At 45.6% G+C, this 142,977-nt stretch overlaps 5 protein-coding genes across 26 annotated transcripts in view; 2 read left to right on the top strand and 3 right to left on the bottom strand.

Annotated features, from left to right (window-relative positions):
• LOC135518984 (peripheral plasma membrane protein CASK-like) overlaps window positions 1-8,306 on the top strand; it is a 239,730-nt gene extending 231,424 nt beyond the window's left edge. For 9 of the 14 annotated variants that reach the window (XM_064943983.1, XM_064943987.1, XM_064943991.1 and 6 more), the window contains 5 exons: window positions 2,900-2,980; window positions 3,077-3,157; window positions 6,029-6,231; window positions 6,884-6,967; window positions 8,103-8,306. In XM_064943983.1, the coding sequence (XP_064800055.1) occupies window positions 2,900-2,980; window positions 3,077-3,157; window positions 6,029-6,231; window positions 6,884-6,967; window positions 8,103-8,279 (626 nt within the window). In that variant the 3' untranslated portion in view covers window positions 8,280-8,306. The remainder of the gene's footprint in view (window positions 1-2,899; window positions 2,981-3,076; window positions 3,158-6,028; window positions 6,232-6,883; window positions 6,968-8,102) is intronic. The other 5 variants (XM_064943986.1, XM_064943990.1, XM_064943994.1 and 2 more) reach the window with 1 other exon arrangement.
• Window positions 8,307-13,723: 5,417 nt separating this feature from the next.
• nyx (nyctalopin) lies at window positions 13,724-38,752 on the bottom strand (the record flags this gene model as incomplete). The annotated part of the gene is made up of 3 exons (XM_064944687.1): window positions 13,724-14,555; window positions 33,408-33,712; window positions 38,450-38,752. Coding segments are annotated over 3 exons (1,440 nt in total), but the record flags the coding sequence as incomplete, so codon positions are not given.
• Window positions 38,753-47,274: 8,522 nt separating this feature from the next.
• Window positions 47,275-75,633, bottom strand: LOC135518986 (ATP-dependent RNA helicase DDX3X-like). 3 transcript variants are annotated; one of them, XM_064943999.1, is made up of 20 exons: window positions 75,569-75,631; window positions 75,301-75,347; window positions 74,121-74,169; window positions 69,068-69,115; window positions 59,400-59,501; window positions 58,742-58,871; window positions 58,523-58,633; window positions 58,164-58,263; window positions 57,880-58,015; window positions 57,406-57,500; window positions 57,145-57,243; window positions 55,372-55,532; window positions 54,884-55,028; window positions 54,654-54,798; window positions 54,208-54,255; window positions 52,503-52,684; window positions 52,175-52,292; window positions 51,025-51,181; window positions 50,576-50,712; window positions 47,275-50,434 (listed from the first exon to the last, which is right to left on the bottom strand). In XM_064943999.1, exons 2-20 carry the CDS (start codon window positions 75,343-75,345, stop codon window positions 50,337-50,339), a joined length of 2,106 nt encoding a protein of 701 aa, XP_064800071.1. In that variant the 5' UTR covers window positions 75,346-75,347; window positions 75,569-75,631; the 3' UTR covers window positions 47,275-50,336. The 3 variants fall into 3 exon arrangements, with proteins under 3 accessions (XP_064800071.1, XP_064800070.1, XP_064800072.1); XM_064943998.1 differs by having other exon boundaries at window positions 75,301-75,633; XM_064944000.1 differs by lacking the exon at window positions 54,208-54,255 and having other exon boundaries at window positions 75,301-75,633.
• Window positions 75,634-84,062: 8,429 nt separating this feature from the next.
• Window positions 84,063-87,860, top strand: LOC135518989 (large ribosomal subunit protein uL2-like). Of its 2 annotated transcripts, XM_064944008.1 has the most exons (6): window positions 84,063-84,143; window positions 85,161-85,303; window positions 85,451-85,592; window positions 86,334-86,552; window positions 87,070-87,185; window positions 87,668-87,860. In XM_064944008.1, exons 1-6 carry the CDS (start codon window positions 84,074-84,076, stop codon window positions 87,824-87,826), a joined length of 849 nt encoding a protein of 282 aa, XP_064800080.1. In that variant the 5' UTR covers window positions 84,063-84,073; the 3' UTR covers window positions 87,827-87,860. The 2 variants fall into 2 exon arrangements, with proteins under 2 accessions (XP_064800080.1, XP_064800081.1); XM_064944009.1 differs by lacking the exon at window positions 84,063-84,143.
• A 344-nt stretch (window positions 87,861-88,204) lies between these two features.
• The window catches only part of usp9 (ubiquitin specific peptidase 9), a 74,386-nt gene continuing 19,613 nt past the window's right edge, over window positions 88,205-142,977 (bottom strand). Inside the window, exons 6-50 of one of the 6 annotated variants that reach the window (XM_064944002.1) lie at window positions 142,363-142,581; window positions 141,075-141,190; window positions 140,456-140,707; window positions 140,097-140,235; window positions 139,713-139,865; window positions 139,009-139,113; window positions 138,404-138,502; window positions 138,205-138,312; window positions 137,903-138,039; window positions 137,236-137,274; window positions 136,379-136,512; window positions 136,050-136,140; window positions 135,700-135,813; window positions 135,315-135,543; window positions 129,159-129,254; window positions 126,584-126,795; window positions 123,375-123,615; window positions 123,115-123,264; window positions 122,449-122,569; window positions 120,852-120,982; window positions 120,437-120,715; window positions 120,211-120,336; window positions 119,954-120,091; window positions 117,121-117,287; window positions 116,742-116,850; window positions 111,509-111,655; window positions 111,086-111,232; window positions 110,594-110,801; window positions 110,196-110,416; window positions 109,734-109,924; window positions 109,322-109,495; window positions 107,390-107,531; window positions 104,138-104,341; window positions 103,293-103,863; window positions 102,079-102,202; window positions 101,603-101,837; window positions 101,179-101,308; window positions 100,810-100,995; window positions 100,444-100,664; window positions 98,216-98,304; window positions 97,812-97,968; window positions 97,409-97,621; window positions 94,975-95,088; window positions 90,033-90,137; window positions 88,205-89,904 (exon numbers count right to left, since the gene is read on the bottom strand). In XM_064944002.1, the coding sequence (XP_064800074.1) occupies window positions 89,722-89,904; window positions 90,033-90,137; window positions 94,975-95,088; window positions 97,409-97,621; window positions 97,812-97,968; window positions 98,216-98,304; window positions 100,444-100,664; window positions 100,810-100,995; window positions 101,179-101,308; window positions 101,603-101,837; window positions 102,079-102,202; window positions 103,293-103,863; window positions 104,138-104,341; window positions 107,390-107,531; window positions 109,322-109,495; window positions 109,734-109,924; window positions 110,196-110,416; window positions 110,594-110,801; window positions 111,086-111,232; window positions 111,509-111,655; window positions 116,742-116,850; window positions 117,121-117,287; window positions 119,954-120,091; window positions 120,211-120,336; window positions 120,437-120,715; window positions 120,852-120,982; window positions 122,449-122,569; window positions 123,115-123,264; window positions 123,375-123,615; window positions 126,584-126,795; window positions 129,159-129,254; window positions 135,315-135,543; window positions 135,700-135,813; window positions 136,050-136,140; window positions 136,379-136,512; window positions 137,236-137,274; window positions 137,903-138,039; window positions 138,205-138,312; window positions 138,404-138,502; window positions 139,009-139,113; window positions 139,713-139,865; window positions 140,097-140,235; window positions 140,456-140,707; window positions 141,075-141,190; window positions 142,363-142,581 (7,467 nt within the window). In that variant the 3' untranslated portion in view covers window positions 88,205-89,721. Of the gene's footprint in view, window positions 89,905-90,032; window positions 90,138-94,974; window positions 95,089-97,408; window positions 97,622-97,811; window positions 97,969-98,215; window positions 98,305-100,443; window positions 100,665-100,809; window positions 100,996-101,178; window positions 101,309-101,602; window positions 101,838-102,078; window positions 102,203-103,292; window positions 103,864-104,137; window positions 104,342-107,389; window positions 107,532-109,321; window positions 109,496-109,733; window positions 109,925-110,195; window positions 110,417-110,593; window positions 110,802-111,085; window positions 111,233-111,508; window positions 111,656-116,741; window positions 116,851-117,120; window positions 117,288-119,953; window positions 120,092-120,210; window positions 120,337-120,436; window positions 120,716-120,851; window positions 120,983-122,448; window positions 122,570-123,114; window positions 123,265-123,374; window positions 123,616-126,583; window positions 126,796-129,158; window positions 129,255-135,314; window positions 135,544-135,699; window positions 135,814-136,049; window positions 136,141-136,378; window positions 136,513-137,235; window positions 137,275-137,902; window positions 138,040-138,204; window positions 138,313-138,403; window positions 138,503-139,008; window positions 139,114-139,712; window positions 139,866-140,096; window positions 140,236-140,455; window positions 140,708-141,074; window positions 141,191-142,344; window positions 142,582-142,977 lie in introns of all 6 variants that reach the window. The other 5 variants (XM_064944001.1, XM_064944006.1, XM_064944003.1 and 2 more) reach the window with 5 other exon arrangements.

Consider the following 142,977-nt stretch of genomic DNA (forward strand, 5'->3'; position numbering starts at 1 on the left):
TGAGAGGTGATTTAGGGGATAGCTGGCAGCATGTGAGAGAATGAAAGGTGATGTAGGGGATAGCTGGCAGCATGTGAGAGAATGAGAGGTGATGTAGGGGATAGCTGGCAGCATGTGAGAGAATGAGAGGTGATGTAGGGGATAGCTGGCAGCATGTGAGAGAATGAGAGGTGATGTAGGGGATAGCTGGCAGCATGTGAGAGAATGAAAGGTGATGTGGGGGATAGCTGGCAGCATGTGAGAGAATGAGGCCTATGATTAGATCCCATAACTCTATAAAGATGAATCATGCCTACTTTCCCTCCTCAAGAGGCCAGAGTGTGACGCTCTGGGTGGAAGTTGCCCTTTAGACACATACAGTATCTAAGGTCAGGTCAGTATACCCTGCCCAAATCCTGATCTTAAAATACAAAAACTGGCCTTAGATCAGTGTCTGGGAGCAACTTCATCCTACCCCGTTTGGTTAGTAATATAAAGCAATGCATCAGAGCTTTGCTGCTTCAAAGTTATATTGTTGTATTGCTGTATCTATGGTAACTTCTATATTGTTGTGTAACTGAACCCCTGTCCATCTCTCACGCTGTCCCCCTCCAAACGGCCTCTCTGCATGTAAGTAACAACAAGTGACAGTAGCTGGCTAGCTAACGCCTCTTTTGTCTCTCTCTCTCTCTCTCTCTCTCTCTCTCTTTTCTCTCTTTCTCTCTTTCTCTCTCTCTGTGTCTCTCTCTCTATGTCTCTGTATCTATGTCTCTGTCTCTGTCTGTCTCATTCTGCCTCTCATCAATGTTTTTATTTGCGTTATTATGAACCTTTCAGTTGACCAGCTTTCACTCCTAACTAGTGCTGAGCGATTTACTGAAATTGTGTGACGTCGGTTCAATTATTTGAATTGCATTTTGTTAGTTTTTTTTCTGTAAGCTCAGTCAACACATTGCACAGTTTCTCTAGAGATAAATCAGATTCAGCCTGAACTGTGCACTGTAGTAGGGAGTTGTAGTTTCCAACAGGCCAATATTCAATATAGTTTAGCGCATAAAATGTGATCATTAAATACAATGACCATAATTCATTGCACATCTATGTGATCGATGTAAATGCATGTCTTACATTATTTACTTTCTAGAACTACATAGTGATAGTTCTACAAAGTAGTGATTTTGTCAAACAGCATAGACAGCAGATCTAAAGAGATGAGATGATGACGTGGAATGAAATAATGAAGTCATCAAATAAATAAAAATCAAATAAAACAAATGTAATATACACAACCACTGAAATACTGAGTTAAAGTAATGTGAATAAATGATGGTTAATAAATCATAGACAGTAATGGACAGTCACTACCATCATGGGACTTGTATTAATTGTTTACTGTGTTGTTACAGCATCCAACCCAAAAAAATCGAAACCGAAATTGAAAACCGGGATTATTTTTGAACAATCAAACCGAAAACAAACTGACCTCAAAAAAGCACTAATTGCTCAGCACTACTCCCAACTTTTCCGTTTTGTTCCTGTTGCACCTGCTCAGAGCAACAGAGATCCAGCACAAAACAGAAAGAACGTAGCTTTGCAGTTTGTGTGTGTATTTGCATGTGTGTGTTTTTTGGTTTTCCTCCTCACCCATATATTTAGTTGATTTTGGTGTTGTGTGTTTCAGATGTAGTTAGTTGAATTTTAACATTATACATATATCCCTCAGGGAAAGATTCCCCATTTGATATCCCTGAGCGTCATTCTCAGAATGTGACAGGTTGCACATAAGGTTAAAGGTCGGCACAAGTTCAAGGACACATGCCAGCCAATGAGAGAACAGAGCAGAGCAGAGAGAGAGAGAGAGAGAGAGAGAGCTTCTATTCCAGACAGAGTACTGTACATGGCGTACTGAGTGTTGTATTTCCCCTGTCAGACACAGCTGTTAGGTTCAGTAGAGGTGTAATGTATGCTGGGTAAGAACATATGCTCTTTGCTGTATGCTGTACAGACACCCAGGAGTGTCGCGTCCTGTGTTCTCTCATTCAACTCTTCTTCTATCCATCCATCGTTTTATATATCAATAAATACAAACGTAACACACATACATTGTGGTATCACTTTTTAAACGTAGATGTTCCACAGGTGCACAATATAGGCTTGTATGTGACTTGTATGCATGGAGGCCTGGAGACGCTAATCTGGTTTATGCTAATTAAGGGTCAATTATCGTGAGACCGGCAGTGTCTTAAATGACAATAACCGGGTGACAGAATGTCATGGTCGTCACAGAGGTCACATCAGACCAGAAGGAAAACACAACATACTCCATCTTTGTCCCGTCGTGTGTAAACAGTCTTACACAAATCTCTCTTCTTCATCTCATTGGATTAGGGCTTTAGACTGGGTTATAATAAATCACTCCTCTGATTTAGCTATTTGATTTAATGATGTCACGTTGAAAGGACATACAGGGCATTGTACTTATACGATTCCAAGGGAGAAGATCAAGCTCTATCTCTCCTTGTAACATCATAGATCATTCCCTAATTGTGAATTATCTCCCAACTGTCACTAATTGTCAATAACTGTCACTCATTGTCAATAACTGTCACTAATTGTCACAGACAAAATGTCTACCTCTTCATCTCATGGCTAGCCTGGGTGCGTGTCTGTTTTTGTTTTAGCCACCTTGTCCTTCTCAGTCCCAGACGTCGATATAGTGTTGTTGAATGTTGAAACACTCAAGTCCCCAGGCTATGTTCATTGTCTCCATGCCCAACTAACTGTCACAGGCATTCTCTCACCTTAATGTTGGGGTCCTGTGTTGTCCCCATGTAAGATGCACTTCTCTGGGTGTCGGTCTTTACCTCTCTTTCATAGTGTCTCACTATCCCTCTCTCTTTCCTTGCCTCCCTTTCTCCAGTATTCGACCAATTAGATCTTGTCACGTATGAAGAGGTAGTGAAACTGCCTGCGTTCAAGAGGAAAACACTAGTCTTGTTAGGTAAGTAGAAATATATAATCTGGCATTATAAAGGATAATGCTGTATTGGCTAAGGGTGGTGTTGTCAGTTCTGACTGAGGGCTCTCTCTTCTACAGGGGCCCATGGAGTGGGCAGAAGACACATCAAGAACACACTAATCACAAAACACCCAGACAGATTTGCCTACCCAATCCCACGTAAGACACACACACACACACACACACACACACACACACACACACACACACAGATTCACATACCCCATTTCACAGACAATAAGTCAAATCAAATCTAAATTGATTTGTTACATGCGCCGAATACAACAAGTTTAGACCTTAACAGTGAAGTTCTTACTTACAAGCCCTTTACCAATAGTGCAGTTCAAGAAGAGTTAAGAAAATATTTACCAAATAAACAAAAGTTACAAATACTATAAAAGTAACACAACAAAATAACAATAATGAGGCTATATACAGGGGGTACTGGTACCAAGTCAGTGTGTGGAGGTACAGGTTAGTTGAGGTAATGTGTACATGTAATTAGGGGTGTAGGGACTATGCATAGCTAGTAAACAGCGAGTAGCAGCAGTGTACAAAACAAATGGAGGGGGGCGTGTCAATGTAAATAGTCTGGTGGCCATTTGATTAGTTGTTCAGCAGTCTTATGGTTTTGGGGTAGAAGCTGTTAAGGAGCCTTTTGGTCCTAGACTTGGTACTCTGGTACCGCTTGCCGTGCTGTAGCAGAGAAAACAGTCTATGACTTTGGCGACTGGAGTCTCTGACAATTTTATGGACTTTCCACTGACATTATATTATATAGGTCCTGGATGGCAGGAAGCTTGGCCCCAGTGATGTACTGGGCTGTACGCACTACCTTCTGTAGCACCTTACGGTCAGCTGCCGAGCAGGTGCCATACCAGGTGGTGATGCAACCGGTCAGAATGCTCTCGATGGTGCAGCTGTAAAATCTTTTGAGGATCTGGGGACCCATGCCAAATCTTTTCAGTCTCCTGAGGGGAAAAGGTTTTGTCGTTCCCTCTTCACGACTGTCTTGGTGTGCTTGGATGATGATAGTCTGTTGGTGATGTGGACACCAAGGAACTTGAAACTCTCGATCTGCTCCACTACAGCCCTGTCGATGTTAATGGGGGCCTGTTCAACCTGCCTTTTCCTGCAGTCCACGATCAGCTCCTTTGTCTTGCTCACATTGAGGGAGAGGTTGTTGTCCTGGCACCACACTGCCAGTTCTCTGCCCTCCTCCATATAGGCTGTTTCATCGTTGTCGGTGATCAGGCCTACCACTGTTGTGTCGTCAGCAAACTTAATGATGGTGTTGGAGCCGTGTTTGGCCACGCAGTCGTGGGTGAACAGGGAGTACAGGACGGGACTAAATACACACCCCTGAGAGGCCCCAGTGTTGAGGATCAGTGTTGCAGATGTGTTGCTACCTACCCTCACCACCTGGGGGCAGCTCGTTAGGAAGTCCAGGATCCAGTTGCAGAGGGAGGTATTTAGTCCCAGGGTCCTTATCTTAGTGATGAGCTTCGTGGGCACTATGGTGTTGAACGCTGACCTGTAATCAATGAACAGCATTCTCACATAGGTGTTCCTTTTGTCCAGGTGTGAAAGGGCGGTGTGGAGTGCGATTGAGATTGCGTCACCTGTGGATCTGTTGGGGCGGTATGCGAATTGGAGTGGGTCTAGGGTATCCGGGAGGATGTTGTTGATATGAGCCATGACCAGCCTTTCATGCTTTGAGTACACGTCCTGGTAATCCGTCTGGCCCGCGGCTTTGTGGATGTTGACCTGTTTAAAGGTCTTTCTCACATCGGCTACCGAGACCGTTATCACACAGTCATCCAGAACAGCTGGTGCTCTCGTGCATGCTTCAGTGTTGCTTGCCTCAAAGCGAGCATAAAAGGTATTTAGCTCGTCTGGTAGGCTCGCGTCACTGGGCAGCTCGCGTCTTCCCTTTGTAGTCCGTAATAGTTTTCAAGCCCTGACACATCCGATTAGCATCAGACCTGGTGTAGTAGGATTCAATCTTAATCCCGTGTTGGTGATTTGCTTGTTTGATGGTTCTTTTGGGGGCATAGCAGGATTTCTTCAAAGTGTCCGGGATAAGTGTTCCGCTCCTTGAAAGCGGTTGCTCTAGTCTTTAGCTCAATGCGGATGTTGCCTGACAACGTCGTTGATGCTTTTATTGATGAAGCCGATGACTGAGGTGGTATACTCTTCAATGCCATTGAATGAATACCCAGAACATAGTCCAGTCTGTGCTAGAAAAACAGTCCTGTAGCGTAGCATCCGCGTCATCTGACCACTTCCGTATTGAATGAGTCACTGGTACTTCCTGCTTTAGTTTTTGCTTGTAAGCAGGAATCAGGAGGATAGAATTGTGGTCAGATTTGCCAAATGGAGGGCGGGGGAGAGCTTTGTATGCATCTCTGTGTGTGGAGTAAAGGTGGTCTAAGTTTGCCTGCATTAAAGTCCCCGGCCACTAGGAGTGCCGCTTCTGGATGAGCATTTTCTTGTTTGCTTATGGCCTTATAGAGTTGTTTGAGTGCGGTATTAGTGCCAGCATAAGTCTGTGGTGGTAAATAGACGGCTACGAATAATACAGATGATAACTCTCTTGGTAGATAGTGTGGTCTACAGCTTATCATAAGGTACTCTACCTCAGGTGAACAATACCTAGAGATTTCTTTAATATTAGGCATCGCGCACCAGCTGTTATTGACAAAAAGACACACACACCCACCCCTCGTCTTACCAGACGTAGCTTCTTCTCTGTTCTGCCAGTGCATGGAAAGTCCCGCCATCTCTATATTATCCATCTCCGCGTTGTTCAGCCACGAATCGGTGAAACATATGATTTACCATTTTTAACAAAATAGCACAGTTGGTTAGGAGCATGTAAAACATCATCCTCTCCGGTGCCATCTTAACATAAACATACTACACACTGACTCATTCACTCACTCACTTTGACCATCCAATGTGGTTATCGTTCTTACTTAACCCCCTCCTCCTCTCTTTCATTTCACCCTTACACCCTCCCTCCCCCAGATACAACCAGACTTCCTAAGAAGGACGAGGAAAACGGGAAGAACTACTACTTTGTGTCACATGACCAGATGATGCAGGACATCAGTAACAATGACTACCTGGAGTACGGTAGTCACGAGGACGCCATGTACGGCACGCGGCTAGAGACCCTCCGCCAAATCCACGAGAAGGGACTCATCTCCATACTGGACGTAGAGCCACAGGTGTGTGTGTGTGTGTGTGTGTGTGTGTGTGTGTGTGTGTGTGTGTGTGTGTGTGTGTGTGTGTGTGTGTGTGTGTGTGTGTGTGTGTGTGTGTGTGTTTGTGTGTGTGCGTGAACCATAGAGATAGTTAGAGGACACAACCTTGTATCTGTTTCACTATGGCATCTGTGAGAGAATGGGCAGCGCAATTGAGGTCATCTCCATTTTGAAGTAGTCTATTTTCTTCTTCTACTACTTCTATGAGTTGGTTAACAAACCGAAAGGGTGCATACTGCCACCTAGAGTGTGTTGTTTGAACAGGTGTAAATCCAAGGTTGGCAATTGACTGCCACCTTCAGTTATGCGATGTTGTCTCACCAGTGTAATTCATTGGCTGATCCTTCCTGATGACCTGGATGGATTATGTGATCCTTCCTTAACCCATAGGAAGTCCCACCTAGTTGACTACTTCAAAATGGTGAAAGTCCTCAATGGCACTGGCCATACTAAATGGGCTTCTGGGCACTGGAGTCCTCTATCTCTACAGTGTGAACAAAACATTCTACATAATCTGGGTGTTTTGTCATGTGTGCTTGTGTAAGCCGAGGGTCTTCTCAGGCAGGTCTTCTCACATACAAACAGCCCAGCTGACCTGTAACCAATTCTCCATTAGGCCCTGAAGGTCCTGCGGACAGCGGAGTTCGCTCCTTACGTTGTTTTCATTGCTGCACCAACCATTACCCCTGGCATCAATGAGGTAACACACTCACACTCACACACACACACACACACACACACACACACACACACACACACACACACACACACACACACACACACACACACACACACACACACACACACACACACACACACACACACACACACACACACACACACACACACACACACACACTGCAGCTATAACCTTGGAACACTGCAGCTATAGAGCCACACAGTGGAGGTGTCATAATACCTATAAAACCTTGCGCTCAAACAGGGAAATGGTTCCAATCATTTTTCCACCATTCATTTTTCCCATAGGGAATTTTAGAAACACTTAATATAAGGGCTGTGTTTCGTGTAGATTTACTCTGGTGTGACGTTTTGATAACCATGTCAATCTCTCTCAGACAAGGTGACTTTTTTATACATATTCGGCTCTATTTACTCTCAGATTCGAAAAAGTTAATTAGCAACAAAGTAGACACCATGCAAAACTGTAAATCCCTGCAAGCTCCTGCATGTCATCTCTAGCTGACACCTTTGCTAACAGGTATTGTGTCCATTTAAAACTTGCACAATGTCACAACAGGGTAAGCCTACACTAAACACGGCCCTTTATTTTAAGTGTTTATAAAATCCCCTATGGGAAAAATTAAAGGTGGAAAAACAACTGGAACCACTGGAACCATTTCCCTGTTTGACCTCTAGGTTTTCTGGGTATCATGACTCTCTTGGCACTCTTCTTTTTTTCTGCACTCCGACATTTTCTTTTTCTTCTCTCATCGCTTTCTTCACTGGTTTATTTTGCATGCAGTCTTTGTGAGCTTCTATTTTTCCGTTTCTCTTGCGTTCGGTTGACTGGCTCTTAGCTCCCCAGGTGGTGCAGGAGGCTGCCAGTAAGTATGAGTAGAGAAAATGCTGGCCATAGTCAGTAGTGGTCTATTGTGTGGTAGTATTACCTCAGTAAACCAGCTCAATTCTCTCCTCCAGTCTACCGGCCTACCGAAGCACTGTCCTGAATCCCTACTCATCCACTCTACACACTCACTTTTTCTCTGTCAGTTTAATTTAAAACTGCTTTATTGGCATCACATCTCTGTCTGTGTCTTATTATGTCTCTCTCTCTCGTTCTCTCGCTCCTCCCCCCTCTTTTTCTCTCTCTGTAGGACGAATCATTGCAGCATCTTCAGAAGGAGTCAGAAATTCTCCAGAAGACCTATGCCCATTACTTTGACCAGACCATAATCAACAACGAGATAGATGAGACCATCAGACACCTAGAGGAGGCTATAGACCTGGTCTGTACCAACGCACAGTGGATCCCTGTGTCCTGGGTCTACTGAGGAAAACACAAACCTCTCCTCTCCTCCCTCCCCTCCCCCTCCCCTCCCCTCCCCTCCCCTCTCTGTCCTACTGGACCTTTATGGACAACACCCCTCCCCTCCCCCCCCTCCCCTCCCCCTCCCCTCCCCTCCCCTCCCCTCCCCTCCCCTCCCCTCCCCCCTCTCTGTCCTACTGGACCTTTATGGACAACACCCCTCCCCTCCCCTCCCCTCCCCTCTCTGTCCTACTGGACCTTTATGGACAACACCCCTCCCCTCCCCCTCCCCTCCCCTCCCCTCCCCCCCCCCCCTCCCCTCCCCTCCCCTCCCCTCCCCTCCCCTCTCTGTCCTACTGGACCTTTATGGACAACACGCCTCCCCTCCCCTCTCTGTCCTACTGGACCTTTATGGACAACACCCCTCCCCTCCCCCCCTCCCCTCTCTGTCCTACTGGACCTTTATGGACAACACGCCCCCCTCCCCTCCCCCCCTCCCCTCCCCTCCCCTCTCTGTCCTACTGGACCTTTATGGACAACACCCCTCCCCCCCTCCCCTCCCCTCCCCTCCCCTCTCTGTCCTACTGGACCTTTATGGACAACACCCCTCCCCTCCCCTCCCCTCCCCTCCCCTCCCCTCCCCTCCCCTCCCCTCTCTGTCCTACTGGACCTTTATGGACAACACCCCCCTCCCCTCCCCTCCCCTCTCTGTCCTACTGGACCTTTATGGACAACACCCCTCCCCCCCTCCCCAAAGACTTCTCTTTAGCTCCCCCTCCCCTTCTCCCCCTCCTCAGCGATGCATCTCTGCGAAAACTCCATAGAGATAGAGGACTCCTCTTTATAGCTGTGCCATTATCGCATCTGTGACAGCATGGGCAGCACCATTGAAGAAACAACCCATAGGAATCTCCACCCAGCTGACTACTTTGACTACTTTAAAATGACCGAAGCATGGTGGAAGCCCTTAGCTGCCCATGCTAATAGCACCTTTTGGTCACTTGAGGCCTCTATTATTCTCTATGAAAAACTCACGTCATTCCTTCAGGAAAAGAAAAGCACCTCAACCAATCAGAAACCTCTGTGTACTGCACATGACCTTCAGCAGTCAATTGAAATCCTCCATCTACTGCATTATGACCTGCAGCAGCCGATGAGATTCTGCCCTTACAGACTACCTAGCCGTAGTGTTGTATAAACAAAATAAACAAATAGATATAGTCATGTCTGTATTAGCTAGGAGGCAACATTTTTGTAGAAGTTTGTTTTAAAGAGACAGTACTATATCTCCTCCCCTCGTAGTGCACTGCAGCCTTCTGCATCCTGTTACCGGCTGCGGCCCCATTACCCCATCCTTCATGGATGTTGAGGTTTTTTCTCCTCGATTACACCGACAGTGTCATTGCATTTCCGTACACCAGAAGTACATTCATTTCCAATGGTACGCTGCGTTTGCCTTGCAGCATTGTTTTTCAGAGGCAGTTGTAATGCGTTCTGTGTGGTAAAATACATTGGATATATTGAACGTGTGCATGCTAGACGGCTTGACAGAAATGGTAGCAGAAGGTGAATGTTGAACTTTTTGTTGCACACACATCCAGATGACGCTGTGTATCATTTTGCGCAGTGATGCTGTCGGTGTGATCGATGTGTCAGCTGTCTCTGTGTTGCAGCTCTTTTCCTGCATATTCTCTTTCTCTCTCGCTGGACAGACTGAAGAAAATCACACAAACACTCCAGCCTCCGTTTATCTGGCTCTCAAACACCTCTGTATTGATCCTTTACTCCTCTCCTTTATTAGTAGTGCTGAGAGATTCATTTCGGGTGATTTTCGGTTTTTCAATACGATGTAGGTTCAATAACTTGAATTCCATTTAGTTCATTTTTTTGTGTGAGCCCAATGCACTGTTTCTCTAGAGAGAAATCAAATAATTCACAAAATAAATCAACTCAAGAACTATGTGGGCCACTTGGCTGAAGGGAGTTGTAGCTTTCATTAAGCAAATATTATTTGAAGAACTAGTAAAATGATTTTGTCAGACAGCAGTACAGCTAGCCGAGCTAAATAGGATGACTAAAGACAGAACAATATGAGGAGAACAGAGAAAACGTTATCTGGCTGGCTGACAGCTACTGCCTGAACAGCGATAAGATGATAAGATGAGGAATGAAAAGTAACGACGTCATCAACTAAAAACCAAGTAATATACACAACTGAAATATTGTATTACTTCAGAGTAATTTCCTATGTTTCTATCCATGTCTACTCAATGTGGACCTGACCGAGACAATGGAATATTTGGAATGTTTTCGCAAATAAGAATGTTCACAATTTTTGCCTTTGGAATTTCCATTCAAATGAAGAAAAAAAGGGTCATTATTTCAGAATGCATTTCAAATCAAATAATAATAATTCAAACCAAAATCGAAAACTGTGATTATTTTTTAAAAATCAAACCAAAACCGACCCGACCTAGAAAAGCACTAATCCCTCTATGTATTAGCCTTTATTGTGAACTTTCTCTAAGCTCACTCTATCATTATTCACGTAATGTAGTTCAGTTTCATCTTGCTTCATTTTGACTGTACATGTTATCACCCTAGCCACCCCCACCGCTCTCCCCTGCAGACACACACTCACACCTCCACAAGATACTGTCTCTTCTAAACAAATCCAGAAATGTTGTAGAGATTTGAATGAGGTCTCGTGCATGTTGGACATTCGCAAGCTTACACGCCATCTGTCCGTCAGTCGGTCAGTCCATCAGTGTTCCCAGTGTCCTGCTGTAAAAAAAGCACTCTCTACTGAAAACCAACATTCCACCAACATTCCACGCGTCTGGAAGACTCTGCTTGACCAATGGAAGCAAGGGGAACAGGAAATAACCAACAAAAATAACCTTGAAGCCTATGCACATCCCTTGGCATTTCAGACGACATTTCTAAAACAACAGATTTTTCCAAATCGACCAGGGTAGCGAGATTTGTTGTATAAGACAATTAAGAATAGGGGGTCAAATTACAACTGATTCCTGTTTTGCCATTTCAGAAATGTGTTGTCTGAGAGTACTAATGTTTTAATTAAGTTTAATCAACGATAGATTAACCCTGATTTGTATTCTGGATCAAAAAGGATGTGTACACACTGCATTTTGCAAGGTGAAGGCTTTGCAAAGGAACAGTAGGCAGTTTGTGTATATGAATACCTCTGTATATGAAATATGACTAATGATGATATATGTATGACTGCCCCAGTGTAAAATAATCTACAATGATAATGTTCTTCAATGTGATTTAAAAATATATATATTTCCTCTTGTGTTGAAAATGTAACCTGCGCCTGTGTCTCTCTCTCTCTCTCTCACACACACACACACACACACACACACACACACACACACACACACACACACACACACACACACACACACACACACACACACACACACACACACACACACACACACACACACACACACACACACACACACACACACACACACACACACACACACACACACACACACACACACACACACACACACACACACACACACACAGAGAGAGAACATGATGTTTATTCAGGTTCACAAGCAGTGTCTAACCATTTTACTTTAAGCCCAGTTCATCTCCATCACACGTTCACTCCCAGTTAACCTCTAACCTCTAAACCTTAGACACTTTTTTGAAGACCCCTTAGGGTTAGATCAGAAAGAGCTGGACGGTTGCAAGTAAAATGGAGAAAACTCCACCTAGCTCATTATCATGATCACGGTCAAACCACACCATCACCCTCCTCATCCAGTTCCCTAGTGGTTCAGTCCAAATACAAAAATGGAGAAATATAATCTCAGCAGTTTATAATTTAAAAAATAACACCAACATTAATACATTAAATAAATACATGAATTCATTATATAATACATGGTAATAATACATAAAGTAAATCTAATATGACACCATGGCCTTGCAGTGTCCAGCCCATCCCAGGAGTTTGTCACCCATATAGACCTCATCTCACATTAACAGCAGATTCACCATTAACTTCACCGGGTGGGTTGACGTTTCCACTCGGCTAAAAGGACATCCTTATCAGATCAGGGTCAGAGTTCAAACTGTTGGACGTAAATCTAAGACCTAGATTAGATCCGTAGCGTGAAAGATCGGCGCTATAGGGTGATTGAAATGAAAAGACAATGTGCCCTGTATATGTTGGCTCAATCGGATAATGACCTTTACACTTTCATTGTGCTATAACAAGGCTCCTCCTCGAAACAGATTGAATCTAAGCCCTAAATCATGTGTAGGAGTAAGGTTGTGTGTTAAGAGTTTAGTAGACATCGCTCTGTGAAGGAGTACGGTCAATATTAATCATTATATTATGCCGACGAACACCATTTAACTAAATCACTGGTTTGGCAAGCGGCATTTAGCAAACATTGTGGTCATAGGAAACATGTGTTTCTATACATATCAAATCATGGATAGAGTGTACCTATTTAAACAGAAAGATAGGTGTTAATAAGCACACCCATATGCAAAAAGTGCATATTTACTGTGCACAGAGACTGTGTATGAAATGTATGCTGCGTCATCAATAGTACAAATCTAATGCAAAAAGGGAGTGCTTTGATAGTCCATTGATACATTGTCATGTGACAGTCAACACAGTACTGTCGATCATCCCAAAGAATGCAGTTCATTCTGTCTTTTTGACCATGTTCCCTATCGACTGAACAACATGCTGTATATACATAAGGGAAATCAGGCCCACATAAGAGGCAAAACGTAATGATAAACTCCCTCCATTACATTGTGCTAGACTAGACAGAGGCTTACAAGGCAAAGAGGAGCACGCTGTAAGAAGATTAATGCATTTATGAAAAGCTGCACATTCTACATTTACTGAGTTGAATGATTAAAACAAGAAGAATGAGAAAATATCTGTGGAGAATATAAAGGCTCTGAGGACTTGACCTGTCAACCTTTATACATTTACATGGATTAGAATCATGTTTATTAATGTCACAGGGAACACATTCGTGTTTTAAATATTATATCATATGAATGCTATCATTCATTAGAGAATGTTATGTAACACAAGGAAGGTATTGAAATCTAAACCATTGCAATAATCCATGGTTTCATGGACATTCTGCATAGTACAAGACAAATCTGTGCTGTCAAATATCAAGCAGTTCAGTGTTTTACATGAGCCACCCTCACAGTTCAGTCTGTATCCATGTGATCTGAACCTGTTGTATTACTTATTCCTTTCATTTCGAAAGGATGAACAACAAACAAATGTGAGTTTTCATCAGCAGGAAACTCACATACTCCACAAGACTTCATTGGACAGTCAGATATTTAAACAAGATTGACTTGTCTGTAGCGTCCTTCATTCTAAACAGCTTTCCTCTCAATGGTGGAAGAAATCACCCAATTTTACAAAACACATTCTTCCATCTCTCAGTTCCCAGTCACATGCGCAAACAGGAAATCCACATCAGATTGGCCAATTGTCATCCAGAAGACACACCACATCACCAACAATGAGACCAGTGATTGGCTGACGTCTGCCCCTTTGATCCCAGCGCTGAGTCCCTCTGCGGGGTCCAGCAGAGTACCGTTCCTCAGGCTCTCTGTCCCATTCCCCACCTCTTCCCTGAGCTCCTGCTGGAGCAGCTTGGAGATCAGGCTGTTGAAACGGTTCTCCGTGGTCGAGAGGATCTCCGAAGACATTGTGGTCAGGTTCAGTTCCCCCGGATCCAGGCACGACCCATTCACCCTGGCGAAGACTACCTCGCTCAGATCCAGGCCGACCACGGAGGACGGGGAGGCGCAGGGGATGTCCCGGACCAACTTATAACTCTCCATCCACTCCTTAAGATACTCCAGAGAGCAGTCACATTCCCAGGGGTTCCTGAAGAGGTAGAGGCGTCCGATGAAGTAGACAGGCTGGAAGACAGGGAAGGGCAGGGAACTAAGGTTGTTGCTGTTGAGGTGGAGGGTGATCAGACTGGTCAGGTTCTCAAAGGAGCCCTCCTCGATATAGACCAGGCGGTTGCGGTCCAGGTAGAGGACCTCCAGCTCCACCAGGTCGCTGAACCAGGTCTTGGAGATGTTGGTGAACTGGTTGCCCCCCAGGTTGAGCATCTTGAGGCGGCTAAGGCCCTTGAAGGCCACCCGAGGCAGCTCAGACAGCAGGTTGTCGTTGAGGTAGAAGTTCTCCAGGCGCATGAGGTCCTGAAAGGACTGGTCGTGGATCACGTTGATGCGGTTCTCCTGAAGGTTCAGGTACCTGACGGGTTTTGGGAAATGAGAAGTGTGATTATGCACATCTAAAAAGAACAGGATAATGAATTATCCAGACAAAGAGAGAAAGAAATGTTGGCTCAATGTTCTCTGCTCACCAAGAAGTTTGTCAAAAATCAAATAAAATAAAATAGTATTATTCACATGCGCCGAATACAACAGGTGTAGTAGACCTTACAGTGACATGCTTACTTACGAGCCCCTAACCAACAATGCAGTTTTAAAAAATACGCATAAGAATAAGATATAAAGAGTAATTAAAGAGCAGCAGTAAAATAACAATACAGTAGGGTCAACATTATGCACAAAATAAGTTTAAAAAATAAGTTACAAACAAGGAAAATAAACAAACAAACAAAAAACAATCGGTTGGGGACACGTAAAACGTCAGCCTTCTTCTCCGGCGCCAATGAGATAATGCCAGTTATAATGTTTTGACATTATTGGTCTTTGCACCAATTTGGCTTCAAAGGTTTTATAACTGTACAAATTTAATAAAGATCAACATGGTTGAAATGTTTAAAGAACTTCTTGCCAAAAGCAGCCAACAGTGAATAGAGTCTGCCTCTCCTCTCTCTCTCTCTCTCTCTCTCTCTCTCTCTCTCTCTCTCTCTCTCTGAGTTACAGCTTGCTACCTACCTGAGGTTCCCCAGGCCTAGGAGAGAGTTACAGCTTGCTACCTACCTGAGGTTCCCCAGGCCTAGGAGAGAGTTACAGCTTGCTACCTACCTGAGGTTCCCCCGGCCTAGGAGAGAGTTACAGCTTGCTACCTACCTGAGGTTCCCCAGGCCTAGGAGAGAGTTACAGCTTGCTACCTACCTGAGGTTCCCCAGGCCTAGGAGAGAGTTACAGCTTGCTACCTACCTGAGGTTCCCCAGGCCTAGTGGAGAGTTACAGCTTGCTACCTACCTGAGGTTCCCCAGGCCTAGGAGAGAGTTACAGCTTGCTACCTACCTGAGGTTCCCCAGGCCTAGTGGAGAGTTACAGCTTGCTACCTACCTGAGGTTCCCCAGGCCTAGGAGGCCTAGAGAGAGTTACAGCTTGCTACCTACCTGAGGTTCCCCAGGCCTAGTGGAGAGTTACAGCTTGCTACCTACCTGAGGTTCCCCAGGCCTAGTGGAGAGTTACAGCTTGCTACCTACCTGAGGTTCCCCAGGCCTAGGAGAGAGTTACAGCTTGCTACCTACCTGAGGTTCCCCAGGCCTACAGCTTGCTACCTACCTGAGGTTCCCCAGGCCTAGGAGAGAGTTACAGCTTGCTACCTGAGGTTCCCCAGGCCTAGGAGAGAGTTACAGACCTACCTGGTTCCCCAGGCCTAGGAGAGAGTTACAGCTTGCTACCTACCTGAGGTTCCCCAGGCCTAGGAGAGAGTTACAGCTTGCTACCTACCTGAGGTTCCCCAGGCCTAGGGAGAGTTACAGCTTGCTACCTACCTGAGGTTCCCCAGGCCTAGTGGAGAGTTACAGCTTGCTACCTACCTGAGGTTCCCCAGGCCTAGGAGAGAGTTACAGCTTGCTACCTACCTGAGGTTCCCCAGGCCTAGGAGAGAGTTACAGCTTGCTACCTACCTGAGGTTCCCCAGGCCTAGGAGAGAGTTACAGCTTGCTACCTACCTGAGGTTCCCCAGGCCTAGGAGAGAGTTACAGCTTGCTACCTACCTGAGGTTCCCCAGGCCTAGGAGAGAGTTACAGCTTCCCCAGCTACCTACCTGAGGTTCCCCAGGCCTAGGAGAGAGTTACAGCTTGCTACCTACCTGAGGTTCCCCAGGCCTAGGAGAGAGTTACAGCTTGCTACCTACCTGAGGTTCCCCAGGCCTAGGAGAGAGTTACAGCTTGCTACCTACCTGAGGTTCCCCAGGCCTAGGAGAGAGTTACAGTTCCCCCTGAGGCCTAGGCCTAGAGAGTTACAGCTTGCTACCTACCTGAGGTTCCCCAGGCCTAGGAGAGAGTTACAGCTTGCTACCTACCTGAGGTTCCCCAGGCCTAGGAGAGAGTTACAGCTTGCTACCTACCTGAGGTTCCCCAGGCCTAGGAGAGAGTTACAGCTTGCTACCTACCTGAGGTTCCCCAGGCCTAGGAGAGAGTTACAGCTTGCTACCTACCTGAGGTTCCCCAGGCCTAGGAGAGAGTTACAGCTTGCTACCTACCTGAGGTTCCCCAGGCCTAGGAGAGAGTTACAGCTTGCTACCTACCTGAGGTTCCCCAGGCCTAGGAGAGAGTTACAGCTTGCTAGGGTTCCCCAGGCCTAGGAGAGAGTTACAGCTTGCTACCTACCTGAGGTTCCCCAGGCCTAGGAGAGAGTTACAGCTTGCTACCTACCTGAGGTTCCCCAGGCCTAGGAGATAGTTACAGCTTGCTACCTACCTGAGGTTCCCCAGGCCTAGGAGAGAGTTACAGCTTGCTACCTACCTGAGGTTCCCCAGGCCTACGAGATAGTTACAGCTTGCTACCTACCTGAGGTTCCCCAGGCCTAGGAGAGAGTTACAGCTTGCTACCTACCTGAGGTTCCCCAGGCCTAGGAGAGAGTTACAGCTTGCTACCTACCTGAGGTTCCCCAGGCCTAGGAGAGAGTTACAGCTTGCTACCTACCTGAGGTTCCCCAGGCCTAGGAGAGAGTTACAGCTTGCTACCTACCTGAGGTTCCCCAGGCCTAGGAGAGAGTTACAGCTTGCTACCTACCTGAGGTTCCCCAGGCCTAGGAGAGAGTTACAGCTTGCTACCTACCTGAGGTTCCCCAGGCCTAGGAGAGAGTTACAGCTTGCTACCTACCTGAGGTTCCCCAGGCCTAGGAGAGAGTTACAGCTTGCTACCTACCTGAGGTTCCCCAGGCCTAGGAGAGAGTTACAGCTTGCTACCTACCTGAGGTTCCCCAGGCCTAGGAGAGAGTTACAGCTTGCTACCTACCTGAGGTTCCCCAGGCCTAGTGGAGAGTTACAGCTTGCTACCTACCTGAGGTTCCCCAGGCCTACCTGGGTTCCCCAGGCCTAGGAGAGAGTTACAGCTTGCTACCTACCTGAGGTTCCCCAGGCCTAGGAGAGAGTTACAGCTTGCTACCTACCTGAGGTTCCCCAGGCCTAGTGGAGAGTTACAGCTTGCTACCTACCTGAGGTTCCCCAGGCCTAGTGGAGAGTTACAGCTTGCTACCTACCTGAGGTTCCCCAGGCCTAGGAGAGAGTTACAGCTTGCTACCTACCTGAGGTTCCCCAGGCCTAGGAGAGAGTTACAGCTTGCTACCTACCTGAGGTTCCCCAGGCCTAGGAGAGAGTTACAGCTTGCTACCTACCTGAGGTTCCCCTGAGGCCTAGGAGAGAGTTACAGCTTGCTACCTACCTGAGGTTCCCCAGGCCTAGGAGAGAGTTACAGCTTGCTACCTACCTGAGGTTCCCCAGGCCTAGTGGAGAGTTACAGCTTGCTACCTACCTGAGGTTCCCCAGGCCTAGGAGAGAGTTACAGCTTGCTACCTACCTGAGGTTCCCCAGGCCTAGGAGAGAGTTACAGCTTGCTACCTACCTGAGGTTCCCCAGGCCTAGTGGAGAGTTACAGCTTGCTACCTACCTGAGGTTCCCCAGGCCTAGGAGAGAGTTACAGCTTGCTACCTACCTGAGGTTCCCCAGGCCTAGGAGAGAGTTACAGCTTGCTACCTACCTGAGGTTCCCCAGGCCTAGGAGAGAGTTACAGCTTGCTACCTACCTGAGGTTCCCCAGGCCTAGTGGAGAGTTACAGCTTGCTACCTACCTGAGGTTCCCCAGGCCTAGTGGAGAGTTACAGCTTGCTACCTACCTGAGGTTCCCCAGGCCTAGGAGAGAGTTACAGCTTGCTACCTACCTGAGGTTCCCCAGGCCTAGGAGAGAGTTACAGCTTGCTACCTACCTGAGGTTCCCCGGCCTAGGAGAGAGTTACAGCTTGCTACCTACCTGAGGTTCCCCAGGCCTAGGAGAGAGTTACAGCTTGCTACCTACCTGAGGTTCCCCAGGCCTAGGAGAGAGTTACAGCTTGCTACCTACCTGAGGTTCCCCAGGCCTAGGAGAGAGTTACAGCTTGCTACCTACCTGAGGTTCCCCAGGCCTAGGAGAGAGTTACAGCTTGCTACCTACCTGAGGTTCCCCAGGCCTAGGAGAGAGTTACAGCTTGCTACCTACCTGAGGTTCCCCAGGCCTAGGAGAGAGTTACAGCTTTCCCAGCTACCTAGGCCTGAGGTTCCCCAGGCCTAGGAGAGAGTTACAGCTTGCTACCTACCTGAGGTTCCCCAGGCCTAGTGGAGAGTTACAGCTTGCTACCTACCTGAGGTTCCCCAGGCCTAGTGGAGAGTTACAGCTTGCTACCTACCTGAGGTTCCCCGGCCTAGTGGAGAGTTACAGCTTGCTACCTACCTGAGGTTCCCCCGGCCTAGTGGAGAGTTACAGCTTGCTACCTACCTGAGGTTCCCCAGGCCTAGGAGAGAGTTACAGCTTGCTACCTACCTGAGGTTCCCCAGGCCTAGGAGAGAGTTACAGCTTGCTACCTAGCTGAGGTTCCCCAGGCCTAGGAGAGAGTTACAGCTTGCTACCTACCTGAGGTTCCCCAGGCCAACGAGAGAGTTACAGCTTGCTACCTACCTGAGGTTCCCCAGGCCTAGGAGAGAGTTACAGCTTGCTACCTACCTGAGGTTCCCCAGGCCTAGTGGAGAGTTACAGCTTGCTACCTACCTGAGGTTCCCCAGGCCTAGGAGAGAGTTACAGCTTGCTACCTACCTGAGGTTCCCCAGGCCTAGGAGAGAGTTACAGCTTGCTACCTACCTGAGGTTCCCCAGGCCTAGGAGAGAGTTACAGCTTGCTACCTACCTGAGGTTCCCCCTAGGCCTAGTGGAGAGTTACAGCTTGCTACCTACCTGAGGTTCCCCAGGCCTAGGAGAGAGTTACAGCTTGCTACCTACCTGAGGTTCCCCAGGCCTAGGAGAGAGTTACAGCTTGCTACCTACCTGAGGTTCCCCAGGCCTAGGAGAGAGTTACAGCTTGCTACCTACCTGAGGTTCCCCAGGCCTAGGAGATAGTTACAGCTTGCTACCTACCTGAGGTTCCCCAGGCCTAGTGGAGAGTTACAGCTTGCTACCTACCTGAGGTTCCCCAGGCCTAGGAGAGAGTTACAGCTTGCTACCTACCTGAGGTTCCCCAGGCCTAGGAGAGAGTTACAGCTTGCTACCTAGCTGAGGTTCCCCAGGCCTAGTGGAGAGTTACAGCTTGCTACCTACCTGAGGTTCCCCAGGCCTAGGAGAGAGTTACAGCTTGCTACCTACCTGAGGTTCCCCAGGCCTAGGAGAGAGTTACAGCTTGCTACCTACCTGAGGTTCCCCAGGCCTAGGAGAGAGTTACAGCTTGCTACTTACCTGAGGTTCCCCCGGCCTAGTGGAGAGTTACAGCTTGCTACCTACCTGAGGTTCCCCAGGCCTAGGAGAGAGTTACAGCTTGCTACCTACCTGAGGTTCCCCAGGCCAACGAGAGAGTTACAGCTTGCTACCTACCTGAGGTTCCCCAGGCCTAGTGGAGAGTTACAGCTTGCTACCTACCTGAGGTTCCCCAGGCCTAGGAGAGAGTTACAGCTTGCTACCTAGCTGAGGTTCCCCAGGCCTAGGAGAGAGTTACAGCTTGCTACCTACCTGAGGTTCCCCAGGCCTAGTGGAGAGTTACAGCTTGCTACCTACCTGAGGTTCCCCAGGCCTACGAGATAGTTACAGCTTGCTACCTACCTGAGGATCCCCAGGCCTAGGAGAGAGTTACAGCTTGCTACCTACCTGAGGTTCCCCAGGCCTAGGAGAGAGTTACAGCTTGCTACCTACCTGAGGTTCCCCAGGCCTAGGAGAGAGTTACAGCTTGCTACCTACCTGAGGTTCCCCAGGCCTAGGAGAGAGTTACAGCTTGCTACCTACCTGAGGTTCCCCAGGCCTAGGAGAGAGTTACAGCTTGCTACCTACCTGAGGTTCCCCAGGCCTAGGAGAGAGTTACAGCTTGCTACCTACCTGAGGTTCCCCAGGCCTAGGAGAGAGTTACAGCTTGCTACCTACCTGAGGTTCCCCAGGCCTAGGAGAGAGTTACAGCTTGCTACCTACCTGAGGTTCCCCAGGCCTAGGAGAGAGTTACAGCTTGCTACCTACCTGAGGTTCCCCCGGCCTAGGAGAGAGTTACAGCTTGCTACCTACCTGAGGTTCCCCAGGCCTAGGAGAGAGTTACAGCTTGCTACCTACCTGAGGTTCCCCAGGCCTAGGAGAGAGTTACAGCTTGCTACCTACCTGAGGTTCCCCAGGCCTAGGAGAGAGTTACAGCTTGCTACCTACCTGAGGTTCCCCAGGCCTAGGAGAGAGTTACAGCTTGCTACCTACCTGAGGTTCCCCCGGCCTAGGAGAGAGTTACAGCTTGCTACCTACCTGAGGTTCCCCAGGCCTAGGAGAGAGTTACAGCTTGCTACCTACCTGAGGTTCCCCAGGCCTACGAGATAGTTACAGCTTGCTACCTACCTGAGGTTCCCCAGGCCTACGAGATAGTTACAGCTTGCTACCTACCTGAGGTTCCCCAGGCCTACGAGATAGTTACAGCTTGCTACCTACCTGAGGTTCCCCAGGCCTAGGAGAGTTACAGCTTGCTACCTACCTGAGGTTCCCCAGGCCTAGGAGAGAGTTACAGCTTGCTACCTACCTGAGGTTCCCCAGGCCTAGGAGAGAGTTACAGCTTGCTACCTACCTGAGGTTCCCCAGGCCTAGGAGAGAGTTACAGCTTGCTACCTACCTGAGGTTCCCCAGGCCTAGTGGAGAGTTACAGCTTGCTACCTACCTGAGGTTCCCCAGGCCTAGGAGAGAGTTACAGCTTGCTACCTACCTGAGGTTCCCCAGGCCTAGTGGAGAGTTACAGCTTGCTACCTACCTGAGGTTCCCCAGGCCTAGGAGAGAGTTACAGCTTGCTACCTACCTGAGGTTCCCCAGGCCTAGTGGAGAGTTACAGCTTGCTACCTACCTGAGGTTCCCCAGGCCTAGGAGAGAGTTACAGCTTGCTACCTACCTGAATTTCCCCAGGCCTAGGAGAGAGTTACAGCTTGCTACCTACCTGAGGTTCCCCAGGCCTAGGAGAGAGTTACAGCTTGCTACCTACCTGAGGTTCCCCAGGCCTAGTGGAGATAGTTACAGCTTGCTACCTACCTGAGGTTCCCCAGGCCTAGTGGAGAGTTACAGCTTGCTACCTACCTGAGGTTCCCCAGGCCTAGGAGAGAGTTACAGCTTGCTACCTACCTGAGGTTCCCCAGGCCTAGTGGAGAGTTACAGCTTGCTACCTACCTGAGGTTCCCCAGGCCTAGGAGAGAGTTACAGCTTGCTACCTACCTGAGGTTCCCCAGGCCTAGTGGAGAGTTACAGCTTGCTACCTACCTGAGGTTCCCCAGGCCTAGGAGAGAGTTACAGCTTGCTACCTACCTGAGGTTCCCCAGGCCTAGGAGAGAGTTACAGCTTGCTACCTACCTGAGGTTCCCCAGGCCTAGTGGAGAGTTACAGCTTGCTACCTACCTGAGGTTCCCCAGGCCTAGGAGAGAGTTACAGCTTGCTACCTACCTGAGGTTCCCCAGGCCTAGGAGAGAGTTACAGCTTGCTACCTACCTGAGGTTCCCCAGGCCTAGGAGAGAGTTACAGCTTGCTACCTACCTGAGGTTCCCCCTAGGAGAGAGTTACGGCCTAGGAGAGAGTTACAGCTTGCTACCTACCTGAGGTTCCCCAGGCCTAGTGGAGAGTTACAGCTTGCTACCTTACCTGAGGTTCCCCAGGCCTAGGAGAGAGTTACAGCTTGCTACCTACCTGAGGTTCCCCAGGCCTAGGAGAGAGTTACAGCTTGCTACCTACCTGAGGTTCCCCAGGCCTAGGAGAGAGTTACAGCTTGCTACCTACCTGAGGTTCCCCAGGCCTAGTGGAGAGTTACAGCTTGCTACCTACCTGAGGTTCCCCCGGCCTAGGAGAGAGTTACAGCTTGCTACCTACCTGAGGTTCCCCAGGCCTAGGAGAGAGTTACAGCTTGCTACCTACCTGAGGTTCCCCAGGCCTAGGAGAGAGTTACAGCTTGCTACCTACCTGAGGTTCCCCAGGCCTAGGAGAGAGTTACAGCTTGGCCTACCTACCTGAGGTTCCCCAGGCCTAGGAGAGAGTTACAGCTTGCTACCTACCTGAGGTTCCCCAGGCCTAGGAGAGAGTTACAGCTTGCTACCTACCTGAGGTTCCCCAGGCAAACTAGAGAGTTACAGCTTGCTACCTACCTGAGGTTCCCCAGGCCTAGGAGAGAGTTACAGCTTGCTACCTACCGGAGGGTCCCCAGGCCTAGGAGAGAGTTACAGCTTGCTACCTACCTGAGGTTCCCCAGGCCTAGGAGAGAGTTACAGCTTGCTACCTACCTGAGGTTCCCCAGGCCTAGGAGAGAGTTACAGCTTGCTACCTACCTGAGGTTCCCCAGGCCTAGGAGAGAGTTACAGCTTGCTACCTACCTGAGGTTCCCCAGGCCTAGGAGAGAGTTACAGCTTGCTACCTACCTGAGGTTCCCCAGGCCTAGGAGAGAGTTACAGCTTGCTACCTACCTGAGGTTCCCCAGGCCTAGGAGAGAGAGTTACAGCTTGCTACCTACCTGAGGTTCCCCAGGCCTAGGAGAGAGTTACAGCTTGCTACCTACCTGAGGTTCCCCAGGCCTAGGAGAGAGTTACAGCTTGCTACCTACCTGAGGTTCCCCAGGCCTAGTGGAGATAGTTACAGCTTGCTGCCTACCTGAGGTTCCCCAGGCCTAGTGGAGAGTTACAGCTTGCTACCTACCTGAGGTTCCCCAGGCCTAGGAGAGAGTTACAGCTTGCTACCTACCTGAGGTTCCCCAGGCCTAGGAGAGAGTTACAGCTTGCTACCTACCTGAGGTTCCCCAGGCCTAGTGAGAGAGTTACAGCTTGCTACCTACCTGAGGTTCCCCAGGCCTAGGGAGAGAGTTACAGCTTGCTACCTACCTGAGGTTCCCCAGGCCTAGGAGAGAGTTACAGCTTGCTACCTACCTGAGGTTCCCCAGGCCTAGGAGAGAGTTACAGCTTGCTACCTACCTGAGGTTCCCCAGGCCTAGGGAGAGTTACAGCTTGCTACCTACCTGAGGTTCCCCAGGCCTAGGAGAGAGTTACAGCTTGCTACCTACCTGAGGTTCCCCAGGCCTAGGAGAGAGTTACAGCTTGCTACCTACCTGAGGTTCCCCAGGCCTTGCTACCTACCTGAGGTTCCCCAGCCTAGGAGAGTTACAGCTTGCTACCTACCTGAGGTTCCCCAGGCCTAGGAGAGAGTTACAGCTTGCTACCTACCTGAGGTTCCCCAGGCCTAGTGGAGAGTTACAGCTTGCTACCTACCTGAGGTTCCCCAGGCCTAGGAGAGAGTTACAGCTTGCTACCTACCTGAGGTTCCCCAGGCCTAGGAGAGAGTTACAGCTTGCTACCTACCTGAGGTTCCCCGGCCTAGGAGAGAGTTACAGCTTGCTACCTACCTGAGGTTCCCCAGGCCTAGGAGAGAGTTACAGCCCCAGGCCTTGCTTGCTACCTACCTGAGGTTCCCCAGGCCTAGGAGAGAGTTACAGCTTGCTACCTACCTGAGGTTCCCCAGGCCTAGGAGAGAGTTACAGCTTGCTACCTACCTGAGGTTCCCCAGGCCTAGGAGAGAGTTACAGCTTGCTACCTACCTGAGGTTCCCCAGGCCTAGGAGAGAGTTACAGCTTGCTACCTACCTGAGGTTCCCCAGGCCTAGGAGAGAGTTACAGCTTGCTACCTACCTGAGGTTCCCCAGGCCTAGGAGAGAGTTACAGCTTGCTACCTACCTGAGGTTCCCCAGGCCTAGTGGAGAGTTACAGCTTGCTACCTACCTGAGGTTCCCCCGGCCTAGTGGAGAGTTACAGCTTGCTACCTACCTGAGGTTCCCCAGGCCTAGGAGAGAGTTACAGCTTGCTACCTACCTGAGGTTCCCCAGGCCTAGGAGAGAGTTACAGCTTGCTACCTACCTGAGGTTCCCCAGGCCTAGGAGAGAGTTACAGCTTGCTACCTACCTGAGGTTCCCCAGGCCTAGGAGAGAGTTACAGCTTGCTACCTACCTGAGGTTCCCCAGGCCTAGGAGAGAGTTACAGCTTGCTACCTACCTGAGGTTCCCCAGGCCTAGGAGAGAGTTACAGCTTGCTACCTACCTGAGGTTCCCCAGGCCTAGTGGAGAGTTACAGCTTGCTACCTACCTGAGGTTCCCCAGGCCTAGTGGAGAGTTACAGCTTGCTACCTACCTGAGGTTCCCCAGGCCTAGGAGAGAGTTACAGCTTGCTACCTACCTGAGGTTCCCCAGGCCTAGGAGAGAGTTACAGCTTGCTACCTACCTGAGGTTCCCCAGGGCTAGGAGAGAGTTACAGCTTGCTACCTACCTGAGGTTCCCCAGGCCTAGGAGAGAGTTACAGCTTGCTACCTACCTGAGGTTCCCCAGGCCTAGGAGAGAGTTACAGCTTGCTACCTACCTGAGGTTCCCCGGCCTAGGAGAGAGTTACAGCTTGCTACCTACCTGAGGTTCCCCAGGCCTAGGAGAGAGTTACAGCTTGCTACCTACCTGAGGTTCCCCAGGCCTAGGAGAGAGTTACAGCTTGCTACCTACCTGAGGTTCCCCAGGCCTAGGAGAGAGTTACAGCTTGCTACCTACCTGAGGTTCCCCAGGCCTAGGAGAGAGTTACAGCTTGCTACCTACCTGAGGTTCCCCAGGCCTAGGAGAGAGTTACAGCTTGCTACCTACCTGAGGTTCCCCAGGCCTAGGAGAGAGTTACAGCTTGCTACCTACCTGAGGTTCCCCAGGCCTAGGAGAGAGTTACAGCTTGCTACCTACCTGAGGTTCCCCAGGCCTAGGAGAGAGTTACAGCTTGCTACCTACCTGAGGTTCCCCCTAGGCCTAGGAGAGAGTTACAGCTTGCTACCTACCTGAGGTTCCCCAGGCCTAGGAGAGAGTTACAGCTTGCTACCTACCTGAGGTTCCCCAGGCCTAGGAGAGAGTTACAGCTTGCTACCTACCTGAGGTTCCCCAGGCCTAGGAGAGAGTTACAGCTTGCTACCTACCTGAGGTTCCCCAGGCCTAGGAGAGAGTTACAGCTTGCTACCTACCTGAGGTTCCCCAGGCCTAGTGGAGAGTTACAGCTTGCTACCTACCTGAGGTTCCCCAGGCCTAGGAGATAGTTACAGCTTGCTACCTACCTGAGGTTCCCCAGGCCTAGGAGAGAGGCCTAGGAGAGTTACAGCTTGCTACCTACCTGAGGTTCCCCAGGCCTAGGAGATAGTTACAGCTTGCTACCTACCTGAGGTTCCCCAGGCCTAGGAGAGAGTTACAGCTTGCTACCTACCTGAGGTTCCCCCTACCTGGCCTAGGAGAGAGTTACCTTGCTACCTGAGGTTCCCCAGGCCTAGGAGAGAGTTACAGCTTGCTACCTACCTGAGGTTCCCCAGGCCTAGGAGAGTTACAGCTTGCTAGAGAGGCCTTAAAGCTTGCTACCTACCTGAGGTTCCCCAGGCCTAGGAGAGAGTTACAGCTTGCTACCTACCTGAGGTTCCCCAGGCCTAGGAGAGAGTTACAGCTTGCTACCTACCTGAGGTTCCCCAGGCCTAGGAGAGAGTTACAGCTTGCTACCTACCTGAGGTTCCCCAGGCCTAGGAGAGAGTTACAGCTTGCTACCTACCTGAGGTTCCCCAGGCCTAGGAGAGAGTTACAGCTTGCTACCTACCTGAGGTTCCCCAGGCCTAGGAGAGAGTTACAGCTTGCTACCTACCTGAGGTTCCCCAGGCCTAGGAGAGAGTTACAGCTTGCTACCTACCTGAGGTTCCCCAGGCCTAGTGGAGAGTTACAGCTTGCTACCTACCTGAGGTTCCCCAGGCCTAGGAGAGAGTTACAGCTTGCTACCTACCTGAGGTTCCCCAGGCCTAGGAGAGAGTTACAGCTTGCTACCTACCTGAGGTTCCCCAGGCCTAGTGGAGAGTTACAGCTTGCTACCTACCTGAGGTTCCCCAGGCCTAGTGGAGAGTTACAGCTTGCTACCTACCTGAGGTTCCCCAGGCCTAGGAGAGAGTTACAGCTTGCTACCTACCTGAGGTTCCCCAGGCCTAGGAGAGAGTTACAGCTTGCTACCTACCTGAGGTTCCCCAGGCCTAGGAGAGAGTTACAGCTTGCTACCTACCTGAGGTTCCCCAGGCCTAGGAGAGAGTTACAGCTTGCTACCTACCTGAGGTTCCCCAGGCCTAGGAGAGAGTTACAGCTTGCTACCTACCTGAGGTTCCCCAGGCCTAGTGGAGAGTTACAGCTTGCTACCTACCTGAGGTTCCCCAGGCCTAGGAGAGAGTTACAGCTTGCTACCTACCTGAGGTTCCCCAGGCCTAGGAGAGAGTTACAGCTTGCTACCTACCTGAGGTTCCCCAGGCCTAGTGGAGAGTTACAGCTTGCTACCTACCTGAGGTTCCCCAGGCCTAGGAGAGAGTTACAGCTTGCTACCTACCTGAGGTTCCCCAGGCCTAGGAGAGAGTTACAGCTTGCTACCTACCTGAGGTTCCCCAGGCCTAGGAGAGAGTTACAGCTTGCTACCTACCTGAGGTTCCCCAGGCCTAGTGGAGAGTTACAGCTTGCTACCTACCTGAGGTTCCCCAGGCCTAGTGGAGAGTTACAGCTTGCTACCTACCTGAGGTTCCCCAGGCCTAGGAGAGAGTTACAGCTTGCTACCTACCTGAGGTTCCCCAGGCCTAGGAGACCTACCTGAGTTACAGCTTGCTACCTACCTGAGGTTCCCCAGGCCTAGGAGAGAGAGTTACAGCTTGCTACCTACCTGAGGTTCCCCAGGCCTAGGAGAGAGTTACAGCTTGCTACCTACCTGAGGTTCCCCAGGCCTAGGAGAGAGTTACAGCTTGCTACCTACCTGAGGTTCCCCAGGCCTAGGAGAGAGTTACAGCTTGCTACCTACCTGAGGTTCCCCAGGCCTAGGAGAGAGTTACAGCTTGCTACCTACCTGAGGTTCCCCAGGCCTAGGAGAGAGTTACAGCTTGCTACCTACCTGAGGTTCCCCAGGCCTAGGAGAGAGTTACAGCTTGCTACCTACCTGAGGTTCCCCAGGCCTAGGAGAGAGTTACAGCTTGCTACCTACCTGAGGTTCCCCAGGCCTAGTGGAGAGTTACAGCTTGCTACCTACCTGAGGTTCCCCAGGCCTAGTGGAGAGTTACAGCTTGCTACCTACCTGAGGTTCCCCCGGCCTAGTGGAGAGTTACAGCTTGCTACCTACCTGAGGTTCCCCCGGCCTAGTGGAGAGTTACAGCTTGCTACCTACCTGAGGTTCCCCAGGCCTAGGAGAGAGTTACAGCTTGCTACCTACCTGAGGTTCCCCAGGCCTAGGAGAGAGTTACAGCTTGCTACCCTGAGGTTCCCCAGGCCTAGGAGAGAGTTACAGCTGAGGTTCCCCAGGCCTAGGAGAGAGTTACAGCTTGCTACCTACCTGAGGTTCCCCAGGCCAACGAGAGAGTTACAGCTTGCTACCTACCTGAGGTTCCCCAGGCCTAGGAGAGAGTTACAGCTTGCTACCTACCTGAGGTTCCCCAGGCCTAGTGGAGAGTTACAGCTTGCTACCTACCTGAGGTTCCCCAGGCCTAGGAGAGAGTTACAGCTTGCTACCTACCTGAGGTTCCCCAGGCCTAGGAGAGAGTTACAGCTTGCTACCTACCTGAGGTTCCCCAGGCCTAGGAGAGAGGTTCCCCAGGCCTTACAGCTTGCTACCTACCTGAGGTTCCCCAGGCCTAGTGGAGAGTTACAGCTTGCTACCTACCTGAGGTTCCCCAGGCCTAGGAGAGAGTTACAGCTTGCTACCTACCTGAGGTTCCCCAGGCCTAGGAGAGAGTTACAGCTTGCTACCTACCTGAGGTTCCCCAGGCCTAGGAGAGAGTTACAGCTTGCTACCTACCTGAGGTTCCCCAGGCCTAGGAGATAGTTACAGCTTGCTACCTACCTGAGGTTCCCCAGGCCTAGTGGAGAGTTACAGCTTGCTACCTACCTGAGGTTCCCCAGGCCTAGGAGAGAGTTACAGCTTGCTACCTACCTGAGGTTCCCCAGGCCTAGGAGAGAGTTACAGCTTGCTACCTAGCTGAGGTTCCCCAGGCCTAGTGGAGAGTTACAGCTTGCTACCTACCTGAGGTTCCCCAGGCCTAGGAGAGAGTTACAGCTTGCTACCTACCTGAGGTTCCCCAGGCCTAGGAGAGAGTTACAGCTTGCTACCTACCTGAGGTTCCCCAGGCCTAGGAGAGTTACAGTTACAGCTTGCTACTTACCTGAGGTTCCCCAGGCCTAGTGGAGAGTTACAGCTTGCTACCTACCTGAGGTTCCCCAGGCCTAGGAGAGAGTTACAGCTTGCTACCTACCTGAGGTTCCCCAGGCCTAGGAGAGAGTTACAGCTTGCTACCTACCTGAGGTTCCCCAGGCCTAGTGGAGAGTTACAGCTTGCTACCTACCTGAGGTTCCCCAGGCCTAGGAGAGAGTTACAGCTTGCTACCTAGCTGAGGTTCCCCAGGCCTAGGAGAGAGTTACAGCTTGCTACCTACCTGAGGTTCCCCAGGCCTAGTGGAGAGTTACAGCTTGCTACCTACCTGAGGTTCCCCAGGCCTAGGAGATAGTTACAGCTTGCTACCTACCTGAGGTCCCCAGGCCTAGGAGAGAGTTACAGCTTGCTACCTACCTGAGGTTCCCCAGGCCTAGGAGAGAGTTACAGCTTGCTACCTACCTGAGGTTCCCCAGGCCTAGGAGAGAGTTACAGCTTGCTACCTACCTGAGGTTCCCCAGGCCTAGGAGAGAGTTACAGCTTGCTACCTACCTGAGGTTCCCCAGGCCTAGGAGAGAGTTACAGCTTGCTACCTACCTGAGGTTCCCCAGGCCTAGGAGAGAGTTACAGCTTACCTACCTGCCCCAGGCCTACCTACCTGAGGTTCCCCAGGCCTAGGAGAGAGTTACAGCTTGCTACCTACCTGAGGTTCCCCAGGCCTAGGAGAGAGTTACAGCTTGCTACCTACCTGAGGTTCCCCAGGCCTAGGAGAGAGTTACAGCTTGCTACCTACCTGAGGTTCCCCAGGCCTAGGAGAGAGTTACAGCTTGCTACCTACCTGAGGTTCCCCAGGCCTAGGAGAGAGTTACAGCTTGCTACCTACCTGAGGTTCCCCAGGCCTAGGAGAGAGTTACAGCTTGCTACCTACCTGAGGTTCCCCAGGCCTAGGAGAGAGTTACAGCTTGCTACCTACCTGAGGTTCCCCAGGCCTAGGAGAGAGTTACAGCTTGCTACCTACCTGAGGTTCCCCAGGCCTAGGAGAGAGTTACAGCTTGCTACCTACCTGAGGTTCCCCAGGCCTAGGAGAGTTAGTTACAGCTTGCTACCTACCTGAGGTTCCCCAGGCCTAGAGATAGTTACAGCTTGCTACCTACCTGAGGTTCCCCAGGCCTACGAGATAGTTACAGCTTGCTACCTACCTGAGGTTCCCCAGGCCTAGGAGAGAGTTACAGCTTGCTACCTACCTGAGGTTCCCCAGGCCTAGGAGAGAGTTACAGCTTGCTACCTACCTGAGGTTCCCCCTAGGCCTAGGAGAGAGTTACAGCTTGCTACCTACCTGAGGTTCCCCAGGCCTAGGAGAGAGTTACAGCTTGCTACCTACCTGAGGTTCCCCAGGCCTAGTGGAGAGTTACAGCTTGCTACCTACCTGAGGTTCCCCAGGCCTAGGAGAGAGTTACAGCTTGCTACCTACCTGAGGTTCCCCAGGCCTAGTGGAGAGTTACAGCTTGCTACCTACCTGAGGTTCCCCAGGCCTAGGAGAGAGTTACAGCTTGCTACCTACCTGAGGTTCCCCAGGCCTAGTGGAGAGTTACAGCTTGCTACCTACCTGAGGTTCCCCAGGCCTAGGAGAGAGTTACAGCTTGCTACCTACCTGAATTTCCCCAGGCCTAGGAGAGAGTTACAGCTTGCTACCTACCTGAGGTTCCCCAGGCCTAGGAGAGAGTTACAGCTTGCTACCTACCTGAGGTTCCCCAGGCCTAGTGGAGATAGTTACAGCTTGCTACCTACCTGAGGTTCCCCAGGCCTAGTGGAGAGTTACAGCTTGCTACCTACCTGAGGTTCCCCAGGCCTAGGAGAGAGTTACAGCTTGCTACCTACCTGAGGTTCCCCAGGCCTAGTGGAGAGTTACAGCTTGCTACCTACCTGAGGTTCCCCAGGCCTAGGAGAGAGTTACAGCTTGCTACCTACCTGAGGTTCCCCAGGCCTAGTGGAGAGTTACAGCTTGCTACCTACCTGAGGTTCCCCAGGCCTAGGAGAGAGTTACAGCTTGCTACCTACCTGAGGTTCCCCAGGCCTAGGAGAGAGTTACAGCTTGCTACCTACCTGAGGTTCCCCAGGCCTAGTGGAGAGTTACAGCTTGCTACCTACCTGAGGTTCCCCAGGCCTAGGAGAGAGTTACAGCTTGCTACCTACCTGAGGTTCCCCAGGCCTAGGAGAGAGTTACAGCTTGCTACCTACCTGAGGTTCCCCAGGCCTAGGAGAGAGTTACAGCTTGCTACCTACCTGAGGTTCCCCCGGCCTAGGAGAGAGTTACAGCTTGCTACCTACCTGAGGTTCCCCAGGCCTAGTGGAGAGTTACAGCTTGCTACTTACCTGAGGTTCCCCAGGCCTAGGAGAGAGTTACAGCTTGCTACCTACCTGAGGTTCCCCAGGCCTAGGAGAGAGTTACAGCTTGCTACCTACCTGAGGTTCCCCAGGCCTAGGAGAGAGTTACAGCTTGCTACCTACCTGAGGTTCCCCAGGCCTAGTGGAGAGTTACAGCTTGCTACCTACCTGAGGTTCCCCAGGCCTAGGAGAGAGTTACAGCTTGCTACCTACCTGAGGTTCCCCAGGCCTAGGAGAGAGTTACAGCTTGCTACCTACCTGAGGTTCCCCAGGCCTAGGAGAGAGTTACAGCTTGCTACCTACCTGAGGTTCCCCAGGCCTAGGAGAGAGTTACAGCTTGCTACCTACCTGAGGTTCCCCAGGCCTAGGAGAGAGTTACAGCTTGCTACCTACCTGAGGTTCCCCAGGCCTAGGAGAGAGTTACAGCTTGCTACCTACCTGAGGTTCCCCAGGCCTAGGAGAGAGTTACAGCTTGCTACCTACCTGAGGTTCCCCAGGCCTAGGAGAGAGTTACAGCTTGCTACCTACCTGAGGTTCCCCAGGCCTAGGAGAGAGTTACAGCTTGCTACCTACCTGAGGTTCCCCAGGCCTAGGAGAGAGTTACAGCTTGCTACCTACCTGAGGTTCCCCGGCCTAGGAGAGAGTTACAGCTTGCTACCTACCTGAGGTTCCCCAGGCCTAGGAGAGAGTTACAGCTTGCTACCTACCTGAGGTTCCCCAGGCCTAGGAGAGAGTTACAGCTTGCTACCTACCTGAGGTTCCCCAGGCCTAGGAGAGAGTTACAGCTTGCTACCTACCTGAGGTTCCCCAGGCCTAGGAGAGAGTTACAGCTTGCTACCTACCTGAGGTTCCCCAGGCCTAGGAGAGAGTTACAGCTTGCTACCTACCTGAGGTTCCCCAGGCCTAGTGGAGATAGTTACAGCTTGCTACCTACCTGAGGTTCCCCAGGCCTAGTGGAGAGTTACAGCTTGCTACCTACCTGAGGTTCCCCAGGCCTAGGAGAGAGTTACAGCTTGCTACCTACCTGAGGTTCCCCAGGCCTAGGAGAGAGTTACAGCTTGCTACCTACCTGAGGTTCCCCAGGCCTAGTGGAGAGTTACAGCTTGCTACCTACCTGAGGTTCCCCAGGCCTAGGAGAGAGTTACAGCTTGCTACCTACCTGAGGTTCCCCGGCCTAGGAGAGAGTTACAGCTTGCTACCTACCTGAGGTTCCCCCGCCTAGGAGAGAGTTACAGCTTGCTACCTACCTGAGGTTCCCCAGGCCTAGTGGAGAGTTACAGCTTGCTACCTACCTGAGGTTCCCCAGGCCTAGGAGAGAGTTACAGCTTGCTACCTACCTGAGGTTCCCCAGGCCTAGGAGAGAGTTACAGCTTGCTACCTACCTGAGGTTCCCCAGGCCTAGGAGAGAGTTACAGCTTGCTACCTACCTGAGGTTCCCCAGGCCTAGTGGAGAGTTACAGCTTGCTACCTACCTGAGGTTCCCCAGGCCTAGGAGAGAGTTACAGCTTGCTACCTACCTGAGGTTCCCCAGGCCTAGGAGAGAGTTACAGCTTGCTACCTACCTGAGGTTCCCCCGGCCTAGGAGAGAGTTACAGCTTGCTACCTACCTGAGGTTCCCCAGGCCTAGGAGAGAGTTACAGCTTGCTACCTACCTGAGGTTCCCCAGGCCTAGGAGAGAGTTACAGCTTGCTACCTACCTGAGGTTCCCAGGCCTAGGAGAGAGTTACAGCTTGCTACCTACCTGAGGTTCCCCAGGCCTAGGAGAGAGTTACAGCTTGCTACCTACCTGAGGTTCCCCAGGCCTAGGAGAGAGTTACAGCTTGCTACCTACCTGAGGTTCCCCAGGCCTAGGAGAGAGTTACAGCTTGCTACCTACCTGAGGTTCCCCAGGCCTAGGAGAGAGTTACAGCTTGCTACCTACCTGAGGTTCCCCCGGCCTAGGAGAGAGTTACAGCTTGCTACCTACCTGACCCCCGGCCTAGGAGAGAGTTACAGCTTGCTACCTACCTGAGGTTCCCCAGGCCTAGGAGAGAGTTACAGCTTGCTACCTACCTGAGGTTCCCCAGGCCTAGGAGAGAGTTACAGCTTGCTACCTACCTGAGGTTCCCCAGGCCTAGTGGAGAGTTACAGCTTGCTACCTACCTGAGGTTCCCCAGGCCTAGGAGAGAGTTATATGCCACTGCCTCGATCTTGTTCCGCTCCAGGTAGACGTGGGTCAGGTTCTCCATCCCGCGGAACGCTCCGGGAATCCTTCGGAAGTTGTTCTGGAAGCAGAACAGTTCCTTCAGAGCATAGTTTTCTAGAAAGATCCGGTCGGGCATGTTGAAGAGGTTACAGTCGGCTACGTCCAGTCGGACCAGGCGTTTGAGCCCGGTGAAGGTGCGGGTGTGGAGGTAACGGATGTACTCGTTGTGGGCCATCTTCAGTTCCACTAGGTTGGGCAGACCCTAGAGAATGATCATAATAATACATGTGTTAGTAGTATATTAATCATATATTCTATACACTCCAAACTGTTCACGTACAGCAATAAGAGAAGTCAAAACATGATCAATAATACTGAAAAAATTAAATCAACCAAATGCTCAGTATATCAGGAAAGGAAAAGGACATAATCTCAAGCAAAAAGACAACTTGTAATCTTGATTGTAATGGCTCTCTTTTTGACGGTGTGTTTGTTAGGTGTGTTTGTATAGTACATGTACAGTATGTCACCAATGTTGTTTCTTTGTATCTGACCTGTAACCAAACATTTCCACCTACCATTGACATTTTACTCATTTAGCTGACTCTCTTATTCTTTAGCAAACTCTCTTTAAGATTGCTATGCGAGCCAACTACATATCACAGTCGAAGTAAGTACATTTTCCCTCAATAAAATAGTTACTGGCAAAGTGCTAGTAGAAAAGGACAAGTGCCGTTTTTATTACATTTTTGGGAATAAAACAGTCAAGATGTTGCTGCTGCCCAGTGGTGGAAAAAGTACCCAATTTTCATACTTGAGTAAAAGTAAAGATACCTTCATAGAAAATGACTCAAGTAAAAGAGAAAGTCACCCAGTAAAATGCTACTTGAGTAAAAGTCTGAAAGTATTTGGTTGGAATTGCTCAAATATACTTCAGTATCAAAAGTTAAACTTAACGTATAAATAATTTGAAATTCCTTATGTTAAGCAAACCAGACAGCATCATTTGTTTTTGTTTTTACGGATAGCCAGGGGCACACACCAACACTCAGACATCATTTACGGATAGCCAGGGGCACACTCCAACACTCAGACATCATTTACGGATAGCCAGGGGCACACTCCAACACTCAGACATCATTTACAGATAGCCAGGGGAACACTCCAACACTCAGACATCATTTACAGATAGCCAGGGGAACACTCCAACACTCAGACATCATTTACAGATAGCCAGGGACACACTCCAAAACTCAGACATCATTTACAGATAGCCAGGGGAACACTCCAACACTCAGACATCATTTACAGATAGCCAGGGACACACTCCAAAACTCAGACATCATTTACAGATAGCCAGGGGCACACTCCAACACTCAGACATAATTTACAGATAGCCAGGGACACACTCCAACACTCAGACATCATTTACAGATAGCCAGGGGAACACTCCAACACTCAGACATCATTTACAGATAGCCAGGGGAACACTCAGACATAATTTACAGATAGCCAGGGACACACTCCAACACTCAGACATCATTTACAGATAGCCAGGGGCACACTCCAATACTCAGACATCATTTACAGATAGCCAGGGACACACTTCAACACTCAGACATCATTTACAGATAGCCAGGGGCACACTCCAACACTCAGACATCATTTACGGATAGCCAGGGGCACACTCCAACACTCAGACATCATTTACAGATAGCCAGGGGCACACACCAACACTCAGACATCATTTACAGATAGCCAGGGACACACTTCAACACTCAGACATAATTTACAGATAGCCAGGGACACACTCCAACACTCAGACATCATTTACAGATAGCCAGGGGAACACTCCAAAACTCAGACATCATTTACAGATAGCCAGGGGCACACTCCAATACTCAGACATCATTTACAGATAGCCAGGGACACACTCCAACACTCAGACATCATTTACAGATAGCCAGGGGCACACTCCAACACTCAGACATCATTTACAGATAGCCAGGGACACACTCCAACACTCAGACATCATTTACAGATAGCCAGGGACACACTCCAACACTCAGACATCATTTACAGATAGCCAGGGGCACACTCCAACACTCAGACATCATTTACAGATAGCCAGGGGCACACTCCAACACTCAGACATCATTTACGGATAGCCAGGGGCACACACCAACACTCAGACATAATTTACAGATAGCCAGGGGCACACTCCAACACTCAGACATCATTTACAGATAGCCAGGGGCACACTCCAACACTCAGACATCATTTACAGATAGCCAGGGGCACACTCCAACACTCAGACATCATTTACGGATAGCCAGGGGCACACACCAACACTCAGACATCATTTACAGATAGCCAGGGGCACACTCCAACACTCAGACATCATTTACAGATAGCCAGGGGCACACTCCAACACTCAGACATCATTTACAGATAGCCAGGGACACACTCCAACACTCAGACATCATTTACAGATAGCCAGGGGCACACTCCAACACTCAGACATCATTTACAGATAGCCAGGGACACACTCCAACACTCAGACATCATTTACAGATAGCCAGGGGCACACTCCAACGCTCAGACATCATTTACAGATAGCCAGGGGCACACTCCAACACTCAGACATCATTTACAGATAGCCAGGGGAACACTCCAACACTCAGACATCATTTACAGATAGCCAGGGACACACTCCAACACTCAGACATCATTTACAGATAGCCAGGGGCACACTCCAACACTCAGACATCATTTACAGATAGCCAGGGGAACACTCCAACACTCAGACATCATTTACAGATAGCCAGGGGAACACTCCAACACTCAGACATCATTTACAGATAGCCAGGGACACACTCCAACACTCAGACATCATTTACAGATAGCCAGGGGCACACTCCAACACTCAGACATAATTTACAGATAGCCAGGGACACACTCCAACACTCAGACATCATTTACAGATAGCCAGGGGAACACTCCAACACTCAGACATCATTTACAGATAGCCAGGGGAACACTCAGACATAATTTACAGATAGCCAGGGACACACTCCAACACTCAGACATCATTTACAGATAGCCAGGGGCACACTCCAATACTCAGACATCATTTACAGATAGCCAGGGACACACTTCAACACTCAGACATCATTTACAGATAGCCAGGGGCACACTCCAACACTCAGACATCATTTACGGATAGCCAGGGGCACACTCCAACACTCAGACATCATTTACAGATAGCCAGGGGCACACACCAACACTCAGACATCATTTACAGATAGCCAGGGACACACTTCAACACTCAGACATAATTTACAGATAGCCAGGGGCACACTCCAACACTCAGACATCATTTACAGATAGCCAGGGGAACACTCCAAAACTCAGACATCATTTACAGATAGCCAGGGGCACACTCCAATACTCAGACATCATTTACAGATAGCCAGGGACACACTTCAACACTCAGACATCATTTACAGATAGCCAGGGGCACACTCCAACACTCAGACATCATTTACAGATAGCCAGGGACACACTCCAACACTCAGACATCATTTACAGATAGCCAGGGACACACTCCAACACTCAGACATCATTTACAGATAGCCAGGGGCACACTCCAACACTCGGACATCATTTACAGATAGCCAGGGGCACACTCCAACACTCAGACATCATTTACGGATAGCCAGGGGCACACACCAACACTCAGACATAATTTACAGATAGCCAGGGGCACACTCCAACACTCAGACATCATTTACAGATAGCCAGGGGCACACTCCAACACTCAGACATCATTTACAGATAGCCAGGGGCACACTCCAACACTCAGACATCATTTACAGATAGCCAGTGGCACACTCCAACACTCAGACATCATTTACGGATAGCCAGGGGCACACACCAACACTCAGACATCATTTACAGATAGCCAGGGGCACACTCCAACACTCAGACATCATTTACAGATAGCCAGGGGCACACTCCAACACTCAGACATCATTTACAGATAGCCAGGGACACACTCCAATTTACTCAGACATCATTTACAGATAGCCAGGGGCACACTCCAACACTCAGACATCATTTACAGATAGCCAGGGACACACTCCAACACTCAGACATCATTTACAGATAGCCAGGGGCACACTCCAACACTCAGACATCATTTACAGATAGCCAGGGGAACACTCCAACACTCAGACATCATTTACAGATAGCCAGGGAACACTCCAACACTCAGACATCATTTACAGATAGCCAGGGACACACTCCAACACTCAGACATCATTTACAGATAGCCAGGGGACACTCCAACACTCAGACATCATTTACACTCCAACACTCAGACATCATTTACAGATAGCCAGGGGAACACTCCAACACTCAGACATCATTTACAGATAGCCAGGGACACACTCCAACACTCAGACATCATTTACAGATAGCCAGGGGCACACTCCAACACTCAGACATCATTTACAAACGAATCATGTGTTTAGTGAGTCCGCCAGATCAGAGGCAGTAGGGATGACCAGGGATGTTCTCTTGATAATTGTGTGAATTAGACCATTTTCCTGTCCTGCTAAGCATTCAAAATGGAACGAGTACTTTTGGTTGTCAGGGAAAATATATGGAGTAAAAAGTACATTATTTTCTTTAGGAATGTTGTGAAGTAAAAGTTGTCAAAATAGAATTATTAAAGTAAAGTACAGATACCCCCCAAAAATACTTAAGTAGTACTTTCAAGTATTTTTACTTAAGCACTTTACACCACTGCTGCTGACCTTGAAGGCCCCAGGGGTGATGAAGGAGATGTTGTTGTGGACCAGGGACAGGGACCTGAGGGACGGCAGGGTACCAAAGGCCCTCTCAGACAGGAACTTAAGTACAGATACCCCCAAAAAATACTTAAGTAGTACTTTCAAGTATTTTTACTTAAGCACTTTACACCACTGCTGCTGACCTTGAAGGCCCCAGGGGTGATGAAGGAGATGTTGTTGTGGTCCAGGGACAGGGACCTGAGGGACGGCAGGGTACCAAAGGCCCTCTCAGACAGGAACTTAAGGCTGTTCTTGTCCAGGTTGATGGAGGACGCTTCACAAGGGAACTCCCGGGGCAGGTCGGGTAGGCCAGAGCGGTCACACAACACACTGCAGCTCTTCTCCAGCGTGCACGTGCAAGAGGCTGGGCAGGAGCGTGCGCACGCCCACAGAGCCAGCGCAGCCTGAGGAAACAGGCACAGGACAGAGACTAGAGGGAGGATAAGAGGATAAGAGAGAGAGGAAGAAATAGGAGAAAAGAGGAGAGATACATATGGAGGAGTGATGGAGATAGAGGGGAAGGTAAGAGAAAGAGAAAGCAGAGGGTTTGTTTATATTTACAAAGATCTTTTTCTCAAAATTATAAATTGCCCAAAATGTCTCAAAATGAATTTAGCTGAATCAGACAGATGGATGGCAGAGAAGGATTGGTTAATACTGCAGTGCAGATGAGAGGGGATTTCACCAGACCTGATTTGAAAGTTTTAGGATTATGACTTTCATTCAGTAACCCTAACCTTATGTTACACAACGCAGATGTTGCAAAACAAACCATATCACTGATTAACAGATACATACTGTATGTCAAACTTAACCTTTTGCTTACATTCATCTCACCAAGTATGAGTATATTGAGGGTGGATTCAAATAAACATGGTGCATAGGTAGTGCATAGGTAGTGCATAGGTAGTGCATAGGTAGTGCATAGGTAGTGCATAGGTAGTGCATAGGTAGTGCATAGGTAGTGCATAGGTAGTGCATAGGTAGTGCATAGGTAGTGCATAGGTATATACAGTGGTTATAAACATCACCTTTTTTTTAAGAGATACTTTCACTGAAGGAAGACTAGGACTAGGTTGCTCCTAAAGCTCAGAAATAAGTTGGCATCTGCTTACTAAGGCCCCAGCGATCATAATTATTATAATCATTATAATTATCGACAAGTGAAAATCCCCACTACAGTGTATATTAGAATCACGTTGTAGAGGGGATATGATCTGCAATGTTCCCTCTGCCCAGATTAAAGTGGTGTTGTGAGTTAAATGTGTACCAGGGCAAAGGGTGGATATAGTGATGATTTGATAAGGGAGTCACGCAGCACAGTGGCCTGACAGCTAGGCCTATTCTCAGGGTTCTAGCATCATGCCAAACCAGACCGCAGTCAAGTCAAATAATGATGTGATTAAGACAGAGCAACTCAGATTAGGGATGAGTTAATACAACAATAGGACTGGGATTTTACCCTCTCATCCAGCTACAGTAAGACTGCTGGGAGTTTAACGGCAGATTTTAATTTGATCAATCAATAAAATCTCTCCAGATTAAGGGCCACTGTTCAATCAAACCCAGTATCCAGGGTTTTTGTGGGGGGTTTGGGGGGCATGTTTGGATTAACAAAGGCTTGTTTGGATTAATGGACTGGAAATAGAATAGGCATCTAATAATAGTCTGGAAATAGATGGACTGGAAATAGTGGACTGGAAATAGTGGACTGGAAATAGTGGACTGGAAATAGTGGACAGGAAATAGAATGGGCATCTAATAATAGTCTGGAAATAGTGGACTGGAAATAGTGGACTGGAAATAGTGGACTGGAAATAGTGGACAGGAAATAGAATGGGCATCTAATAATAGTCTAGAAATAGTGGACTGGAAATAGTGGACTGGAAATAGTGGACTGGAAATAGAATGGGCATCTAATAATAGTCTGGAAATAGTGGACTGGAAATAGTGGACTGGAAATAGAATGGGCATCTAATAATAGTCTGGAAATAGTGGACTGGAAATAGTGGACTGGAAATAGATGGACTGGAAATAGTGGACTGGAAATAGAATGGGCATCTAATAATAGTCTGGAAATAGTGGACTAGAAATAGTGGACTGGAAATAGATGGACTGGAAATAGTGGACTGGAAATAGTGGACTGGAAATAGTGGACTGGAAATAGAATGGGCATCTAATAATAGTCTGGAAATAGTGGACTAGAAATAGTGGACTGGAAATAGATGGACTGGAAATAGTGGACTGGAAATAGTGGACTGGAAATAGTGGACTGGAAATAGAATGGGCATCTAATAATAGTCTGGAAATAGTGGACTAGAAATAGTGGACTGGAAATAGATGGACTGGAAATAGTGGACTGGAAATAGTGGACTGGAAATAGAATGGGCATCTAATAATAGTCTGGAAATAGTGGACTAGAAATAGTGGACTGGAAATAGTGGACTGGAAATAGTGGACTGGAAATAGAATGGGCATCTAATAATAGTCTGGAAATAGTGGACTAGAAATAGTGGACTGGAAATAGATGGACTGGAAATAGTGGACTAGAAATAGTGGACTGGAAATAGATGGACTGGAAATAGTGGACTAGAAATAGTGGACTGGAAATAGATGGACTGGAAATAGTGGACTGGAAATAGTGGACTTGAAATAGTGGACTGGAAATAGAATGGGCATCTAATGTTAGTCTGTTGTATATCTATTAGAATAATGTAACGTGATTCAAGAGAAAACATTCAGCGCTTGAGGATCATCAGTAGGCATTTCAATAAGAAGTGTGAAACTTTGTGTGAGAACATTGGTTTTTGGATTCATATGCTCAACCACACAATGTTTACAATGTAAAATGAAAAGAAACTCCAGAGCATGTTGAGCCTACCCTTTTACGACTCATTCCTAAAGCTGTGCCTGGCTGTGTTACTAACATGTCACCATAGGCTTTTCTAGCCTCTTTTCTAGCCCATTAACCTCCAAAAATCCATGGATACCCTGGATCATTTAGCTATTTGATTTTTAATTTTAATACCCCTGTCGGGATCATAAAAAATATATACAAAAATAATTTGATAAAATATAGAATTTGGCCTTGACTAATATAGTTCACTGAAACGATTCAAATTACACATTCATAAATGGCAATGCAGAGAGTCAAAAATTAAATAATAAGGAATTTGTTTTTAAAGTGTCTGTCCTATCTCTAGGACATATGTTTTTTTTTCAATCTGGAAATATATTTATTTTTTTGTGACACATATTTAATCCCTTTTTTTTAATGGCACAAAACTAATTCCGTACATCTTTTAAAACAGGTTACCTTCAGGAAAATCTTGTGGGGGTCATAGAGTAAAACTTTCCATGGAGTGGTCATTTTCTTTTTGGAGGCCAAACCGTTTTTTATTTTCGGGATGTCTCCTGCTCTGACCAACAGCTCTGGAGCTCCGCCACTTTCTACAGCAGATGTTTTTTTGTATGGGCTGCATCTCAATCCACCACAGATCCGGAAGGGTGATATAGATGGATGCAGTATATTGAGATGTAGCCCATATAAAAAAAAATAGATGTCTATAGTTTAAACAGATGGATTTTGATGGGGATTTTTCTATTATGTTAATTGATTGATGTGCGTCAATGGACTCTTAAGGAGGGGGCGATCTGGGATTGATACATACATTTTTGGGCTTTAAAATGAATTATATCGTGAAGAACATAACTTATAAATGCCTCATGAACTTAGTTCAACATTCTTCCTCCCATCACAACCTAAAATGGCACCAAGTACTTCTCAGATAGAGTTCAGTGTGTCAAATCGGATGGCCTGTTGTCCAGACCTCTGGCAGTCTCTATGGGGGTGCCACAGGGTTCAATTCTCGGGCCGACTCTTTTCTCTGTATGCATCAGTGATGTCGCTCTTGCTGCTGGTGATTCTCTGATCCACCTCTACGCAGACGACACCATTCTGTATACTTCTGGCCCTTCTTTGAACACTGTGTTAACAAATCTTCTGATGAGCTTCAATGCCATACAACACTCCTTCCGTGGCCTCCAACTGCTCTTAAATGCAAGTAAAACGAAATGCATGCTCTTCAACCGATCGCTGCCTGCACCTCCCCGCCCGGCCAGCATCAATACTCTGGACGGTTCTGACTTAGAATATGTGGACAACTACAAATACCTAGGTGTCTGGTTAGACTGTAAACTCTCCTTCCAGACTCACATTAAGCGTCTCCAATCCAAAATTAAATCTAGAATCGGCTTCCTATTTTGCAACAAAGCATCCTTCACTCATGCTGCCAAACAGACACTCGTAAAACTGACTATCCTATCGATCCTTGACTTCGGTGATGTCAATTACAAAATAGCTTCCAACACTCTACTCAGCAAATTGGATGTAGTCTATCACAGAGCCATCCATTTTGTTACCAAAGCACCATATACTACCCACTACTGCGACCTGTATGCTCTCGTTGGCTGGCCCTCGTTTCATATTCGTCGCCAAGCCCACTGGCTCCAGGCCATCTATAAGTCTTTGCTAGGTAAAGCCCCGCCTTATCTCAGCTCACTGGTCACCATAGCAGCACCCACCCGTAGCACGTGCTCCAGCAGGTATATTTAACTGGTCATCCCCAAAGCCAACTCCTCCTTTGGCCGCCTTTCCTTACAGTTCTCTTCTGCCAATGACTGGAACGAATTGCAAAAATCACTGAAGCTGGAGTCTTTTATCTCCCTCACTAACTTTAAGCATCAGCTGTCAGAGCAGCTTACTGATCATTGCACCTGTACACAGCCCATCTGTAAATAGCCCACCCAACTACCTCATCCCCATTTGTTTTTTGTTGTTGTTTTTTGCACCTCAGTATCTCAGATACCTCAGTATCTCTACTTGCACATTCAACTTCTGCACATCTATCACTGCAGTGTTTAATTATTAAATTGTAATTATTTGCCACTATGGCCTATTTATTGCCTTGCCTCCCTAATCTTACTACATTTGCACACACTGTATATAGATTTTTCTATTGTGTTATTGACTGTACGTTTGTTTATTCCATGTGTAACTGTGTTGTGTCACATTGCTTTGCTGTATCTTGGCCAAGTCACAGTTGTAAATGAGAACTTGTTCTCAACTCGCCTACCTGGTTAAATAAAGGTGAAATAAATAAATAATAATAATAAAATCTACAGCCCCGTATGAATCTGGGAGTGGTTATATTTCTCCAGCCCCATCCATCAGCTGTTTACCAAGAAAGTGGAGGGGTGTGCGCTTTGTCGTTGTTTGAATCCCAGATTGCCACTTTAAACATACCCAACTTCTTATTGAGTTATCTTAGTCTTTTAATAGAGCCAAACACTGATCTGACATGACTGTATGTAGCTATGTTTGTTTTTCCATCCATCCACACTTTCCAAGTATTCAAACAGGTCGTTAACAGAGAGAGAAACAGTGAATAACAGACAGTGTCGATATGAGTGAGAGACAGACCTGTGAAAGCAATGAGAATCATCCCTGCAGTCTCTCATCTGGGACATGACAGGATTAAAGAAGATCTGAAACCACACACACCATTCTGTTAAAACACATCAACACTGTATCAGGTTAGATCTGCGTATGACGCTAAGAGATGCTGCTACGTACTAATATGTTAATATTGTTATATACATGGAGCAATCTAAAAGTTGTGTTGTTCATTATTTACATATAATTACAGTCATCTAATTATAATGTTTAAATAGAAAATGTTTTACAAATGTGAATAAATACATGAACTAATACAATTATTCACAAACAGTTTACTAATAGTTAACAAAATATCTATTCATTTCATATTGGCCGTTTACAAGCAGTGTTCCAAAAAAAACAGGTTGGCATTTTAGTAAAGGGCAAGAGGAACAGCATTAAAATAGGTACCAATTCAAATCAAATCAACACAAACACCCTTCAAAAGTTACAAAACACAAGCAATTAAACTAATTTTAAGGACATTTTGCATTATAACATCAACATGGAGGCAAACCAAAATTATATTTGGAAATTCTGCGAATAAATAGTGTGACAACACACTTATATATAATTATGTCATAATTATGTCAGGACTGTTAAAAAGTATTAAAATACCATAAAACACACAACGTGTTCTTACCTGTCAATCATGTCTGACACTTGTGTCCATGTGTGATCCAGGTGTGCTCCTAACCATCCATCTGTCTGTCTGTCCGTCCATCCTGCCGGTCAGTCAGCAGAGATCCCTCCCACATACTGAACCGGCGAACAGGTCGGGTCTGGCGGAGGCAGAGTGTGTGTGTGTCTGGGAGTGCAAGTATATGCGGATATATTTGCATGAATGTGTGTGTTTGATAAGTGTGAGTACACCAGTGTGTGTGTGTGTGTGTGTGTTCCTGCACTTAAACCACAGCAACCCCCACCGTCGTTAAAACCTGTGTGCGTGCATATTATTCATGTGTGTACTTATCCAGTCAGCATGTGCTTATGTCTGCTTCATCACTAACTACACACCACACACACATTCCCAAAAGCCATCTCTTAATGGCAAATCCCCTGGAAGGAGAGAGAGATTGAGGGATGAATGGAGAAACGGAGGGATGGATGGAGAGACAGGGATTAACAGAGGGCTAAAGCAGTACTCTACGCTAACAGCACAGCCAGGCCTGTAACCCAGCAGAACGCAGCACAACTCAGATTACACTACTAGCTCAAATCTACAAATGTATATCCACAAACACTTCAGTTCATCAAGGAGAACAAATTGTCAAATCTAGGCTTCCTATTCGTCCAGAACATCCAGGAAAATCGGCCAGCATGCTTTACACCTCTTTTAACCTGAGGTCAGAGGTCATCAATCAGTGCAGATGCTCCTAAAGAGGCTCTTAACCTCCAATTTGGGGTCAGATTATCCCAACTCAAACTTCTGGCATATGGATGTATTACCAGTAGATCCACTCACTGGGCACACCACGTCATTTCAACGTGAACCATCAGATCCTCCACTCCACCCTCTCAGGGTTGGGCATCTCAGGCTCTACACACTCCTGGATTTCATCCTACCTGGCAGGTCGCTCCTACCAGGCGGTGTGGAGAGGATCTGTGTCTGCACCACACTGGTGCTTGCCTACGGAGCAGCAAGGGGAAATGTCCCTCCTTACCTTCAGGCTCGAGCACTCTGTTCCACCACCTCTGGTCTCTCACCACCCCACCCCTCTCTCACCACCCCACCCCTACGAGAGCGCTGCTCTCACTCAGTCTAGTCAAAGCTCTTCTCTGTCACAGAGAAAGTCAGAACAGTGGAGTCCCTTCCCATCTTCCAAAAACATCTGAAAACCTACTTCTTCCAAGAGTATCTTAAATAACGCTCAGTAACCTCAAAATGTGGCCGTGTTACTAATTTTAATGTTGAACGTTACATTAGATTTTACTGTAAAATAGCCTTAGCTTTAAGCTATTCACTGTATTACAAAAATAATGAATTGTGTTTGGTTGACAAGGCAACCAAATATAAACATTTAAAGGAGATGTAACTACTGCTTGGTTAGTTCCATCTGAGCCACTGGCTGGTGGTGGAGTTATGTTATGGGCAGGCATAAACTACAGACAATGAACACAATTGCATTTCATCAATGGCAATTTAAATGCAGAGATACCGTGACGAGATCCTGAGGCCCATTGTCATGCCATTCATCCACCACCATCACCTCATGTTTCAGCATGATAATGTACGGCCCCATGTCGCAAGGATCTGTACACAATTACTGGAAGCTTACAATGTCCCAGTTCTCCCATGGCCTGCACACTAACTGTGCCACTCGAGATTCTGGGTTTGAGTCCAGGCTCTGTCGCAGCAGGCCGCAACCGGGAGACCCATGGGGCGGCACACAATTGGCCCAGCATCATCAGGGTTAGGGGAGGGTTTGGCCGGCAGGGATGCCCTTCGCGCAATAGTGACTCCTGTGGTGGGCCGGGTGCAGTGCCCGTTGACAGTCGCCAGGTGTACGATGTTTCCTCCAACACATTGGTGCGGCTGGCTTACGGGTTAGGTGGGCATTGTATCATTGAGCATGTTTGGGATGCTCTGGATCAACGTGTATGACAGCTTTTTCCAGTTCCCTCCAATATCCATCAACTTCACAGCCATTGAGGAGTGGGACAACATTCCACAGTCAACAGCCTGACCAACTATGTAGAGATGTGTCGTGCTGCATGAGGAAAATGGTCACACCAGATACGGACCGGTTTTCTGATCCAAGCCCCAAACAGATTCATATCTGTATTCCCAGCCATGTGAAATTCATAGATTAGGGTTTAAATTTCAATTGACTGATTTCCTTGTGTACTTAACCAGTCAGCATGTGCTTGTGTCTGCTTCATCATTAACTAGACCACACACACATTCCCAAAAGCCCATCTCTTAATGGCAAATCCACTGGAAGAGAGAGACAGAGGGAACAGTAATTCAGAAAAATTGTATGTTTATATTTGTATTCAGTGTATTTAGTTAAGTGGATATCCCTCAACAATTCACTAAATATTACTAAGCAGGGCTGAGCTTGGTTAAAACTCTGGATGAGACAAAAAGGTATCTATAGATATTTTTGAAGACCACAGGAACAAATTCAGCATTTTATACAATCCTGTAATTGAAATGTCAATCTTCAAAACAAATTGCTGACTTTCTTCAAATTCAGTGTATTGTCCCACATACATTCCATTGACAAGTTAAGCCAAAATAATATTGAATCAACTAGTTTGTGCCCAGTGACTTGATCACATCCCGGTTTAGTAGGCACAAAACAGGACAAATGTTTGACAAACAGGGCCAAGGGAATTCTCCCTGAACTTGCCCAATAAGGCCCATCTTAAATTGTACCGTGCAAAATGTTTGGCTAATATGTGCACTACAGAACACAACCTTGATTTGACAAAGGCATACAGGAAATCTAAAAAAATAAGACAGGGTTTGTTTTTAATGAAATCAATTTTTATTGTATTTTAATTTTTATCTTCAAAAGAACTGAAGCCTATCAAATCTCAACCAGCGCCAACTTCGCAGCTCCTCTCTGCCGCAAACACTCCAGGCAATAGCCTGTCCTACAGTTATAACAAATCTTATAAAACATGCTTACATTTTATAATAAGGTACTTTTGCATTCAAACTTTTTATTTTGGTAAAATCATTACAATAGTCACACAGCCAAGTCTCTCCCCATGCAGTGCATTAGCCTCTAAGCTAGTACAGAAAGCAAAGTCCACATCTAAACCCCTGTGTATGTCTCAGGGCACTGAGCAAGTAAATGGTGGTCATAGCATAGTCATCTTGTGGCCTGGCTAGTTAATGTCCTGCTACGGTGGGGAACACTACTGCAGCAGAGACCTGCTCAATACTCTGAGGGGAAACAATTACTACAGGTGCCATATATGCAAATGCAACAGAGAATAAACCACATGTTTGTTTAAGATTGCCCTGTGCCAGACATTCACTGGAACAAAAATAATTATAGGCCTAATTAGAATAGTGTTAAACACAACGCACACAATTGGACAATCCCATGCACTTCTGCACTGGTACGTTGAGGAAAATTAGCTTTTGCTCTTTTGAGAACTTTAATTCCAAACCTTGGCATGTCTGTTTAATTCCATTTTTCTTTTGAAGGCCAATCAGACTATCTAGCTAGTATTTAGATATGTCAGGGCCCAAGGCCTCAAAACAACTGCAGATATTATTATTATTATTATTGACAGAGTCCAATATGTCTTAAACATTAAAAAGCTCACACTACCCCGAAATATAAATTTCACGCATACAGGTGACATTCAACATTCAAGTGCCAGTGTTTGTTACCGTCTTTTGGTCAAGTTTCTTGAAACTTTCAAAGAACCACTTTGAGGCTTAGAAAAATAAATATTTCTCAAAAATGCTTAATAAATTACACAAAACTAGCAGCAAAAGTAGAATCTAGAAATCTGTGTGCAAATGGCTAAATTCCAACTGCTTAATCCCCTGGTCCCAAAAAAATCCTGGTTAAATGTTGAGAACCCTTCCCCTTTGTAAACAAGCTGCGTTTTTTCCACAATCTCCCCGAACAATATTTGGAAGCTTAAGGACACGTATTCAAGACATTTATATAAAACTCTAAATGTGCAATAAAATAACTTTTGTAAAACTTGATGGGCACGACAACTAACGAGGGCCTACACACTGAAACTCAAGTAGCACCATTCAATCAAAGTTCTCAAACACTGTCAGTGCATCCACTTTTTAAGTTCATCAATTTAAAAAGTGTTCAAAGGCACAACACACTTGAGAAGAAACGTAGCGCACTTAGAGCTCGCCAAATGCCCCTTCCCTCCTCAGCTGCTCCTCTGAGCGGAAAAGCCTCGTCTGGCCATTTGGTACCAGAGCTTTATACACATCTAAAGCAGACAAACCCCCAGAGGAGTTGACAGTACATATATACCATAAGTGGACAAAAGTTGCCCAGCTTTGGCCACCTCCACAGCTACGGTAAGCAGCAATGGAAACCAAAGCAATGTTGGCGCACTGAACTTGAGCCCAAACCCCTGACCACCCCATAACACCAGCCCAGGGCACAACTGTCCTACTCTGAACAGTCCATTTGCTTTCTGACTGGTTAACCCTTAGTGATGGACTACTCCTGCCTCTGACAGATGAACCTCCAACGCAGCTTGAAAAGAGAAAAGGGTTGTAATTAAGTTAAGCCTGCGACTCAGTTCATTTGTCTTATATCTCCTTGACCAAAAAACAAAAACACTAGCATGCGTAGAATACCGGCTCCACCGCTCGGTCAACGGTAAGACGGTTTAACGTTAACGTCGCGCCACACTGTGCCCTTCCCACGCTGTGCACCCCCCCTCCCCCCCGACGCTGTGGTCCTTATGGAGCCATTTTGAACTTCACTTCCAAGATGGCGCCATTTTTTGTTACAGGTGTGGAGAAACATTTCACTCAAAAAAAAAAAAAAAAAATGTTTTTCAAATACTGCGCATGCATGCGCCCACTTCAAATGTTTGGAGTTAAAATAAAAACACCGCCCAGTTAATGTAGCTAGCGTTTAGTTAACTTCACTAGCTGCCATAACACTGTCAAGTCAATAGATGTGGAGTAACAAGTTACAACATTGAGTGTTTGTGTTGTTTGAATTAAACCCCAGTGTGCGTTTGTTAGCACGGAGCTTAATGACTTTAAGTGTTAAGAGATCTGGAATGGCTTTTCGAAAGACTACCGTATCCTTTATAGACGAGCCTATCCAGGATAGAGTGAGCAAAAAAAAGAAAAAGTAATCGAACTCTTCGTCCCTTAAAGATTAGAATACAGTTCTATTAGCCACACTAGGAGAACGGCCCAGTGATGTCGGATGCTACAGTGATGTTAGCTGTTGGAACTCTGGGTTGAACCCGAGAAAAGGCTACATGATGTCACTGCGACAATTTTGAAAGGTTCAAATGGATTCATGACTCGAACGAGCCACAATGCCCCAGTGTTTGCCAAGGTTTGATTAAGTACAAGCAGTTTTTTCTTCTATGCTTCTTTTTTCACCAAATAAATAACAATAATTCAGAGCTCTTGGCCAACATTCATTTGGTGAAATGACACAGAATTAGTCCTGTCTAAATTCAAAAGGCACAGTACATTAACATACAAATGATCCTCAGGTTATTCTTGGGTTTCTTTTCCGTTTATACAAAGAAAGGATTTGCTGTTTTGGTCCGAGTTGCTATATCAGACCATACATGTCAGCACTCCTTTTATCTGAAAAATGTGCAAATCTCTGCTCTTCTCCAATAGATTAGCGCTGCGCTGGTTGTCTTGGCGTTGCGTCTTGCTCCTTGTGAGAGAAGCGAAAGGGCAGAGAATCACAGTGTGTGCAATGTACTGTGTGTCAGTGAAACTACACAGGGTTGAGTGAGGGGGTAGGGGGTGTTTTAGTCTGGCGTAGTCAACATGTGGTTTCCGTGAGAGGATGAGTTTGGTTGGCGTGGCAACCCGTTTGCAATGGCGGCTAGTTGCCCCACCAGTCAGTTCCACTACCGGAGTGGCTGTAGTTGCCACCGTAGCCAGCGTCGTTACCACCATAGGAGTTCCCGCCTCCAAAGCCACCTGGGAAGATATAAAGTCCAATAAATTATTTTATAACTGCAGAGATCTCCCCTCACACATGATTGAAACATTCATTCCAAAAGATCATGATAAAAACTGAAGTGACATTTAGAATGGTTCTGAAGAGGGCCGAGCGCTTACCTCCACCGAAGCCGCCACGACTTCCTCCTCCTCCGTGACCTCCGGTGCGAGGGCCGCCGCGTCCACCACCTCCACCAAAGCCACCGCCGCCGGGCGTCTGGCGGTAGTCCCTGGCACCAAATCCACCAGAGGAAAACCTAGCAGAGGGAGAGACAAAAATACACAGAACATGTAGTTCGCATTCTCCTTTGACAATAAATATAATTATTTTAATTTTACCTTTATTTAACCAGGCAAGTCAGTTAAGAACAAATTCTTATTTTCAATGACAGCCTAGGAACAGTGGGTTAACTGCCTGTTCAGGGGCAGAACGACAGATTTGTACCTCGTCAGCTCGGGGATTTGAACTTGGAACCTTTCGGTTACTAGTCCAACGCTCTAACCACTAGGCTACCCTGCCGCCCCGTGGTCCATTTAACATCCCTGAAAAGGTGTGCGAGAGTGTGTACCTCTTAGAGCGTCCACGTCCCGTGTTGCCCTTGTGCTGGTTCTCGTAACCCAGGCTCTCCAGCCAGGAGGGTACTTCCTGCTTGGCCTCCACCAGGATGTCCAGCAGGTCTTTGGTGATGTTGCTGTTCTTGTCGTTAAAGAACGACGTGGCCAGACCTACACACAGGCGAGAGGACAGGGCTCAATACGCTAGAGACAGAGTTAGAGTAATACTTGAAGGCTTCTTAAACTATTAATGCAGTGTGTGATCTTATGTAATATTGTGGTTTTAGTGTTACTCGTTTCTTAGCATCCCAGTTATATGAGTAGTGATACAAAGATGCGCATGACCAACACACACGCCACTGTTCTTCACCGGCACCTCGATCTTCCGTTAAACGTGCACCAGTGGGGCTCCTGAGTGGCGCAGCGCTCTAAGGCACTGCATCGCAGCGCTAGCTGTGCCACTAGAGATTCTTGGCTTGAGTCCAGGCTCTGCTGCTACCAGGAGACCCATGGGGCTGCACACAATTGGCCCAGCATCGTCAGGGTTGGGGGAGGGTTTGGCCGGCAGGGATGTCCTTGTCCCACCGCGCACCAGCGACTCCTGTGGTGGGCCGGGAGCAGTGCTGGCTGACAGTCGCAAGGTGTATGATGTTTCCTCCTACACATTGGTGCGGCTGGCTTACGGGTTCAGTGGGCATTGTATCAAGAAGCAGTGCGGCTTGGTTGTGTTTCAGGGAGGGGGGGGGGGCGCGAGGCTCTCAAACTTCGCCTTTCCCGAGTCCGTACAGGAGTTGCAGCGATGGGACAAGACTAGATACCAATTGTAGAGGCGATCACACCATTCTCATTATACAACCAACCAGATTTCACACTGACAACTGGATACATAAGGTGATTGACAAAGGAACACACGTGATCTAGCTATCACTAACAATACAATTATATATATATATATAATTTAGTATTTTATCCATTTAGTCAGGGTCATGTTAATTATGGAGCAAACAAAAGAAAGCTCATTCCTGTTTTACGCAGCACAACGTTCTACAACTTTCTTTGCCCTTATGAACAGGACCAAGGCGTGTTAGAGATGGGCCGGGTCAAAATCCTACCCACCCCTACATGACACACAGTAAATACATGTCAAACACTAGTCCCACTCACCCAGGTTCCCCACACGACCGGTACGACCAATACGGTGAACGTACTCTTCGATGTCGCTGGGCAGGTCAAAGTTGATGACGTGCTTGACGTTGGAGATGTCCAGACCACGAGCAGCCACCTGGATGAGAGACAGAACGGGCAGTCAGTCACAAAGGGAAACACTATTCAACTGGCAAGAGGGGAAGGGAGGGGGGGGGGGCTGTGGTGATCAACGTTACGATGTAGCTTCAATACAAATCCTGATATGTTCGGATGCATGCAAGATTAAAGGGGAGAATGACAACTACTTCTGTGTTGACAGAGTGCGAGCGTGCGTGTGTTGTCGTACCGCGGTGGCCACCAGGATGGGACAGCGTCCAGAGCGGAACTGGTTCAGCGCCTCCTCCCTGTCTCTCTGGGAGCGATCTCCGTGGATACTGGTGCAGGCGTAGCCCTCGCGGTACAGGAAGTCCTCCAGGGCATCCGCTCCCTTCTTGGTTTCCACAAACACTAACGTCAGAGACTCCTTACCTAGAGAGCCGGAGAGAGAGAACAAAAAGAGGAAGGAAGAAACCGTACTGAGCTCACAGGCGATGAGTGGGAATAAGACTTCAGGCACTGGGGAGGAACTCAAAACATAGCAGGTGATGTGCCCGACCCCGTCACCGTGGTGAAAATAAACAAAATGGCAACTGAAAAATGGAGACAAGGGGATGCAGAAGCTGCTTTGCTTTCACTGACAACCATTAAATTATGGTTTCTGTTTTACGGAGTTTATATGCCAAATGTCCTCATATCAGAATCAGCAGATTGTCCCATAACTCAAAATGTCTTCACAGCCATTTGGAATGGTACTATAGAGTAGCATCATTGTTTTATCTAGAGTGGACTAACATGGCATTAATGGCTATCAGAGCAAACACTGGATAGTGAAAGTGGATGGTGGTGTTATGGAGATGGTGATGGGGGACCATTGATATTCTCTGATGATCCTGTGCCTGTTTCCTCAGTGGCAGATAGGCCGTGTTTGGTATGGTTGGCATGGCAACACTGAACGATGGGAGTCCAGGACCAGGTGTGTAAAATGCATCCTGTTTTCCTTAGATCAATTACTGATCTGACATGTTTGATAGGTGAAGGATAACATCGTATGGCATGGAAGCCGAACATTCATCTATCCAGTCATGTTATATCAAAGACGTCACTCCTTCGGTGAGGTTGTCTTTTCTAAATATTCAAAACAGGGATAGGATATCTACACGCATGTTCACCTCTTAGGGCCTAGTTACCATGGTGATGAAGAGGTCTGCTTGCATTGGTCCTAGCGTCCTGTGACATCTAGGCTATTTGTTAATCTCCACGAGAGTGTTACGCTGTTTTACTAGTTGCCAAGGAAACGTTGGCACGTCGAGAGTGTTAAGGCTGATGCACAAGATCATTTGTTTGGAAGGCCTGAAATGCTAATACAGAGGGGTTTGTGTGTACTTTATTTACCATAGACACACACACACTCAACCTATACAAGATGTAACTGCGTGACTAACAGAAGGTGTAGCTCAGTTTCCAAATGCAAACATCCCACAGTGTCCTTAAAATCCCCCTACACATGCAGAGAGTGTGTGTGTGTGTGTTGAAAATCATTCGACAGTAACACCAAGCCAGAAACACTCCCTTTTCCAAAAAGAGAGGAGAGGAAAATTAAAAGCAACAAGTTGTGCTCCACTTAGAAACCCTTAGGGTTACAAGTGTTACTGCTGTTTCAAATGAAAAGGCAGGCCTGGTCCTGGAGGCACCATGGTGTCATTTAGACTCAAATTAGTGTCTTCGCATTGGGCTGGAATAAAAGCCTGCACACCACAGCTCTCCATCACTTGGAGTTGCCCACCGCTGAACTACGGGCAGGATTCCCATGGCCCAGAGATGGCAAGCTTTATTTATGTCCCTATGAGAAATTATGAAAGGAGGAAGAAAGGGATGTGGGGAGGATGAGGAGTGGGATGTTTGCCAGTTGGGAGGGTCAGACTAGGGGTTATAAGTACCATAATAATACTTACCAGGTGTCACTGCAGCCTCCTGAACATCAGGAGCGTCACTGGGAATGACTAGATAAAACCAAACCGCCCAGCAAAGTAAACCAAAGGCAGTGTGGAGAAACTTGAAACTTAACATATATATGATAACTAGCGCTTTCCCATCAATTACCCTCTGTTTCACCCAGAGGAGAATGGTGAAGGTTCATCATGCCAACTAGTTTAGAAGACACAATTGTGTCCACGTGGATGTTCATTTACTTTGGGGAGGACAGACTAACAGGTGGCTGGGGGTGGGGTAAGGGAATAAACTAACAATGAACCCTCTTAGATAAAAACCATGTGTTATGAATTAGTTTCAATCTGACTGAACGTTATACATATGTTTAGGATGGAGTTTGGTTCGTTTGTGAGTGAATGTGAATAGTTTGAGTGTTACAGGGTAGAGTTGGTGTCTTCGTGTGTCTTACCTGTAGCATTCAGCAGGTCCAGGAGGAAGGACCGCTTGTCACCGTCCTCCACCCAAACCACCTTCTGAGTGATGTTCTCAGAGGTGGAGCCCACACGGCCCACAGCCAGGAAGATATAGTCCTCCAGGAAGTCACGCGCCAGCATCTACACAGTCAGAAACAGTCAGAAACGCACTAAGGGTTTGACTCAGTTTCTCAAGCTGAGTTTCTCACTACTGGGGTGTGTGTACCTGAATCTCCTTGGGGAAGGTAGCGCTGAACATCATGGTCTGACGGATGCCTTTAGGGGGCATGGTGTCCTGCTCCACGATGCGTCTGATCTGGGGTTCAAAACCCATGTCCAACATCCTGTCAGCCTCATCCAGCACCAAATAGCTGACGGGACGACAGAAACAGCCAACTCGTAAGCACTAGCCAACTCGTAAGCACTAGCCAACTCGTAAGCACTAGCCAACTCGTAAGCACTAGCCAACTCGTAAGCACTAGCCAACTCGTAAGCACTAGCCAACTCGTAAGCACTAGCCAACTCGTAAGCACTAGCCAACTCGTAAGCACTAGCCAACTCGTAAGCACTAGCCAACTCGTAAGCACTAGCCAACTCGTAAGCACTAGCCAACTCGTAAGCACTAGCCAACTCGTAAGCACTAGCCAACTCGTAAGCACTAGCCAACTCGTAAGCACTAGCCAACTCGTAAGCACTAGCCAATATCCCACTTACTTGCAGTAGTCGAGGCCAATCTTGCCCCTCTCCATCATGTCCACCAGGCGTCCAGGTGTGGCCACCAGAAGATGACAGCCTCGCTCCAAGTCTCTGATCTGCTGGCCGATGTCAGCCCCTCCGTACACAACGCAGGGACGCACACGGGAGCGGTACGCAAACTACAGGGGGGAGAGACATACAGGACCATTCAGAACCTTAGTACTACTGAAGACATAGCACTGGGCATTTTGTCCCTCCATAACACACGAGGAAACCGTGTGCCAGAAGAGGACTGGCCACACCACATAGCATGGTTCCTCTCATTTTCTTCTTAGGTTTTGGCCTTTCTAGGGAGTTTTTCCTAGCCACTGTGCTTCTACACGTGCATTGCTTGTCGTTTGGGTTTAGGCTGGGTTTCTGTACAGCACTTTGAGATATCAGCTGATGTACGAAGGGCTATATAAATAAATTTGAATTGAATTGCATGCCAAGAATAGAGGTCGATATTTTCTTAACCTTTTTGGGATAGGGGGCAGTATTTTCACTTTTGGATGAACAGGGTTCCCAGAGTGAACTGCTCCTACTCTGTCCCAGAGGCTAATATATGCATATTATTGTTAGTATTGGATAGAAAACACTGACGTTTCTAAAACTGTTTGAATGATGTCTGAGTATAACAGAACTCATATGGCAAGCGAAAACCTGAGAAAAATCCACCCAGGAAGTGGGACATTTGAGGTTTGTAGTTTTTCAAAGCTTGACCTATCAAATACACATTGAGATATGGATGAGGTTGCACTTCCTACGGCTTCCACTAGATGTCAACCGTCTTAAGAAACTTGAATGAGGATTCCACTATAAAGGGGCTCATGAGACCTCTTCGAGTCAGTGGTCTGGCACAGTGCCTTGGTCTCATGACGCTCGCTGCCGACAGAGTTACCTCTCGTTCCAGTGCTTTTCTTCAGACAAAGGAATTATCCGGTTGGAACATTAGTGATGTTTTATGTTAAAAGCATCCTAAAGATTGATTCCATATATCATTTGACAGGTTTCTAAAAAGGACTGTAATGGAACTTTGAGTTTGTCTGGACGAAGTGCCTGCTACTCGAAGATGGATTACTGGGCTGAACACGCTAACAACAAGTGGCTATTTGGACACAAATGATGGAACAAATCAGTCATTTATTATCGAACCGGGATTCCTGGGAGTGCCTTCTGGTGAAGATCGAAGGTAAGTGAATATTTATGGTGTTGTTTCTAAGTTTGTTGACTCCAAAATGGCAGATATTCCTCTGGCTGTTTTGGTTCTGAGCACTGCTCTCAGACTATGCTTTTTCCATAAAGTTGTTTTGAAATCTGACACCGCGGTTGCATTAAGGATTAGTCTCTTTAATTCTGTGAATAACAGTTGTATCTTTTATCAATGTTTATTTCTGCAAAATCACCGGATTTTGTGTTATTAAACCATTACTGCAGGTAATGCACCAATGTAAACTGAGATTTTTGGATATAAATATGCACATTATCGAACAAAACATACATGTATTGTGTAACATGTCCTATGAGTGTCATCTGATGAAGATCAAAGGTTAGGGATTCATATTTACCATATTCCACGAGCTGAACCCCTGGGCTAGAAAGGTTAATCTAGCTGCAATCACTCAACATGTTGGTAATCAGCAACCTTCAAGTCAACGGGTCCATGTTCCTTAGCCACCACTAGGCTACTCAACTATTACACTGTCACTACAAGATCATTTATGTTCTGTCCATGGTGTATTTAGCCCATACCTTTCTGGACTCTTCGTATATCTGCAGGGCCAGTTCTCTGGTGGGAGCCAGGACCAGAGAGAGGGGATACTGCTTACGGCGCCCATATTTACCACTGTCCTGTGGAGGGAAACAAGTGTTGGGTCAACCTCGGCACACAGAATAAATCGACAGCGCACTAGCAACTCAATGGGGGGGGAGCAATTGAATTGCTGTCACAGAAAATAAATGTTTCAGATCGATGGGAAAACTCAACGTTGCAGGCTGGTTGTGTGCGTGTACCTGTCCGTTCTTGGCAGCCGCTGCGGCGTCTCCGGGCCCCTGTGTGTAGATCTGGCTCAGCACTGGCACCAGGAAGGCTGCAGTCTTACCCGAGCCTGAGGAACAGTCAGTCTTTTAGTCAATACAACAATCATTCATCTTTGTTGGTCTAAAAGGTAGCACGCGATAGAAAGATGATCAAAAAACCTGTTTTAAATTGATAGTATACCCAGCTAGCACTTCCCTTAGCATCTCTTCCTTCGAAGTAAAGAACATTACTTCATAGGCAATGCCACAATAACAGCGTGATGCTCAGATTTTTTCACTTAAAAAAAATGTCAACAAAAAAAACAATGTTTGCAAAGTTAAACAAACCACAACTCAACATATACATGGACTTCTAACAAATTGCACTGAAGTTGCAAATTCACTTGAAGAACAGTGCAAATGCATAGTTTCACTCATTGTGAATCTTCAAATCATTCAGTCCCATACCAGTCTGAGCGCAGGCCATGAGGTCTCTCTTGGACTTAATGACAGGGATAGCGTATTTCTGGACGGGGGTGGGCCGTGTGTAGTGGGTCAGGGCAATGTTACTCATGATGATCTCCCCCATGTCCACATCATGGAACTGAAATAGCAAAACAGACAGCACGGCGTTAGTTTAGGATCACTTCTACGCCGTTGGCTTTTGTCAATAAGAATAGCTTCAACATTTTCCATACACAGCTTTCCCCTTGATTTACATGACCACTGGTAAATCCAATGATACGACTTACACTATCGATGTGTGGCGGGCAGTTGGAGCCAGTGGCCTCCACGGGAATGTCATCGTATTTCTCAAAGTTAATACCAGTGTTGCCGCTTGAGAACAACTCCCTGGACGAGCGGAGGGGAAAGAGAGAGTTTGGGTTATAGGACGTCACAGACATTATGTCCAAACCAACGTTAGAACAGGACTCGTCAAAAGTTGTCCGGAAAAACCAAACTGAATATTGCACACGACTGGCTTTAAGAGTGAGACTAAGACTGATGTAAGGTCAATATTGTTGAGTATGTTTATAAATGGCAACACTTCAAGTTGCACAAGTCCTAGACACACTGGTTTTGGTCAATTTAAGAGAGGAGTGAGACTCACGCTTCCAGGCGTTCGTTAGCGGGGCTGGGTTTGGACCAGTCCTCGTCGTCTCTGGAGTCTTCCTGCCAGCGGTTGTTACCACCACCACCACCATACCCTCCACGCTGATAACTGCAAAAGACACCCACACTTTTACAAATCAGCTGTCTGAAAGACCACACACCTAATTGTATGGCTAAATACAGAGTTCCAACAGACAGTGCACAGAGTGGTACTTACCCCCCTCTGCCCCCTGTTGATCCACGGTCGCTGTAGAAGGAAGACTTGCCCCTCCCTCCAAAGCTGTTATAGGCTGCATCTTGTCTGGGAGCACTTCCCCAGCCTCCACCATCTTGTCCACCACCAAACCCTGAGTAGGGAGAGTGCATAGCTCAGTGAGTAACCGTGGATACATTCATCATCCCACTAACATGCAAGAACTGTCTACCACCAACAAAATATTGTTTGGGAAAGAAGCAGCTATTTTGGTAAATAGATTTGATTGGATGATATGAGTATAGGGTTAGACTGAATGTGCAGGGGTGTTTATTGTATATTTTTTAATCTGTACCCTTCCAGCATAGTCTATTTGATCAATAACAATTTTAATGGGTCTGATTTATATTAACACATTATTTCCATTGCTGGTGATAAGAAATTCTGCCTCTGACTATATATATTATTACCAAGTAAATGGAGTATACGCACAGTAGGATCTAGAGGCCCAGATCTACAGCATAATACATTACCTACTACTTGTATCCGTTGTCAAGTGTAATTACTATTACTGATGAACAGAAATACAACTTGGCACGGTAGGTTTCCCCACCTGCGGTGTGCACCGGCTGATTAAACAAGGTGTCACCCATTGTGTTACTACGGCAGCTGTCACACCCACCTCTGTCATTTCGGGGAGGCCCGCCGCGTCCCCCGTTGCGGTTGTCATGGTAACCGTTGGTGAAGCCGTTGCTGCGTCCGCCATCCCATCCTCCCGGAGAGTCTTCATGGACAGGGTGAGGAGAGGAATGAAAGGAAGAGGAATGACAACAGGTAGAGTGTACTATGGGGTTATCGTGTATTCAGGAGACTACGAAGGGGATAGATTGGATTCCCAGGCCCACAGACAAAAGGCAAAAAAAATCCCAGAAGAAAAAACACAGTACCAGTGAAAAGTTGCCTCATTCAAAAATGTCTATTTTACCATTTTCTACATTGTAGAATAACAGTGAAGACATCAAAACTATGAAGTAACACATACATCAAAATATATTTTAGATTACTTTCTTCAAAGTAGTCACCCGTTGCCTTCATGACAGCTTTGCACACTCTTGGCACTCTCTCAACCAGCTTCATGAAGTAGTTACCTGGAATGCATTTCAATTAACAAGTGTGCCTTGTTAAAAGTTAATGTGAGGAATTTATGCATTTGAGCTAATCAGTTGTGTTGTGACAAGGTAGTGGTGGTGTACAGAAGATGCCCTATTCGGTAAAAGACCAACTATTATGGCAAGAACAGCTCAAATAAATGCTACAGAGCTCTTCTAACAGACATCTCAACAACTGTTCAGAGGAGACAGCGTAAAGAGGTCTTCATGGTCAAATTGCTGCAGAGAAACCACTACTAAAGGACACCAATAAGAGACTTGGGCCAAGACACACGAGCAATGGACATTAGACCGGTGGAAATCTGTCCTTTGGTCTGATGAGTCCAAATTTGAGATTTTTGGTTACAACCGCCGCGTCTTTGTAAGACGCAGAGTAGGTGAGCGGATGATCTCCGCATGTGTGGTTCTCACCGTGAAGCACAGAGGAAGGTGTGATGGGGCTTTGCTGGTGACACTCCCCGATTTATTTAGAATTGAAGGCACACTTAACCAGCATGGCTACCACAGCATTCTGCAGCTCACCACACCTCCAGGCAGTGTAAGGGCTATTTGACTTAGAAGAGTGATGGAGTGCTGCATCAGATGACCTAGCCTCGACCCAATTGAGAGGGTTTGGGATGTGTTGGACCGCAGAGTTACTGAAAAGCAGCTCAGCATGTGGGAGCTCCTTCAAGAATGTTGGAAAAGCATTCCAAGTGAAACTGGTTGAGAGAAAGCTGTCATAAAAGGTGGTTACTTTGAAGAATCTAAAACATTTTGATTTGTTTACTACATGAATGTGTTATTTCATATTTGATGCTCTTCCCTAATATTCTACAACGTAGAAAGTAGTTAACAAAAAAATGTCCACCAAACCCTTGAATGAGTAGGTGTCCAATTTTAACTTGTACAGTATATATTGCATACACACATCAAAAGTTGACACCTACTCATTCAAGGGTATTTATTTATTTATTACTAGTTTCATCATAGCACTTGGTTTTTGTGACTGCACTTGAAGAAACGTTCACAGTTCTCAAAATTTTCCATATTGACTGACCTTCATGTCTTAAAGTAATGGAATGTTGTTTCGCTTTGCTTATTTGAGATGTTCTTCCCTAAATATGGCCTTGGTCTTTTACCAAATAGGGCCATCTTCTGTATACCACCCCTACCTTGTCACAACTGATTAGCTCAAACACATTAAGGAAAGAAATTCCACAACTTTTAACAAGGCATACCTGTTCATTTAAATGGATTCCAGGTGACTACCTCAAAGCTGGTTGAGAGAATGCCAAGAGTGGAAAGCTGTCAAAGCAAAGGCTACTTTGAAGAATCTCAAAATATATATTTGGATTTGTTTACTACATGATTCCATGTGTTATTTCATAGTTTGGATGTCTTCACTATTATTCTACAATTTAGAAAACAGTAAAAATAAACAAAAAGCCTGGAATGAGAAGGTGTCCTAACATTTGACTGGTACTGTACATACACGTCCCCCCATCCTTGCAATAAATACCTTCATTGGCAAAACTAGTGACAATAGATCAAAGGGCTCAAAATCAATTTCAGAGATTCAAGTTTTTTAAAAAGGAGGCCAACTGACTGAACTTGGCAGTACGAGTTCACTACAGTGGACAAGTCGACAGAATGAAGGGTGCAGACACTTCAAAAGACTCCTACAATAAACCCTAATCCAAAGCACATGTCTGGGGCAAGGCAACCCTGAGTGAGGACTACAAGGTTAGACTGCTGTTCAAGAGACATTTACCACAGTAATCATTCCCTGTTATCAATGTGGGTTGGGGAGGAGGCATAGCAGGGATGGACAGTTCGGTCTACACCACTTCCATAGGTGACAAACAGCCACAACCGACAGATCTAGGGTCAGGTTATTCTTTCACTTCATAGTGGTAAAGCTTTAGATAAAAAGGGAGAACTGATCCTAGATATATATATATATACTTTTTTTAAAGGCAGCTTCCACAGCCAACTGTTGGTCTTCAGGGGGTTCCTTCGAGTGCTAGCTTTCACACTTGAAACAGGGCAAACCTAATGTGGTGTACATGCTAACGGAGGCTTGAGACCAGGCCTAGAGCTGTGTACAAAGACACTGTTCATATCCCTGTGCACTAAGCAAACATTCTGCAGGATCACAGGCTACCATTCAGAGCCAGCATTAACAGAGTCAGTTTCATCTTGGAAAAGCACTGAGAAGTCCAGAAACACTTCATGTAGCCTATACCTCTATTGATGCAAACCTGTGCATTAACGTCAAGGATGCAATGACATGAAACTCAAATGAATGCAGCCTGACACTAATAAAACAATTTGCTAGAAATTACTTGAGTCTCCAAACGTAAGACATTAACTACATGAAATTAGACAGTTGTGCGGGCCATGTTTATACAGTGGCTTGGGTAGGCAGCCATTGTAAATAAGATTTTGTTCTTAACTGACCCTAGTTAAAGGTTAAATAAAATGTGTTTAATTTCAGACAGTACAATTAGCAAGTCTGCTCATTCTTTATAGAAAGGGACTATTTCTGGACAGGAAAGTTAAAGGAGTGGCTCACCATCTTTCTATTAAAAAAAATACAACTTATGTAAATAGAATGTTATAGAAGGACTCAGACAATTTTTGCAATTTCACTACTTAACCCAGCTGTGAAATACGTCCTAATTGCTTGTTGTGCAGGGGAATCCCAATTTATTTATTTGAAAAGAAATAAACCACAACTCCAGAAACACCCAAATCCGTCCTTTAAGAAACCAACGTCTCAGTATAGCGATGCAGGTGTGTAGATGTATACACCAAATCGTGCCATTCTGAGCTTTATTGGCACCACTATATTCCCCCTTGTGCGACTCGAGCCGTTTCACCTAGCCAGCTGTCATTCTGTGTAGCCTGCTGCTAGAATGGACAGAGGTAACGCTTGAGTAGCAATAAAAATCGAATAGAACATTGAATCACTATACTCAAATTGTAACCGTTTCTAAAAAGGACGTATTTGGAGCTTTTAACACATACATACATAAAAAAAAAAAGTGTTTGTCCCCACAATGTCTATCAAAAACAAGTGAAATACAAAAAAATAAAATAAGTTTGCTCAACCTTCTACATGACATTTAAATATATATAAATAAAAAGTACCCAGAAATGGTGAACCAATCCTCACAGCAAACCAAATTAAGGTGGAAGGATAAAGGAAATCACTTTATAATTCATCAGGATTCAGATCAGTCACCATAGACAGCAGCTACACTGCAAGCTCTGACATCACTATGCAAGGCACAACGCCAAAGACAAGCGAAGCTTCAACAAAATTAAAGCCTGCAAGTACCTCATGTTTCAATTCGGCATTTACGGTGCATTCATAACCAAGCGGGAAGGTTGCAATTGGCAGTAGAAGTCAAAAATACCAGTTAAGATGCATTCACGTGCTTTGAACAGATTGGCTATTGCATCAACCATAAACTAAAAGTAAAGCTATCAGGTTTGTAAACAAACTGATTTTTATTTATTTTTATGAATAGTGTTTTGTTGAATTTATTTTCCCAAAATGCTGTTTGGGGTAATTTCCTTAGGTGACGTCAGCATGTGGGAGAAGTCGAAGCTCAGAGATGAGTTAGTCACTAGTAATTACCAGTTGGAGGTGCATTCAAGTGGATTCTTTCCAGTTCTATTTGGGCTCCCGAGTGGCGCAGCGGTCTAAGGCACTCAGCGCTAGAGGAGTAACTACAGACCCTGGTTCAATCCTGGGCTGTATCACAACCCAGTCGTGATTGGCGCCCCATAGGGCAGGGCATTGACCCAACGTCGTCCGGGTTATGGTTTGGCCGTCATTGTAAATAAGAATTTGTTCTTCACTGACAAGCCCAGTTAAAAAAAACACCCTTCTAACACCTGGCTATGAACGCAGCATTACAGTGCCTATAGGAAGGATTCCAAGTATAGGCTAGACTACTAGATATTTCACGCTCGTCGAACATGCTCCCTTTCATTCTGGAGTCCCTGCTTTAATGGTATTCCTTCTGTATACTCCTAGGATGATCAAAACACACAATGTAGGCTCATCTTCATACAGATTTACTCGTACTGCAGATACTAAACATATGTTAGCATTAAGCAGCTCACCTTGGCATTAGTAATACAGCCATACTAGCTAGCGGTGCAGGGCAGAATCTTATTCAAACAGACATCCATTTTACAACACCCCTTCACCAGAAACAAGTTACTAGAAGTAGCCTCGACACCCATCTATGGCTGCATATCCTAAAGCGATACCCTATTCCCAGTCGTGGGAGGCGTTCTCTATTGGGAATGTGTTGAGCAGGTACAATCAGGTATATCACATCTGTCTAACCAGCCCCCACTGACAAAGTGGTAAAAGTATTGGTCATTCAAAAACACTAGAACTCTTCACTATTGGTTCCAAATACAAATTAAGTTTGTACCAACGCACATTATCAGATCTTAAATATGAAGTTGTTTAACATTTTAGGAAGCACATCAAAATAATAAAGCTCCACTGAACATAACCTGCATCTGGAACAATCCACATTGGTGTTGTTCTGTGTAAGGCCATTTCATGCATCTCAGCACAAAGCAGACGGAAGGGACTTACAGAAGTTTACTGGTGGCGGCACTGAATAACCACACTGTCTACCAGAATACGCATTTTCTGTTGTGGAATAGAAAGACAAATAACATCACAAAAGTGAGATGAAACTAACCCAAGACAAACCTTATGCAATATCTTAAAATGTCAAAGAATCCCATTTTGAATATCTCATTAATCATGGCACAACTTCTAAGAGGCAAGTCAATCTTAATGAGTCGGTGCTAGCTTAGCTAGCATGACACTATTTTCTTAGAACTCAAGACTTTTCTTTCCCTAAAATAAGTTGTTGGACCCAGTGAGGAGCAAGTAGCAAACAATACTGTTACATGACTAAAGCCAACAACCCTGATGTGCAGATAAAATGCCAGAGAATATTGATTGTTGATCACTTGTCTTTGTTCTTGCAGTTAATGCGAGGGAATGTCCGTGCTACCCGCTCCCAAAACAAAATATGTTAAGGCAGGTGCCTAGACTTGCATTACGTCACAGAGTTGATTGTAAAAACATCTTTGAATATTATTATATTTTTTTTATTATTATAAATAAATAGAAATCCTGGTTCTCATGGGCATTCAGAAGACCATGCTTGCCAATATCCAGCGCAACGCCAAATGCTAAGAAGCCAGACCATCCGTCCTCTAATTGGTCATCTTGCAGGCATGTGATATGTTGCCGATTTGCATGAAGTTCAGCTTTAAAACTTGTTGCCTGGTCAGTCACGTAGCCTCTTCACGTCAATGATAGGGCTGTTATACCAGGGACTAACTCAGGCAACTCAACATATGCTTGTGCCGATAGCAGGCCAATAAAACAACCGGCCAACAAACAGTAGGAATCACGAGGCTACAAGGTTGGAGAATAGAACATTGTCTTGATTGAAACTTGAGTAAATATTCCTGAGTTGCTGGAAGCTGTAGATCAGTTGTTCACCTCATGTGGGAGTGAGGAGTCAATATGGGCAATTCCGCTAGCTTTCTCCTTGATAGCCTGAAGTACCTGCCATGCCAACAAGTCGGATGCCCTGAACTAGTTGTCCAGTTTCTCCTGTCTTTAGCAACCTCAACTTTCGAGGTCAGCAGTTCCCAATGGGAGGTCCGCTAAGTTATTTTGTGCAAAAAGAATGTTTGTGTGAGACTGTGCAAATGGTTGTTCAAGAACTTTGGGAACCGCTGCTCTAGGTCACAAATTAATTACTAGAACATCCTATTTGAATGAATCGGGCACCTTTGCAGTTGCAAGTCATTGGATAAGCACTAACTGTACACTAAGTGTAGCTTGTGTGCTCATCGCTTACTCTTTGTAAACAGGAAGTAAGGACTGATGAGTGATCTGATTGCTGAAGTGGGGTTGTGTGAAGGAGCGATATGGTCCCTGGGTGGAGAAGCAGCAACAGTCCAGTGTTTTGTCACACCTGGTCAGGGGACATGTTGAAAGTATTTTGGCAGTACTTTCCCCAGGTAGCAAATTATAGTCCTCTGCGACGATAGATAAGGCCTCTGGCTACACGTTTCCATTTTTTTTGTGTGTAAATAACGCTATTAAGTTCGTCAAGGGCTGGAGAAGAATTGGCTTGTGGCTGTACAGTAACAGCAATCATAATAGGTAAACCCCTTACGTGGGTTGAAGAGTTGACAGTTGATCATTAAGTATTACAGGTTCAGTCAACAGAATTCAGAGATTATTTCCATGTTTGTTCGCCAAGAATTGTTCATCAAGAAAAACTTGATGTAATTTAGTGTTGGTGCTATATTTTTGGATAAACAACTTAGTTAACACAATGACAGAGTAGCAAGAGAGCTGCATGTGAAGTGTCACCATACACTGGCGCCGTCGTAGAGATGGTCAGAAGCATTGGATTCCGTCCGGCCTACTGGGAAAGCCATCTTTTCACGCTGTTCAGGATAGGGTAAAGCATCTGGTTTTACTTTGAGGGTAGCAGGCTCTACTTCGTCTTTGCCAATGAAAGCACAGACAGAAGATCTATTTTTGTTTTTCCCCCTAAACTACTGTACTCTGAGAATTTGAGTCGTCCTTGGTTGCCTTTGGCCTCAAGGAGCAGAAATTAGAGGTCGGACGATTAATCGGAATGGCCGATTCCAAGTTATCATAACAATTGGAAATCGGTATTTTTGGACACCGATTTGGCACACTTTTTTTTTTACATCTTTATTTAAGGTTAAAACGTATTGATTGTAGGGGGCAGGTTATTAATTTTTGGCTAAAAAAAAATACCCATTTGAAACTGCCTATTTCTCAGGCCCAGAAACTAGAATATGCATATAATTGTCAGATTAGGATAGAAACACTATAAAGTTTCCAAAACTGTCAAAATATTGTCTGTGAGTATAACAGAACTGATATACATGCAAAACCCTGAGGAAAAATCAAACCAGGAAGTGCTGTTTTTCCTGAAATCTCTGTTCCATTGGATGCCTTGCCTCCATTTAAAGGGATATCAACCAGATTCCTTCTCTTATGGCTTCCTCAAGGTGTCAGTCTTTAGACAGTTTCAGGCTTTTATTTTAAAAAATGAACGAGAAAGATCACATTGCGTCAGTGGATAGCTGGGTGTTCGCAGAGTTTTGCTTGCACAACAGTGGGGCAGCCATTTTCTCTCCCTCTCCTATTGAAAAAGCGGCAGTCCCGATTGATATATTATCGATTATATATTTATTTATTTTTTTAAACCTGATGATTGATTATAAAAAAACGTTTGACATGTTTCTCTGGACATTACGGATACTATTTGGAATTTGTCTGCGATGTCGTGACCACTCGAGCCTGTGGATTTCTGAACATCTTTATGGAACAAAAGGAACATTTATTGTGTAACGGGGAGTCTCGTGAGTGCAAACATCCGAAGATCAAAGGTAAGCGATTTAATCTATTGCTTTTCTGACTTTCGTGACCAATCTACTTGACTGCTAGTATTTGTAATATTGTGTCTACTGAGAGAGATGTTCTTACATAAACGCTTGTTATGCCTTCGCCAAAAAGCTGTATTGAAATCAGACATGCCAGGTGGATTAACAACAAGCTAAGCTGTGTTTTGCTATATTGCGCTTGTGATTTCATGAAAATGAAATATTCTTAGTAATTTAATTTGAATTTGGCGCGCTGCAATTCAGCGGGTGTTGATGAAAATGATCCCGCTAAAGGGATGGGTGCGTCAAGTTAAGAACGCGTTCTTATTTTCAATGACGGCCTAGGAACGGTGGGTTAACTGCCTTGATCAGGGGCGGAACAGATTTGTACCTTGCAAGATTGTCACCTCGGGGATTCAAACTTATGGTTAACTAGTCCAACGCGCAAACACCTAAATACCAGCAGCAGGCTGCAGGCTGGTAAGCATTCATTCAAACGGCTCTTCGCTGTGCTTCAAGCATTGCGCTGTTTATGACTTCAAGCCTATCAACGAGATTAGGCTGGTGTAACCAATGTGAAATGGCTAGCTAGTTAGCGGGGTGCCCGCTAATAGCGTTTCAAACATCCCTCGTTCTGAGACTTGGAGTGGTTGTTCACTTTGCTCTGCATGGGTAACGCTGCTTCGAGGGTGGCTGTTGTTGATGTGTTCCTGGTTCGAGGCCAGGTAGGGGCGAGGGACGAAAGCTATACTGTTATACTGGCAATACGAAAGTGCCTATAAGAACATCAAATAGTCAAAGGTATATGAAATACAAATGGTATAGAGAGAAAGTCCTATAAATACTATATTAACTACAACCTAAAACCTCTTACCTTGGAATATTGAATACTCATGTTAAAAGGAACCACCAGCTTTCATATGTTCTGAGCAAGGAACTAAAAAGATTGCAACATGTCATGTATAAAAGCTCTTTTACTTTCTTCTCCAACACCGTTTTTGCATTATATAAACCAAATTGAACATGTTTATTTATTTGAGGCTAAATCGATATTTATTGATGTATTATATTAAGTTAAGTGTTCATTCAGTATTGTAGTAATTTTCATTATTACAAATAAATAAATGTTTTTTTTAATTTTTGTTTGTTTTTTTGTTAAAAAAAAATGGCCGATTATTCGGTGTCGGCTTTTTTTGGTCCTCCAATAATCGGTATCGGCGTTGAAAAATCATAATCGGTCGACCTCTAGCAGAAATGCGTACAAATCTGGTCACAGATATATTTAACGAATAGCATTCTGCGTAACTGACAAATGCATGCATTTCTGGTCAAATTTGTAATATCAACTCACCCTGGCCCTATTATAACAGACCAAAACATGTTGCACACCTCCATTAATAACAAGTTATTTTTCTAATAACGGCACTGAATGTCAAATTCTCACCCAAATCTGTACATCGTGCCTCATGCATTTAAAAAGGACTGAAATGGGGTAAATGTAGGCCAAAGGGAGATTCCACCTTTCCTTTTAAATCCATGAACAGACATGACCAAGTGTACACTTAGGGCAGAGGGGTAGGCCTACAGAATTGGGAAATCTTCTGCAAATTCCTTTGACAAAGTGTAGGTCTGTATTGTAAGCAATGACTGTGGCAATACCAGTGAGTTATGTATTGTGTGCGATTTACCTTGTGTCAAAGAGATCACTTACCGTTTTTGGAAACCTCTTTGTTCCTCAAGTGAGGTGGAATGTAACGCCCTGGAAACAGAAAAAAAATGTAGGACTGTCAGTCTTCATATTGTGAAACACACTGTATGGTAAAGCTATGAACAAAGACCAACAAAATCACCACAATGGGATACACTGCATGCAAATCCTTGTTCTGGAAAATTGGAAAAATATCTAAATTGTCATTCACAAGTGTCATTTCGCCACCTTGAGCCTACATGTTATCTGTACACGCTAACCCCTTAGGGCAGTGTTTCTACAACTGTGGTGTTGTCTGGTATGAAAATGGGGTCACAAGAGAACCCGAGATCACGCCTAGTTCATAGAATCTGAGTTACTTCAGTAAGCGGGTTTCTTCCTACAAATGTAGCCACCCTTTGAATGATTTAAGCTACAAAATATAATGACCCCATCGCTGAAAGATAAGACTCAGGAAAGGGGCCAGCCGAGCGGCGCTGCATTGCAGTGTTAGCGGTGCCACTAGAGCTTCTGGGTTCGAGTCCAGGCTGTCGCAGCCAACGTCGAGAGCCATGGGGTGTCGCACAATTGGCCCAGCATCGTCAGGGTTGGGGGAGGGTTTGGCCGGCAAGGATGTCCTTGTCCCACCGCGCACCAGCGACTCCTGTGGTGGGCCAGGAGCAGTGCTGGCTGACAGTCGCCAGGTGTATGATGTTTCCTCCCACACATTGGTGCGGCTGGCTTACGGGTTCAGTGGGCATTGTATCAAGAAGCAGTGCGGCTTGGTTGGGTTGCGTTTCAGAGGACGCATGGCTCCCAACCTTATTAGTCTTGTCTTATCGGGAGGGGAGAGGCTAACTACCAATTGGATACCACAAAATTTGGGAGAAAGTGGTAAAAATTATGAAATAAGACTCGGGAACTCAAGTCTTCCATTTCCCTCTACAATACTCACAAGCACGCAGGATTCATTACAACAGAGTGGACAAGAACAGGTACTAAATCAGACATGGGGGGAAAACAGCAATGACGACAATGTTCTTTTCTACACAAAGTTCATACAAAATGATTGCATGATGATCTTCTGAACATCCCAAAACCTTATCGATGCATTTGTCACTTCAAACCATACTTATTTCAGATTTACAGTTGAAGTCGAAAGTTTACATACATTAGCCAAATAGTTTCACAATTCCCGACATTTAATCCTAGTAAAAATTCCGTCTTAGGTCAGTTAGGATCACCACTTTAAGAACGCGACATGTTGTCAGAATATAAGAAGAGAGAATGATTTATTTAAGCATTTATTTATTTCACATTCCCAGTGGGTCAGAAGTTTACATACACTCAATTACTATTTGGTAGCATTGCCTTTAAATTGTTTAACTTGGGTCAAACTTTTTAGGTAGCCTCCCACAAGCTTCCCACAATATGTTGGGTGAATGTTGGCCCATTCCACAGTTGGTATAACTGAGTCAGATTGGTTGGCCTTCATGCTCACACTTTTTTCAGTTCTGTCCACAAATTGTCTATAGGATTGAGGTCAGGGCTTTGTGATGGCCACTCCAATACCTTATCTTTGTTGTCCTTAAGCTATTTTGCCACGACTTTGGAAGTATGCTTAGCATCATTGTCCATTTGGAAGACCCATTTGCAACCAAGCTTTAACTTCCGGCCTGATGTCTCAAAGCAAAGTTTGTCACGTGTGCCGAATACAACAGTGAAACGCTTACTTACAGGCTCTAACCAATAGGGCAGAGAAAAAAAAAAAAAGTGCGCGTGTGTAGGTAAGTAAAGAAATAAAACAGTAAAAAGACATTTGAAAATAAGAGTAGCGAGGCTATATACAGACACGGGTTAGTCAGGCTTATTGAGGTAGTATGTACATGTAGATATGGTTAAAGTGACTATGCATATGTGATGAACAGAGAGTAGCAGTAGCGTAAAGAGGGGTTGGCAGGCGGTGGGACAATGCAGATAGCCCGGTTAGCCAATGTGCGGGAGCACTGGTTGGTCGGGCCAATTTAGGTAGTATGTACATGAATGCATAGTTAAATTGATTATGCATATAAGATACAGAGAAAAAGCCGTAAAAGAGGGGTTGGGGGGTGGCACACAATGCAAATAGTCTGGGTAACCATATGTTACCTGTTCAGGAGTCATATGGCTTGGGAATTAAAACTGTTGAGAAGCCTTTGTCCTCGACTTGGCACTCCGGTACCGCTTGCCATGCGGTAGTAGAGAGAACTGTCTATGGCTGGGGTCTTTGACAATTTTTAGGGTCTTCCTCTGACACCGCCTGGTGTGGAGGTGCTGGATGGCAGGAAGCTTAGCCCCAGTGATGTACTGGGCCATACGCACTACCCTCTGAAGTGCCTTGTGGCTGGAGCCCGAGCAATTGCCGTACCAGGCAGTGATGCAACCAGTCAGGATGCTTTTGATGTTGCAGCTTAACCTGTTGATGCTCTGGGGGCACTATTTCATTTTTGGATGAAAAACATTCCCGATTTAAACAAGATATTTTGTCACAAAAAGATGCTCGACTATGCATATAATTGATAGCATTCGAAAGAAAACACTCTGACGTGTCCAGAACTACCAAGATATTTTCTGTGCGTGCCCTAGAACGTGAGCTTCAGGCAAAACCAAGATGAGATGGCATCCAGGAAATGAGCAGGATTTTTGAGGCTCTGTTTTCCATTGTCTCCTTATATGGCTGTGAATGCGAGAGGAATGAGCATGCCCTTTCTGTCGTTTCCCCAAGGTGTCTGCAGCATTGTGACGTATTTGTAGGCAGATCATTGGAAGATTGACCATAAGAGACCACATTTACCAGGTGTCCGCCCGGTGTCCTGCGCCGAAATTGGTGCGCAAAAGTCACCTGCCAGTATTTTTCCATGGGATACAGAGAGGAAAGCAAGCTTCCACGAACTGCATATCAATGAAGAGATGTGAAAAAACACCTTGAGGATTGATTCCAAACAACGTTTGCCATGTTTCGGTCGATATTATGTAGTTAATCCGGAAAAAGTTTTACGTTGTAGGTGACTGAATTTTCGGTTCGTTAGCCAGACGCAATGTAGAAAATGGAACGATTTCTCCTACACACAGACGCTTTCAGGAAAAACTGCGCATTTGGTATGTAACTGAGAGTCTCCTCATTGAAAACATCAGAAGCTCTTCAAAGGTAAATGATTTTATTTATTTGGTTATCTGGTTTGTGAAAATGTTGCGTGCTAAATGCTACTCAAAATGCTATGCTAGCTTTGCATACTCTTACACAAATTAGTCCATTTCTATGGTTCAAAAGCATATTTTGAAAATCTGAGATGACAGTGTTGTTAAGAAAAGGCTAAGCTTGAGAGCAGACGCATTATTTTCAGTTTATTTGCGATTTTCAGAAATCGTTAACGTTGCGTTATGCTAATGAGCCTGAGGCTTTAGTCACAAACCCGGATCCGGGATGGGGAGTTTCAAGAAGTTAAGAACCTTTTGAGGATCTCAGGACCCCATGCCAAATCTTTTTAGTTTCCTGAGGAGGAATTGGTTTTGTCATGCCCTCTTCAAGACTGGCTTGGTGTGTTTGGACCATTCTAGTTCGTTGTTGATGTGGACACCAAGGAATTTGAAGCTCTCAACCTGCTCCACTACAGCCCCCCTCGATGAGAATGGTGCTCCTTTTCCTGTCGACCACAATCTACTTGGTCTTGGTTATGTTGAGGGATAGGTTGTTATTCTGTCACCACCCGGTCAGGTCTCTGACCTCCTCTCTTGAGATGTTGCTTCAATATATCCACAATTTTTCTTCCTCCTAATGCCATCTATTTTGTGAAGTGCACAAGTCCCCCCTGCAGCAAAGCAACCCCACAATATGATGCTGCTATCCCCGTGCTTCACAGGTGGGATGGAGTTTCTCGGCTTGCAAGCCTCCCCCTTTTCCTCCAAAAATAACCACGGTCATTAAGGCAAAACATTTCTATTTGTTTCATCAGACCAGAGTACAATCTTTGTCCCTATGTGCAGTTGCTATGTGAAGTCTGGATTTTTTAATGGCGGTTTTGGAACAGTGGCTTCTTCCTTGCTGAGCGGCCTTTCAGGTTATGTCCATATAGGACTCATTTTACTGTGGATAGATACTTTTGTACCTGTTTCCTTCAGAATCTCCAGAAGATCCTTTGCTGCTGTTCTGGGATTGATTTGCACTTCTCGCACCAAAGTATATTCATCTCTAGCAGACAGAACACGTCTCCTTCCTGAGCGGTATGATGGCTGCGTGGTCCCATGGTGTTTATACTTGCGTACTATTGTTTGTACAGATGAACGTGGTACCTTCAGGCATTTGGAAATTGCTCCCAAGGATGAACCAGACTTGTGGAGGTCTACAATTAATTTCTTAGGTCTTGGCTGATTTCTTCTGATGTTCCCATGATGTAAAGCAAAGACAGACTGAGTTTGAATGTAGGCCTTGAAATACATCCACAGACACACCTCCAATTGACTCAAATGAAGTCAATTAGCCTATCAGAAGCTTGAAAAGCCATGACAAATATCTGGAATTTCCCCAAGCTGTTTAAAGGCACAGTCAACTGTGTATGTAAACTTCTGACCCACTGGAATTGTGATACAGTGACTTATTAGTGAAATAATCTTGTCTGTAAACAATTGTTGGAAAAATTACTTGTGTCATGCAAAGTAGATGCTCTAACCGACTTGCCAAAAGTATAGTTTGTTAACAAGTAATTTGTGGAGTAGTTGAAAAACGAGTTAATGAATCAAACCAAAGTATGTAAACTTCTGACTTCAACTGTAAATACTTTAACTGATTTGTAATACTCAGTTCAATTTAAAAAAAAGTTAAGATAGTGTTTTATATGGTGGGGTGAGGATATTATATCAAAATGGGGTTGCAGGCCAAATAAGTTTCTGAACCCCTGCCTTAGCAGTATGATCTAATAGATAATGTAATTATATACTAATAGCCGTACACAGAACAATGTCCTGTCATTGAATGCCCTATGAACATCTGTGCTCAAAGAGAAACACCACTTGAGACAATTATATTTATGTGAATACTTACGGCCAGTGCCTCCTCCCTGTCCGTCTGAGTTCAAGTCTAGGCCAGCAAGCTGAAAACACAAAATCCAGTTTAGGCACACTTAAATTAACACAAGCACTGTATAACCAAAGTGTGAATTAATGCTTCCAAATCAGATAGAGCAAAGTGCCAAAAAGTCATATCCTAGCACTGGCTGGAAAAGTAAAGTTCAGTGTGAGAGAGCCTGTAGGGCAAGTAAATAAATCAAATGTTGACATGAAAAGAAAGTGATTCTGAGTGTGCTAAAGGATCGATTCACAGTCAACGTTCTTGGCTTGAGTCCTAAGGTTCGTAGTGAATAGACTAACGTCAACATCTAGCTAGCTACAGACAAAATCAAAAGGTTGTTAAATATCTAGTCAACTGTTTTACATAACAAACCCAACATTAACTAGCCAATGGCATATTGGCTTCGTAAACGCAGTCTGGGGTAAAAAAAAAAATTTACTCTTCGTCCCCTACTGTACAGTAGACAAATTGTTATTTCCTGCGCCACGTTTCAAGACTCCGCAGTTAACGTTACTTTTACCGGCCGGTAGAATTTCATCAAGCTAACCAGCTAGCAAGTAAACTAACGGTTAGTTGAATATCAATGGCCAGGTAACTAACTACTTCACATGTTGACAAATCTAAACTCCGTCGATAGCTACATTTCTTAGCAAACGTTAGCTAAGGCCTAACAGAGCCTGGATAAATTGCCGTAAAATCATCAACTGCGCAATCGGTACCGGCCTCACGTGTAGGTAACCTTAGGATGGCTAGTTAAACACACTGCATAGGTTATAATTAACATGGTTTAAAGCTGCCAGCTAGCTACTATGCCGCAATAGACAGCAAGTGTTCACGACAATCTTTTTGAGACAAAGAATTTGCTACCAATTAGTCTGATCGGAACATAATATTACTAGGCAGCATTCGCTAGCTCCGCCATGACCATCTAATTTCACCGGCGACACACACCAACCACCATTTTACCAGACACATCCACGCAGTTAGCTACGCGCTAGCTAACCGAGCTTGGCTCTACGGACCACTTCAGCTTGCTAGCTTAGCATACACGTAGCAAGCTGACGAGAGTGTTATTTTAGGTGTCTTAACTTGATATTGGCTCATATTATTTTATTTTACTAAATCAATAAAAATAATTGAAGTAGTCACTCACCTGCTGATCTAGACCGTGTGGATTATCGACGACCACATGACTCATAACTAAAGAGAATAGTGAAGATTATTTCTCAAGAGAAATGCTTTTCTTTGTTAGCAGGCTAAATTAGCTAGATAGTTTCTTTGCAGATCACAGAATTAGTTCTTGATTCCAGTCCGTAATATGTGGTTGATTTGATGTCCTTTCAGGCAATTAAACACATTTATTTTGTTAATAAATTATCCTTTCTGGCAGTTTCTACGTGGTTTCAAATTAAAGTACTAACTTCAGCTGTAACCGACACCTTCCACTGGCTTCTCCGTGGTGGAATGAAGCTGAACTACTCACACAGGTACCGCGAGATATCACTAGAACCCGCAACCTCTTCTTCTTCTTCGGTTGGGTTTATCGGCGGTTGGCATCTAACGTTAGGATGCATTACCGCCACCTACTCTACTGGAGTGTGGGCCAGAGACCGGGATAAACTAAATCCTGCCAGCCCATTGCTTTAAAAAAAGATAACAAAATATACATGTCTGCCCCTTAGTATCTATATTAAACTGCTCATGCCATCTCTGCACCATCACTGTCCATATCAGACTTGTTGTCTCTGCCTTGCTCATTGAAACTACAACATCAACATCCCCACTACTAAGTGCTTGTTTAGCCAGTACATCAACTGCCTCGCTCCCCTCCAACCCCACATGGGCTGGGACCCAAGTAAATCTTATCTGTCTAATCCTGCCATGAGTTTGTAGTACCTCATAAAGCAGGTATTGTGTGCTACGTGAGCTAAATAACTGTAGTCATCAACACTGCACGTGAATCAGAGCAAATAAGTACTCTGCCAGGCTTGACTTCCTCCACCCACTGCAAGGCCAACAGTATGGCCATTAGCCTCCCGTATATACAGCCAGATGATCTGTAATACGTTTCCTAACTGCTACCAAACATTCATACACTACAAATGCTGATCCAGTACGTCCTGTTCTTGGATGTTTTGAACCATCTGTGTTAATGGCCACAAAATCCTGATATAAAGTATCCAGACGTCTATTAAACAAATCAGATGGAACAACGTCCTCCCTATCTTTCTGTAGTCTCTCCAACACTTCTAGATCAATTACTGGAGGTGGGAGTAGCCATGGTGGATTTATAGGAATAGCTACCATTGGACTAAACTTCCTTCCATTACAATCCTTCTCCTTCGCCTGGGTATTACCCTCCCACCCAAAGCTCGTGTTCTGTCCTCGCTCATGTTCCCAGCATGCCTGTAAAATCCCTTTCGCAGGATGAGACACCCCATGTCCCTGTAGGTTGAGCCAATAATTAATTGCCAGCTGCTGTCTCCTAATCTGCAATGGCATATCCACCATCTCCACCTGTAGTGCAGCCACTGGGGATGTCAGAAACACCCCACTACATATTCTGAGTCCTTGACCCTGTATGACATCTGGCCTTTACAATAAAGTCCGGGCTGTCAAACCATACGCTATACTGCCATAGTCTACTACAGATCGGATCAATGCAACATACATGGTCCTCAATGAGGAACACTCAGCCCCTCACTCCTTCCCCATCAGACAGCGCATCACATGTAGCTCCATCTTACACTCCCCCCATACCTCACACTCACAGATTCCTGTCATCGCACCAGAGTGAGGTCCTCTTTCTCTGTGGCTACATCAATCCTGGTTTCTCGGCCATCAGGAACACCAGATCTTTCATTTCTTTCAGATTTTCCATCACCGGGTAATTTCCATCCATCCGTACTCCCCTGTATCTCTTGAACCTGTATCTCCCTGGACCTGGACCACCCCTCATATGACACCCTTCTCTCCACTCCCACTGCCTGCTTCATTGCCTCACACCCACCATATGCCACACTATGAGCACCCCCACAGCTGCAGCACGTTGGTTGTCCACGGTACCCACACCCCCCATACTCATGCTGCCCTCCATACCTGCCACACCTCTTTTTCTCTTTACAGGCTGTTGCCACATGGCAGGTATAACATCTGTCATGGCAATTCTAATCAATAATGAGGAGAGATAAGGTTAATCACCAATCAGGATATTACCTTATTCAAAACGTATAAATGAAGAGCAGGTCACGCCACACACACACACACACACACACACACACACACACACACACACACACACACACACACACACACACACACACACACACACACACACACACACACACACACACACACACACACACACACACACACACACACACACACACAGTGAATGGAGTGGGTGCTCTGCAATAATGAGGCTGGTTGACCCAACACTCCGAGAGCCTCACCTTACAGATGAATCCTGGTTCTTACATAGCAGACACTAAAGATGCTTAGTCATGGCTGGTTCAACCCCTCCCATGCAGATCGAGGGGGCATCATAAGCCACCTCGGATTCATCTTGTGGTTATCTGCACCTGGTGTTGTTTTAACCCCCCAACCTGGCTTAGTTTCTCAGATGCAAGAATGATTAGGAACAATTATGGATTGTTCTACTCCTAAACTAACGCTAGTAAAACCCATGTACTTGTCCATACGCCCAGATTCGCTGCAGGGAGCAAGAGTGGAGACCATCCCATTGCAAAAACACAGCATTTGTAGAACAGAAATGTCTTACTATTTGTTAAGTATTTCTTGTTAACTATTAATAGTAAACAAATCAGGTAAATACTGAATTTTTCTCTCACACATTTTAAAGTCTCCGGTACATACAGTAAGCCCTCACATAATAACTTATACAGTGCTTTCGGGAAGGTATTCAGACCTCTTGACTTTTTCCACATTTTCTTACATTACAGCCTTATTCTAAAATTGTTTTGTTCCCTCATCAATCTAAACACAATACGTGACAGGTTTCCTCCAGACATGGCACCTGGCATTCAGGCCAAATAGTTTAATCTTGGTTTAATCAGACCAGAAAATCTTGTTTTTTCATGGTCTGAGTCATTTAGGTGCCTTTTGGAAAACAATATGGACTGTCATGTGCCTTTTACTGAGGAGTGGCTTCCGTCCGGCCACTACCATAAAGGCCTGATTGGTGGAGTGCTGCAAAGATGGTTGTCCTTCTGGAAGGTTCTCCCATCACCACAGAGGAACTCTGGAGCTTTGTCAGAGTGACCATCGGGTTCTTGGTCACCTCCCTGACCTTCTCCCCCGATTACTCAGTTTGGCCGGGCGGCCAGCTCTAGGAAGAGTCTTGGTGGTTCCAAACTTCTTCCATTTAAGAATGATGGCCACTGTGTTCATGGGGACATTCAATGGTGCAGACATTTTTTGGTACCCTTCCCCAGATCTGTGCTTCAACACCATCCTGTCTCAGAGTTCTATGGACAATTCCTTCGACCTCATGGCTTAGTTTTTGATCTGACATGCACTGTCAACTGTAGGACCTTATATAGACAGGTGTGCCTTTCCAAATCATGTCCAATCAAATGAATTTACCACAGGTGGACTCCAATCGAGTTGTAGAAACATCTCAAGGATGATCAATGGAAACCGGATGCACCTGTCCTCAATTTCTAGTGTCATAGCAAAGGGTCTGAATACTTATGTAAAATAAAATACTTTACAAAAAGTATCTGTGCTGTTATCCTCAAAAGGAGGGGTATTGAAAGTTATTGAAAACAATGACTTTGACCCCTATCTTTTTTTGTTTGCAAAAATTACTGTTTTCACTTTGCCATTATGGGGTATTGTGTGTAGATTGATGAGGATTTTTATTTATTTAATCCATTTTAGAGTAAGGCTGAAACATAACAAAATGTGGAAAAAGTGAAGGGGTCTGAATACTTTCTGAATGCACTGTATATCCTATGGTTACTTTATTTGGCAGTACCCTGTCCTTGAAGTGTAACAGAATAGACAGCTATCTACCCTATCTCCATCCCTAACTCCACCCCTTGTTGCTTGCAATCTTTGAACATTCACCAGAACGCCTCCTCTCAAATTGTTACTCTTTAATACTAACATGCACTCTTGTTATCACCCCTTTAATCCACTGCTTCCCTGCTTGATCAGTCCAGCTGCTCCACACTACTCCTGTTATCACCCCTTTAATCCACTGCTTCCCTGCTTGATCAGTCCAGCTGCTCCACACTACTCCTGTTATCACCCCTTTAATCCACTGCTTCCCTGCTTGATCAGTCCAGCTGCTCCACACTACTCCTGTTATCACCCCTTTAATCCACTGCTTCCCTGCTTGATCAGTCCAGCTGCTCCACACTACTCCTGTTATCACCCCTTTAATCCACTGCTTCCCTGCTTGATCAGTCCAGCTGCTCCACACTACTCCTGTTATCACCCCATTAATCCACTGCTTCCCTGCTTGATCAGTCCAGCTGCTCCACACTACTCCTGTTATCACCCCTTTAATCCACTGCTTCCCTGCTTGATCAGTCCAGCTGCTCCACACTACTCCTGTTATCACCCCTTTAATCCACTGCTTCCCTGCTTGATCAGTCCAGCTGCTCCACACTACTCCTGTTATCACCCCTTTAATCCACTGCTTCCCTGCTTGATCAGTCCAGCTGCTCCACACTACTCCTGTTATCACCCCTTTAATCCACTGCTTCCCTGCTTGATCAGTCCAGCTGCTCCACACTACTCCTGTTATCACCCCTTTAATCCACTGCTTCCCTGCTTGATCAGTCCAGCTGCTCCACACTACTCCTGTTATCACCCCTTTAATCCACTGCTTCCCTGCTTGATCAGTCCAGCTGCTCCACACTACTCCTGTTATCACCCCTTTAATCCACTGCTTCCCTGCTTGATCAGTCCAGCTGCTCCACACTACTCCTGTTATCACCCCTTTAATCCACTGTTTCCCTGCTCGATCAGTCCAGCTGCTCCACATCACCTTACACCACCCTATTTGCTCCACTCTGAGAGCTTATTCCCTCTGTGCCATTTCCCCCCAATTTAGATCTTGTCTCATCACTGCGATTCCCCAACGGGCTCGGGAGGCGAAGTTCGAGTAATGAGTCCTCTGAAACATGACCCGACCAAACATGACCCGCTTAACCCGGAAGCCAGCCGCAACAATGTGTCGGAGGAAACCCTGTTCAACTGACTACCGAGGTCAGCCAAGTAAAGCCCCCCGGCCAGACTCTCCCCTATCCTGGACGATTCTGGGCAAATTGTGCGCTGCCCTATGGGACCCCGGTCACGGCCGGTTGTGATACAGCCTGGGATTGAATCCAGGTCTGTAGTGACGCCTCTAGTACTGTGATGCAGTGCCTTTGACCGCTGCACCACTGGGAATGCCCCCAATCAACTCTTTTATCACAGTGTGACAACCCTACACCAACCCACTATATTAACCTAACTAACCCTACCACTATATTAACCTAACTAACCCTTCCACTATATTAACCAAACTAACCCCATCACTATATTAACCTAACTAACCCCACCACTATATTAACCTAACTAACCCTACCACTATATTAACCTAACTAACCCTACCACTATATTAACCTAACTAACCCTACCACTATATTAACCTAACTAACCCTACCACTATATTAACCTAACTAACCCTACCACTATATTAACCTAACTAACCCTACCACTATATTAACCTAACTAACCCTACCACTAATACATACCACCAACTGACCAAACACCACACCACTATTACATACCACCAACTAACCCAACATGATACCACTATATTAACCTAACTAACCCTACACCATACCACTATATTAACCTAACTAACCCTACCACTATATTAACCTAACTAACCCCACCACTATATTAACCTAACTAACCCTACCACTATATTAACCTAACTAACCCTACCACTATAGTAACCTAACTAACCCTACCACTATATTAACCTAACTAACCCTACCACTATATTAACCTAACTAACCCTACCACTATATTAACCTAACTAACCCTACCACTAATACATACCACCAACTGACCAAACACCACACCACTATTACATACCACCAACTAACCCAACATGATACCACTATATTAACCTAACTAACCCTACACCATACCACTATATTAACCTAACTAACCCTACCACTATATTAACCTAACTAACCCCACCACTATATTAACCTAACTAACCCTACCACTATATTAACCTAACTAACCCTACCACTATATTAACCTAACTAACCCTACCACTATATTAACCTAACTAACCCTACCACTATATTAACCTAACAAACCCTACACCATACCACTATATTAACCTAACTATATCATGACACAAGGTGAGACCCAGATACAGACACAAGAGGCAGATGGTTGGAGTTTAAGGAGTAGGCAAGAGAATGGTCGTGGACAGGCAAAAGGTCAAAACCAGTTCAGAGTCCAGGAGGAACAGAGTGACAGACAGGCTCAAGGTCAAGGCTGGCAGAATGGTCAGGCAGGCAGGTGCAGAAACAGGCAAGGTCAAAACCGGGAGTACTTGAAAAAGGAGAATAGCAAAGCCAGTCGAATGGGAGAACCCACTGGTTGACTTGGAAACATACCAGACGACCTGGCACAGAGAGACAGGAAACACAGAGATAAATACACTGGGGAAAACAAGCTACACCAGGAGGGGGTGGAGACAATAACAAGGACAGGTGATAACAGATCAGGGTGTGACAAACTAACCTTAACCCATACCACTATATTAACCTAACTAACCCTACACCAGGCTGACGGCCCGGGACGCTTTTGTTCAACACACCTTGTAACTCTTCTGGTAAAACTTTGTACACCCAAGTACATCTCTGCAGCTGCCACCACAACATCTATTTTCTGTGATTTACTTTCCATTTCTGTGGAACAGTTGATAACCATGGTAATGAATGCTAAGAAGCCAACCTTGCTGAAACACAAATTCGTATCACTCTGTATTGGCCTAAGCCTACTGCTCACCCTCTACCCATCATCCTCTACTCTCTTCACTGCCTCAGCATACAACACCTTCTATTTAATTTGTAAGTCGCTCTGGATAAGAGCGTCTGCTAAATGACTTAAATGTAAATGTAAATGTATTTTACTCTGACCCTGGCAACCTTAACCTGTCTCTCTCACACCGGGCAACATGGGTACCCCCACAATTGACACACACAGGGTTTTCCACCTTTGTCCCATGCCCTTCTGCACACTTCCCACATCGGGGAATCTCAGATAATAATCGCAAGTCCATTTCGATCTACATTCACCAATTTAACAATGAGACTACATATGGGTCACCCAAAAGGCAGGCCTCCACTTTCTCCACTCCCACTGGGCCAGAATCATCCTTTGCATGACCATTGGGGCGAGGCTCGGACTCTGAGGTCTTTACCACATCTGCACCCTCACCTTCGTCAGGTTTCTGAGCCATCCGCTGTATTGTTTGCAACAATACACACTGATGGCCTTTCTCCAATACCCAATGGTATTCCTTTGGGATTCTGTTCCTTAGCTCAATTTACTAGTCTGTCTATCTCTGGCCTCTCCATGCTTGCAAAATGTGGGCTATTCAGCATCTGAGAGTAGCATCCATAAGCATTCCGGTTTCTGGAAGTGACATCAGCCAGTCCCGCCAACCCGCAACCTTTTGCGTTGAAATATAAGTCTACCGTATCTGCTTTTTGCTCAGGTGAAGTGCGTATCGTAGTGAAGTAAACAATATAATTGCAAAAAATATAAGGTAGTAAACATCTATTAAGATAGGAAATAAGGAAAGGAAGCAAGACCTTGTGCCACTTTGGATGTATCTCAATCATATACAATACCTCAGTGAACTCAATCAATAGCCTGAAAGGGCTCCTTTCCTTGTATCCTTCATCTGCAGTTCAATACTGATCTGTAGGTGTTTGACAGGTTTAATCGTACCTTTAGTAGGTTCCCCCATAGTACCCTGACAGATCAGTACAGATAAGGAGAGGAGGAAAAAAGGCAAGAGCCTATGTAGCTTACATGGTCAAATGCGCTCTGCAGACCTCTCTCTCTGCCTCTTCATTGCCATCTCTCTTTGCTTCTCCCCTATTCCTTCCAGTTCCTACCTACCTTCTATCTAGCTTCAGTAATGAAGGAAATGATCAAGGAAGCCATTTACAGTACTAAGACACAGCTCTGCCAGTGAGCCTGCCCAGTAGGCCACAATCCCAGTCGTTTGGCCAAGGTGGAGCATATATGGGAGAGATCAGGTGAATCAGAGGTAATTGGCTATATGGCAGAGCTTGGCTGTGGAAGATTTATGTAATAGCAAGCCACAGGGAGGAAGACAAGTAGCGGGAGTTGGAAAGAAGGAATTCTTGACCGTGTACCTTTGCTCAGTTGTTGCATACATCAACCAATGGTTGAGTGCCACGCCATCGACTCTGCAGTCAGGCACCAGATTGCTATAACACATGATGTGGTTAGCTGACACGTCAAGAACCTATCCAGGTGTTGTAAGATCTGGGATGCGTCAGCAACGTCTGAGCAGAGGAACACAATGCTAGACACACTATAAGGCCTCATAGTGAGTGAGACATCCCTGAACCTGACATTCATGGATGCACCTTGCTCTGTGTGACCACTGTGTGTGTGTGTGTGTGTGTGTGTGTGTGTGTGTGTGTGTGTGTGTGTGGGGGGGGGGTAGGATTTTGAATGGGACTGAATTTTGTCTCCCCACAGGGTTTGTTGTACAAGACAGTGTGTGTGTAGGGGAGCTTTATAAAACACAAATAGATATCTGCTAACGATTTGCTGTCATCTGCTGGACAATCAGATTTACAGCAGAAAATAATCACGTGCCTTCTGTTCCCGTCAGACCCATGGTCTATTTCACCGGAAGAAGTCGTCTTGCTCAACCTTACACTTCCTCTTTCCGTCATCGGGGTTTAGGTAGGAGAATGTTGATTTTATTCTCTTCACCGAATCCGAGTTAAATCTTGTATAATATACTATCATCCACTCGAAAAAACCCGTAGAAAACGTATAATAGACACTGCTAACTATAGTCGTTGTATCATTGAAGCGACAAATTTAGATTTTTAATGCGTTTTAAATCTTAGATTGTGGTGTGAATATGGGTGCGCAGTGACATGGGCTCCTTCGTCTTGGTGAAGCGGTAATCACTAGCTGCCGGTAACCCGGTTTTCTGGTTGTAATTTGTTCAGACGTTCCGTATTTATTGTCCACGAGCGTAGAGCCATCGCTGTATATATTTTTGTATTTTTTTTTTTACCCAATATTTATTTTCATGGTTAGTTTCTAGTTGCATAGTGTAGTGAGTCGACACTTAACATTAATGGGTAACGTTAGCTAGCTAGCGTTGGTATGCTAAGACAATCCGCATGTCGGCTAGCTAACGTTAGTTGGCTGACAACTACATGCAAGTATTGTCCATTAACATGAATTTGTTAGTTAACAATTCCGCCTTAATGCAGAGAAGGATCCTTACTTGATATCATGGTTGGTTAGGCAGCTAGCGTTGGGTTTATAGCTAAACGTCAGCTGCCAATGGCAGGTATATTTAGCGAAATTGTGTGTTACACATGCATTTATGAACGTAGCCCTCCACCTTTTACACCGCTGCTACTCTTATCTATGCATAGTCCCTTTAACTCTCCCTACATGTACATATTACCTCGACTAACCCTCCCCCCTCACATTTACTCTACCTGTACCCCCTGTATCGCTATTGTTAATTTACTACTGTTTTTTAATTACTTTATTTGATGAATTATTCGTATTTTTTTAAACTGCATTGTTGGTTAGAGGCTTGTAAGTAAGTGTTTCACTCTAAGCTCCACACCTGTTGTATGTGACTAATAATATTTGATTTAATTTTGTCGGTCTGTCTCGACCTCCATATACTTTGATCCAGGCTGTAATTGAATTCTCAAATTTGCTTTCCAGTCACAATGGGCCGTGTTATCAGGGGACAGAGGAAAGGTGCTGGCTCTGTGTTCAAAGCCCACGTGAAGCACAGAAAAGGTGCTGCTAAACTCAGACACATTGACTTTGCTGAACGTCATGGTTACATCAAGGGAATTGTGAAGGTAATGCTCTCCCAATAGCCCATTTTTAATGCTGCTGAAACATACCGTTTTCTACAACGTCCCAAGTTTAGTTTGCCATGCATTGTTTTAAGAAGTTTTGTTTAAAACTATTTGCTTTGGACCTGACTTGACCGTTGTCTCCCTCAGGATATCATCCATGACCCAGGCCGTGGCGCTCCCCTGGCCAAGGTGGCTTTCCGTGACCCCTACCGATTCAAGAAGAGGACAGAGCTGTTTATTGCTGCAGAGGGCATCCACACCGGCCAGTTCATCTACTGTGGCAAGAAAGGTGAGGAATGGAACTGGACATGGGGTTGATTACCTGTAGTCTGCTTAGTTTGTCACCTCATCTAGGCTATTTTTTAGAACTATCTAGATTACCTTAATAACAATACCACGGTTAGCTGAACATCAGTAATGTCCTGCCCTTGGGCACCTTAACCCCCGAACATCGATGTCTAAGCCCCCTCAGAAATCTAATTGGCATTACAATTGAAAAAAAAATCTAAAACTTTGTTTTTTTGGATGGGCTGCATCTCAATCGACCGCATGTGCCAATGATGGCATTTTGCATCTGCACTGGGGGATGGCAGTGCTACAGCGGTGTTTGTCAGACAATGAGAACTTGAAAACATCTGTAGCGTCTTAATGGTTTGGCCTCTACGACCCCCACAAGCGTCACAGGACCTGTCTGAAGTCGGTATTTGTCAACTATTGTCTGTAGCGTCCAGACGGTTTAGGCTACATTAATATGACCCCTCTAACGTTACTCACAAATGTATGTTATGCTCTAGGACTGTCACATCTTGTCTGAAGGTAGCCTGGTACCAGTTTAGAGCCTAAAATAACTTCCTGATCTTTGTAGGAAAGGAAAAAAACTTTCTTTTGAAAAACATTTTTTTCAATGTAAATAGGTTAATTGCAATAAGGCCAAATTGAACGTTTAAACAAATCATTTGCAAACATAAAACAACCTTTGTCCTAATATTCAACATTTATTGTTGAATGACTAACCAATTATCTCTCTCAGCTCAACTGAACATCGGTAATGTCTTGCCTGTGGGCACCATGCCTGAGGGAACCATCATCTGCTGTCTGGAGGAGAAGCCTGGTGACAGGGGCAAGCTGGCCAGGGCGTCTGGGAACTACGCCACGGTCATCTCCCACAACCCAGACACCAAGAAGTCCAGGGTCAAGCTGCCCTCTGGCTCAAAGAAGGTCATCGCCTCCGCAAACAGAGCCGTTGTTGGTAAGAACGTGAGATTTTTTGCTTTGCGTATATTGGTTCGCTGAAGGCTAATGTTTTCTAATTAATGGTGAGGTAGATGCATCTTGTACAGTATATCAGCATACAAGGCTCATTCTACTGAATTGTTAATTTTGGTACATCCCGTCAGCTGTTAAACGTGTTGGTCTCAAGAGTGCAGTGTGCAATTCTACTAGAAAAGCTGGAATGAGTAGGTCATCCTGGTATTTAAAGTATACTTAATTTCCATGACAAACTTTCTTCGCTACCCAAAATGCCTTTCTAGAAATGTACAGATATTCGGACACTGCCACTTGCTCATAAGGGTCCAATTAACCCCCCTGTTTTGATGAAATCTGCACATGTATTTTGATAGATGTGATTAGACAGTTTTGCCAGAGAACAGGAAAACCAAAAAGCATTTACTGCCATTCAGAATATGGGTCCTACCAGTTGTGACATGGCTGGTTAGGTAATCCTGTGCTCCTGTCCACCAGAGTAATAGTTCTCCTCTCATCAGGTGTGGTTGCCGGAGGTGGACGTATTGACAAGCCCATCCTGAAGGCCGGTCGTGCCTACCACAAGTACAAGGCCAAGAGGAACTCATGGCCACGTGTCCGTGGTGTGGCCATGAACGTAAGTGGACCTCTCTTCTGCATATGTTTATGGAAAACTCAAGGTTAGATTTGGATATTGAAGTTCTACTTCAAGCAGTCTTCCAGAGATGGTGTCTTTCTCTGCACCTGAGGTTTGTAGATGGCTCTACTAGGCTTGGGTGGTATCCAGGTTGTCATACCAACCTTGTGCAAACCTGATATTTAGTAATACTGGCACTGAACACTGCCTCTGTAATCTGAAGGTTTGCAATGCTAACGAGCAGATTGACAAACAGCCATGCTCTTGATCTAGATAATTCAACACCTATAGCTAGAAAATAAGCAAACCCCAATGTACGACGTTAACTTAAAGCGGCAATTGCCACACCTGGTTTGGTAAAAAGCTGAGGCTTGTGATTTACCATGGCTAAGCCAACTACTTTAAATGCTGTTTTTCATATTTGGGTGTAGGATTCATTATTAGAACAGCTTTGCTGACTTTCTTCCCTTTCCCCCCTCCAGCCTGTCGAGCATCCCTTCGGTGGTGGTAACCACCAGCATATTGGAAAACCCTCAACTATCAGGAGAGATGCACCTGCTGGTCGCAAGGTCGGCCTCATTGCTGCCCGTCGTACAGGCAGACTGCGTGGAACAAAGACCGTCTCGGAGAAGGAGAATTAGATGTCTTGACAATAAAATGTTCAAATGAAGCAAACCTGTGACTCCATTTGTTAGGTTAGTGCTCTGGTGGAATTGGGTTTGAGCAGACTGCATATTCAGTGTTCTTTTTTTTACATTAAGTTGGGCCTAATCACCTGAACAATTTGGCTGGTTACAGGTTAAATAAAAGGTTATTCAGTATTGTATGGGCAGAAGGGGAGCCTGACTATGCAAACCTACAGTTAAATGGGAATCACTGAAATATACTAGCGACCTACTGCAAAGCATGGAATCGGGATGATCATTTGTTTAAGCTACCTGCAATTACTGACCAAGTCTATTGCAAGCAGTAGCCTACATGAGAATCCAGAAAGTAAATGTACATACATTTTTACCAAGTCGGTTACATGAACACAATATTCCATGTTCTTTATTTGCTAAGGGCGCAATGCTTCTATATTTCTGTGCACAAAAAAACCTCAGTGAAAGTTCACATTGCGACTGTAGCTCCAGAATTCAACGTCACACCAAGGCCAAAACAAAAGTCGGCAAAAAACAGGGTGCCGAACTCTGTACAGTCAATACCTTTAAAAATAAGACAAGGACAAATGTTTAGAAATCAAATTCTATTCTTTGTGTGAAATACAAAATAAATTCTATAAAATAAGAGCAAAGTATTATGGTGGGCAGAATATTTGGTATTTTAGACAAATCCCCAAAATACACACATTCAAGTTAACAATTAAATAGTTTTACTGATGTATACCTTTTAAATCCTAAAGAATTACTTCGCCCATGTTGCAACACGACTAATCAGCCGATACGGTGTGCCCCTTCTCCAAGGAGAGAAGTCTGACGCTGCGGCCCCAGAGTGGACCAGCCTGGTGAGCCCTGGCGTTTGACTAGTCTCTACCAAAGAGACTGCAGAGAAATCAGGTTTCATACATGGTGTTTCTTTCAACATTCCTATAGATGAATACTAAGCACCCTATCCCACCAAAAATGGACTGGCGAATGTTTAGTTGGATAAATGTGCAATTGAAAAACCACTTTTTGTATTGGTTCAAAATACCACCCTCAATGTACAAGGGGAAGATGAGAAAATAAAAGCCATAAGGAATTGTCCTCTGGATGAAGGACAGATGTTATCACATATCTTCCCTTGAGCTATGCTATTCGGGTGAGAAGCCATGCTAAACATTACAGCATATTAACTAGAACTTCCGAAAAGATCTGAATTACCCCCCCAAAAAAAGGCAACGAGTTCCAGAACAATGTTGCATCACCATTTTTTCACATCAACCAAAACACCGTAAAAGTTAACCCAACCATTCCATGTCTCACTAAAACCAACCCCAGCTCGTCAGTTGATTTGGCATCGGTCAAGAGGTTGCCAAGGAGCTTACTAATAATAACAATGTGTCCTCCTAAAGGTGAATGACCGGTAACCGTCCGATGGCAGACCAAATATCACTGCTGAGGGTGATAAAACAAAAATATATTTCTCTCAAGTGTTGCTTTTTTTTGTTATTTTTGTTTCTCGCAAGATCTCTCTCCGAACAGCAAACCTGACGGGGGGGGTCATTTTAACAGTCAAAACAAACACACTATGTACACCTTTTCGTCATGTTGACAAGTGTGTCAGCATCGACAAGCCTGGGTATTCTATGTTCATTACAACACTATCCCCTCTGCAGTCGACAGCCCCAGGCTCCAGTATGCAGAACCCAGGGGAGAGCACCCCCCAGGTAGGTAGCACAGTAGCTTGAGGGGGCCTGGAGAGGAGCTGTGAAGCCTGGCCCTGCCCTGGAGACCCCAAAGAGAGAGAGAGTCCCGATCAGGAGCTTGGTCAGTCACCTGGAGGGGAGATGAAAGAGAGCAGGAGGCTGGAGGTACAGCAGAGGGGAGTGCTGGTGTTACTCCTTAGGCGAGGTAGGGGCCGTGGAGGTGGAGGGGACCTCCTCAGTGCTCTCCCAGTTCTCTTGTGCTCTTGGGCCGGGGTCAGGGCCTGGGGTAGAAGGGGCTGAGCCAGGGTGCTGGGGGTTGTTCATGAGCTGGGCAGCAGGGCCTGTGTATGGCTGTCCGTGGGGGTGGTTGTTCTGCGGGGGAATGAGAAAACAATCAGGTTTTTAGTGGAACTACTGATGTGCGATGGAACTTCTGACAAAATGTCATTAATTCGTTTAGAAGCCATCGTTTACAGGGATAGTAAATAGTGTCTGTGTACCTGCTGAAACTGTGTGGTCGTCCCAGGAGATGAGTGTGGGTAGAGGGAGGTGTCCTCTGGAGGGGAGGTGTCCTGATCTTCAGAGGCTTCCTGGTCATCGGGCTCCTGGGAAATGAAGTCCAAGATTAGCACCATTTTCATTCCCAATGCATTTTTCCCACCTAACATTCATACACAACTCAAACCTACTGGCCTAATAGCATACCAATGTCTCAATATGAACATTAGCCTATTTTAACTGAATGAGATGGAAGTGAGTGACACGCTGTGTAGGAGTGTGACGGCCTTGGATGTTGTAATATCAACTGAGGGAGGGTTAAATATAAAATAGACAATGGACACCTGCTCGTCAAACGTCTCATTCCAAAATCACGGCATTAATATGGAGTTGGTCCCCCCTTTGCTGCTAGAACAGCCTCCACTCTCAGGGAAGAGCATTAGTGAGGTCGGGCACTGATGTTGGGCGATTAGGCCTGCAGTCAGCGTTCCAATTCATCCCAAAGGTGTTCAATGAGGTTGAGGTCAGTGCTCTGTGAAAACCAGTCCATTTCTTCCACATTGAAAAACAATTTCTGTATGGACCTCGCTTTGTGCACGGGGTCATGCTGAAACAGAAAAAGGCCTTCCCCAAATTGTTGCCACAAAGTTGGAAGTGCAGAATCGTCTAGGATGTCATTGTATGCTGTAGTGTTGAAATCAAATTTTATTTGTCACATACACATGGTTGAAATACTTGTGCTTCTAGTTCCGACAATGCAGTAATAACCAATGAGTAATTTAACCTAATAATTTCAGAACAACTACCTTATACACATAAGTGTAAAGGGATGAAGAATATGTACATAAAGATATATGAATGAGTGATGGTACAGAACGGCATAGGCAAGATACAGTAGATGGTATAGAGTACAGTATGTACATATGAGATGAGTAATGTATGTAAACATTATATGAAGTGGCATTGTTTAAAGTGGCTAGTGATACATTTTTTTACATCAATTTTTACAATATTAAAGTGTCTGGAATTGAGTTCGTATGTTGGCAGCAGCCACACAATGTTAGTGGTGGCTGTTTAACAGTCTGATGGCTTTGAGATAGAAGCTGTTTTTCAGTCTCTCGGTCCCTGCTTTGATGCACCTGTACTGACCTCGCCTTCTGGATGATAGCGGGGTGAAGAGGCAGTGGTTCGGGTGGTTGTTGTCCTTGATGATCTTTATGGCCTTCCTGTGACATCGGGTGGTGTAGGTGTCCTGGAGGGCAGGTAGTTTGCCCCCGGTGATGCGTTGTGCCGACCTCACTACCCTCTGGAGAGCCTTGCGGTTGTGGGCGGAGCTGTTGCCGTACCAGGCGGTGATACAGTCCGACAGGATGCTCTCGATTGCGCATCTGTAAAAGTTTGTGCGTGCTTTTGGTGACAAGCCAAATTTCTTCAGCCTCCTGAGGTTGAAGAGGCGCTGCTGCACCTTCTTCACCATGCTGTCTGTGTGGGTGGACCAATTCAGTTTGTCCGTGATGTGTACGCAGAAGAACTTAAAACTTACTACCCTCTCCACTACTGTCCCGTCGATGTGGATAGGGGGGTGCTCCCTCTGCTGTTTCCTGAAGTCCACGATCATCTCCTTTGTTTTGTTGACGTTGAGTGAGAGGTTATTTTCCTGACACCCCACACACGAGGGCCCTCACCTCCTCCCTGTAGGCCGTCTCGTAGTTGCTGGTAATCAAGCCTACCACTGTCGTGTTGTCTGCAAACTTGATGATTGAGTTGGAGGCGTGCGTGGCCATGCAGTCGTGGGTGAACAGGGAGTACAGGAGAGGACTCAGAACGCACCCTTGTGGGGCCCCAGTGTTGAGGATCAGCGGGGTGGAGATGTTACCTACCCTCACCACCTGGGGGCGGCCCATCAGGAAGTCCAGTACCCAGTTGCACAGGGCGGGGTCGAGACCCAGGGTCTCGAGCTTGATGACGAGTTTGGAGGGTACTATGGTGTTAAATGCTGAGCTGTAGTTGATGAACAGTATTCTCACATAGGTATTCCTCTTGTCCAGATGGGTTAGGGCAGTGTGGTTGCGATTGCGTCATGTTGAGTTTCCTTCACTGGAACTAAGGGGCCGACCCCAAACCATGAAAAACATCACAGACCATTATTCCTCATCCACCAAACTTTACAGTTGGCACCAGCCATTTGGGCAGGTAGTGTTCGTTTGGCATCCGTCAAAACTAGATGGTGAAGAGTGATTCATCACTCCAGAGAACGCGTTTCCACTACTCCAGCCAACGCTTAAGCCAATGGCGGCGAGTTTTACACCACTCCAGCCGACGCTTGGCATTGTGCATGGTGATCTTAGGCTTGTGTGCGGCTGCTCGGCCACGGAAACCCATTTCATGAAGCTCCAGATGAACAGTTCTTGTGCCGATATTGCTTGGTAGTGAGTGTTGAAACCGAGGACAGACGATTTTTACGCACTTTAGCACTCGGCAGTCCCGTTCAGTGAGCTTGTGTGGCCTACCACTTTGCGGCTGAGCCGTTGTTGCTCCTAGACGTTTCCACTTCACAATAACAGCCTTTACAAATTAACATGGGCAGCTCTAGCAGGGCTGAAATTTGACGTACTGACTTGTTGGAAAGGTGCCATCCTATGTCGTTGAAAGTCACTGAGCTCTTCAGTAAGACCATTCTTTGGCCAATAATTGTCTATAGAGGTTGCATGGCTGTTTGCTCGATTGTATACACCGGTCAGCAACGAGTGTGGCTGAAATAGCCAATTCCACTATTTTAAAGGGGTTTCCACATACTTTTGTGTATATAGTGTAACATCTAAGGGACGGGGCCATATACTTTCTTATTAGGTTTATATGGGATACTTTGCTGGGGCTAATACTAGATAGAAATGCAGTTTTTATCCAGTTCAGAGAAAAACAGAGGGATTTCTACTTTGTGTGTTCAGTCCATGATGGTTATGCCAGCGTTACCTCTTTAGACTGGCAACTTTAGACTGGGACAACTGGCCGTGTATCTGTATGAGTCGGTCATAAAGACAGAGACTGACAACATCTAGAACACATTACAACATGTGACCAGACCAACGAGAAGACAGTTGTTGTGTTAGTCTTGTGTTATCATGAATCTATCGGAAACCTACAATAACCTTTGGGTAAAGTAGGTGCTGCCTATTGTCAATTAACGTAGTGGTCCTAAGACATCTCGCTGTTCTTTCTCTCCAGATATTGTTATAGAATTGGTTTTACTGGTAGTTACAATAACTATTCAAGGTGATGTTTCCGATTGAAACGATCAATAACAAGACGTGACCTAGTCCTGTTGACTAGAAATATATTATGAACACATGCGATTTGAATGGCTGACACAAACCACAAGTTTCCCCCATGTACCAACCTAGTCTTAACACTTGAACACACCAGTAAGGACACTACACGTAACACTAGCACTTCATCATCAGATCAGTTCTGTCACCATAGTTTGAGTTTGCTTTGGGGAGGTGGAACAAACAGTTTTGATTGGATAAACAGGGTTAGGTTAAGGACCAACTGAACTAAAGGGAAGCCAGGAAGCCAGTGCTGCTTTAGGTAACCAATGGGACACGGCTACTGGAAAGAGGAAATGTTTGCGGTATGCGGTTCAGTTGGATTTTTGTCAATTTTTGTCTATGGTGCAACGTTAATATTGACATGTTGGATTTTGGTGGGGTTGACTCTATATTATGGAACATCATCGGGATCTTTAATTGTCTATACTATAACCCCCTCAGCTCTATATCTGCTGCTTTGTCAGTCACTGGATACAGAGAAAGGATGAGTCTTCAGCGGGCTATATTCCCAAAGACCATGACGAGTAAAACATTTGCGCCATCACCAACTGTCATCACAAAATCACTTTAGGGAGCAGAACGCAAACAGCTGAGTGGACATCTGACCATCCTGTCACTGCTATCTGTTATTGTCCAGCTCCTATGCTCCAGACTGTCTGTCTGTGTGTTGGTTCAACTGCCCAGGCTATTCACCCTGTGTCAATGTGCTAGTGAACAGACACCACTAACATAGCCCTGTATGGAACACCTAGAGAGGGGACAGACACCTCTAACATCGCCCTGTATGGAACACCTAGAGAAGGGACAGACTCCTCTAACATCGCCCTGTATGGAACACCTAGAGAGGGGACAGACTCCTCTAACATAGCCCTGTATGGAACACCTAGAGAGGGGACAGACACCTCTAACATAGCCCTGTATGGAACACCTAGAGAGGGGACAGACACCTCTAACATAGCCCTGTATGGAACACCTAGAGAGGGGACAGACACCACTAACATAGCCCTGTATGGAACACCTAGAGAGGGGACAGGGGACAGACACCAGAGAGGGGACAGACACCTCTCTCTGGGGACAGACACCACTAACATCGCCCTGTATGGACATAGCCCTGTATGGAACACCTAGAGAGGGGACAGACTCCTCTAACATAGCCCTGTATGGAACACCTAGAGAGGGGACAGACACCTCTAACATAGCCCTGTATGGAACACCTAGAGAGGGGACAGACACCTCTAACATAGCCCTGTATGGAACACCTAGAGAGGGGACAGACACCTCTAACATAGCCCTGTATGGAACACCTAGAGAGGGGACAGACTCCTCTAACATCGCCCTGTATGGAACACCTAGAGAGGGGACAGACACCTCTAACATAGCCCTGTATGGAACACCTAGAGAGGGGACAGACACCTCTAACATAGCCCTGTATGGAACACCTAGAGAGGGGACAGACTCCTCTAACATCGCCCTGTATGGAACACCTAGAGAGGGGACAGACACCTCTAACATAGCCCTGTATGGAACACCTAGAGAGGGGACAGACTCCTCTAACATAGCCCTGTATGGAACACCTAGAGAGGGGACAGAGTGGAAGAGGGTGCCAGGGGCTTACAGTATGTTGCTGTGGTCCTGTCCCGTCCCCTGGCAAAAGCTGCTGTGGCGAGGACGATTTCCGCATGGCAGCTTCTTCTTCAGACATGGCCTCACCAGGCTTCGTTAAGTGACACTAGTTTGAAATGGCATAATTGATATCATTGCATAACATATACAAGTGTCAATAGTTAACCTTTCATTTAACTAGGCAAGTCAATTAAGAACAAATTCTTATTAACAATGACGGCCTACACTGGCCAAACCCTAACCAGGACGACGCTGGGCCAATTGTGCGCCGCTCTATGGGAATAAACTATGTTTTCAGGTGGATTTCTTCTGTTTTTTTGTTTAAGTAACATTAGCATATATCATTTTTATCATATTGCCATTCATGGTAAGGATTAATAAGGCTAAGCATTGTAAATGTACACTGAGCTTCAGCAAAGGAGACGAACACAAACAAAGGAATCTAGAGGAAAAAGTTAAATAATAATACATATCAACATGTTAGCTTAAAGTTTGTGTACACTATGAGGTGTGTTAACCATACATCACAAGGAAGAAAATAGTATAGTTTGTATTGCTGCATGAGATTCCATATAACCGACACTACTGTTTAACAAATTCATTAAAACTCAGCAACAAAAAAAAAGAAACGTCCCTTTTTCAAGACCCTGTCTTTCAAAGATAATTTGTAAAAATCCAAATAACTTCAGATTTTCATTGTAAAGGGTTTATACACCGTTTCCCATGTTTGTTCAATGAACCATAAACAATTAATGAACATGCACCTGTGGAACGGTCGTGAAGACACTAACAGCTTACAGACGGTAGACAATTAAGGTCATAGTTATGAAAACGTAGGACACAAAAGAGGTCTTTCCACTGACTCTGAAAAACACAAAAGAAAGATGCCCAGGGTTGCTGCTCATCTGCGTGAACGTGCCTTAGGCATGCTGCATAGAGGCATGAGGACTGCAGATGTGGCCAAGGCAATACATTGCAATGTCCGTACCGTGAGAGGCCGAAGACTGTGCTACAGGGAGACAGGATGGATAGCTGATCGTCCTCGCAGTGGCAGACCACATGTAACAACACCTGCACAGGATCGGTACAGCCGAACATCACACCTGCGGGACAGGTACAGGATGTCAACAGCAACTGCCCGAGTCACACCAGGAACGCACAATCCCTCCATCAGTGCTCAGACTGTCCGCAATAGGCTGAGAGAGGCTGGGCTGAGGGCTTGTAGGCCTGTTGTAAGGCAGGTCCTCACCAGCAACAAAGCCGCCTATGGGCACAAACCCATCGTCGCTGGACCAGACAGAACTGGCAAAAAGTGCTCTTCACTGACGAGTCGCGGTTTTGTCTCACCAGGGGTGATGATTGGATTCATGTTTATCGTCGAAGGAATGAGCGTTACACCGAGGCCTGTACTCTGGAGCGGGATCGATTTGGAGGTGGAGGGTCCGTCATGGTCTGGGGCGGTGTGTCACAGCACCATCGGACTGAGCTTGTTGTCATTGCAGGCAATCTCAACGCTGTGCTTTACAGGTTAGACATCCTCCTCCCTCATGTGGGAGGACCCTGACATGACCCTCCAGCATGACAATGCCACCAGTCAAACTGCTCATTCTGTGCGTGATTTCCTGCAAGACAGGAATGTCAGTGTTCTGCCATGGCCAGCAAAAAGCCCGGATCTCAATTCCATTGAGCACGTCTGGGACCTGTTGGATTGCAGGGTGAGGGCTAGGGCCATTCCCCCCAGAAATGTCCGGGAACTTGCAGGTGCCTTGTTGGAAGAGTGGGGTAACATTTCACAGCAAGAACTGGTAAATCTGGTGCAGACCATGAAGAGGAGACTTAATGCAGTGGGTGACCACAACAGATACTGACTGTTACTTTTTAACACCCCCCCCTTTGTTCAGGGACACATTATTAAACTTCTGTTCGTCACATGTTCAGTTTATGTCTATTGTTGAATCTTATGTTCATACAAATATTTACACATGTTAAGTTTGCTGAAAATAAACGCAGTTGACAGGGAGAGGACGTTTCTTTTTTTTTGCTGAGTTTAGTATTGCAGGCAAGTTCCTTGTTTCCACCCTGATGAAGACAGCTTGCCTGTCGAAACGTTGGACATTACATTTTTGCATCTGAGCTCTTAAGAGTGTGCGGCTCTCCTTTATTTTCAAGTTTTCCACTCCGCTAGCCAGCACCTCACCTAAATAGGTGTGCGTTTCTTTTTCCTCTACATTGTTTCCACCTCGACTCTGTAGGCAAAAACCACCAAGGTCAGAATGGTGCATCTTTCCCAAAATACATTATCTGAGACTATCACTACTTCAACTACCACCATTTAAGTCATGCATCCATGTTAGATATTACCTTTGGGTTGTATGTGTGTGTGTCGTATAGTGCCTGTGTGTGTGTGCATTTGGTGCGAGTGTTACCTCCTCAGGGCAGAGTTCGCAGGCCTTGGCCAGGGTCATACGTGCAGAGTGCGAGCGCTCCAGGAAGTATCCGTTGGAGGTCTCGTTGCTCTGGACGGGGGGAGACCAGTTGTTGTAGGTGTACTGGGGGTTCCCTGTGTAGGGCCTCCTCTCCAGCTCATCCCCCAGCCACTCCACCGCCCAGGTCCATTTACGCTTCAGGTCCCCGTTACTCTACAGAGACACAATTTGTAAGACTGCTTATGAATGACTTTTTCCTCGCATTGCAATTAAGAATCCTGAAATGGAGATTACATTCTTTTTATAGTCAAACCACCGGCGGGCCAGATTTAAATCGGCTCGTGAGCCAGATTGGACTTGAGTTTGACATGTGGTCTAGTGCATAGTGTTGTCTCGGTTTTACCTGTAGGATCTGGTAGGCCACAGAGCAGCTGCTGAACAGGGCCACCATGCACTTGATACACTGGTAGGCCCGTTTCTGGTAGTGGTTCTTAGAGCGCTGAATGGTGTCAAACAGGCCGTCCCTGTCGTCTGGTATACCCTTCAACACGTTGTGGATCCTACACAGACACACAGGGAGAGAGGGAGGTCAGATAGAACAGGGATGATGTTGACACCAACCAGTGAAACCGGCCATATTCCTATTCCTAGAAGGCTACAGTGTGTGTCTGAAGAACCTGAAGAAGTTACTTCAAGTCTGATGAGTTTAAATCAGATGTGTTGGCACTAGGTTGGGACAAAACCCAGCATCCAGTGTGTGATCTTTCCCAGACCAAAGACGTGATAATGTCCTGAGTTTGACAATACCTGTGTGTCTGCCAGGAGTCCTCGATGAGCAGGATCTGCAGCAGCAGGTCCAGGTAAGGCCTCAGCTCGTAGGTGTAGGAGTACGCCACCTGGTGGATAACAAAACACACATTATCAATAAGATCGAACACACAGAAATATGAAAAACACCAGTTGGGAGGTAGAGGACGAGACCAACGGCTTCTGAGATGTCATGTTTTCTAGTGGTGTTGGCTGCCCACTGGGGTATATGGGCCAAAGGTGGTTATTACCTGCCATAGCAACTCAATTGAGTACGTTGACGATTACTGGGGGTATGTTTATATATACACCCATTACTAGTCAAACGTTTGGACACACCTACTCATTCCAGGGTTTTTGAGCCAATAAGCTGTGTTATGACAAGGTAGGGGTGATATACAGAAGATGCCCCACATGATGGCAAGAACAGCTCAAATAAGCAAAGAGAAACGACAGTCCATTATTACTTTAAGACATGAAGGTCAATCAATTTCTTCAAGTGCAGTCGCAAAAAAACATCAAGCGCTGTGATAAAACTGGCTCTTATGAGGACCACCACAGTAAAGGAAGACCTAGAGTTAACGTTACCTCTGCTGCAGAGGATAAGTTCATTAGAGTTACCAGCCTCAGAAAGTTCATCCCAAATAAATGCTTCACAGTGTTCAAGTAACAGACACATCTCAACATCAACTGTTCAGAGGAGACTGCGTGAATCAGGCCTTCATGGTTGAATTGCTGCAAAGAAACCACTACTAAAGGACACCAATAAGAAGAAGAGACTTGCTTGGTCCAAGAAACACGAGCAATGGACATTAGACCGGTGGAAATCTGTCCTTAGGTCTAGAGTCCAAATTTGAGACTTTTGGTTCCAACCCAAAAAATCTCGTCACTGTGTCTTTGTATTCCAATTGCCATCGATAAAAGTGCAATTGTGTTCTTCGTCTGTAGCTTTGCCTGCCCATACAATAACTCCACCATGGGGCACTGTGTCCACATTGTTGACATCAGCAAACCACTCGCCCACATGACATCATACACGTTGTCTGCCATCTGCCTGGTACAGTTGAAACCAGGATTAATCCGTGAAGAGCACACTTCTCCAGCGTGCCAGTGGCCATCAAAGGTGAGCAATTGCCCACTGAAGTTGGTTACGACACCGAACTGCAGTCAGGTCAAGACCCTGGTGAGAACGACGAGCACACAGATGAGCTTCCCCGAGAAGTTTGACAGTTTGTGCAGAAATTATTCTGTTTCATCAGCTGTCCAGGTGGCTGGTCTCAGACAATCCTGCATGTGAAGAAGCCAGATGTGAAGGTCCTGGGCTGGCGTGATTACACGTGGTCTGTGTTAGTGAGGCCGGTTGGAGGTACTGCCAAATTTTCTAAAATGACATTGGGGGTGACATGGTAGAGAAACGAACACTCAATCTCTGGCAACAGCTCAGGTGGACATTCCTTCAGTCAGTATGCCAATTGCACGCTCCCTCAAAACTTGAGACATCTGTGGCATTGTGTTGTGTGACAAAACTGCACATTTTAAAGTGGCCTTTTATTGTCACCCGCACAAGGTGCACCTGTGTAATGATCATGCTGTTTAAATCAACTTCTTGATATGCCACACCTGTCAGGTGGATGGATTATCTTGGCAAAAGAGAAATGCTCACGAACAGGAATGTAAAAAATGTGTGCACAAAATTTGAGAGAAATAAGCTTTTTGTACGTATGGAACATTTCTGGGATCTTTTATTTCAGTTCATGAAACAGGGGACCAACACTTTACATGTTGCGTTTATATTTTTGTCCAGTGTATATACAGGGTCAGTCAGTTCCAGTACCATATTGACAACGTGTAGGGATACTGGATCGATAGAGGTAGATATGTATAGGTGTAAGGTGACTCGGCATCAGGACATGATAAACAGTGTAGCAGCAGTGTATATGATGAGTGTGTATTTAGAGTCAGTATAAATGTGCATATTATGTGTGTTTTTTTATTTTACCAGGCAAGTCAGTTAAGAACAAATTCTTATTTTCAATGACGGCCTAGGAACAGTGGGTTAACTGCCTGTTCAGGGGCAGAACGACAGATTTGTACCTTGTCAGCTCGGGGATTTGAACTTGCAACCTTTCGGTTACTAGTTCAACACTCTAACCACTAGGCTACCCTGCCGCCCCAGGCAAATAATGGAGTGTTTGTGTGTGAGCATGTGTGTGTGATTCAACCCTTACCTGCCAGAGCAGCTCTGATAGCACAGTAGAGGAGAACTGGGGGTTTTCCCAGCAGCTGAAGCGCAGCAGCTTGACTGTCTCCTCTGAGTTGCTGCAGTCCTCGATGATCTTCTTCACGTAGCTGGTCCTAACAAAAAGGATCTCTCCCACCAGCTGCTGCACAGGCATCACCGGGGTGGTCTGGTTGGCATCGCCGTACGGGTTTGGGAGAGGGGGGTTACCTGGGAGAGAGAGAGACAGAGAGAAAGAGATTAAGGCCTTTTCTCAATTGCATACAAAGAATACAACCCAGCTGATAATGGTTTGTCCTTGGTTCTCAGGGTTAACGGACAGAGGTCACCACCTCTGACATCTGTGTGAACGCACCATTGATGGATGACTGCATGCGTGCGGCCACATCACAGCAGCGCACCAGCTGGGAGACCACGGTGTAGAGTTTCCCCAGCTCTGCATACTGGTACTTGATGGGAGGACCGGGTCCCTCGTCTAGAGCCACCAGCATGAAGGTAGCTGGGACACTCAGCTTCAACAACTGAGTCTTCTCTGCCAGCCCTGGAGACAGGAAGGAGAGAGGGCGAGAGAGAGAGGGAGGGAGGGAGGAGAAAGTGAGGCATGAAGAGAAATGTGTCTGTCCATTGCTGCCCACTAAAGTAGAAGGAATAGCCAGTTAGCCATACACTCTCTACCCATTAATCAAGGAGTTGTAGGTGTGCATGACAGGAATGTTTTCCTTACCTAGGTTGGCATACATGACGAAGAGGTTGAAGTACTGCTGCAGGTGTCGGCCATGCTCTGACACCTCTCTCCTGAGGAGGTTCAACACAGCCCTCAACAGGTGGTCACTGAGACGCAGGTTATCACACGCCTGACCCAGACAGACAGACAGAGAAGTTTAACACATACTCTACAAGACCAGAGTAAAAGTGCTTTGTATGGGTCATTCTCAGTATACATGAAACGGGGGAAACACTTGAAAACTGAAGCCGAAAATAAGACAATCGTTTTTTGACAATTCCAGGAAGTAGCTGCTCGGTTTCAAAACATTTCTCCCGTTTCATGCATAATAAACACCTCCCTGATAGGCAGTTTCTGTTTTAGGACCAGGAGAACCAGTCATTCACCATTTAGTTTTTTAGGCCCAGGAGAAACAGTCATTCACCTGTGATTGGGTGGAGGCGCTGGCAGGGGATGCTGTGGGCGGGGGGCAGGGTCCGTCTTGAAGGGAGAAGTGTGCGATGAAGACGATGAGTTTGGCGAACGCGCCCCGGACCTCAGCGCTGGGGCACTCCAGCAGGTACTCGGAGAAGCGGTTGGCATAGGCAAACAGGATGTTGTGTGCAAACCAGTAGCGTACATTCTTACTGTGTCTCAGCAGGACGCACAGCGCATCATACCTGGAGATGGAGAAAGAAACAGATTTACACCGTGGATTAAGGACAGGGGTGAGAGATTTAAATGGAGAGAGAATGATGCAAGGTAGAGTGGAGAGAAAGAGAGAGACAGTAGAGACAGGGATAGATGCAGACAGTTGTGAGAGAGGAGGAAAACAAAGAGAATAAGAAAACATAAAGATGATTCACTCCATATATGAACACAGGTCAAGGTTGAAAGGTCAGACAGATCGACAGAACTCACCAGTCACTGGCGGCCCCCCTCACTACTTTCTTGGTGTGGAAACCAGTGCTGAAGAGGAACCTAGCAGCCAGCTGAACACTAATCATAGCCATCTCCTCTGCATCGGGCAGTAGATGGTCTTGTCCTGATACAACCACACAACATAAAACATCGGTTCAGACTTCAGTCACAACTTAACGTCAGTCTTCCCTACTGGAACGTTTCAATAAAAACATTGGTCATACATTTTTTTAACGAAAATGAAGGTTTCCTCAGTGGATGCAAATGATTATGAAGAAACCTGGAGCGCCAGAGACTAGCCTATTCTTGATCTTCACACAGGGAGTTATTTCAATTTCAGAGGTAATGTGTGAGTCACTCACTGGAGCAGAATCCTAAAATCTCACTGTTTAAATAGAGCCCTATGACCACGTCTGCTGCTTACTCCTTAATAACAGGCTGAAATTGGAGACATTAACGATAAGAGTTGTCCGTTCGCACACAAGACACCAAAAAGAAACCAGCACCCCATACATACATAATTGATGAGCTGAAGCATTTCATCCCAACCAAGTGCTTTCACACTGATGGCTAACCCTGCAGTAGTTAGTTAATTTGCCAGCCAGCCAGCCAGATGGATAGATGTGGCCTGGCTGACTGGTTGCATTAATAATGCATCGGCTCATATGAAGTCAGAGGAAATTGCCGCAGTTTACCGTCAGCCAGTGTAACGTTCAGCTCTGCCATCCTATACTCTCCCTCTCTATGCAACGCTCCAAGAGAGTGGTGAATCTGTACGCATGTTACCAGTGGTAAGATTAAAACGGTATAGATGTATTTGATTAAATATTGAAAGGAATGAAAATATCAGCTATTAAAACATGGCAAAAGTCTTCTATCGTTATTACAGTGATAAAAGGTATTTTTATGGTACTACTGGGGCTACTGTAACATGGCTGAGAGTTAGCTACACTAAGGAGTGAGGCTGGGCCTTTCACAGTGCACAAATTATAAAAGCAGATCACTGTTAAAGCAATCTCTCTTCTTGGGTTGTACACAATAGAATGGCTCGACAGTGGAAAAATGTCCACGTAGAGCCATGACCAGCAAGGGCCAAAACAAGAGGGAACAAAGGAGACAAACGGAACCTCAGTGTAGCATCAACAGCACCTGCCTTAAATAGAGCTCTAGAAGGTATATTGAAGCCAGTGTGTGTGTGTGTGTGTTCCACGTACCTGGCGGAGGGTTTAAATAGACACTGTTACAGGTCAGAAGTTTCTTAACAAACTGGAAATACTCCAGGCTGTATTGCATACGGTTGTGCATGAACTGCACGTTCTGCTTGCGCACGCTGCACTCGATCACGTTGGGCATCTTGACCTGGTGCGACGGCTTGTTGTTGGATGAGGACGAGATGGTCAACTCCTGGATGTACTTGACCAGCTCACTATCCTTGTCCAATGAGTCCATGCGTTCGTAGAAGAGGATGTAGGCATTCCACCAGCGTTTCTGGCGCCGGTAGGACATCCTCTTCATCATGTGGTCAAACACCTCGCCCATGTACTCCCCTCCGAAGCACTGGTTCTTCATCTCCTCCTCGTCGTCCATCTTGCACTCAGTCACGTCGCCGTCGTCAAACTTGTACCAGCGGTTCCGCTCGCCGTCGGCCACGCCCACGTTCCTCTGTGTGATGTAGGAGTAGTAGTGTCCGCCGCTGGCCTGGCCTGAGTGGACCAGCACCCCCACCAGGCGGTACTTGGAGCTGCCCGGGGGCTCTGGATCAGAGGGCTCGTTCTGCTGGATCACCTGGTGGCAGGACACCATACGGATGATCAGTTTAGTAAAGAAATAATTCAGTGTATTGCCATATCTGTATTTATCGCAATTATTGATGTGCCAGTGAACCACAATTGGTTCATTTAAAAAGGGACAGTTTAAATGTGGTCCCATCTGAATTACATCATATATTTCAGATATTTGAAATGAGAACGACCACCACGTCATTATGAACACATGCAAATGTATTCATTTTTACACCCAATAATGTAATAATCTGTGTGAACATCATGCCATCCTTAACCTGGTTCTCTGGGTTAACGTCGTCCCCCTCCAGCTTGGCCACCCCGGCTACAGTGTAGGGCTCCATGTCCAGCTCCCTGGGGAACTCAAAGTAGTCGTTGAACTTGATGGCACACTCCCTCTCCCAGTCGTAGTCAAACCTCTTCAGCTGGATGGCCAGCACTGGAGGAAGCTTCTTGATCAGCAGACGCTTCACTGTGTCCACCTGGAGGGAGGAGGGGAAGAGGACCAACCTGTTACTGCTACTAGTCTTCTACCTATAGGGGGGGGGAAGAGGACCAACCTGTTACTGCTACTAGTCTTCTACCTATAGGGGGGGGGAAGAGGACCAACCTGTTACTGCTACTAGTCTTCTACCTATAGGGGGGGGAAGAGGACCAACCTGTTACTGCTACTACTCTTCTACCTATAGGGGGGGGAAGAGGACCAACCTGTTACTGCTACTACTCTTCTACCTATAGGGGGGAAGAGGACCAACCTGTTACTGCTACTAGTCTTCTACCTATAGGGGGAAGAGGACCAACCTGCTACTGCTACTAGTCTTCTACCTATAGGGGGGGGAAGAGGACCAACCTGTTACTGCTACTACTCTTCTACCTATAGGGGGGGGGGAAGAGGACCAACCTGTTACTGCTACTAGTCTTCTACCTATAGAGGGGGGAAGAGGACCAACCTGTTACTGCTACTAGTCTTCTACCTATAGAGGGGGGAAGAGGACCAACCTGTTGCTGCTACTAGTCTTCTACCTATAGGGGGGGAAGAGGACCAACCTGTTACTGCTACTAGTCTTCTACCTATAGGTGGGGGGGGGGAAGAGGACCAACCTGTTCCTGCTACTAGTCTTCTACCTATAGGGGGGGAAGAGGACCAACACGTTCCTGCTACTAGTCTTCTACCTATAGGGGGGGAAGAGGACCAACACGTTCCTGCTACTAGTCTTCTACCTATAGGGGGGGAAGAGGACCAACCTGTTACTGCTACTAGTCTTCTACCTATAGAGGGGGGAAGAGGACCAACCTGTTACTGCTACTAGTCTTCTACCTATAGGGGGGGAAGAGGACCAACACGTTCCTGCTACTAGTCTTCTACCTATAGGGGGGGAAGAGGACCAACACGTTCCTGCTACTAGTCTTCTACCTATAGGGGCGGAAGAGGACCAACACGTTCCTGCTACTAGTCTTCTACCTATAGGGGGAAGAGGACCAACACGTTCCTGCTACTAGTCTTCTACCTATAGGGGGAAGAGGACCAACACGTTCCTGCTACTAGTCTTCTACCTATAGGGGGGGAAGAGGACCAACACGTTCCTGCTACTAGTCTTCTACCTATAGGGGGGGAAGAGGACCAACACGTTCCTGCTACTAGTCTTCTACCTATAGGGGGGGAAGAGGACCAACACGTTCCTGCTACTAGTCTTCTACCTATAGGGGGGGAAGAGGACCAACACGTTCCTGCTACTAGTCTTCTACCTATAGGGGGGGGAAGAGGACCAACACGTTCCTGCTACTAGTCTTCTACCTATAGGGGGGGAAGAGGACCAACACGTTCCTGCTACTACCCATGAAATCCTACAGGAAAGTACAGTGCATTCAGAAAGTAAATCAGGACACTTGGACCTTTTCCCACATTCTGTTACGGCCTTATTCTAAAATTTATTACATTTTATTTTTTACTCAATCTACACACAACACCCCATAATGACAAAGCAATTTTTTGGAGAAAATTTCTGCAAATTTATTCAAAATAAAAAACAGAAATACCTTACTTACATAAGTATTCAAACGCTTTGCTAGAAGACTCCACAAAGAGCTCAAATGCATCTTGTTTCCATTGAGCATCCTTGAGATGATTCTACAATGTGATTGGAGTCCACCTTTTAGTAAATTCAATTGATTGGACATGATTTGGAAGGCACACACCTGTCTATATAACGGTCCCACAGTTGACAGGGCAGGTCAGAGCAAAAACCAAACCATGAGGTCGAAGGATTGTGTCGAGAGACAGATGTGGAGAAGGGTACCAAAACATGTCTGCCGCATTGAAGGTCCCCAAGAACACAGTGGCCTTCATCATTCTTAAATGAAAGAAGTTTGGAAGCACCAAGACTATTCCTAGAGCTGGCCGCCCAGCCAAACTGAGCAATGATGGTCACTGAGAGCTCCAGAGTTCCTCTGTGGAGATGGTTGTCCTTCTGGAAGGTTCTCCCATCTATGCAGCACTCCACCAATCAGGCGTTATGGTAGAATGGCCAGACTGAAGCCATTCCTCAGTAAAAGGCACATGACAGCCTCTCTTGGTGTTTGCCAAAAGGCACCTAAAGGACTTTCAGACAATGAGAAACAAGATTCTCTGGTCTGATGAAACCAAGACTGAACTCGTTTGCCTGAATGCCAAACGTCACGTCTGGAGGTAACCTGGCACCATCCCTACTGTGAAGCATGTTGGTGGAAGCATCATGCTGTGGGGATATTTTTCAGCGGAAGGGACTGGGAGACCATGAACTGAACAGAGCAAAGTACAGAGAGATACTTGATGAAAACATGCTCCAGAGCTCTCAGGACCTCAGACTGGGGCCAAGACAACGCAGGAGTGGCTTCGGGACAAGACTATGAACATCCTTGAATGGCCAAGCCAGAGCACGGAATTGAACATCTCTAGAGACCTGAAAATAGCTGTGCAGCGACACTCCCCATCCAGACTGACAGAGCTTGAGAGGATCTGCAGAGAAGAATGTGAGAAACTCTCCAAATACAGGTGTGCCAAGCTTGTAGCGTCATACCCAAGAAGACATGAGAATATAATCACTGCCAAAGGTGCTTCAACAAAGTACTGAGTAAAGGGTCTGAATACTTACGTAAATGTGATCAGTTTTTCATTTTTAATACATTTACAAAACTTTCTAAAAACCAGTTTTTCCACTTTGTCATTATGGGGCAGTGTTTAGATTGATAACAGGGAAAAAAACTATTTAAACAATTTTAGAATAAGGCTGTAACGTAACCAAATGTGGAAAAGTCAAGGGGTCTGAATACTTTCCGAATGCATTGCAGCTGGTTGGAGAAATATGTGATTAGAATATATTATTTGGAGTGGTTCACAAATAGACTACACAGTAGACCTACCACAGTTAAACAATCAAACAGCTGTGTGCTTCAGAGCAGGACTACCCCAGTTAGGTCAGCCATCTCCGGCAGCTCAGACAGACATCAGCATTCAAGTCGCTGACTGATCAGGCCAAGGTGAGTTGTCTCACCTTCTTGTTGCACTTCTCACAGTGGTATGCGTTGGCTCCCTCCAGCAGGTCTCCCTTGACATACTGCTCCATAGAGTCCAACAGGTTCTGGTGGTTCCTGATGTCTACATTCAGAGTGGTGAACGACTCCTCACACTCATATCTGGAGCACGCACACATGCACAGACACGAGCGCGCACAGACACGCGCACACACAGACACACAGTATCCACATAAGTTATCACCAACACTGTAGCAGCCTCATTAAACCTAGGGCTGGGCGATATATTAGAATTAATCAAATGAATTCGATATATGTTTTTGCGCGATATTCCAAATGCCTGTATCGCAAGAATCAAGGTTGTTATTTTGTATTTTTATGAGCGTTTATGTCCGCTTGTTCTCATGTTGTATTTTTGGTCTTGTCTCCTTCGCTCCTCTGTGCGGTGTTCACCTTCCCATTTACACCAGAGATCTGTATTAATGACAAGATGCACGTCTCCGCCCTAACACTGAGTTGTTGTCCCAAAGGCGTGAAGGCAGGTCGACAAGCTTAGGTCCAAAATAAACCCATAGGCTTGATTTTGGACAGATTTGAGTTCGCCTCTTTTCTATGGTTTACACACACACCAAGCCCCTCCCCCTGCCTCTCAAGACAACAGAGTTCGGACAAGCGGTTTCAACTCGCTATTTGCAATTGAGGTTTGGTCCAACAGAATTAGTCATATGGACACCAGAACACATTGAGACATTATTTTACTGTAATAGAGAAGTTAAAAAGGGTATGGTTAGACAAGTTATGTCTCAACTACTCAAAATGCGAGCAGAGTAGACACTACTTAAACAAGAGCATAAATGAACATTGAATCTGGAAAATGAATGTTCAGTTTGCTGGCTAATCACTAGCACGAGGGCTTGAGAGATTGTTGATGAGACCGGTGTTCATTTTCTATAGCCTAATACCTGCTACAAGAAGTTAGTTGTTATAAGTGAATGTGCATTATGCATGGTTCTAGATAAATTTGTAACAAAAAAGTGCATTATCATAGACTTGAGAGCCAGATCAGTGATTATTGCACCCCAAAAAATATTATTGCACCATCTTCACTAGCTCCTTTGCTGTTGTTCTGGGATTGATTTGCACTTTTCGCACCAAAATACGTTCATCTCTAAGAGACAGAGCGCGTCTCCTTCCGGAGCGATATGACGGCTGCGTGGTCTCATGGTGTTTGTACAGATGAACGTGGTACTTTCAGGCATTTGGAAATTGTTCCCAAGGACGAACCAGACTTGTGGAGGTCTACAATTTTTAGTTAAGCAAAGAGGCACTGAGTTTGAAGGTCGACCTTGAAATACATCCACAGGTACACCTCCAATTGACTCAAATTATGTCAATTAGACTATCAGAAGCTTCTAAAGCCATGACACCAGTTTCTGGAATTTTCCAAGCTGTTTAGAGGCACAGTCAACTTAGTGTATGTAAATTTCTGACCCACTGGAATTATGATACACTGAATTATAAGTGAAATAATCTGTCTGTAAACAATTGTTAGAAAAATTACTTGTGTCGTGCACAAAGTAGATGTCCTAACCGACTTGCCAAAACTATAGTTTGTTAACAAGAAATTTGTTGTGGTTGAAAAACGAGTTAACGATTTCAACCTAAGTGTATGTAAACTTCCGACTTCAACTGTAAATCGTGAATCTCCCAAATCGAGATATCAAATGTTATGTCATATCGCCCAGCTCTAATTAAACCACTACAAACAATCTCCCTCTGCGCAGAAATTGACATTTTCAAATCAATTATCCTGAGGTTCGCTAACAATAAAGATTAGTCCATGCTGCCCCTATACCTGATCTCAAGTCAGTTTCACATAATCCCCTCTAATGGTTAAGATTATGACTATAATTGATTTCAGATATTTTCCTAAGGCGTGGTTTGTGTGTTACCTATGTGGGCACCCCTGGCAGATCTTCTGGTCGGCGAAGGATCCCCCCAGCACCTTGCTAAGCATGGCCGGGTGACCCAGGGCCTTCAGAGCCTCATCCAGACTGTCCACTAGGGAGTTGAAGAACTCCAGGGCATCGTGCTGCTCTCGCAGGTTCACCGGCTCACCCCATAACCTACAAGAGGGGCGGGGGTGAAGTTAAGTGGGTGAGGTGAGATGGTGGGAGAGAGGAACGGGAGATGAAAGGTGGAGAGCAGCACTTTGGGACTGAACCATTGGTTCCATTGTACAGGACAAACTAAATCCAGGGTAGGTCATGTATTTGATCGTATTTAACACAGTGGTACATATTAGTCCCATCTTTTTCCTCCCAAACCAGGTAAATCAATTGCTCCCCTCCAGTCTCCACTGACCTGAACTGTTTCCAGAAGCCCCGGGGTACATAGTACTGCAGTCTGGAGGAGGCCAGGTGACCAAAGATGACCTGTAGGTGGCGCAGCACCCCAATGTTGTACTCCTTCCTGTCCTCCGACTTACTGAGCGACGGCTTGTCGTCAAACTGGTGGTTATAGCTAAACACCTCATCCCGCGGGTCTGCATTACTCTGTAGGGGGCCGAGGGACACAGAGTTAAGCTGGGTCCTCTTCATTAGGACACAATGGGGAATTTTTTTTCAAACCACACAGTGTGTAAATGAAAACACCCCACATGTCCAGTGCCATGAAAGTGTCTCAGCTAAGGAGTTGTTTTCAGATTATGATTAACCTATGAATGCCTGACAGTATCAACTGCAGTTTAAATGAACCAGACGAAACACGGATCAACCAACAAACAATTAAAACGTCAATCCTATGACCAAACCAGTTCCTTGTTACCTCGCTCTCCTGCTTCTCGTCGCCGGACATGTCATCGTCCACGTCGGTGCCGGTGCCCTCGATGGCGAGGATTCCGTCGCGGATGGGAGGGATCATGTAAAGCTGCTGGATGACTGAGTTCATGTAGCAGGTGGCCCCAGCGTTCTTCAGCCCCACAAAGCCTTTAGTGGGCCGCGGCCCCACCGGAGGGAGATACTCCCACTCTGTCAGAGCCTCACAACCTGTTGATCAAACAGCGACAATAATATTCATATGTGGGCTTCACACCTGACAAGGGAGGGGAGGCAACGACCTGGGTCAAATGTCTCAAATATTTTGAGGTAGGCTTCACTTTGAGCTTCCATTGGTTCCACTATACAGGGCAAGCAAATCATTAAAATTAATGAATCTATCCATACCTAGGTAGTACATGTCAGTGAGCATGTTGACGATCTGCTTGAGGTTCCGGACACAGCTAACTGACAGAGCCACCAGCAGCTCGAATCCTGCGTTGATGGAGGCGGGGCTGCTACAGACAGGGATGGCCTGCTCCGTAGGGAACTCCCCGCTCTTCATGTACTGCAGGTACACGTTAGACGCTGGGAAGATGAAGTCATCTATCAACTCCTGGAGAGAAGGGAGAGTGAGAGAGAGATAGGGACAGAGTTAAAACAGGGTAAGAAAGTAACATTTACGGCTTGCAACATTTATTACAGCCACATTCAGATGTGAAGATCAATATTTTTTGATGTTTTAGCGTTGTTTATCACCACATAAGAGCATGCTGGAAGCCTCTGGTGGGTCAAATCAAATATTGGTTGTCGAGGGCCAAGTTCAGCCTCCAGGCTCCACTAATGTCATTGAATAAGTAGAAAGATTCATTTCAATACAAAATGGATGTGCCAGCCTACCTTGATGAGGTTGGCCCCTCCCTTCTCACAGCCAATGTAGTACTTCTTCTCTGGTGTCTGGAAGGCCAGCAACTCCTTGGTAACTCCGATGTGTCCCTCCAGGATGGTCTCCTCAACGCCCGTCTCCCCTGTCCTCTTCACCTCATCCTGGGACACGCGCACGCAGAGACACATGCACGCAGAAACGTCACAACCAAGGTCCTATTCATTAAGCACCAATCAAAAGCAAATAGAGGGACTACATAGACTTGTTGTATACCAACCGCTAGCTTTTGTTTTCCTTTGATTAACATCTGCTGTGTGCCCTAATGAACACAGCCAAGCTCTGACCGAGGCCTAGAATCTCGGCCATTAACCTCTACACAAAGCCCAGGGCAGTTATTCACTATTACACAACGTCAGGTTTGAACAACGTAGTCGTACCCTGATCTTCTTCAGCCAGTCGATCTCGTTGTTGAGCAACACCTCTGCGTTGGGCAGGTTGATGTTGCTGTTGTAGGCGTAGTTCAGGAGGTGCCTGAGCAGGGTGAAGTAGTCCCCAGCATGCTTGGCCCGCTCTTTAGCTGTGCTCTGGAAGACAAGTCAATAAACATTAGTATAGGGTGTCCAATCAAAAACACCATCTTTATAAATATTTTTATTTTTTATTTGATCCCTTTTTCTCCCCAATTTGGTGTCCAATTGTTTTAGGTAGCTACTATCTTGTCTCATCGCTACAACTCCCGTACGGGCTCGGGAGAGACGAAGGTTGAAAGTCATGCGTCCTCCGATACACAACCCAACCAAGCCGCACAGCTTCTTAACACAGTGCGCATCCAACCCGGAAGCCAGCCGCACCAATGTGTCGGAGGAAACACTGTGCACCTGGCAACCTTGGTTAGCGTGCACTGCGCCCGGCCCGCCACAGGAGTCGCTGGTGCGCGATACCGGCCAAGCCTTTCCTAACCCGGACGACGCTAGGCCAATTGTGCGTCGCCCCACAGACCTCCCGGTCGCGGCTGGTTGCAACAGAGCCTGGGCGCGAACCCAGGGTCTCTGGTGGCACAGCTGGCGCTGCAGTACAGCGCCCTTAACCACTGCGCCACCCGGGAGGCCAAAAACACCATATTTTAACCAATAGGTAAAACAATGTTAATTGTGTAGATAGTCCTTTTAGGAAAACCAAATGGTCCAAACCTCATGTCACTATCACAATCCGTTCAAAAGTTGGAGTTTTTACCCTTGTAGGAAGGACTCAAATCAATGGAGGCCAGAGACAAAGGGTGGTTAAAAACCTGGAAATTATCATGCCGTCAGCGATGCTGGATGCTGTGAGACACTTAAGGCTACCTGACAGGCTTACTATCTTTCTTAAATCCGGAGGACATAAAAACAACATATAGAGAGAGATAAGATCAATATCATTGAGACATCTTGTATTTTCATATTTTAGTACACACTGTTCATATTAAAGCGAAGTTTGAAAAAATAACAGGACTTTTTACAAAAACAAGCTTATCATCTCGGTGAAATTTCAACGGAACACTGAGCGTACTGCAAGCTTTTCTACATTTAATTCAGCGTGTGTCTTGCTAATTTGACTAATTTGACTATTTGCAACCCATGGGGAAAGAAATTGGAATACGACGACCATAAAATGCAAAATCCTCCAAAGTTTAAACAAGAAAGCGGCACCTCCGTCAACAGAACTCAGTGCTTAACGGATGTATTAGGTTTGGTTAATGACTTGTTAAGAGAATGATCCCACTGAACGATTCAGAACACGAAGAATCACGTGTGTCTTGATAAATTGTATTTTATAACATAAGGAAGTGAAAATGTCATCCCCAAAGCACGTTTTCAACCACTCTGGGCATAGTGGGCGGACACCAAATGAGTGCCTTGCTTTACACATGTATTAACTTGCAGGTTGTTGACTAGATCAAAATGAGGCGTTTTGGGGGCGTGGCTAGAGCTCCTGAAATTTTGTCAGAAAGTAATCGTCAAGCAAATAACATCCAGTCTCACGTTATTTTTAGGTGAATTAAAAACACATTTAGCATCTCTTGGCACTGATGCAGACCTTAGGAACATCTACATTTTAAAAAGTCTAATAAATCCATGTAATATAGCCTACACCTTCACAATGAATCCATTATTTGTATTGGACAGGTCAAAAAACAACAACATGATATTAAGAAAATGTAGTCTCATTAACAAATTGACAAGCACTTGATAATGCCTCAAATTTCCCGGCGGCATCCCCTTTTTAGGTCATCTGGTCTTTCTCAGAGGCTACAAGTGAAGACCGACATGTCCTTATACAATTCTGAGGTGCATATTGAAAACATTGGAAGAACTGTCCACCTTTACTTTTCGTCAGCCAACAAGATGAGTCGACCTAATGAACAGCAAAAGCACTCTACTATCCCCCAAAGTACAAGAGTTGACCTATTCTATTCTGTGCACAAAATATTCCAAACATCCCAAATGAATACAACCAAATTAATACAACCATTCGCATCAGAACATTTTTTAAGCAATGTGGCTGATGCAACAGATTAGAACATTTATCTTAAAATGTTGATAGTTTATTTCTTCACATTATAAACCGAGCAATGCACACACGACAGTAGGCTATAAGCACAAATGTTCCATTAGCGGGAAAACATCACTCAAAAATGAACACAAATGCAATTATCCATGAAATGCTTTTATTATTATTATTATTATTATTATTAAGGTGCATTTTTATGGTGAGAATTATCTTCCCCAAACTTGAAACTCACGTGCTGCGCATGTATGCCAGTTAGGTTTTACACTTGTTGTAATGCGGATTAATGTGCTCCAAATTTAAGAATTGATTTATTTGGCCACTTTAGTTGTGATACAAACATCCGGAAAACATATAGGGCTATGGGCTAGGCTACCTGAGATGTGCGACTATTATTTGAAAAAGTAAAAAATAATAATGCATTTGCTGTTTTTTGCCTTACTGCACACAAGCTGGGCATCATTCACAAGTTATATATAATTTATAAGTGATAGGCTAATATTGTCACCCACCCAACTATTCTTGATGTAATCTTGTCTGTACATACACTAAATAATATGTGTGACATTTGTTTTCGATTTAGAATGGACCATTATCATGCACCTGTCTCGAAACGGGCAGGGGGAAAAAAATTACACGTAATCTATGCACTCAAATACCTTATGGAGGCTGCTTTCCCGTGGTTAAATGCCAGCCAGGTGGGCTACTGTTGTAAAGAGAAGCAATGTACTTAATATTAGAAAAGTTGAGAAATAAATATAGTAGGCCTAGCCTGCAGAAAGCTGATAGAATTCTCCTATTTTTAATAGAGGCCATCACTGTTTCCTCATGCAATTGCATAGCCTATAGAAATGTTGAGCAACATGAGCTCTCATGAAGTGTTTGATCAGACGTTTGATTACATTTGCATTGACGTCAAAGTGATTTGAGTACCAGGCAGTTATCAAGTTTGGTAGGCTACTACTGACCATCAGCAGCATCAGAGCATGGAGAAAACCAATTACCGTGACGAAACGATCATGTGGAATTTGACTGAAGTCATAATTCGTGACCGCCAGTGTGGCGGTAATACGATCCCCATAAAAGCCCTAGGCGTGGCCAAGGGTGTGGTCACCGACCTAGAATTTTTGAGGCCCTCTTGGCCGCAGAGACAAAATGCTGCTGTTTTAAAGCTAGTTTCCTGCAATTATACACATTTTGCCATGGGGCTGAGAGAATATTTGCAGATTTAAAGTGAATTTCCTGCAATTCAACACATTTTGCGAGTGTTCTTATGCTGAGTGACTCAAACATCATTACAAAAACAATGGAGACTCCATGTTATGACAAAAAATATCTCAATGCATAATCTTTTTGATTTTAGAATGGTCTAGCTATGATTGTTCACTCTCAAAGATGACCTTATAAAAAAAATAAGACCTATCTTTTCTGCATGCTTTATATTTTTGGTAATTTAAGTCTACACAGTACATAGACCATTGGTAAATAGCCCACCCAATCTACCTACCTCATCCCCATACTGTTTTTATTTATTTACTTCTCTGCTCATTTGCACACCAGTATCTCTACCTGCACATGACCATCTGATCATTTATCACTCCCGTGTTAATCTGCTAAATGGTAATTATTCGCCTCCCTCCTCATGCCTTTTGCACAACGTATATAGACTTTTTTTCTTTTTTTTCCTACTGTGTTATTGGCTTGTTTATGGTTTACTCCATGTGTAACCCTGTGTTGCTGTCTGTTCACACTGCTATGCTTTATCTTGGCCAGGTCGCAGTTGTAAATGAGAACTTGTTCTCAACTAGCCTACCTGGTTAAATAAAGGTGAAATAAAAATAAATAAAATACACTGAAAACATTACCATATTAAAATTGGAATAAAGCTGGTATTACTTCCTCAAAAATGAATCTAAGATAACTCAAGAAATCTAATTAAATATTGATGTTTTTGCCAAGGAGGTTTTAGTTACACAATATTATATCTAGCTAAGGTGTTTGGTGCAGTATTTTTCAAGTAAAAAAATGTGAAACGTCTTATGTAAACAAAGTCAGATCTGCTGGGCAGGTCTGTCTCACTGTCTGTGTGTCGTGTTAGCGGGCAAGTGAGCATTGACGAAATCAAAACCCAACCCTCAAGCAAGTCATGACGAACTCACTTACAAAATTCAGTTTTGGACGACAATGACTTTACTACACCTTGTAGTAAATTTACACTAGAATAAATGTTTGACTAATATCGATGCCACATAGGCCGTTTTCTATCAGAGAAGTTAATTGCCTTCCATTGCGCTTCAAAAAGCTGTTGAAAAGCCAGGAAAACCAAGGAACAGCTTTCTAAACACCTCCTTTATACTTCCATCCTCCCCTTCATTTGAAGTGATCACTGCACTGACATTGCTGATAGGTGAAAGCTATGATAGAAGCTTTTCTTATTATTATTATTTGGGAGTTACTTCAACGAATTAAGGCAGTAAGGGTACATCCAATCTATTTTAACATGGCCATAATTGCAGTGATCATAATGAACATTTCAAAGCACTCATGTAAGAGAGAGGTGCGGCTACGTACCCCCAGCACAGTGAAGAGAGAGGTGCTGCTACGTACCCCCAGCACAGTGAAGAGAGAGGTGCGGCTACGTACGCCCAGCACAGTGGAGAGAGAGGTGCGGCTACGTACCCCCAGCACAGTGAAGAGAGAGGTACGGCTACGTACCCCCAGCACAGTGGAGAGAGAGGTGCGGCTACGTACCCCCAGCACAGTGAAGAGAGAGGTACGGCTACGTACCCCCAGCACAGTGAAGAGAGAGGTGCGGCTACGTACCCCCAGCACAGTGAAGAGAGAGGTGCGGCTACGTACCCCCAGCACAGTGAAGAGAGAGGTGCGGCTACGTACCCCCAGCACAGTGAGAGAGAGGTGCAGTGAAGAGAGAGGTGCGGCTACGTACCCCCAGCACAGTGAAGAGAGGGGTACGGCTACGTACCCCCAGCACAGTGGAGAGAGGTACGGCTACGTACCCCCAGCACAGTGGAGAGAGAGGTACGGCTACGTACCCCCAGCACAGTGGAGAGAGGTACGGCTACGTACCCCCAGCACAGTGGAGAAAGAAGTGCTGCTACTTACCCCCAGCACAGTGAAGAGGAGGGTGATGAAGAAGAGGAGGGGTCGGTGGCCCATGCAGCACCTGGTGGCCATAAGGAAGAACTGCTCCTGGGCCATCTGACGAACTGACCTGGAAATAGATCAGAGAAGACAATTAAACCACAGACAAACTAATCCATCAATCAACAAACTGACCTGAGGACAGATCAGAGAGGACCATTATTACCATAGACACAGATAGCCCCACGTGCTCGCCCACTACACAAAGCAGTTAAGACAAACACCACTGTAGTACACCAGCGGCAAACATCCTTGAGGATTGGCAGGCTTTTGTTCCAGTTCAACGCTAAAACATCTGCTCGACAGAAAGTAAAGACAGACAGCAGGGGGGGGAACATACTTGCTGTGGCAGTGCAGTAGCAGGTCTATGATGAAGGTCTGCCAGGCCTTCTCCTTACTGAGTGTGTCCAGAGCAGTGGGCAGCAGGGCGAAACACAGGGTCATGACCTCCAGGGCCTCACAGCACACCTGCTCATCCTCCCCGTCTGGCTCCTGAACCACGTTCGTCTGTAGAGGGGGAGAACACACACACACACCGCTGTGAGGTTACAAAACACAAACCACTTCTCTGTATTTCAGGAGATAGACAGCAGGTGCACAGTGCACATAATCAACCTATTAGTCAGTTCAGTAAGCACCAAACGAGCACACACACACACAATCATCCCACTAGTACGACAGACAAACACTCAACTGTGACTGTTCAGGCCAAACAAAAAGATCTGTGACTGTAAAACCTTCCCCAACCAGAAACCGTGGATTGATGGCAGCATTCGTGCAAAACTGAAAGAGCAAACCCCTGCTTTTAAATCAGGGCAAGGCGACCGGAAACATGACCGAACACAAACAGTGTAGCTAGTCCCACCGCAAGGCAATCAAACGAGCTAAGCGTCAGTATAGAGACAAAGTAGAGTTGCAATTCAACGGCTCAGACACGAGAGGTATGTGGCAGGGTCTACAGTCAATCACGGACTACAAAAGAAAAACCAGCCCCGTCGCGGACCACGATGTCATGATCCCAGACAAACTAAACAACTTCTTTACTCGCTTTGAGGTCAATACAGTGCCAACGACACGGCCCGCTACCAAACCCTGCGGGCTCACCTTAACTGCAGCTAAACGTGACTAAAGCATTTAAACGTGGTAACCCTCGCAAGGCTGCCGGCCCAGATGGCATCCTCTGCCGCGTCCTCAGAGCATGCGCAGACCAGCTGGCTGGTGTGTTTACGGACACATTCAATCAATCCCTATCCCAGTCTGCTGTTCCCACATGCTTCAAGAGGGCCACCATTGTTCCAGTTACCAAGAAAGCAAAGGTATCTGAGCTAAATGACTATTGCCCCGTAGCACTGACCTCCGTCATCATGAAGTGCTTTGAGAGACTAGTCAAGGATCATATCACCGACACCCTACCCGACACCCTAGACCCACTCCAATATGCTTACCGACCCAATAGGTCCACAGACGCCGCAATCGCAATCACACTGCACTCTGCCCTAACCCACCTGGACAAGAGAAATACATATGTAGGAATGCTGGTCATCAACTACAGCTCAGCATTTAACACCATAGTACCCTCCAAGCACATCATTGACGCTACAGTGGTAGGCTTGATTACCAACAACAACGAGACGGCCTACAGGGAGGAGGTGAGGGCCCTCAGTAGAGGTCGACCAATTATGATTCTTCAACGCCGATACCAATTATTGGAGGACCAACAAAAGCCGATACCGATTAAAATCTGCCGATTTATTTATTTGTAATAATGACAATTACAACAATACTGAATGAACACTTATTTTAACTTAATATATCAATACAAGTCCATTTAGCCTCAAATAAATAATGAAACATGTTCAATTTGGTTTAAATAATGCAAAAACAAAAGTGTTGGAGAAGAAAGTAAAAGTGCATAATGTGCCATATAAAAAAGCAAATGTTTACGTTACTTGCTCAGAACATGAGAAAATATGAAATTTGGTGGTTCCTTTTAACATAAAACTTCAATATTCCAAGGTAAGAGGTTTTGGGTTGTAGTTAATATAGTATTTATAGGATTATTTCTATCTATACCATTTGTATTTCATATACCTTTGACTATTAGATGTTCTTATAGGCACTTTTGGCTTACTGGGGCTCTCTCATGCCGTCCCTGGAAGGGGTGCGTCACCTGAGTGGGTTGATTCACTGATGTGGTCATCCTGTCTGGGTTGGCGACCCCCCTTGGGTTGTGCCATGGCGGAGATCTTTGTGGGCTATACTCAGCCTTGTCTCAGGATGGTAAGTTGGTGGTTGAAGATTTCCCTCTAGTGGTATGGGGGCTGTGCTTTGGCAAAGTGGGTGGGGTTATATCCTTCCTGTTTGGCCCTGTCCGGGGGTGTCCTCGGATGGGGCCACAGTGTCTCCTGACCCTTCCTGTCTCAGCCTCCAGTATTTATGCTGCAGTAGTTTATGTGTCGGGGGGCTAGGGTCAGTTTGTTATATCTGGAGTACTTCTCCTGTCCTATTCGGTGTCCTGTGTGAATTTAAGTGTGCTTTCTCTAATTCTCTCTTTCTTTCTCTCTCTCGGAGGACCTGAGCCCTAGGACCATGTCCCAGGACTACCTGACATGACGACTCCTTGCTGTCCCCAGTCCACCTGGCCGTGCTGCTGCTCCAGTTTCAACTGTTCTGCCTTATTATTATTCGACCATGCTGGTCATTTATGAACATTTGAACATCTTGTCCATGTTCTGTTATAATCTCCACCCGGCACAGCCAGAAGAGGACTGGCCACCCCACATAGCCTGTTTCCTCTCCAGGTTTCGTCCTAGGTTTTGGCCTTTCTAGGGAGTTTTTCCTAGACACCATGCTTCTACACCTGCATTGCTTGCAGTTTGGGGTTTTAGGCTGGGTTTCTGTACAGCACTTTGAGATATCAGCTGGTGTACGAAGGGCTATATAAATAAATTTGATTTGATTTAGTATTGCCAGTGTAACAGTATAGCAGTATAACCTTGTATCAAGGAACAAGATACACTGACAACAAACACTTGTGTCAATACAAATAAACACGCACCACCCCACAACAATGCATCTGCACACGCCAATCTCCTCAGGCTGAGACCAAAATAAAAGCAGACATCAATCAATGGACTGATGGTGGAACAATAAGCAGCCGCACAAGTAGGTACCTTCTCATAGATTTTGCTGATCTCTTCATTGGAGCTGAAGACCAACTGTATGGTGCCACAGCCTGAAGCCCATGCTATCTTCTGCACCGCCCGGATCACACAGATCTCAGGGATGTACTTCGACGCCTGGAAGAAGTTCTGGGAGGGATGGGGAAAGACATAAATTAGAGGAGATATTACCGTAAATAACATAGCAACATGTCTCTCTATTCCTTATTTTGCTTTCTCTTCAGTCCCTCCCTCCCTTCCCCTCTAACCTCGTCAGAGATCTGTTGGGCCAGGCGTATAGCTACATTGCGGAGCATGCACTCAGAGGCAGGGTTGGGGAGGTTCTGCAGGGCACTCTGGAGGACCAAAGCCTGGTCGTGAGTGGCCTGGTTAATCTGAATGGAGAGAGGTTGTTAACATCAACATGGCTGTCACAATCCTAGTTCACACGCATGTGTTTGTATGTGTGTGCGTGCGTATAACTGAGTAACTAACCGGTGAGACGGGTGTGGTCCCCTCAGCGTTGGGCTGGCAGGCCTCGGCCACAGCTTTGACGTGTCCGAACCCAACAGCGGTGAGCAGCAGTTTGCCGATCTTAAGAGCGTTGAGGTACGCCCCTCGCCGCGTCTCCATGTCGGCCGACGGCAGGAAGTTGTTCCGCGTGAGCATGCTCAGTACAAGAGGCAGCCCGCCACTCTTCAGGAAGTTGTACTGGAAGTCGCTGGCGTCCTCACCCAATGTGGAGCTGGCTGGCATGAGCAGGGCATACACCACCTGAGGAGGGGATGGGAAGAGAGATATACATGCACAGTGGAACTGGTCAACAGAGAGCAAAGTGTAGACCACCTGCTATGGTAATGATGTGACAGTCAAATCGGCAACGACTACACACACACAGAATGAAACCCACCTCTATGAGGTAGAGGACTTGTGATGGCGAGGGGCCAAAGAAGCGTGAGTCCAGTGTTGGGCTGAGGCCGTTCTCTCCCAGCTTGGCATGGTCCAGACATACACCACGAAGGCTCTCCACGGTACTGTTATCTACATAAAAAATCAACAGGTTCTATACTGTACGATCATCTACACAATCAACAGGTTCTATACCGTACACTCACTGACCAGTTTATTAGGTACACCACCCCGTTTAGGAAGACGGATCGCTTCTACAGACAGTGAGTACCGTAGCCATGGCTAGCTTTATAAAGAAGGCAGACCGGCTTCGAGGCATTCAGTTACTTTTCGATTGAACGTTAGAATGGGCAAAACGAGTGACCTAAGAAACTTTGAGGGCGGTATGATTGTCGGTGCCAGACGCGCAGGATCCAGTATCTCCGAAACGGCTGCCCACCTGGGCATTTCACCCACAACAGTGTCTAGGGTTTACAGAGAATGGTAAAACAAACTAAACATATTCAGTAAACAGCAGTACTGTGGGCAACAACAGCTCATTGATGGAGGGGGGGGGGGTCGAAGGAGAATGGCAAGAATCTTGCAAGATAACAGGTGGACCACGAACAGACAAATAGCGGCTCAGTACAACAGCGTTGTGAAAAACTGCAGCAGACGACCATACCGGGTTCCACTCCTATCAGCTAAAAACAAGAAGCGGCTCCCGTGGGCACGCCATCAACAACACTGGACAAATGAGGACTTGAAAAACATTGCCTGGAACATGACAGTGAGTTCAGTTTACTTGAGTGGCCTGGTCAGTCCCTAGACCTCAACCCAATAGAGCATCTATGGGATGACATGGAACGGGCTGGTCACAGAATGTACCACCGTCCAATCTGCAGCAGTTGGACCAACATGCCTGTGGAACCTTTCTGAAGAATTCAGGCTGCTCTGGAGGTCCGGACCGGGACTAGATGTGTGTATCTAATAAACTTTCCGGTGAGTGAGAAATTCTGTCTACCAAGACTCGAAGAGTGACTTTGAAAGAGGAGTCTCAAAGGATCATAGGGGGTTTAAAGTGTGTGTCTCAGTCACTAGATCTCAACCCAATTGAACACTTATGGGAGATTCTGGAGCGGTGCCTGAGAGTGTTTCCCACAACCATCAACAAAACAACAAACTAGAGTATTTCTTGTGCAAGAATGGTGTTGCATCCATCCAATAGAGTCCCAGGCGCATTGAAGCTGTTCTGTTGGCTTACGGTGACCCCTATTAAGACACTCAGTTGATGTTTCCTTTATTTTTTATTAGTTACCTGTATATCGGTCATATACACAGCTCACATTGATCCACCCGTGCTGGCTTGGTAAAAATCTTTGAGAAAAATATAGCATTGTCAAGAGAGAAACCTATCTACGGCTACATCCCAATTCGCCAACCTTCTCCTGAAATGTGCACTTGCACGCTTCCCATTGTAGATTTAACAATGTTGGAAAACTCTCTATAAAGCACTATTTATTTTATTTTATGCATGACGGGGAGTTTGCAAGAGCACAATTGGGGAGAAGGGTGGAGAATAAAGGCACGGCCCACATGTACCACAGAGAGTACTGTACCTGGAGGCATCAGCTTCATCAGTACTCTGGCTCCGTCTCGTAGCAGAGGCATGTTGGGGCTACAGCCCAGGTCTGCTACCTGCCACAGGAAGGAGACGTAGCGCAGGTGGAGAGACATGATCTGAAGACAGAGCGAGACCAGGGAGACGAGACAAGGGGTTACTCATCTGCGATCATGCTTCGCTAGGCCAGACATCCATCTTTTTTTGAGCCAAACTTGTTTTGATGACAGTAGTTCCAAGTGTGGACTGTGGACTAGAAAACAGTGGGAGATAAACTGCAGAGTCGCTGTAGTGGAATATGCCATTTTGACATGGCAGTCTTTCTACTATCTGGCACCCTTCCCAAGTAACGGTGACTGACGAGAAAACGACGCGCCACTCTGGTGGAAGCAGCTGTGAGTATGTTTAACATTCACTCACCACCCCAGGGAGACAGCTGTGTGTGTGTGTGTGTTTGTGTGTCTGTGTTTAACATTCACTCACCACCCCAGGGAGACAGCTGTGTGTGTGTGTGTGTGTGTGTGTTTGTGTGTCTGTGTTTAACATTCACTCACCACCCCAGGGAGACAGCTGTGTGTGTAACATTCACTCACCACCCCAGGGAGACAGCTGTGTGTGTGTGTGTGTGTGTGTGTGTGTGTGTCTGTGTTTAACATTCACTCACCACCCCAGGGAGGCAGCTCTCCACCTCAGGGTTGGGCCCTTCGCTGAAGTGGTTGCCATGGTTACCCGGTGAGCCAGTGGAAGAGTCCGAGGAGCTGTCTGGGCTGGAGGGCATGTTGGCACTCACCTGGGTCAGCTTGGCTGTGATCAACTACACACACACACACACAGGAGAATATAAAGACACATAAACCATTTCGTATCAATAGTCAAAGACAAAATGCACTTGTGACTCATCAAAACATGGCTCATTGCGCTCACCGTTTTGTCTTTCAGGTTGAGCTGGCCAATCAGCTTCCTGTCGTCGGCTGGGTCAACAACCTCCCCGCCAATGAAAAGCTCTATCTTGGTGTGCGTGGCATTGGCCTTGATGCGTGTGAGGATACCACGGCGCACTGAGCCAATGGTGTCGTTGGTGTGAGACCAGATGTCCAGGTCATCCACCTGACGGCCCTGGTTAGGGAAACGCACAATCAACGTGATATGCTTCCCCCGAAATGCCCTGAGAGAAGAGAGAGAGAGAGGAGATTTTTGTTGAACTTTTATTTATTCAGGGGAACCCATTGAGACCAGGGTCTCATTTATAAAAAGGTGCCCGAAGGACAACACAACAAACTCAAAATAATCCGTATAAATAAAATACAAATGACAAAATCAACATGACAGCTTCAAATATCACAAACACAATTATTCAATCCAAACAGTGACAATTCTCATTCAATATTAAAATTCTAAACTTCCCTAGAGGAACCAGGGTGTCAAGATGCAGGAAGTTTGTAAGCTAGTCCAAAAGTGGGGACAGCACTAAAACGGAAAGCGGATTTACCTAGAACGGTACGCACTAGTGGAACTTGGAGAGTTAACTATCTCTGTGAACGGGTTTGGGGTCTCATTTTTTATTTATTTTAACAGTGAAGTAAGTAGGAAGCTTGTGTAGTAGCGTTTTATAAACAAAAAGGGAGTAATGAAGACATCTATGGGATTTTAATGAGGACCAGTCATCCTTTTGATACAGGATGCAGTGATGCGTTCTAAAACTGTAAAATGTGATAAAACGAAGTGCACTATGATAAAAGGTGTCACCATAGTCATGAACTGGCAGGAAAGCTGACTGTACAATCTGCTTCCTGCTGTTTAGGGAGAGATGATCTATTTAAAAAATAAATAATGTTTTTTTAAAGCCTACTTTAAAATGTCAGCTTCTTCACTTGCCCATCGGTATGTTTTTTAAATGGCAAATTGTCAATTCAAAAGCACATATATTTATAGGCGGGAACGTGCTTGCTGAAACACCCATCCAATGCATGAATTTGTAACCCATCTGAAATATATTTCCATGAGAGTTAGAAAACAGCATACATTTAGTTGTTTTTCCCCACATGAAGTACTCATTTTAAAATCGACAACGACTTTTTGTAAGGCAACAAAATCAGATTGCAGCTACAACATAGGGGACAACAGCGTAAATAACAGGGTCATCAGCATACATACAGATGAATGTTACAGGTTTTTGCAGATAGACCAACATTATTTATATAAATAGTCAAAAGGACAGGTCCCAAAATTGACACCTGCGGGACACCTTTAGTAATATTGAGGTAACCTGACACCATCAGAAATCACAGTTTCCTATCTGACATGTAGTTCCAAAACTACCTGCAAGACACCAGGTCGTGGCCAATTTCAGACAATCTTTGAATGAGTAGGGGATGGTCGACAGTGTCAAAGGCCTTAGATAGGTCTACAAATATGGCAGCACAGTGATTCCTATGATGTAAGCAATTTATTATATAAATTTAAGACAAGCAGAGCTGCTGAAACAGTGCAATGTCCAGATCTAAAACCAGACTGGTGCACATTAACAATACAATTTGAAGTGAAAAAAGGTCTTAGCTGAGAGTTTGCCAGTGGTTCTAATATTAGATTGTTTAGAAGTTGGGCAGTAGTTATCTAGGTCAGAAGGTTCACCACTTTTGTAAAGGGGGAGGACATGCACCGCCTTCCAGGTCTTAGGGATAGCACCAGAAGCAATTGATAAATAAAAAATGTGGGTCAAAGATTCTACAATGAGGCGGGCAGAAAGCTGCAGTAGAAAGGGATCAAGCGAATCAGCTCCTGCGGATTATTATTTATTCTGCAAGGCACTACATTCATTGACATAAATGGTTCAAATGAGGAAGAAGAAAAGAGTATGCCTGGAATAGCATGATTATCTGGTATCTGTTTATAGGTGATAATTGGACAAAAAGAGGGCAATGAAGGTATTTTCAGAAACCGTTCTTTCAAATAGATGGCCAGCTGAGGAAAAATGGTTATTAAAAGCACAACCAATGTCATTTGTATCTGTTATGGTACCAAATCAAAAGATTTGATCACTTTCCAAAATGTAGCTGGATTTCCAGCACTCTAAGATACACAATTCATGAAGTATGTTGACTGCTCTTTTAACCTAAGACAGACATCTGATTGGCAGTCCTTCAGACATTTGAGAAGTAGAGGCAGAATCAGTCAAATCTAACCTTAGCCCAAGCTAAGTTTCTTTCATGAAATCTTTCAGACAATTAATGCGTGAACCATGGGTTAGATCTGTCCTTTACTCTTAATCTTTTATATGGGGCATTCTTATGTGCAACAGAGAGGTAAAACATTTAAGGGCCTGATTTGAATCAGAGATAGAGGACATAACTCCAAGTCATACAGGAAATGTTACTCATTGAAAATTCTAAAATGTATCTTTGTAATAATGCGTAGACACGATTTAAGTAGCTTAGTATCTCTAATACATGCAATGGGACAACAGTCACTGAGCTTGTTAGCAAAGATTCCATTGGCTGTATACTTATGAGGGGCGTTTGTCAGAATGATATCCAAGAGAGTCGATTTTTCGGGGTGTTTTAAATTGGGGTGGTATGGTTTAGTTGTCAGTGGAGTTAAATTTAGCTCAGTATAAATATCCTCCAGTCTATCTGATACTGGAATCAACCAATCCAGGTTAAATTCACGCAATATTAATACAGATTTAGCAGGAAACTGTGATATCTGAAGGTGTCAAGTTAACTCAATATGACTAAAGGTGTCCCGCAGGTGTCAGCACAGCAAGTCAAACAATTTGCTAAGGGCAGTTGGGAGGGCAATAAACTCCCACTAATGTCAGTTTGGCATTATTACCAAAGTCCATATCTAGGACAAGACACTCAAATGTATTGGGCATAGAGCTGGTAATAGACAGCAATATTCAAGTTCTTTATGAATATGGCGACACCCCCACCTCTGTCAGATCAATAAACATCATATCCATTCAGAGACACATACGAGCCTGGCACAGACTTTTTTGAACCAAGTCTCAGTAATTATCTAAATGTATGAAAATGAGAGAGAGCAGAAAAGGACAGACATATGGAAAGAGAGGGGTCAAGACAAAACGGGAAAACATTTATCAGGACAAAAGGTCCGTCCGTCCCCTCCCCTACCTGGACATGGGCAGTATGGTCCTCTCCTCATGGTAGTCACTGTCACACTCGTTGATGTACTCCTTGAGCACAGTGAGCACGCGGACCATGCGGATGGCCTCCTGCCGGGCACAGTTGATGCTGTCCTTGTCCCCTTCCAGAACACAGAGCGTATCGTACGACGCCTTCAGACGGTCGAAACATGACTGGATGAAATCCTCGTGGATCTCTACCTGCATTGGGGGAGATGAGGGGGAGGACGGCAGGGGGGAAGGACAGTCAGAGTAGTGAGTTCAGGAGAGGGAGAGTCATGTTTAATGGTTGACAGTGTTTGTATGCAACTAAGTGCAGTGTGTTCCAATCCATCTGTCAGGAATCAGGTGCTAGTACTGGAAATAGTACCAATTAGGGATGCACATTTTGGTCAATTCTGCTTCCGACTAACCAACCCTCCTTAACCGGATAACAAACGGTTACATTGTTTCCTAACAGTAAAATGACGTGACCAACAGAAAATACTATGCATGCAATTCAAGAAACAGACATTTCTCTTTGAGCTTAATGAAAACATGCAACAATAGTAAGCCTATGGTCTTCCAGTCAAAAGGCTATATATAGCCTGTTATTGAACATTCAACTGCTTTAATGAAGCAGCCAATAAAACCTACATTTGCTAAAATACAATTTGTGGGAAAACACTATTCTAAACAGCACACCTAATGCAAACGGTTCCAAACATAGAAAGAGGGGGGGGATCTAATAGCAACAACTAGGATGGGTTACTAATATGACTAGGATTGTGCCTTTGGCTTCTGGACAAAGAAAGGAAGTTTATATGAACAATAAAACAGGAGAGAAATGCTGGTTAATGGCACAAGGGAGTATTTTCTAAAAGAATGCCTCAACAATTCTAGGGCAGAATTTTGGCTAGGCTACTTTGAAGCAAGGTAAGACATGACTCATTCTTTGAAGTGAAGTAAATTATTCACGTTTCAAACAGTTATATTGCCTCAAGCTCACATTGTAAAGTGGTGGATGACATCCTGATAGCCTGCCCACCCGTTGACTAGAGCCTGCCCACCCGTTGACTAGAGCCTGCCCACCCGTTGACTAGAGCCTGCCCACCCGTTGACTAGAGCCTGCCCACCCGTTGACTAGAGCCTGCCCACCCGTTGACTAGAGCCTGCCCACCCGTTGACTAGAGCCTGCCCACCCGTTGACTAGAGCCTGCCCACCCGTTGACTAGAGCCTGCCCACCCGTTGACTAGAGCCTGCCCACCCGTTGACTAGAGCCTGCCCACCCGTTGACTAGAGCCTGCCCACCCGCTGACTAGAGCCTGCCCACCCGTTGACTAGAGCCTGCCCACCCGTTGACTAGAGCCTGCCCACCCGTTGACTAGAGCCTGCCCACCCGTTGACTAGAGCCTGCCCACCCGTTGACTAGAGCCTGCCCACCCGTTGACTAGAGCCTGCCCACCCGTTGACTAGAGCCTGCCCACCCGTTGACTAGAGCCTGCCCACCCGTGACTAGAGCCTGCCCACCCGTTGACTAGAGCCTGCCCACCCGTTGACTAGAGCCTGCCCACCCGTTGACTAGAGCCTGCCCACCCGTTGACTAGAGCCTGCCCACCCGTTGACTAGAGCCTGCCCACCCGTTGACTAGAGCCTGCCCACCCGTTGACTAGAGCCTGCCCACCCGTTGACTAGAGCCTGCCCACCCGTTGACTAGAGCCTGCCCACCCGTTGACTAGAGCCTGCCCACCCGTTGACTAGAGCCTGCCCACCCGTTGACTAGAGCCTGCCCACCCGTTGACTAGAGCCTGCCCACCCGTTGACTAGAGCCTGCCCACCCGTTGACTAGAGCCTGCCCACCCGTTGACTAGAGCCTGCCCACCCGTTGACTAGAGCCTGCCCACCCGTTGACTAGAGCCTGCCCACCCGTTGACTAGAGCCTGCCCACCCGTTGACTAGAGCCTGCCTACCCGTTGACTATAGAGTTGAGTTGAGATTGAGAAATAAAAATAGCTAATTTTAATTGTGGCCATTAATTGTGGCCGTTAAAACACGAAAAATTGTTATTTGTTGTGCAACAACTGGGCTGTAAAAAAATAAATAAAAAAAAGTTCCCGCATTTTGAGGAGATGCTCTCGTGCTGTCTGACAGGTGATAGGCCATTACGCTTATCAAACGAGGCTCTGTATACCTCGCGCCTGTGATAAATAAGATACAGGACGACTAAAAGAAAATACATAATCCAATTGAATTCCACTAAATTATGCAAATTAACCTATAGACCGATAAGCATGGCTGGTGAAATATATTTTTCGGCAGTGAACCCGGTTAACATCCATAAAACCAATATGTGCAATAGGGATCTCAGAGGTAGGGAATGGAAAACAGTTGCTGTAGCGCTGTATCACATTGACTGTTCCAGTCTAAATTATCATCAACTATCATTGATCACCAATACAATCACTATTCTATTCATGACTGTGTTTATATGTAAGTGGTTGTCTCAAAACGGGTAGATGATTAAGGATGACCTAACAGCAGATTGAGCTGTTATTGTTACCGGGACAGCGGACACCCAGGGTACCTGATTGACTTGTAGTTTTGGTCCAAGGTTGGTGTAGATCTCTTTCAGCAGGTCTATGGCTCGACTGGCGATGTCATCACTCCCTTGAATTACGACCTGGCAAGAGGAAATTTCAGATGGAATCAATGGACGCCTCCGGCCTTCCTTCTCTCTATCACACAGCCCTGGAGACAACACTGAAAAGTGTGTGTGTGTTATGACTCATCCAGACTAGAGGAGGGGGCCATTAATAGGCACTCAGAAGCAGCCCACAGAATCATCACCAGTCACTACCGCTGACCCTGAGCTGATTTCACACACTAACAGCAGTACATTAACCCAGCCTCAAATACTGTGTGTGTGTCTGTTTGTGTGTACGGGCTAAATGTGTACCACGCAAGGCTTAACAGCCAAATCAATAACATCAGCGCTGTAAAATGAGCTTTGCTTAGGATGCAATAAAATAAATTATTCACAACCAAACATTGCATATGAGAAAATCCTATGAGCTCAAATGCAGCCTAGGCCCCTACTGTGCAAAAAGGTTGAATACCCAAATATACAAAAACACAACTCCTGAATCAGCTATGCATAGCACATGAGAACAAGGTTTAGAAATCCCACATCTAAAACAAATGAACCTGTGGATCATCTAATATGCCCAGAGTGTGAATTAGAAGAACACGTTGAACCAACACGTTTCATCATCATCAGAAGCCATTGGACTGACTGACAGCCAATACAACATCATCATCACAAGCCATTGGACTGACTGACAGCCAATACAACATCATCATCCGAAGCCATTGGACTGACTGACAGCCTATACAACATCATCATCACAAGCCATTGGACTGATTGACAGCTTATACAACATCCTCATCCGAAGCCATTGGACTGACTGACAGCCAATACATCATCATCATCCGAAGCCATTGGACTGACTGACAGCCTATACAACATCACCACCAGAAGCCATTGGACTGACTGACAGCCTATACAACATCATCATCACAAGCCATTGGACTGACTGACAGCCTATACAACATCGTCATCAGCCATTGGACTGACTGACAGCCTATACAACATCGTCATCAGCCATTGGACTGACTGACAGCCTATACAACATCCTCATCACAAGCCATTGGACTGACTGACAGCCTATACAACATCCTCATCACAAGCCATTGGACTGACTGACAGCCTATACAACATCCTCATCACAAGCCATTGGACTGACTGACAGCCTATACAACATCAGAAGCCATTGGACTGACTGACAGCCTATACAACATCATCTGAAGCCATTGGACTGACTGACAGCCTATTCAACATCATCAGAAGCCATTGGACTGACTGACAGCCTATTCAACATCATCAGAAGCCATTGGACTGACTAATGGTGTAACAGTTCGACCAAACCCATGGTTTGGTACGTATTGCGTTTTTTTGGGGGTCACGGTACAGCGGAAAAATGTTACGGAAAAATGTTACTGTTACAGTTACTGTTGTTGATGTTTGTTTATTGGCCAACTACGCTAAATTAAAAAGCACCCTAATTCACAATGTTCCTGGCATTATTGTCTGTTGTGACAGGGATTGTTATGTTGGGCCTCAAGGACCCATTCCGAAATGGACCTGGGGCTTTTCCAACCCAACATATATGCATCATACATTTTTCAATATAGAGACCAGTTCCGTATAGACGTGGTCGGATCCGAGTGAGGGAAGCAGCCGAAAAGTCAACTTGTAAACTACTTTTTTTAACTAGAGCGGATGCAGCTTGAGGGAGAGCAGGCAGAGGAGGGGCTTTGCGGTGTGTGTGCTGTGAGCAAGTGAAACGGGAGCAAGGGAGGAAGCACCCAACCAAGCCAACTTGCGCTAGTAGACTAACTTCTAGCTTGTCATTACTAGGCTATTAATCATAACATATGATTACCTAGAAACCTGTCTTGATGGCATCAAACCGAGAGAAGCTAGTTGGATAAGAGAGCTAGGTAAATTAGCTGCTAATTGAGTCTGCATGAGTGTTCTTCCTTCCCTAGTTACAAAGAACACCTCCATTCTGATAATAAAAAGCAGCCTAACTGGCTCGTTTGTTGTAGCATATACTTCTCATTTAATTTTTAATTCCATTTTCCATTGATTAGATAATCTCCTAACTTGCTTTATCAGACACGGACGCTCTGACTGTCGTGGCTCTTTGATTACTTGTGAATGGACGACAAGCTACACGCACCACTCTGCATAGGCTATTCTCGTTGAGCAGTGGGGAACATATTAATGTTTTATCTCTCCATCAGTGTTTTAATCGACTGTGAAGCCAAAATGTTCCTGAAAGATGGCGAAAAGGATAGTTTGAAATCCGCTAGTTAAGATTTGAATTTTGATTACGTCGGGCACATGGACTGTAGTTTCAGCAGAATAGCCTTAAATGTTTATTGCAGCTCAGATTTACTCACTTGGCAATGGCATTCAATGCAGCGTAACCTATAGGCATAGTGTTTTATGTACTCATCCGTGTTCACAGTGCGGACCGAACCGAGGTCTCCGTACCGAGCTGTACAAATACATGTACCGTTAAAGCCCTAACAGACTACACAACATCATTGGAAGTCATTGGACTGACAGACTCTTACAACATTTAAACAGCCCTCCCTCTTCTGCACCACAGAAGCTGATATTTGGTTAAGCAGCATCCAGAAGACTTGTCTGTTCCTCTGTGATGTAAGGACTGCATTTAACACAGAGGGATTACAGGCCATGTAGGTCACAAACAGCGAGGCTGCTAAATAACTGGGTCAGCCACCCACCTTCTCCCATACTCACTAAGTCTATCAGTTCCAGTTGCTCTGAAAACAATCGCACAGAACCCAGAGGTTTATAGATACTCAGAAATTACTAAATGAGCATCACCTCAAATAGCAGCATTCAGAGGGTATGGTCTTCTTTGAAGTTGTGCATTTTGAATATTGGCTTGGTGAGACCGAAGACAACATGATCAAGAAAGCAGCAGTGTAAAATGCTTGAGCAGTTCATTAATGCATATACAGTAGGCTAGACTTGCCGTTAGTCATTTCACCGTTTGTTTCAGACACAGAGGTCTCCAAAAAGAAACATCTGGATACACAACGGGCCAGAAAAGTCGCCGGCAGTGCCGTCGGAAAGTAGTCAGACCCCTTATTCTAAAATTGATTAAATTGATTGAAATTGAATTGAACCTTCAACACAATAACAAAGCACATTTTTTTTTTTTAGAAATGTTTGCTAAATTATTCAATAAAAAACAAACATCACTTCTACATAAGTATTCAGATCCTTTACTCAGTACCATGTTTAAGCACCTTTGGCAGCGATTACAGCCTCAAGTCTTCTTGGGTATGACACTAAAAGCTTGGCACACCTGTATTTGTGGAGTTTCTCCCAGTAAGTTTGAATGACACTGAGGGGCAGTGTTGTTACAGCTAATGCCGGTTTGTCTGAGGCCGATGCCGTGCAGATATTTGTACACATGCACACGGACACACACACGTAAATTGTGTCATACATGCACTCAAACATATTCAGTTGGCCTTGCTGTTATGATTTTTGTTGTACTTCATGTCTTTTGCATTGTTGTTCTCTGTTTTCCATTGTCTTTCTTTTCTCTCTTTTGTTCCTTGGGCCGGTGGCTGATGAATCGCTGATTCGGGTCCCCGTTTTTGACCTTGTGGGAGATCTGTTGACATGCCCTTGAGCACGGCGTTGACCCTGGTTGCTTCTGTGTGTCACTCTGGATGGGAGTCTGTTAGATGACCAATGTGATGTAGTTATTGAGCGGCTTCACTACAAGTATATTGTATGTTTTAAATATTCAATACATTTTAAAAAGTATGATAATTGCGTACTTTTCCCATCACTGCCCGAAGCCACTCCTGCGTGGTCTTGGCTGTGTGCTTAGGGTTGTTGTCCTGTTGGAAGGTGAACATTAGCCCCAGTCGGAGGTCCTGAGTGCTCTGGAGCAGGTTATCAAGGATCTCTGTACTTTTCTAGTTTTCTAGTACTTTCCCTCGATCCTGCCACCACCATGCTGGTTTCATCAGACCAGAGAATCTTATTTCTCATTGTCTGACAGTCTTTAGGGGCCTTTTGGCAAACTCCAAGTGGGCTGTCATGTGCCTTTTACTGAGGAGTGGCATCTGTCTGGCCACTACCATAAAGGCCTGATTGGTGGAGTGCTGCAGAGATGGTTGTCCTTCTTTCTGGAAGGTTCTCCCATCTCAACATAGGATCTCTGGAGCTCTGTCAATGACCATCGGGTTCTTGGTCACCTCCCAGACCAAGGCCTTCCCCCCCGATTGTTCAGTTTGGCCAGGCGGTCAGCTCTAGGAAGAGTCTTTGTGGTTCCAAACTTCTTCCATGTAAGAATGATGGAGGCCACTGTGTTCTTGGGGACATTCAATGCTGCAGAAATGTTTGGTACCCTTCCCCAGATCTGTGCCTCAACACAATCCTGTCTCGAAGAAATAGAGACAAATCCTTCGACCTCATGGTTTGGTTTATGCTCTGACATGCAGTATCAACTGTGAGACCTTATATAGACAGGTGTGTGCTTTTCCAAATCATGTCCAATCAGTTGAATTGACCAAAAAGTGTACTCCAATCAAGTTGTAGAAACGTCAAGGATGATCAATGGAAACAGGATGCACCGGAGCTCAATTTGGACTCTCATAGCGAAGGGTCTGAATACTTAAGTAAATAAGAAAAATGTTTTATTTTTAATACATTTGCAAAAATGTCTAAAACCCTGTTTTTGCTTTGTCATTATGGGGGTATCGTGTGTAGATTGATGAGGATTTTTATTTATTTAATCCATTTTAAAATAAGGCTGTAACGTAACAAAATGTGGAAAAAGTCAAGGGGTCTGAATACTTTCTGAAGGCATTTTATGTAGTCCATAGGGAGTTCAAGGTTTAAAAAGATAGTTACAGCCATCTGCATAACCACAGTGCTTTATAAATCACACCTCCTGGAGGAAGTCCAGCCCAATGTTCCCTCAATTTTTTCAGCACTTAGCTAATTTCTTGTACCCGCTTTAAGTTACAGTTTTAACAGTGGTCAGGTAGGTTACTGTGGCTATTTGATCCTAATGTAAGCCTATCAGAGTGGTCTACCATCAAAAACAATGGAGAAAATGCATACCCATAACATTTCAACATGGAAATAGCTGTTCTACCATTCAGCCTACAGTATAGCAGCCAATGTGTGGTGTTCAATGATACTTGAAAAAAATGTTTTAAAAAAGCAGGGCTTGATATTACCATGTTTATCCATTTGTCAAGGAGGCGACTGAAAATGTTGTTTTGTTGTTTGATGCAAGAAACCACTTGACAAAATAAAATGCATAATTATTCCCATACTATTATAACAGAGAATCAGACAAATTATGCTACCCCTGTGCCTATTTGCGCCTTAGTTAATTAGGTAAAAAGAAAAATCTTAAATAAGCTGACACTTTTCAAAGATGGCCAGAAATGCACACATTTTGTGCTCTTGAAGGAAGCAACCACTCCTCCATTGCTGATAACAAATTATCTATAACTTGTCTCAACTCACTAACTCGCAAATGATATGAACGAATATACAAATGTGCACAAGTGTTTACATGCAGCTCTCGCTTTGATCTCAAGACAAGCGCATCTACTCTACAACCGCTCATGCTGTAAACACAGTCCAGAAGAAAGTGAATGGCACATAACCATATATGGCAATGGTCTATTTGCATATATACCTACTGCAGCTCTGTTTGGTTACAGTGCAACGGTCTGTGTAGAGTACGGGCCTGAGTCGTGCCTTTCAGTGCTATAGAATCCTATTCCAATGTATTCTGCCTAAAACAAAATCTCATGCATAGTTGGTTTTTTTCATACCAAGTATTGCATAGTTCGTTTTTGTTTCGGTAATGCTTTGAAAGTGGCTAATACTGTGTTGATTCAATCACAATTGAAAAGTAAAGGGAAAGGTTGATAGTGTCAACTGGGAAAACTCTAAAAAGTTTAGTGACGTTCAATCTCATGCTTCTCTGCATGGGCTGATATTTATTCTGCACTAGAGGAAACATTGGTCCAGCCCTACAAGTAGCAACAGCTGCCAGTTATAACAGCTTCCTAACAGTGATAAGTAGGTTAAATAACTCACCCTCCAGAGGTAGTCCAGGCCTATGAGTTCCAGGTCGTCCATCATGTAGGCCCTACGTTTGGCCACCAGCTTGCCCTCCCTGCAGTTGACGGCCTTGAAGAACCTCTCAAAGCACTTCATGCCGTTCTCCGTGAGCAGGGACGGGTCCAGCTGCAGAACATTGTTCTCAAAGAAGTCCTTGTTGATGTCCGGGTCCAGGTCTGGCTCATCTCCCATCAGCTTGGAGTACCTGTGTAAGAAAAACAAAGTTGACTTGGTGTTTTACATGTTGAGAAAAAGGAGAACATTTGAGTTGTTCTATATGAATGAGTAAAAGGAAATGGAAAGATGTTGGAGCCATATTCACCCTTTCGAGGTGATAATAATATTGACGATGGCAGCATACCATTTGAAGCAGGCCTCTCGGTCACAAAGAAAGACTGCGTTCTCAGCCAGGCACTTCCAGATCTGTTTGGCCTGAGGAGCACAGAGCCACAACTGGCCATCCTTCAGCAGGAACCTGGGGAAAACACAGACACACACATTAACCATGAAGATCAGACTACAGTGGCTCAGTTCACCATTCACTAATCAATGAACACGAGCTGGATTGTATTCATTAGGTCATGCAATACAAAACGTTTTAAAAAGGGCTCTGCAATGGAAAACAGAAGTGAGCGCTTCAGTCCCTGCCGGTTACAGTCTTTTCTTCTGTTTGGTGCCTAATGATACTACCCTGCGGATGTGATGTCATACCTCAGGAAGTTGAGTCTCTCCTGGACTTCCTGTACGTGGCTGTAGCGGCTCCCTACCCTCACCGTCTGGGGGTCAAACTCCGCCTGCTCGGCTACACAACACACACAATCATCTATGTGAGGGCTCAAGGTGCATCTTAAAATTTCACCCAAATGCTGAGGTTTTTCAAATGGAAAACTAACATGCCAATTGGCCCAGGGTTAGAAAAAGAGGGTAGATAGAACATCTGAAATACTATTTCTCTGTTTTACAGAAGAAGTCTGAAAGTTAAGAATGAGGCAACGGTGATGAATGACAAAATGTCCCCTCCTGTGTGAGGTGGTCCGTACCTTTAGAGAACTGCCTCATGGTCTCCATGTAGGCAGAGAGGTTCTCAGCCACCAGCGTGACCAGGGCATGGTTGTGTTGCAGCTGGTTAATCAGGTCATGACGATAGAACACATGAGGACTCCTCTGGGTCTGACTGTAGAGCAGAGAGAGAAGGATGGAGAGAGAGACATAAAAGTTCAGAGACTTAGTCACCATGTCTATGACAAGCCGACAACATCAACTTTTAGATCAACCCCCCTCCTAATGAAATTAAAATAATTTATCTGCTAAATGTTGTTGCTTCTCTGCACCTGTAGTGCAAAGAAAACAGTATTGGTATATCCAGCATTCTAAACAATACCCCAGGATCTGTGTGTGGGTGTGTGTAGAAAGAGAAATGGTGATGAATTTCATTCTTAAAATCACTACGATGTGTTTCAGAAACGTGAGTAAGCAGTGCTCCCAGAAATGCCCCCCAAATGTCACCCTGCAAACAGTCCGTGATTGGAGCTAAGAGGAGCTGGTGCAGAAAGAGATGCTTTTGAGTGAATCTCAAATTACACCCCATTTCCCATGTAGTGCACTACTTTTGCATGCAATTCCCCATAAGTGCACTAATTGACAAGAGACCTTTGTGGCTCTGGTGAAAAGTAGTGCACGATGAGGTAATTTGTGGCTCTGGTCAAAGGTAGTGAAGTAGTGTAGGGAATATGGTGTAATTTGAGATTTACCTTGTGAAAGGTTTGCTAAAGCAGATTTATGAATGAATATAAACATTACAGATCTGTTGTAGCATCTGAGAGTGTCAATTTAGACATTTAACAATTTCAAAGTTTTATTTTTGCCACAATATCCCCCAAATTAGCTGTCAACTTACCCCACTAAGTTCGTTTGTATGTTAATAGGCATTTTCTTTCTGAAAAACAACAGGCATGTGGTGTGCTACATATTTGCTGCATTTACCAATGCTACTTCAGTCAGTACAACTGCACGTTATTAAAAGCAGCACCTAATTCAACAATATCTATGCTACTTTGAGAGCTCAGCGTTTAAGAAGCAAGATGCAGTACATTCGCTCAGTTTTAGTCTAAGAATTCTCACTGTCTAAGCGTTAGTGAAAAACAGATCAAACTGGATGGCAAGGTCAAATATCAGACTGTTAACAGAAAATGCCTGTTTACAAAAGAATTGGCATGCTTCAGCCCCTCTGGAAATGTGATTAAAATGCCAGGGACATCTGAGTGTCAGCTATGTGAAAAATGAAGGCCATGCTTTAAAGGCATAGAGCAAATGTATAACCAAGCATAGCATTCTGAGCACAACCAAAATGAAAGTGAGTGAATATTTACAAAGTTGCAAAATTCCTTATTCTACATTACAAATAAGCATGTCTGCTATCCAGTGTACATTTCTGTCTGTTACCTTGTGTCCTTCTGAATAAGCCTCAATTTGTACTCATTCCGTTTCCATATCTTTGTAAATCTCAAGCATGTTCAACAGAGTTGAACTCCAAACCCGTAGTTGAACTCTGACCCTGTCCTTACCTGAGATTCTGAGGAGCCTCTCCGAACAGGCTACAGATCTCTCGGATCTGCTTTAGTGCAGGAATCACCCATTTGTCATTGGTGCGCAACTCTTCTATGAAGCGATCGATCCACTGGATCTTCTGCGTGTCTCTATCCTGAAATGAACACGAACATTAACATCAACAGTATTCAAGGAACACACACAGCCATAAGCCAATTGTTGATTTCACCCCAACAGAGCCCTAAAAACATAGACTGGTTGATACCTCAAGCCGTGTGGGAAAGCAGTCGCCTGGCTCTTGACTGGTACCTAGTATTACCTGAGAGCAACTGTAGTCCAGTATCTTTATGTGAGCACTGAGTGCCTGGTCCATGATGTCTACAGGCACGTCATCGCTGTGAGCCAGGTTCCACAACAGGTTCAGCACCTTGTGGTGAGAGGAGTAGAGGAACCTTCAGTACTCATATCCAAATGGAGCACAAGAGCTGGAAAAATACATCTCTTTAACCCATGTTCACCTTGTGGGCCATCACGCCATCCTTGTCGTCCTCCGCCAGGCGGCGGATCAGTTCCAACAGCTTCTCACGTTGCTTCTTACTGGCGTTCGTCCAACTCGCCTGCAGACCACAAACCAACCACCACAGGGGTTAGGAGAGCAATGTGTGTGTGCTTCCTCGTCGGTACCGGAAAGTCCCCACGAGGATAGGAAAACTAGGAAAATGATCCCTCCCAGGTCCCCACAAGGATAAAGGCTATTTTAGGCTTACGGATTACGTTTCGGGTTACATTTACATTTACATTTAAGTCATTTAGCAGACGCTCTTATCCAGAGCGACTTACAAGTTAATTTTTTACCTTTATTTAACCAGGCAAGTCAGTTAAGAACACATTCTTATTTGCAATGACGGCCTGGGAACAGTGGGTTAACTGCCTGTTCAGGGGCAGAACGACAGATTTGTACCTTGTCGGCTCGGGGGTTTGAACTCACAACCTTCCGGTTACTAGTCCAACGCTCTAACCACTAGGCTACCCTGCCGCCGGTTATGAGTTAAGGTTAGGGAAATACATGTTTGGTACCCGCAAGGATAGTGAAACGTGCTGTGTGTGGAGAGAAGTCTCTTACCTTGAAGCAGTCAAAGAGGTGGTCGAGCTGCTCAGGAGAGAAGTCCCAGGCCAGCTTGGCCAGAAGGTCGTGTACGTTCTTCACAATGGCCTCATGTTTACCAGCCTGCCGGTGAAACAACATGTCAACAAAAAAAATATGTCAGCAATTGCATTGCTGGTTTATCTGTTTTCAACCTTACATTTCACATAGAGAAGACGCAGGAGCACAAACTCAATTTGATAGACCGATCCATGCTTAGGTAAGGGCGTTTCAGCTAATCCATGTTTAGGTAAGGGCGTTTCAGCTAATCCATGTTTAGGTAAGGGCGTTTCAGCTAATCCATGCTTAGGTAAGGGCGTTTCAGCTAATCCATGTTTAGGTAAGGGCGTTTCAGCTAATCCATGCTTAGGTAAGGGCGTTTCAGCTAATCCATGCTTAGGTAAGGGCGTATCAGCTAATCCATGCTTAGGTAAGGGCGTTTCAGCTAATCCATGCTTAGGTAAGGGCGTTTCAGCTAATCCATGCTTAGGTAAGGGCGTATCAGCTAATCAACCCCAAAGACCTGGAAATGCCCGAGTTAAGACATGAAGGATTTTCCATTCTGTTGTAAGAGCTGTTACGGGTCATATCTCCTTCACCTGAACCATGAACAATGTGTGATCATCAATGATGGCTCTTCAAACGCACACACACACACGTACTAACAAACGCACTCACGGTACCTGTGCAGCCCAGATGTTGTCCAGGTCCTGCATGGTAAGAGCTTTCTCCTTGATGACGAAGCGCAGTATCTTCTCTAGTTTCTCTACGTACTGAGGCTGGTGGAGGCTGTCCCTCAGCACAATGGACAGGATGTGGTTCTGCTGGATCCACTCCTGACAAACATAAAGACATCTTTCAATCTCCACTCAAACACCATCAGTTCTGCCGACTACGCTAACAGAAACCACACTAAGGTATACTCTTTTCATTAGATACTTTGTGGAAAAAGCACTTGTGTAGCGTTAAACAAATACATTTGATTAACTTAAATTTTTTATGTGTATATTCATGATTGCTGACAATTACTAAATAAAAAAAATGTACTTGATTGATGGTTAACTCACCGCCATGCGTTCTGCAGTTAGCCACTCCTCCTCCTCGGGGTTGCCATGCCGATGTGTGTAATAGGACACACTGGAGATTACTTTGTTTACTTCGTTTAGTGCATTCATTTTGCCATTAAAAGAGGAAATTTGCAATAACCTGTGGATGAAAACACAATCACCACAGATTACTATAAACAAATAGTTCACATTGGGGCAATTCCTACCTAAAGTCCATGAACATAACTCACATTTTTACATAACTCTCATTGACATCAATACACGATGCGTGCAGGTATCTCAGGTTAGCATTTAGCCAATAGTTACAAAGTGTTTTAAAACAAAACCCTTTAGGACAGTTTGGTCTGAAGCGAACTCACCTAAGAATCATTTTTAACCTAAAAATCTCTAAGTTCTTGACAGTCTCCTCCTGCCCAGGCACCTTGGAGGCCAGGTTCTTCAGGGACTTGATGATCATGGACAGGGCATCATTTTTGGCTTCGTTCTTGGCTTCCTTCTTCAGCTCCTCGTCTGTCAGATTCTCCAGGAACTGAGGAACCATCTCGATGACGGGCAGGAAGTACTTCTTCACCGTGTGCAACGTGAGAAACTCGTAACACTGCCCGAAAGGCCTGGAGGACAACACAGTCACAACACGTCCAGTAGACCATACTATTCCCATAGCTCTATTGGTTGAAGCATGGTTCTTACAACAGAGTCGTGGGTTTGATTGCTCTACAGGTCACATTAAAGCGTCAATCTAGTCATGAAGACATACCCCATCACAGCAAGAGCCTGAGGACTTATTTACTGATGACACGGTAGGATGTTACACACTGGTGGTGAATGGTAGGAGTTAGCTCCATATAATGTAGAAAGCACTGGAGAGCTAGTGAACCATTTCCTTTAGATGTCACCCATTAAAGTGTGTGTGTGTGTGTGTGTGTGTGTGTGCGTGTGCGTGTGCGTGTGCGTGTGTGTGTGTATGGGCCGACTCACTTGATAAGGGCAGCGATGATCTGGACGTTCAGTGCTTGGCCACTTATGAAGCGATCGTGCAGCGTTTGAAACCCGTTTAACGTGCCGAATTTGTTAATTAAATCCACCAACCAGCCCTGTGAATGAAGAGGAAGAAAAACAAACCACTTGTTAAAAATACTTTAAAAAAGTAAAAATACTCACCATGCTTCCACTATCCACTCAAGCTGTTCGGCTACACAAATACATCCCTCTAGTCTCGAAGCGGTTACACAGAAAGGCTTAATTGGAGGGAAAATCAGAGGAAAAAACTGCCACAGACCCATATCAGAGGCTGCAGCAGTGTTTGTATTGGGTAGACTGCCAGCTACAGCAAACAGTGTTCACATTGACCACCCCGGCCCACGCTCCATTCATTGAGGTTTTCATAGCAAACTCACTCACTCTCTCTCTCCCTGGCATCGCCTAATCTCATTTAAACCCCACAACAGTCCAGACACCTCGAGTACATCCGCTTGTTTTATCTCCATTCCTCTTATTTCCTACCCAGTCCACAGAGTAGTCATCCTTTGTTTCTGTGCTCTGGCCCTAAGGCAAGGCAGCAAGGCCAGAGAAAAAAGAGTGCATTCGTTCCGAGAAAAGAGATTGCCAAAGAATAAAAGCGCCTGTCCTCTGGATTTCTGTTGCTACGGCAATCACGAAGAGTGAATTAGAAAGATTTACCCATGGAGCATCCATCCAGAGGATATTTAATTTAGACTCAATTCTATAATAAATAAAAAAATCTGACATTTCTCACTGTGTCTGTATGAGATTTGGCTGGGAGAGAAAGAGACAGTATAGCCAATATCACATCAGTCCCAGGACATAGTTTATTAAAACATCCTCTGTGTATCTTTTTGTTGATCCACCTTGATACAAGAATAGCCTCAACAGTAAATAGGGGAATTGGCCTTGAAGATGGAGGGTTATATATTTTGCAAACAGACGATATAGACAAACCGAGCCAACATTTCTTTCTTCGGGAGAGTGTAGGAAAATCAGAGGATAGATTATAGGGTGTTGGGGAAAAGAGTCACATAGAAGACTCCCTGCCGGAGACCAGCGTTCAATCCCTGTGTCCACTGATCTGCACCCTTTTTCTCCCACTTGCTTGTCTCCCCGTCTCAATAAGTGTCATATCACTGAAAATATATATTTAAAAACAGTTTTGAGTCCTTAATAAGGAGTACATTGATAAAACAAGTGTTTGACCAGAGTAATAAAATCTTGGGGGGGGGGGGGGGCCTACCTTGAATTCAGACCCTACCTTTGGAGAGCGAGGGTCAGGGGGGCGGGCAAAGAGCTCGTCGTCTGCCAGCTGCGCCCCGGCGGGCACCGTCTCAGAGGGTCTCGTGCCATTGTAGATGTGAAACTTGCAGTGGGGGTTGAAGGCCATGGCCAGCAGCTCCAGCAAAGGGAACCAGTCCTGAGAGAGCTTGGCCACACACAGCTCCACTAGCCGGTGGGTATTGTTGATGATACACCTCTGTGGATGGAGAGAGCGAGATCGATGTAAGCAATAGAGTGACGGCTCCACATAGCCTTACTGAGAGCTTCCTCCATATTGAAGCTGCTACAGAGCTACCCTGTTTCTTCAGAACACATTCCCAAGTCTGCGGTAGCAATGTATCAACTCAAGAGGCCATCATATTTGCAGGGATGCGAGTGGCCAGGAACTATGTCTATTGCAAGGTTTTCCAAAGGAAAACATGTCACCGGACAACTTGACCGGGAAGATTTAAATTTACCAGTCACTTGAGAAATAAGTTTAGGTTTATTTCATAACCATCATGTGCAAGAGCTGTAAATGTTTATTGTATTTTGTTTGGAGTGCTCCATGTGAGCAATGAGCATGTGTCTGGTTTATCTTTGCTGATAATCG

The sequence above is a fragment of the Oncorhynchus masou genome, chromosome 29 (genome assembly GCF_036934945.1).
Source record: "Oncorhynchus masou masou isolate Uvic2021 chromosome 29, UVic_Omas_1.1, whole genome shotgun sequence".
Classification (NCBI taxonomy): domain Eukaryota; kingdom Metazoa; phylum Chordata; class Actinopteri; order Salmoniformes; family Salmonidae; genus Oncorhynchus; species Oncorhynchus masou.

What these genes read in the sequence shown, in the direction of transcription:
- LOC135518986 (XM_064943998.1), bottom strand. Translation starts at nt 75,345, where the DNA reads ATGAGTCATGTGGTCGTCGATAATCCACACGGTCTAGATCAGCAG. An exon ending in CAAAGAGGTTTCCAAAAACG is followed by an intron (nt 59,502 to 69,067) that starts GTAAGTGATCTC and finishes CTGTCCATGAAG; the next exon opens with ACTCTCCGGGAGGATGGGAT. An exon ending in GCTAACGAACGCCTGGAAGC is followed by an intron (nt 58,264 to 58,522) that starts GTGAGTCTCACT and finishes CCGCTCGTCCAG; the next exon opens with GGAGTTGTTCTCAAGCGGCA.
- LOC135518989 (XM_064944008.1), top strand. Translation starts at nt 84,074, where the DNA reads ATGGTCTATTTCACCGGAAGAAGTCGTCTTGCTCAACCTTACACTTCC. An exon ending in ACATCAAGGGAATTGTGAAG is followed by an intron (nt 85,304 to 85,450) that starts GTAATGCTCTCC and finishes TGTCTCCCTCAG; the next exon opens with GATATCATCCATGACCCAGG. An exon ending in CGCAAACAGAGCCGTTGTTG is followed by an intron (nt 86,553 to 87,069) that starts GTAAGAACGTGA and finishes TCCTCTCATCAG; the next exon opens with GTGTGGTTGCCGGAGGTGGA.